General features: G+C 37.3%; 6 protein-coding genes across 10 annotated transcripts; 5 read left to right on the top strand and 1 right to left on the bottom strand.

Annotated features, from left to right (window-relative positions):
• Positions 1 to 21,157: 21,157 nt before the first annotated feature.
• On the top strand, positions 21,158 to 22,367 carry LOC125260480 (neuropeptides B/W receptor type 2). The gene is given in 3 exon segments (XM_048178864.1): positions 21,158 to 21,554; positions 21,556 to 21,720; positions 21,723 to 22,367. Coding segments are annotated over 3 exon segments (993 nt in total). The 5' UTR covers positions 21,158 to 21,164; the 3' UTR covers positions 22,161 to 22,367.
• Positions 22,368 to 31,672: 9,305 nt separating this feature from the next.
• LOC125260606 (delta-type opioid receptor) lies at positions 31,673 to 44,209 on the top strand. 3 transcript variants are annotated; one of them, XM_048179062.1, is made up of 5 exons: positions 31,674 to 31,872; positions 31,992 to 32,202; positions 40,516 to 40,871; positions 42,503 to 43,011; positions 43,177 to 44,206. In XM_048179062.1, the coding sequence occupies exons 2-5, from the start codon at positions 32,012 to 32,014 to the stop codon at positions 43,315 to 43,317; spliced, it is 1,197 nt and encodes a 398-aa protein (XP_048035019.1). In that variant the 5' UTR covers positions 31,674 to 31,872; positions 31,992 to 32,011; the 3' UTR covers positions 43,318 to 44,206. The 3 variants fall into 3 exon arrangements, with proteins under 3 accessions (XP_048035021.1, XP_048035019.1, XP_048035020.1); XM_048179064.1 differs by lacking the exon at positions 31,992 to 32,202 and having other exon boundaries at positions 31,673 to 31,872; positions 43,177 to 44,209; XM_048179063.1 differs by having other exon boundaries at positions 31,675 to 31,872; positions 42,503 to 43,314.
• A 9,590-nt stretch (positions 44,210 to 53,799) lies between these two features.
• Positions 53,800 to 82,076, top strand: xkr7a (XK related 7a). Its single transcript, XM_048178901.1, has 3 exons — positions 53,800 to 55,347; positions 70,797 to 70,996; positions 79,410 to 82,076. Exons 1-3 carry the CDS (start codon positions 54,830 to 54,832, stop codon positions 80,372 to 80,374), a joined length of 1,683 nt encoding a protein of 560 aa, XP_048034858.1. The 5' UTR covers positions 53,800 to 54,829; the 3' UTR covers positions 80,375 to 82,076.
• A 1,362-nt stretch (positions 82,077 to 83,438) lies between these two features.
• cables2a (Cdk5 and Abl enzyme substrate 2a) lies at positions 83,439 to 97,494 on the top strand. 3 transcript variants are annotated; one of them, XM_048177965.1, is made up of 10 exons: positions 83,441 to 84,003; positions 86,550 to 86,642; positions 88,680 to 88,757; positions 91,724 to 91,820; positions 92,030 to 92,198; positions 92,510 to 92,560; positions 93,186 to 93,283; positions 93,642 to 93,748; positions 94,910 to 95,114; positions 95,231 to 97,494. In XM_048177965.1, the coding sequence occupies exons 1-10, from the start codon at positions 83,477 to 83,479 to the stop codon at positions 95,369 to 95,371; spliced, it is 1,566 nt and encodes a 521-aa protein (XP_048033922.1). In that variant the 5' UTR covers positions 83,441 to 83,476; the 3' UTR covers positions 95,372 to 97,494. The 3 variants fall into 3 exon arrangements, with proteins under 3 accessions (XP_048033925.1, XP_048033922.1, XP_048033923.1); XM_048177968.1 differs by lacking the exon at positions 88,680 to 88,757 and having other exon boundaries at positions 83,439 to 84,003; XM_048177966.1 differs by lacking the exon at positions 92,510 to 92,560 and having other exon boundaries at positions 83,442 to 84,003.
• Positions 97,495 to 102,390: 4,896 nt separating this feature from the next.
• On the bottom strand, positions 102,391 to 118,899 carry osbpl2a (oxysterol binding protein-like 2a). The gene is made up of 14 exons (XM_048177788.1): positions 118,742 to 118,899; positions 112,237 to 112,334; positions 112,050 to 112,161; positions 111,865 to 111,940; positions 111,570 to 111,704; positions 111,383 to 111,480; positions 111,114 to 111,293; positions 108,412 to 108,519; positions 108,137 to 108,226; positions 107,855 to 107,981; positions 107,335 to 107,454; positions 105,452 to 105,575; positions 105,249 to 105,339; positions 102,391 to 104,966 (listed from the first exon to the last, which is right to left on the bottom strand). Exons 2-14 carry the CDS (start codon positions 112,271 to 112,273, stop codon positions 104,864 to 104,866), a joined length of 1,401 nt encoding a protein of 466 aa, XP_048033745.1. The 5' UTR covers positions 112,274 to 112,334; positions 118,742 to 118,899; the 3' UTR covers positions 102,391 to 104,863.
• Positions 118,900 to 122,455: 3,556 nt separating this feature from the next.
• si:ch211-197l9.2 (protein SOGA1) lies at positions 122,456 to 141,790 on the top strand. Its single transcript, XM_048177787.1, has 11 exons — positions 122,456 to 123,593; positions 124,856 to 125,080; positions 127,585 to 127,740; positions 130,285 to 130,350; positions 130,583 to 131,725; positions 133,062 to 133,148; positions 133,407 to 133,568; positions 133,745 to 133,996; positions 137,092 to 137,135; positions 137,239 to 138,610; positions 140,762 to 141,790. The coding sequence occupies exons 1-11, from the start codon at positions 122,817 to 122,819 to the stop codon at positions 140,906 to 140,908; spliced, it is 4,431 nt and encodes a 1,476-aa protein (XP_048033744.1). The 5' UTR covers positions 122,456 to 122,816; the 3' UTR covers positions 140,909 to 141,790.
• Positions 141,791 to 144,179: the final 2,389 nt, after the last annotated feature.

Here is a 144,179-nt window from a genome sequence, read left to right as displayed (position 1 = left end):
CCACAGACAAAGGAGCCCTCTAATTAGCAGAGCACTTCTAAGTGACATATGCTCCTGGAATCGGGAGTGAGGGATAAGGGAAAAGTAGGAAAAGAAGAGAGTGAAGAGGAACTGCCTCAGGCGTATAGACAGCAGGGCCTGTGAATGACTCCTGTGCCATAAATGCAGGCACAAAAGGACCTGAAAGCCTATCAACTGTACCGCTGCACTGAGATAAGCAACACATCAGCCTGTGGTCATTCTTTCTTTTGTCTACACAATGGATACCGGGACCACAGTCATAACGGACTCCATAGGGAGGAGCGGTGATAATGTGAGCTTTGTTTTACGTTGACATTCCTCACCGATTAAATGAAAGAAGATTAAATATTGAATGCTGGGGAATAATTCTCTGTGTATTTGAGGGTATCTCTCTGTCCTTTAGTGCTCTGTGACATCAGATAACCTCTCTTGATACAATCCCCGGGGAATCTTTGATGCGTGGATGACATTTCATCACAACATGCATTGACGGAACTGCAGAGTCAGACATAAGTTAGTGTGGCTCACACATCCACACACATATAATCATCAAATCAATTCATGTAAATATTTTACAGTTCACTATAGAACCAAATATAATGAGAGAAGATTTTTGTATTGTGTTAAATATACAATTATATGTGTGTAATTAAAAAAGGATTTGCAGAGATAATCATTTACGTCTCTCTCGCTGCATGTACTAATTATACCTGGCCAGATTGTTGCCAAGCAACATGGAAAATACATGCCTGCATAATGCAGATATTATGAATGTAGCCTATAAATGAAATATATACAGTGCTTTGCGAAAGTATTTGTCCCCCTTCACATTTTCTTTTGTTAGCCTTATGCTAAGCGGCTTTAAAAAAAATCAATAATGTAAATTGATAATGTATAATCAACCAACACTCCTTACCCCACAATGACAAAGCAAAACAGACGTGAAAACTTTTTGCTAATTTATTAAAAAGGAAAAACTGAAATAATTACATTGCATGAGTATTTGTACCATTAACTCAGTACTTAGTTGAAGCATCTTTACAGCCTCAAGTCTTTTTAGGTATGATGTGACAAGCTTTGCACATCTGCATTTGCTGATTTTCTCTCTCAGATCCTCTCAAGCTCTGTGAGGTTGGATGGGGATCATCAGTGGACAGACATTTTCAGGTTTCTCCAGAGATGTTTGCAGGGACGTGCACAGGAATTTTGAGGGGCAGTTGCTCTGACCTAAAAAAAGGGCAACACCCATCGAACTTGCTTCCAACACTCGTTCTCATGGAGGCGCGCGCGGTGTGCACGGAGGGGAGGGGCTGTGCGCGCGCGAGTATGTGAGAGAGACGCGTGAGTGAAAGACGCAGGGAAATGAAATGCAGCTGAACTTTTGCTTTATGAAAGACATTGACAAAGACGAAAACTAAGGACATTTAATCTATAATTTTATTTTATTTTAGTTAGTTTTGCCAAACACACATTACAGTTTTGGTTAGTTAGCCTATCGTTTTTTTTTTTTTGTAATGCCTCGTTTTTATTTTTATTTCAGTTAACGACGATGTTTTTTCCCACCTAGTTTTCGTTTTTTTCGTTCGTTTTCGTTAAAGATTATAACCTTACTCACCTTTCCGACAACGTTAAGTCGTCTCACCCGACAATCTCCTTCTAGTGCCGCTCATGCAGGCTCAGCTCAGGTGCCGGTCGCGTGCAGCGCTGCAGCCACATAAACAAAGTTTGCCCTTCCCCTACTGACTTTCACTTTCGGACGGGTGCCCGAATATGGAAGTGAACGAGGCTTTGCGATTTTTTTTAATCTAGGCCTACGTGAAATTCTGCATCCATTGTAAGATATTTTTATTTATTTTTTCCCACCTCGGAAGGGCAACGTGAGTGGAGAAGGGCATATGGGCAGTTGCCCGGGCAACCTGAGCAACCCCCCTGTGCACGTCCCTGGATGTTTGATTGGGTTCAAGCCCAGGCTCTGGCTGGGCCACTCAAGGACATTCACAGAGTTAAGCCACTCTTGCATTGTCTTAGCTGTGTGCTCAGGGTCATTGTCCTTCTGCCCAGTCCGAGGTTCGGAATGCACTGGATCGGGTTTTCATTAAGGATATCTCTATATTTTGCTGCGTTAAGCTTTTCTTCTACTCTGACAAGTGCCTGCAAAACATACCCACAGCATGATGCTGTCACCACCACGCTTTACTGTTGGCATGGTATTGTGCTTGTGATGAGCGTTGCCTGGTTTCCTCCAGACATGATGCTTGGATCTGAGCTTCATCAGACCAGAGAATCTTGTTTTTCACAGTCTGAGATAGTCCTTTAGGTACTATTTTGCAAATTCCAAGTACGTTTTCATGCGTCTTTATTGAGTAAAGGTTTTAGTAAAGCAGATCGGTGGAAATCTACAGTAATGTTTGTCCTTCTGTAAGTTTCTCCCATCTCCTTATGATCTTGGAGCTCAACCAGAGTGACCATCAGCTTCTTGGACACCACTCTAACCTAGGCCCTTCTCCATTGATTGCTCAGTTTGGCCAGAAGGCCAGCTCTAGGAAGAGTCCTGGTTGTTCCGTTAAGCACTATGGAGGCTACATGTATCTGTGAACCTTCAATCCAGAAGAAATGTTTTTGTAGTCTTCCCCAGACCTTTGTCTCGACACAATCCTGTCTCTGAGCTCATGGTTTTTGCTCTGAAGTGCATTTTCAGCTGCTAGACCTTTTATTGAGAGGTGTGTGCCTTTCCAAATCATGTCCATTCAATTGAATTTGCCACATGTTAACTCTACTCGAAGTGTAGTAACATCTCAAAGATAATTCAGCAAAGCTGGAATGCTCCTGGGCTAAATTAAATGTCCCAGAATATGTACAAATGCTTATGCAATGTAATAATTAGTGCTGTAAAAAAAGAGTGATGCAAAAAAAAAAAAAGTAATGTAAAACTGTTAAAGTATTTAAATTTGCATGATTATGTCAAGTGAAGAAACAGAGAGACTGAAAGAGGCTCTTTTCACTGTTCCAGATTTGTGCATTTTGCAGTCATCTACAAAGTGTGTTAAAAAGCTTACTGGAACATTACTTCTAATTGCTTTACAGATTTAATTATAGATCTGATTAAATAAATCAAATGAAGGAGTGTTATGACATAAAAGGAATATGGAATGTTTACGTTTCCACAGGGTTTAAATATTTGTAATCTTGAGTAGCATGCATTGAACATGGCTCTCTAGCGCCACCTCTTGATTCGGCTTGAGACTGCTTTTTTTTAATATCCTGCCCCCTGCTGGAGAAATGCAGAGAACATCACTAAAATATCTGTCAAAGAGCTTGAAATCAGGTTTCAGCTTGAGTATGTATTTATGTGTTTGTTTGAATTTCCTTCATGTTTTGACATGCACTTTGGTAAGAGTCTCTTCTATCTACTGACCCGAGCAACCTCAGTTTTGCATGAGCCCCTCATCTTTAAATCTTCTGATAGCTATAGAGAGAGAGAGAAAAACACTCTGTCCTCATTAGTTCGAACTTTATTCTCCTCTCCCACTCATACATATTTCCTCTCCCATACGATGCCTTTCATCTTATCCACAGTCTGAAACTGTGTGTCTGCGTTATTTGTCCAATGATTTGTCTAGTGTCATCCTCGGTCATTGTTCACATTCTGTTTAGAGGTATCTCTGCTTCCTTTGTTCTCTGAATGCTGGCAGACAAGTATTTTGCCTCTGCCAACCTGGAATATACAACGACAGAATACAAACAACAAGGTATAATAAGAGATTTGATCCTTGTGGACAGAAAACTTGTACATTTAGCTTGGAAAAGGCTAACCGTATAAGCAAATCCATCAGGGATTAGGAAGGATGAAGCATCTCTATTAGTTCTCAGTCTTTGTTATTGGTCATCAATAAGAGCACCGTGAGCTGAGCTTGTTCCCCAGGCAACAGACTGAATGACAATATTTTTCTTCATTAGTTCAGAGGCCAAGAACTTTTCATGATCACATTCATTATGCAAAGAACATGCTAAACACTGCCTTTCATCTGGGAAAATGAATGGCTACAACTGTGTTGATTTGGATGTAAGTTCCAGGGCAGAGTGAGAGTCAGAGTGCAGGCCGCAGACGCACTCAATGTGCTTTTGGATGCTTCGCCCTGCAGAGATGATTAACATCTTCATTCATGCATACAAACATTTTAAGCAACTTAAAATTCTACACTGAGATCTTATTGCCTTATTACTCTCAATTATAAACATTAGGCTCCCTTAGAAAATTGTCCATCATTTTGTTTGAAAGCATTTTCATTCAGCCATTTTCATCTGTTATGTTGTCATTTAGCTTGTATCATCTTGCTCACTGATAAATCATGTGATAAATCCATAGAAGATAATTGCAATGAAAATGCATATGCAATTACATGTTACATGAAAAGAGAAATTTGGTCAAATAATCTAAGGCCGATTTAGCATTTATCTTTTAGTTTCTCCTTAATTATTTTATTTTAAATAAGGATTATATATATCCCCAAACATTTGGCTTATTGGATTTTTCTTCTGAGAAAAGGCCCCAATAATCCCCTTAAAGGAATAGTTCACCCAAAAATGAAAATTCTGTCATCGTTTACTCCCCCCTCAAGTTGTTCCAAACCTGTATAAATTTCTTTGTTCTGCTGAACACAAATGAAGATATTTGGAAGAATGTTTGTAACCAAGCAGGTCTTGCCTCCCATTGACTACCATAATAGGAAAAAATACCATGGCAGTCAATGGGGGGGGGGCGAGATCTGCTTTGGTCATTTTTGGGTGAACTATCCCTTTAAACTGTATGCGAATTTGCCAAGATACTAAAGTCTGCAATGAAAAGTCAGAGAAATCAAATTAATTTTATTATTTTATTTTTTATATTTATTTTATAGTTTTGTTTTTATTGTTTAATGATATTTTTTCTCTTTGAGTGCTAGACTTAAGCATAAAGAGAGGGAGAAAATCATCAGATGTTTTGCTTTCCATTAATATACTGCATATGAAGTTCTGCATGCAAGTTTATGTGTCACAGACACGTCAGGCTCCACCGCTCACCAATCACAGTACAGTACTCAGTACTTAGTTGAACTTAGCGTTCATCATTTCCCAGTTGCAAGGTGAAGCGTTACAGTGGGCTGATTCCATCTGGTCTCAAAATGGTCCCGTCACACGATCATATGCATCCTTCGTGTCCCACTTCCGGGAAGTGTTTGGCAAACCTTCCTTCGACTCCTCTATTGGTGAGAAATTGTGTAATCTCAAGCAAGGCTCCATGACCATTAACGATTATGCTTTGCAATTCAGAACGCTAGCCACTTCAAGTGGATGGAATGAACAGGCTCTCATAACCACCTACCGACAAGGGTTGGATCCTTGGGTGTGGTTGCATCTCGCTGCATACGAGGATTCCATCAGCTTCGAGCACTTCATCCAGCTTTCCATCCGCTTCGCCTCCCGTATGCAGTCGTGTATCGAAGAACACCAGGACCAGTCACTCTTCCATCACCTCCTCCACCGACCTGAACCCGTCAGCCCTCCAGAACCAGCCAACAAACCTATGAACATCGACAATTCCAGACTTACTCCCTCCGAGCGTCAAAGACGGCTGACCCTGAATCTCTGCCTGTACTGTGGTTTTCCTGGGCACATCATCTCTGTGTGCCCAACTCGTCCACCTCGCCCCATGGTGAGTGCCATTATTCCTTCTCTCAATAAAATGAAGCCACTCACCACTGTTGTCAATCTTACTGCTGCTGGTGTCTCCCTTCCAGTGGTGGCGCTCCTCGATTCAGGGTCAGCCGGCAACTTCATCTCCGGCGCCCTCTGCCGGCAGCTCAAGCTCAAGACTACGCCCTCTCCGTCCGTCTACCAGATCCACTCAATAACGGGAAAGTCTTTGAGCCGAAGATGTGTGCGCCGATGTGTGGGTCCCATCCAACTACGTGTCGGTATACTTCATCTTGAAGACATACATCTGCTGGTTCTGGAGGAATCCACCTCTGACGTGTTCTTAGGGCGTCCCTGGTTGGAGCAGCACAACCCTACCATCTCTTGGAAAACCGGCGAGATCCTGAAGTGGGGCGAAACATGTTTCTCTAACTGTTTCTCTGATCTTCCAGTTCCTTGAGTACCATCCTCTCATGACATCTCCATCTGTGCCACCTCCATAGAGAGTCCAGTTGAGAAACGTTCCATCGACATCCCTGAATGTTACGCCCCCTTCAGCGATGTCTTCTGCCCACAGAAAGCCTCCAAGCTGCCTCCACACCGGCCATGGGACTGTGCCATCGATCTGTTTCCGGGTGAGCCAGTGCCTAGGGGTAAGATCTATCCCCTTTCCATCCCGGAGGAGAAGGCCATGGAGGAATACATCAAAGAGGCCCTTGCACAAGGATACATCCGCCCGTCTACTTCTCCTGCTGCTTCGAGCTTCTTCTTTGTGGCAAAAAAGGACGGAGGCTTGAGGCCCTGCATCGACTACCGCTCATTAAACAAGATCACAGTCAAGTTCCGTTATCCCCTTCCTCTCGTCCCAGCGGCCCTGGAACATCTCCGTGGTGCCACTTTGTTCACGAAGTTGGACCTCCGCAGCGCGTACAACCTCATCCGGATATGCGAGGGGGGCGAGTGGAAGACCGCCTTCATCACGCCCACTGGCCACTACGAGTACCTTGTAATGACGTATGGCCTGGTCAACGCCCCCTCTGTATTCCAGGACTTCATACATGAGGTGCTCCGGGAGTTCCTCCACAAGTTCGTGCTGGTTTATATTGACGACATCTTGATATACTCCCGGAGCCTGGTCGAACATCGCCACCACGTTGCGGAGGTCCTCCAACGACTTTGTCAATTCCATCTCTTCCTAAAAGCAGAAAAGTGCTCATTCCACCAGTCTTCAGTCCACTTCTTCGGATATATCATCGACCACAGTGGCATCCGGATGGACGAGGGGAAGGTGGACGCCATCAAGACCTGGCCTATTCCAACATCCATCAAAGAACTCCAACGCTTCCTTGGCTTCGCAAACTTTTATCGACGGTTTATCAAGAATTACAGTTCCATCACCCATCCACTCACCAACCTGCTCCGTAATCAGCCCAAGTCTCCATCCATGTGCCTTCTTCTCCCGCAAGCTAAACCCGGCGGAGGTCAACTACGACATAGGAAACAGAGAACTCCTAGCCGTGAAGTTGGCTCTAGAAGAGTGCCAAAAGGTTAAACCCCAGACAGGCACGCTGGGCCCTGTTCTTCTCCCGGTTTGACTTTACCATCTCCTATCGCCCTGGGTCTAAAAATGTTAAAGCAGATGCCCTCTCTCGCCTTCATTCTCCTGAAGAAACCATCACTGAGCCTGAATCCATCCTTCCAAGTTCCATCATCGAAAGTCCCATCTCCTGGTCGGAGTAAACCATCCCCTCCTCCAATGCCTCCGCTAATCCTCCCCGGGTTGCCCACCTGGCTTGCTGTACATCACTCGAGCACGACGCCCTCCACTGATTCACACAGCCCACTCGTCACTTGGCACTGGCCACCCGGGGGTCAATGAAACCCTCTCGTTGCTAAGGGAACGCTTCTGGTGGCCGAGTATGGCATCCGACGTCAGAAGGTACGTGCAGGGCTGCAGGGAGTGCGCCATTTCCAAGAGCCCACGCCATCTTCCATCCGGCAAGCTCCATCCTCTGCCCGTTCCTAACCGACCTTGGTCACACCTAGGAGTGGACTTCATAACCGATCTGCCCACATCCGAAGGTTGTACCTGCATCTTAGTCATCATCAATCGATTCTCCAAGTCATGTCGCCTAATTCCACTAAGAGGTTTGCCCACTGCCATGGAGACAGCGGAACTAATGTTCAAACACGTGTTCAGGTACTTCAGATTACCGGAGGATATCGTCTCGGACAGAGGACCCCAGTTCATCTCCCGGGTATGGAAGGCCTTCCACTCGCTCCTAGGTGTGACGTCAGTCTATCGTCTGGCTACCATCCACAGTCGAACGGGCAGACGGAAAGAAAGATCCAGGAAATCGTCCGCTTCCTCCGCACCTTCTGCCACGACCACCAGGACTCTTGGAACCAGTATTTGGGTTGGGCCAAGTACGCACAGAACTCCCTGCGTCAGCCATCCACAGGACTCACTCCATTCCAGTGCGTGCTCGGCTACCAACCCCCATTGTTCCCGTGGACCGGGGAACCATCGGACGTCCCAGCTGTGGATTACTGGTTCCGAGAGAGCGAGAGGGTCTGGGACTTAGCACACCACCACCTGCAGCGAGCTCTGCGCAGACGCAGGATGACAGCCGACCTTCGTTGCTCCCACGCGCCCACTTACCAACCTGGACAGAAGGTCTGGCTGTCCACACGAGACATCCGACTGCGTCTGCCCTGCAAGAAGCTGAGTCCCAGGTTCATTGGCCCATTCACGATCATCAAGCAGATCAACCCGGTTACCTATCAGCTTCAACTACCCGAACAGTATCGTATACATCCTACCTTCCATGTATCTCTCCTCAAACCTCACCATCCCTCTGTTCCTCTCGCCACAGGGCCTGACGTGGCAGCCGCTGAACCCCCCCTTCCACTCATTGTGGAAGACGGAGCTGCTTACGAGGTACATGACATCTTGGACTCCCGGCGCCGTGGTGGCCAGTTGGAATACCTGGTGGACTGGGAGGGATATGGCCCTGAAGAGCGCTCTTGTGTCCCCAGGAACGACATCCTTGATCCCAACCTACTACTTACCTTCCACGCCAATCACCCTGACAGACCTGCCCCACGTGCAAGAGGTCGGCCACCTCAACGCCGGGGTCCTCGGCCCTCAGGAGCGGGCTGTGGAGGGGGGGTACTGTCACAGACACGTTAGGCTCCACCGCTCACCAATCACAGCGCACCCAGTCACCAGAGTACTGATCACCGACACCTGCACCTCATCAAGTATCTCATCACTTCCAGCATAAAGAGCACTCACACACACCACTCGATGTCCGGTCTCGTTTGCATTAACTTACCTGTATGCTTACCTTAAGGACTCCCAGTGATCTACTTACCTGTCTCCAGTATTCTCCTCGTGTGTTATCTCCTCTCTGTGTGAGTGCTCCTGATCTCCAGCGTCTCCAGCGTCTCCATCTCCAAGTTCTACTCCATCTGAAACCACAAAGGACTCCATCATTACTCTGCACTTCAAGAACCTGCACTGCTTCACGTATCACTCACCTGCACTTCTGCCTTAACTCATACTGGTTCTCAAACAAAACAGAGGCTAAACCCTCCCTCCTACTCCTCCTGCTCCATCTCCTGTCTCTGTCCCTTCTGTATTGTAACATTATGCTTTATGCTTTTTTTTTAATAATGAGGTTTTTTTAGCATTATGCTTTATGCTTTTTTTTTAATAATGAGGTTTTTTTAGCGAAATGCAGAGACCAATAATGCATTGTTATACAATTATGGCTATAATATCAACAATTATGATTTGATTGTGTTTTTTTTTTTTTATTTATTTATTTTTTTTATTCTAAAATATTGTGACTGCAGTCATGGTATGCTGCTTTTGTGATTATGTAATTTTATGTAGATTTATTGTTATTTTTATATTTCAAGCCAATACATTTTGCACTGCAGGGAGGTCATTAGTGGAAAATAAGCTACAACCTTGGCTGTCTAGCTGTTTGCGAACATTATTAAACTCATAAAACAGTGAGGGCTGGTAATTTACTGAACAAGAGGGGTTATGATTTGAGTTTATTTAGCCGTATGTTTTCTGGACTATGGCCATCGGCTACAGTGAAAGGACCCCTAAACCAAATCCAGGTTTGTACCTTGAAAAGATGTCTTCTAAAAATCTTCTACTTGATGCAATGCTAAACTCCTCCGTCATTAATCCATAATGCCCCAATCCACAAACACACACACTGGCACCCATGTGTACGACTAACATGTCCACATAATAATGCACTGACACTCTCAATACATCAATGGACCCTACAGCCAGCTGGAAAACATCTTCACATCATAAATGTGCTAATTGAGACACCACTGTTGCAAATCCATGTGCCTTGTTTATAGACTGAGGGTACAGACTGCTGCTGCTAAAGAAATAAGGGGAGAAAAAGAAATAGAACATTTTAATCCACTTCCTGCCATTATTGAAAATTGGCTCAGCACCACTCATTTATCCATTAGCAAAGGCTTGCTAACACACTGCTTTTTATTGGCCAGAAATGATTTCAAAGCCCACAGGGTGGAAAGATGAGAGGAAAAGAACAGAAAAGGCCTTAAATTTGATAAGTCATTCCTGAAATAAGGGAAAGAATCTTCAAAAAAGATTTGCAAAAAGCGTCTTGGATTTAATGGCAAAGGCCAGCGAACAGGACTGAAAAAGACAAGCACCAAAAATAAAAGCTGCTTGAGCCCCAGCAGTTATAGAGGTTATAAAGATTGTGAAGAAAAATAACATTAATCAAAATTATAAATAATTAGGAATTCATATTGCATTTTGATGAAAACACATATAACACAGCTAATGTAACTAATAACATAGCTATTTCAAATCTAAGGATTATAACTCAAGGGATAGTTCACCCAAAATGAGAATTCTGTCATCATTTACTCACCCTCAAGTTGTTTCAAATTTGTGCTGAACATAAAAGAAGATTTTTGAAGAATGTTGGTAACCAAACAGTTTCTGATCCCCATTGACTTCCATAGCATTTGTTTTCTATATGGAACTGAATGGGGACCAGCAACTGTTTGGTTACCAACATTCTTCAAAATATCAGAAGAAAGAACTTCATGAAGGTTTAGAACAACTTGAGGGTGAGTAAATAATGACAGTATATACATTTTGGGTGAACTATCCCTTTAGTACATATTTTAGTAAACACTCCAAAGAGACAAGTAAAATCATATTTTAAAATTGTTGTGAATCTAAAAAAAAATCACATCTATTTGTATCTGCAAAAAGATGTCTTTTTGAGTCTGAAAGTCTGGTAAATGTACACTTTCATATTTCTGGCTTTAATTATAAGGCCAATATACACTATTAAAAATAAAGGGTTCTTTTTTTTTTTTTTTTTTTTTTTTTTTTTTTTTTTGCAGCAATGCCATAGAAGAACCATTTTAGGTTCCCCAAAGTAACCTTTCAGTGAACATTTCTTAAAAGAAACATCTTTTTTTCTTAGTGTAAAGATATATATTATGATATATAGAATATATTCATACAGAATAAGGCATTAATATGTGCTTTATAAGTACTAATAAACAGCCAATATCCTAGTAATATGCATGCTAATAAGCAACTAGTTAATAGTGAGAACTTGGACCCTAAACTAAAGTGTTACCATACATTTTAGCTGTTTTTAGCTGATTGTTAATACTCACATCTTCACTGGATGGAACAGTTCAGGCAGATTGTGATGAGACACACCTATTGAGTTTGCACCTCAAATTGGTGTTCTCAAATTCCAACATGGAGCATATGGTGGAGCTGTCTGGCGCCTGCATCACTCAACCTACATTTCTTTTGTGCTGTGCTTTTCCTCTCTCCTTGGAAAGGACACTGTGTCCTATTTTGCAAGCACCCATAGAGGTATTTGCTTTTATCACTCTGAATACGTTTTCATAACTTTTTTTTATATAATGATGCAAATGTACATAAAGTAAGCCATTACAGGTACTTTGAGCATATTTCTGGGCCATGTGTTTGTTTAGAGGAGATGAGAAAAGGAGGAGAGAGTTGAGGAAAAGGAAGGTATCAGAGGACATTTTGATTATTTACTTATAAGTTTTTTCTCTTTTGTTGTATGTTATAAATGAAAATATTTCAAGTATGAATTCACTTATGAATATCAAAGTTTTTGAGTTTAAATAAAATTTAAAAATAAATAAATAAAATTGAAATAAAAGCATCTGCACCTAGGATGTCTTCTTCAGTGTTTATGGTGGCTACATCCCTAATCTTCAATTTCAAAATTGACTTAAAACAAATTATCATAGATAATTCTGTTTTATTTATTTAATTATTTATTTCCTTCGGGTTGGGGTTATTTCCTTTTAAAAAGTCTACAGTTCTCTTTAGTTCTCTCAAAGCTCCCTTTCATACACAATACAATTTATGTTAAAAACTGTAACTTGTGTCCTTTCCAGCACCTGAAATGGTAAATTAAATCAATATTTGAGGCCTCAGTATTTGTTTTTGTTTTTTTTTTTACAGTGTAATTTGATTTTAATTATGCTCTTTTTAATGTTTTTACCTCCATAGCGCTGAATAGTGCTGGATAGTCCACTCAAAAATGAATCATTTACTCACCCTCATGTTGTTCCAAACCTGTATACATTTCTTTCCTCAACAGAACATAAAAGAAGATATTTTGTATAATATTGGGAACCAAACAACATCCCATTGATGCATAAAAAAACACGTTGGCGTTTCTCAAAAAATCTTCACAGAAGAAAGAAAGTCATGTGGCCACGTTCACACACATCAACAGAATATGGTTGTCAGTCCTGTATTTGAGTCCTTAATGCGGTTACGTTCACACACAGTACGGTTACTTACGGGATTCTATAACCGAACTCACACACGTAAATTTTAAGGACTCACAAACTGCATTCTCGGAAAATTCACGCTGTGTGAACGGAACAGGACTGGACAACTAGTTTGTCTGTCACGTCATATGCTAAGAGGTTTCGTGTGTGGTTTCACTTTCGGTAACTTACAGCTATGGATATATGAGCTGTATTTCATCTGAATGTCACTATTCTTCACCGGAGCCGCTCCTATCAGTTTTGTGTTCTATGCGCGACTCAAATGCCGTGTCATGCGCGAGAAACCAAAGAGCTTAGAACCCAAGAGGCGACACTTTGATATTTTTTGGATAACAGCCACTAGATGGCGCTCCGGTAGCGCGGCCGCCATTATGGGGTGAAAATACTAACTGGACCATAGAATCCTTCACATCTTACGCACCCAAAATAGGCGAATTTCACTGCCAAATTAGAAGCGCAAATTTTTTTTAATTAAAGATGCCCTAGAATGCTTTTTCGCAAGATGTAATAAAGGTGTCCCCTGAATGTGTCTGTGAAGTCTCAGCTCAAAATACCCCATAGATTTTTTTATTAATTTTTTTAACTGCCTATTTTGGGGCATCATTAAATATGCGCCGATTCAGTGCTTCCCCTTTAAATGCTCATGCTCCTCGCCCCCAAGCTCGCAACTCTATAATACATTGCATAAACAAAGTTCACACAGCTAATATAACCCTCAAAATGGATCTTTACAAAGTGTTCGTCATGCAGCATATCAGATCATGTGAGTATAGTATTTATTTGGATGTTTACATTTGATTCTGAATGAGCTTTGCTTTGTGGCTAACAGGCTAAAGCTAACATTACACACTGTTGGAGAGATTTATAAAGAATGAAGTTGTGTTTATGAATTATAAAGAATGCAAGTGTTTAATAATGAAAATAACGACATGACTCTGATCTCCGTGAAGAAACGATGGTAACTTTAACCACATTTAACAGTACATTAGCAACATGCTAACGAAACATTTAGAAAGACAATTTACAAATATCACTAAAAATATCATGTTATCATGGATCATGTCAGTTATTATTGCCCCATTTGCCATTTTTCGCTATTGTCCTTGCTTGCTTACCTAGTCTGATGATTAAGCTGTGCACAGATCCAGACGTTAATACTGGCTGCCCTTGTGTAATGCCTTGAACATGGGCTGGCATATGCAAATATTGGGGCCGTACATATTAATGATCCCGCCTGTTCTTCAGAGGTCTTTTAAACAAATGAGTTTACATAAGAAGGAGGAAACAATGGTGTTTGAGACTCACTGTATATCATTAGCCTACCATGTACTGAACTCTTGTTATTCAACTATGCTTAGGTAAATTCAATTTTCAATTCTAGGGCACCTTTAAGTAACAGTAAGTTGTATGGCTCCTACAGTAAATGTTGTATTGTCTTATATATGTTTTATTTTACCAGTTGTGGAATCTAACCATTCAACCATCTGAGGTAGCGTAGTTAGCCTACTTTATAGAGTATTTCCATTTTATGCAACTTTATACATTTATTAATAGTAAATTAATAATTAATAAATTTAAGATCTTCATGTTTGCAATGAACAATATATTTTAGACCTAGTGGAGTAATAGTAATAATATCTAGGTCTGAATTGAAATAGGCTATATTGTACATTTTAATGGATCACGCTATAAACATAATGATCTTATATTACATGATGCATTGCTGTGTCCGTTATCCCATAATTCCCACTTTTGGACACTTTTGTTGTAACGGACATTAGACAACACTGCAAAATCAAGCTGTTATATTCTTATATTTATTGTCCAACATTCCCAATTTTTCTGATGCATGTCTCTTCAGCTCTGCAGCATATTTTGAATTTTTTACAGAATTAGGCATACCAGAATTTAAAAGAGAGCCCTACTCGCATACTTTGGAATAAATAGATAAAAATTGTCTCATTTTACAGAAAACTCTCTGAATTTTAAAACATGGGTAAAATATTGCATATTTTGGATTTTATATGTTTACAATACTGTGATAAACACTAACAAAGTAAGTAACTAAATAAAATTTTTTTATTAAGTTTTTATTTAAGAGTCTGTAATTTAGGACATGTTTGGTCTATGTCGCTTCAGACAATCTCTTTTGATTCCACTAGGTGGCAATAAACAGGAGAAAAAAAGAATTTTTTTGATAACATCTTCTAAGCAAAAGTTATTTAGCTTTAATCGAAAGGAGGCGTTAGACTCTCCAAGTGTACTTTTACAGTCACCATTTTTGATTTCTGAAACCAGTAGGCATACCTGAACTTAAAAGACAGCCCTACCCACATACTTTGGAATAAATTGATAAAAATGGTCTTATTATACAGAAAACTCGCAGAAGTTTAACACAAGTGCAAGATAATAAAAGCACGCAATAATTCGCTAAAAACGCCATCCAAAATCACAAACCAACTTCCAATCAAATCCATCATCTGCACCCGGTTGATGGCGCGCACGCGATTCGTGTTCTTTAGTCCCACCTCCTCAACTTTGGAAAGGAAAAACTCGGGCTCTGAATGGTCTAGAAGCTTGATCGATGTGTCTATGGAGAGGGGGGGTCGTCAGCTTTCATGACATAGGACGCACTGCGTGATGACGTCATTGCAAGTCGACAGAAATCAAAGAGAGTCAAATACTTGTCATAAATGTTTTACGCTGCATCGCGTGTTTTGATCTGCGCATCTGAGACATATTATAGTGCCGTTTAGCCATGCATGCTCACAGACACACGAGAATGGTCTCATTTTGAAGAAAACAACCTAAAGTAAAAGCTGATATAGGATATTTTAGGCTAGTATGTGAGCACAGATGTAGTTATCAGCGCAGAAATGATGCATAAGTTTGCTTGTTCACAGGAGTCATTTCAGTTTTCGTGATTCTTTTGAAAATTATTCTTTGTTATGTCACTATAATGTATAAGATCTGTGAAATAAAGTACACAGTAACATTCCTGAGAGTGAGAGCTTTCATTTGATGTGTGACTTGTCTAGGTTTGGTGAGTTTGTGTGCTAGAAATATGAAATATGAACATTATTCATCTGATTTTCTCAAGGGGGCGTTGTTGCGGAAGAACGAATTTAGACCTTATTATTTTCTTTTATGTAAAATTAATGCAAATATCATGGGACTTGCAAGAAAGCAGAGGTTCTACGCTTTAAAAAAATACCATGTATGACTAGTTTTGTGCTTCACAGTTTATAGATTTTTAAAAAATAATATCATGACCCCCCCGCGGACCCACCGGTGGGTCCTAGGGTGTGGCCAGTGCTCAAGAGGTTAATTTAATTTCATATGTTGGTAATAATTCAGTGTTTATAAGCCTTTTAAAGAATTTTAACCCAAACTGACTGGGTTTCTAGAGAGCAAAGGTTTTGTGAAAAAAAAAGTGGAAGACTTAAACAGAAAGTGGGTAAAATAAACTGTAAAAAGGATTTGATGATCACTAGTGATAGTATTTTATTCTGTGTTGTCATCATTCAGGTTGGATTTCAGCTTTAATGTAAGTTTTTTTTTTTAACAAAGCAGCTGATATTGCCATAGAAACTAGTGGACCGACGACTTGCTTTCACCCCAAAATGGCGGAAATGCAGGGCTGCTGCTGGGCGCCGGTGTTGCAATGGAACTTTCTATTGAGTGTCGCTTCTTGTTAGTGTATATTCTTTGGAGAAACTGCAAAGGACAGGAGTGCGACGGTTAAATGTGTCCGGCAAGCGCATGTTTACATTAAAGCTGTTGTCGGCTAATGAAGATTTGATGGATGAACTCGCGGCTCAATTGGACTCTGTTCTGTTAAAGTGTCACGTCGCCATCTTTGATATTACTTTGGTCACTGTCGCTATGGTTACTGGGGCCTGACTCTCGCTGCACGTTCATACATTTCGAGACTCACATCTGTAAGTAGGCTAAATGCGGTTGTCAATCCATAAAACTGACAGTGTGAACGTAGCCACAGGTTTGGAATGACATGAGGGTGAGTAAATGATGTATTGTGGCTCTCAACCTAAAACTGGATTCCAGCTATAACCAAATAGAAGTAGCTTCCATCTAATAGAAGTACCTGAAGATCATCAGCTGGCATGAGATCACAAGACACTGTCTGTGATTCAATAGGACAGCAGAAGAACTCAACCAGACGCCATCTAGAAGTGTCCAGGGGGAGTGAAGCTGAGTGAGAACACAGATCAAAGCTCTTCTGACTGACACAACAGAGAGTATCACATCTATATAGAGCACAATCATTACAGGCATTTCTGAGTATCCTGTGCAGTGTTTACCTCACTGGAGAGATGGTTAGAAAAAGAGAGAAGGTGAGGAGGATGACGAAGTGTGTTTTGTTCCTTTACAAAATGTTTCTGATGCTCCATTTGTGTTCTGTTTTTGTTTATTCTCCTTGATTCACATTTATTATAAATGAGATTGATTGAGGTAGGACACATGCTGTTAAAACCATAGAAATTAATAAATGCTTCAAGTCAAAAAGTAAAATTCTGTTATGACAGTGTCTAAAAAGTATATATGAACAGTCTATTTCAAAGAAAAGGGCCTTTTTAGTGCCCTTGGTGCCACTTTTCAAAACATTTGTTTTAAAACAGTATGATTTTTCAAGAACATGACACTGCAGGGGGTTTTGGTAACTCAAAATGTAACTGTTTTTCAAGGTCAGTACCACTTCACCAAAAGAAACTAATGAGGCTGAAGAATTTAATTGGCTAATCAATGCATCCAAGGTGGAGTATTCTAATTGGCGCTCACTGTAATGCTTTAAATGTGATGGATCAGTTTGCACACATGGGATTTGATTGATTAAAGCTTGAAAGGGAGCCAAAGGTACTCATTTGATTTTGCATTTCGAGTACTGGTCTAGACCAGCATTGTTAATATGGCCATACGCTTAAAGGGTCCCCCTGCCCCCCCCCCCCCCCCCCCCCCCCAAAAAAAAAAATTAAACATATTTGTGTTTATGCTGAAATGCTGCTAATACTAAAACTGCCAAAAGCATCAAACTATTAACCACCAATCATGTAAGTGAAATTTGATATTTCATGCTGAATTTGATGTCGCAAATAGGTAATTAGTGTCACATATAACATAAACGGTCTTGTGTAAGCAATTGACACTTTATTAGTTGTATACAACCAGCGGTGTAACAATTTATGGCAATGCAGTGTTGAATAAATGTTTGTAATTTCTTGATTACTGTATCAGTGGTACTTGTCTTTAATAATTAGGTTCACATTCTGAAGTAAAAAAAAAAAATCCAGAAAATTTCCTTAGCATGAAGCAATGTCTGTCAAAACTTGTCACAGTTTCAAATGCAATTTTTCATTTGAAATGCTTTTCCAAATATGTAAAAAAGCTTTAGGTTTTAATAGGACAACTTAATTTTTTAATCTTTAAAATGGGGATCAATTACTTTCCCCCAAGCAGCTCTTCACCCTCACCCATTTCTAAGTCAAATCAGTCTTCAAGCCAGGAGTCATGACAATCTGTTTTCCACATTGGCAACCTTTCCCTGTCCATCGATCATCCCAGACTGCATTTCCTTCTTTTGGCCTCACCATGAAAGAAAGAAAATGCTCATTGTGCCCATTTTACTCCTATTCAACTCCTATTAATTTATATTTGAATGTCTTTTTTATTTTTAGATTTAAGGTAAATCTGAGAGTTCCTGAGATTTGTACCACTGTCACATGACTAAAGCCACTTTTTTTTATGTGTTACCTTGATCGATACTTTGTCATGGCTAAAACAGAACATATATGCATCTACTCAGAGAGAACATAATGGCCTCTGATTTACGGGGAGAAAGCTACTTTAAATCACACATCTTAAGTGCTTTTACTTAATTTTATAGAATGAACCTGAAATATGCTATATATCATATGCTATATATCAAGCATATGTGATTTCTGAAAGCCTCATATGTGTATAAAGGAAGACTAGGGGGTATGATTTTTTTAATATTTAAATCAGCCACAAACACTTTACCTTGACAACCGCAAATATGTTTTGGGAGTACTGATGTCAGCAGTGATGGTTGATGTACTGCTTCAGTTAATTTTTTAAGAATAAAAAATCATAAATGAACTCTACACTGACACACTATGCTTCACATCTTGCTCAAACACTTAAACACTGTTACATGCTTCTAATTTCATTATATATTCAGAAAACCTAATGAATAAATTGTGTTATGCATTATCTAAAATTAAGGTAAAAATAACATTTATTAAATAATAAAACATTCGATTATGTCCATATACGTCAAACCAGCAGGCGTCTGCATATATCCTGATGATGATTAAAGCTCCAGCAGAGTAGCATGCTGGTGTTAGAGAACAATATATTTAATTGAATTCCTCAAGTCATCTGCATTAAAGAGTTGTAAGAAAAAAAAAAGTTGACTTGTATCACTATGGCGACAACTTTGTTAAAAATAACCTGAACATAGTGGCATTTCAGCCCCTACAGGAAAACAGCTGCAGGCATACTAGCTTTACAAGTATCCACTTGCATCATTAGACTATACTTCTTTTTAGCTAATGCACTCACATTTATCAAAAGTGCAAAGGAGTGTTTCCAACTGCTTTCATTTGAAAGTAGCTAAAACTGGTAGCTAAATGTCACTATGACATGATGACAAGGCAAATTCATTGATCTATATAAATATGAAGATAGATCAGTGGGCAAAATAAGAATCTAGATAAGGTTTGTCCAAGAAGTTGCTAGATTTGTCCCTAAACCTTTGAAAAAAAGTTTTAAAAGGGGCAGGGAAGTCATTAAATCTAGTGACAAATCCTTAAATTGGCAACACTGGTGCAAAGGGTCAGTAGGCCTATACTTCATTTTTTTACTTTTGTATATGAGGTCAATGACGGGTCATTGTTTTGTCCAAAGGCCTTAATAATGATAAAAACAAAGATATGGCATCCAAAGTATGTAAGTTAGTACAACTAGATCTCTTTTATTGAATCCAAAAGGTTTTAATTATATTTTGCTACATATGAAGTTATTTTGAAATATTTTATTGTGTCAGAAGGTCTTTCGGTTTAACTGTCCAAAGGCCAATACAGCCATTTCATTTGTGATTAAAATATCTTAAAATGTAATAAATGTATATATTTTTTATTCTGGCATGATTTTATAACATCATATATCAACATAGTGCAAAATGGTATTAAAATTATGTGTAGAAGTCGTTGCTTTGTTATGAGAAAGAATGTCCAGAAAAATGAATTTCATTGATGTCATTTGGAGTAACCAATATAAAGGGACCATTTTGGATCAAGTCATGCAGTCAATATCATGTGACAGGATGTGACATCATTCAGACACCTGCAAAGGACCACATGCTCATGAAGCAAATTAACTAACTCTCTCTTAACTATTTTAAAAATTAGATGTTTTTATTACCTCATACGCATCACCAGAAACATCAGGTCATTCGGTACAACCGCTATAAAACATGGAAAATGTTGTAATATTTTAAAAACTTGTACTAAATATAAAATGTTTGATTGTCCTTTTGCTAGCTAGCTAGATATCAGCTTGTTAGTACTGTTTGAAAGTATCGTCATTCGGTATAACCAAAAGTGTCATTCGGTAAAACCGAAATTTTGGTTAAACCGAATTACTTTTTTGGTGACAAATTTTGCACATCTTGTAAAAAATGACAAAAGCAGTGTTAATTGATTATAAAACAAACACAATCTCATTGTTAACATTTAATAAAACTTCAAAATTAATTATATCTCCATGTTTTTTACACTTTTAAAAACCTTATTCGTCCATTACCCATGTATGTCTGAACAAAAATGACACACACAAACAGATTAAATTCACTTTAAACAAGCTGTTTTCCTTTTGACCACTTGTGTGTATTTATTTATTTGCTTATTTATAATTGCAAATTTTTTTATGTCATTTATATTCCTTTATATTTCTATTTTCATTTATTTTATTATACTAATTTGCTTATTAAGTTCTGACTGCCATTTAACACGTTCTTTTGACTCCCAAAGTGTTGCATCAAGAACAATTCATTCTACAGCAGTAGTCATTTGTTTTAGAATAACTGCTAGATATATTTGACTTCGTGAAACGTATCGTGTTTCCTGCCGAACAATACAGAATGAAAATGAAATGTGAGAGACTGTTGGATGGTCTGCCTTGCATCATTACGTGCACGCGTAAAATCGAGCACGTAAAAGCGTTGCGCTCTGCCATTTACCACAAAGTGTCCATGGAATACCAATAGAGCAGACCAGCAGAAGATCCTGTATGTGTGGATCTGTCAGGTACTAATCCTCAACATTTTAACTTATATGTTGACTTCAATTTATATTTCGTGAAATTATACATAAAATCTTGTGTTTTATGCACAACTAAACATTATTTTATTTAAACTAAAAATATTAGCTAGTTAACTACGAACAGATGCAAAATACATATTTATGTACTAAGCAAATTTAAACAATTTCATACACTGCATGTAGTTTTTTCTTCTGTATTAAAGTGTTACTTTTTACTTTTTATAGGTTCTGATTTTGATGGAATTAAAAGACAAAATGGAGAATAAAACAATGCAAACTTCATGCAACCTGACCAGTCCGGATTATAACCAAACCAACTGCACTACTCCAACGTGGATGTTCTACCCCGACTTCTACATCTGGCTACCGGTTATTTACTCAGTCATCTGCGCCGTGGGACTCACGGGCAACACCGCTGTCATTTACGTGATCTTGAAGGCGCCTAAAATGAAAACCGTCACCAACTTTTTCATTTTGAATTTGGCCATCGCCGACGACCTTTTCACGTTGGTGTTGCCCATCAACATCGCCGAGCACCTGTTAAACTACTGGCCGTTTGGAGAGATTTTATGCAAAGTGATCCTGTCCATAGACCACTACAACATCTTCTCCAGCATCTTCTTTTTGAACTGTGATGAGTGTGGACCGCTATCTGGTCGTGGTCTCCACGTTGCGCTCCAAACGGATGCCCCACCGGACCTATAGGTTAGCCAAGACGGTCAGCCTGAGCGTTTGGGTTCTAGTCATTCTCATCGTGATGCCCTTCACCTTTTTCGCCGGTATTACGTGAGTCCTGACGACGCGGAGAGCCGGAAGAGCTGCGTTTTGAGTTTCCCGAGCCCTGAGAGTTTCTGGTTCAAAGCCAGTCGGATCTACACGTTGGTCCTCGGGTTTGTCATCCCCGTATCGACCATTTGCATCCTCTATAGCGTAATGCTCTACAAGCTGAGACGCACGCGACTCAACTCCAACTGCAAGGCTCTGGACAAAGCCAAGAAGCGAGTCACAATTATGGTCTTCATCGTGCTTGCCGTTTGCTTGTTCTGTTGGACACCCTTCCACCTGAGTACAGTGGTCGCCCTCACCTCAGACTTGCCCACCACCCCGCTGGTTATAGGTATCTCTTATTTTATCACGGGACTGAGTTATGCCAACTCGTGTCTCAATCCTTTCCTTTACGCGTTCTTAGACGACAGTTTCAGAAAGGCGTTTAAGAAATTGCTGGAGTGCTGATTCCTTTTTTTTGTAAGCTCACAAATCCATCATTGAGGTCCAAGTAGTAACTGTGCTGTTTTAAATCAAAAGTCAAAACCCACTTTTTTAAAGTCACTTTAAAACAATTAACTGGACTCATAAAGTAGCTTTTCTTCTGCACTGTAAAGTGTTTTCTTCATGTCCAGTTTCAACATTATTTTACCTTATCAGTAATTAAATTTGAAGTGGTGCAGAAAAGTAGGCTTGGGGAAAGTTACTTTCAATCAAAAGTAGTGCATTACAATATTGTGTTACTCTCTAAAAAGTAACGAATTGCGTTACTTAGTTACTTTTTATGAAAAGTAATGCGTTATGTTACTTTTGCGTTACTTTTTCTCACCTGGGCTGGGCTTGCTTGTTTTTTTTTTGTTTTTTTTAAATAACAACAACAAAAAAAGTTCTGTTTTTGGCAAATGCTAAGGCCCTTTCACACCAAATAAAGCATAAGCCCCAAGAAGCCGTGGTTTACAGTGAATTTATAACAGCTAAGGGGCGTTGTTAGGCATGATGTGGAGCGGAGTGCCTAAAACCCCCTTAGCTGTTATAAATTCACTGTAAACCACGGCTTCACAGAGCTTATTGCTTTTATAAAACGGTTACAACACAATACAAATATTAAAGACAAACAATATATATCAATGCAAATTTCATTAAGCAAAATCACTAAAAGCCTTCCTTCCGCTGGAAAAAAATAGTCCCTGACTGTGAACAGCAACAGAAGTTACATTTATTACGACTCTAGATGGCGGCAAAGATTGTCTTTATGAGCGAGTCACTCAGTCACAAAGACTTTTATATTGAAACTTGTTGTGAACATGAAACAAGACGCAAATGGCAAATACTTTGACTAGCGCTGTCAGTGTCAGCAGGGCACAGGAAAACCCATTAAATGTTAAAAGGACAAGATCGCAACAGATATACAAACTGATTTTTTTTATTATGAACATAGGACTGGCCTGAAGGAAAATGCTAAATCTGAATGTAGATAATACACTCAGTCACTCAATATCTCTCACAATACTTATCTACATAGTAAGCTTCAATGAACAATATCAATTGACCCTTCGTCGGAAGTTTGATGGACAAGCGATCTAACCAATCATAACGCCGAATCATAACACGCTCTATCTTGACTGTTGACGCGTTGTCAGTGCCTCTTTGCTCTGCAATGTATTTTTCATTACATGAGAACATGATGTGTGGCGTGAGATCGACATGGCTTGTCGGACATAGCAACAGTAACTAAAGGAGGCGGGTCTTTGCGAACGGTCAATTGAGAACAAACATTTTTTACGTTGCTAAGAGTGGTTTCTAAGGGCGTTGTGCAGTATTACACAAACCCGGGTGAAGCGGTCATCCGTGTTTTATCGTGAATAAAACACAGCTATTGACCAATCTGCAACTAACCGTTTTATAAATAATAAACAACAGTTTTCAGTTTTTGTGAAATACACAATACATGGAATTGCATTAACATGCAGACACAGTGGTGCAGTACTGATGTAATGAGGTGTATGTAATGACACAGGTGTATGTTTGTAGAGTAATTTACAACGGCTTTGAACGCGGCTCAACCAATCAGAATCAAGGGCCGGAACTAAGTAAAATGAATAAGCCTCAAACTGATGGAAATGCATATTTACGCCTGTACAGTAGAGGGCGCAGCTCAAACAAACCTTTCATTTGTGATGCCATTCTGGATTAAAAAATAATAGGACCAAGTCCCTTCAAAGAGTATAGAACCCAAGAGGCGACACTTTGATATTTTTTGGGTAACAGCCACTAGATGGTGCTCCGGTTGCGCGGCCGCCATTATGGGCTGAAAATTCTAACTGGACCATAGAATCCTTCACATCTTACGCACCCAAAATCAGTTAATTTCACTGCCAAATCAGAAGCGCAATAGTTTTTTAAATTAAGTCACCAGTAAGTTGTATGGCTCCTACAGTAAATGTGGTATTGTCTTATATATGTTTTATTTTACCAGATGTGGAATCAAACCATTCAACCATCGTAGGTAATGTAGTTAGCCTACTTTATTGAGTATATCCATTTTATGCAGCTTTACACATTTATTAACAGTAAATTACTAATTAATAAATTTAAGATCATCATGTTTGCAGCAAACAATATATTTTAGACCTAGTGGAGTAATAGTAGCTAATAATATCTAGGTCTGAATTGAAATAGGCTATATTGTACGTTTTAATGGATCACGCTATAAACATAACTGTGTCCGTTATCGCATAATTCCCACTTTTGGACACTTTTGCTTTAACGGACATTAGACAACACTGCAAAATCAAGCTGTTGTATTCATATGTTTATTGTCCAACATTCCCAATTTTTCTGATGCATGTCCTTAATTTAATTTCATATGTTGGTAATAATTCAGTTTTTATAAGCCTTGTAAAGAATTTTAACCCAAACTGACTGGGTTTCTAGAGAAGGTTTTGTGAAAAAAGTGGAAGACTTAAACACAAAGTGTGTAAAATAAACTGTAAAAAGGATTTAATGATCACTAGTGATAGTATTTTATTCTGTGTTGTCGTCATTCAGGTTGGATTTCAGCTTTAATGCATGTTTTGTTTTAACAAAGCAGCTGATATTGCCATAGAAACTAGTGGACTGACGACTCGCTTTCACCCCAAAATGGAAACGCAGGGGCGCTGCTGGGCGCCGGTGTCGCTTCTTGTTAGTATATTCTTTGGTCCCTTAAGACAAGTAATTTCACTCGGCGGCCATCTTTGAAATGCCTCTCGGGCATTCAAGTGCAGCTCCTATGTCTTTGAATGGGAAAACATCAAATTCTCCAAAGCTGTTTGCCAAGCTTTCGATTAAATTTCATATTTGAAATCACCAATGAAATCTAACAACAACTGTCTCATAAATTTTGTTTCTAAACGTTCGAATCATGACAGAAAACAGTATTTTTCAGGCTGGATCAAACTAATGCGCATGCGCAGTCCTAAATGCGCGTCTTTTGTGTCTAATTTCGGATGGTGCGCGTCTGACTGTTTCTATAGGAACCGGAGCTTCTAATGGCAGCTGCAGTGACGCGATGACTTTTCCAATCAGCGATTGGCTCTTATCAAAGTACCTTTAAGTGGTATTCTATAGTCTTCGATAGGACACAGGAGAAGGAAGTTGAACACTCATTTCTAATTAATTGGATCATTGAAGGTCAGCAGCAAAAACATTGGTTAAAGGTGCAATATGTAATATTTTTGCAGTAAAATATCCAAAAACCACTAACTTAGGCCAGTGTTATATATTTTGTTCACTTGAGTACTTACAATATCCCAAATGTTTCCAACTATTTGTAAATCGTGTGAAAATTGCAATTTTAATCAAGGCTCTGGAAAAAGCCACTGGAAGGCAAGCCTGCAACGTTTAGCCAAAAAAACATAACTGCTAATGCAGGGAATGAGACCGGAGGTAGTTTTTTGAATGGAAGTCAATGGATGAGAGGCTTCACTATGCTGATTAAACAGCTTTTGTGGGGAAATAGCTAATCATTTAATTAATCGACTGTTTGCCAATCTTCAGCATGTTTTACACTAAACAATACTTTCTTTGGGAACTATGTGTAGATTTTAGCTTGATAAAAATATTTTTTCAAGAGAAGGCAGACTGGAATATTGCACTGCCATTACAAGATAGGCTGAGAGGTGCCACACGAGATTAAGTTAGCCGTTTACGCTTTCTCCAATGACCCTCTTATCTCCCATTATATACAATCTCTGTCCAGGACGTGTGAGGAGTCGCCTGTCAATTGCGTCATACCCGCGTTACCCTCAGTTTCCGGTTTATTTTGTAGAAACCACGGAAACACCAAAGACGCTTTAATATATTACACGTTTTAATAGACAAGGGAACAACTGTTTTGATATATTTATAGACAAAATAAATTGTTGTTATATAGCTCAACACATTTAGTCTTATTGTTTAAATCAATTTTCTTGATTTTTTTCGAGTACCATGCTTTACCATGCCTCAGAGAAAAACACTATTTTGTGAAGTAGCTAACATAGTATAATCAGATGCAGCTTTATTTTTAGTAACAGTAATACATAATTTCCTCCATCGTACAATACATTTTAAAATTAATTGCATGCCATTTATCAACACAAGCCATGCAGCATTTAATATGATATGATATATAATATGATATTCTAAAATCGATCTATCTTATATTTATTTGTTATTTATCTCTTGCTATGTAGTGTGGGAGTGTTTTGCATAATAATATGCTTGAAACTAAAACTCTGACGTCTCCGGTGGCATAAAACCCTTATGCTTGTGTTCGATGTTGGTGAATAATAAATGTGCATGAAGAGTTGCACTGTTCAGTACATTTATTTTTTTCGAGTGAATGAAGTTGGAATGAAAACTTTTCAAATTGTATGTAAGGAAATATTTATAATATTTATTTTCATTATAACTTTTTCAATTTACGACAAAATATCCAAGTTACTTTTTCACATTTATTGACCGACAGCTCTCCTGTCCCCATGCTGAGAGAAATCTGTTAAGTGTAGAGTTGTTGTGTGTGCTGTGTGAACATGATGGTATTGTAGTTCTAGACCTGTGTTACCTCATACTCATGACCGAAAAAGCGTAAGCGGCGCCAGCGACTGTGGCATAATAAAAGTTCCGCTGCTCGTGAGGCGTGTTGTTGCGCAATCGCTCCAGTGGCCTTTTTCAGCTCTCACAACACTCGGTCCTGCTCTGCTTCATACTACAGTAACGTTAATAACCGTATCCATGAACATGATTTCTTCCTGAGTCCTATCTCTATTCTTTTGCACCGTCTGTTGAGGTGAAGACCACATGTCCCAAGATTCCGCACTCAAACTTGCCGTCATCAAGCTACGCCTTTGTTTTGAATAGGCTTCTAGCAACCTCTAGCGGACAAAATTATTACATATTGTACCTTTAATAAAGTGAGATTAGTATATACATAGGCCTAAAGTATATTTGTGTAATTTAAAGGTGCCGTAGAACGTTCTTTCACAAGATGTACTATAAGTCTAAGGTGTCCCCTGAATGTGTCTGTGAAGTTTCAGCTCAAAATACCCCATAGATTTTTTTTAATAAATTTTTTTAACTGCCTATTTTGGGGCATCATTAACTATGCACCGATTCAGCGCGCAGCCCCTTTAAATCTCTCGCTCCCTGCCCCCCCCAGCTCTCAACTATAAGTGCAGTTATACAGTGCATAAACAAAGTTCACACAGCTAATATAACCCTCAAATGGATCTTTACAAGATGTTCGTCATGCATACTGCATGCATGGATCGGATCATGTGAGTATAGTATTTATTTGGATGTTTGCATTTGATTCTGAATGAGTTTGAGGCTGTGCTCTGTGGCTAAAGCTAACATTACACACTGTTAGAGAGATTTATAAAAAATGAAGTTGTGTTTATGAATTATACAGACTGCAAGTGTTTAATAATGAAAATAGCGACGGCTCTTGTCTTCGCAAATACAGTAATAAACAATGGTAACTTTAACCACATTTAACAGTACATTTGCAACATGCTAATGAAACATTTAGAAAGACAATTTACAAATATCACTAAAAATATCATGATATCATGGATCATGTCAGATATTATCGCTCCATCTGCCATTTTTCGCTATTGTTCTTGCTTGCTTACCTAGTCTGATGATTCAGCTGTGCACAGATCCAGACGTTAATACTGGCTTGTCTAATGCCTTGAACATGGGCTGGCATATGCAAATATTGGGGGCGTACATATTAATGATCCCGACTGTTACGTAACAGTCAGTGTTATGTTGAGATTCGCCTGTTTTCCGGAGGTCTTTTAAACAAATGAGATTTACATAAGAAGGAGGAAGCAATGGAGTTTGAAACTCAATGTATGTCTTTTCCATGTACTGAACTATTGTTATTCAACTATGCCAAGGTAAATTAAATTTTTGATTCTAGGGCACCTTTATTGTATTTAATTATTACAGGTTTGCGTAAAATTCTGAGATTGCATTTCACAGTTTTTATTCATTTTGAGGAAAACTGAATGTTTATGTGCAAGTGAGATGAGTAAATGTAAATGTTCACATTTAGTCTAGAACTACAATAACCATCATGTTCACACAGCACACACAACAACTCTACACTTAACAGATTTCTCTCAGCATGGGGACAGGAGAGCTGTCGGTCAATAAATGTGAAAAAGTAACTTGGATATTTTTGTTGTAAATTGAAAGAGTAATGCATTACTTTACTAGTTACTTGAAAAAAGTAATCTGATTACGTAACTCAAGTTAATTGTAATGCATTACCACCAACACTGTTAATGAACATACTTTATGTGTATGTGACTTTGGAACCACTTTGATTTTAGCACTTAATTTGCCTATTTTAACGTTGTTGTTTTTTTTATCAATATGCTACGAGTTTAATTAACACAAATTTGTAAAACTTGTCTTGAAGTGAAAATAAATATGTACATTACATGAGTAGACTAATATGTGTAAATATAGCCTATCATTATATTATTATATAATAATATAATATAAAGTTATTATATTTATCTGTTATTTATCTTTCGCTATGTAGTGTGGGAGTGTTTTGCATAATAATATGCTTGAAACTATAACTCTGACGTCTCCAGTGGCATAAAACCCTTACGCTTGTGTTCAATGTTGGTGATTAATAAATGTGCATGAAGAGTTGCACTGTTCAGTATGTTTATTTTTTTCGAGTGAATGAAGTTGGAATGAAAACTTGTATGTAAGGAAATATTTATAATATTTCAGGCCCTTCCCCTTAATTGGACAAGTGAACAGAGATATATCCTATTGAGTGAACCAGTGACAGAATAAGTAGGCTAATTGAAAACTGCTGTTCTGTAATACCTAATTTCACCAGAAGAGGGCAGGGCAATATCATGTTGTCTTTTTCGTGATTTCTTGTCATTCTCTTAATTAGGAAGATACTGATACAGTTTTAAATAAAAGTTATAAAGACATGTATGAAGACTGTATACAAATATCCTAAAATTCTCACTAATTCTATTACAATATTTGTTAATGAATCATATTAATGTATTTTAGGCGAAAGAACAAGGTCATTATAGCCTACTGAAGTGTGTATACATTCACAAAACCAAACCTAAAAACTTAGATCAGAATTGTCTATCAGCCATAATAAAATTCTCCATTGCTGCAACCAAGATTAACAACTAACTAGCTAGAAGCTTAATTATCTCATTCAAGTTAACTTTAGACCATAGAGGAAGATCAAAAAGTTATTTCAGAGATCTTAAAGACTCTTATGTGAAATGGCCTTACTTTCTCTTGCAGATAAGTGTTCTTACTGAACATGCTATGCTGATTAAGTTTAATCATTACTTCTCATTGAAGTTATTGAGCATGTTACAATTTCCCTCTGTTCTCCTCTTCTTAAATCTATAATGATTGCTTCATTCCATGCGGAGCTCTTAAGGACGGAGTTTTATTGAGCATTCAGGTCACTGGTATTGTGAATTTCATTATCTCAGACTTTCTAAGCATTTCTATTAGCCATTACTCCTTATTCAATTGCACTGGAGGGCATTTAAAGGCGATGTAATGGTGATTGTTATACACAGGGGTAACTTTGTGTTTGTCTCGCATACAGAATCTCTTTTGAGAAGAAAAGATATTTATCCAGCAGGTTTGTTTCTGTTTTCAACCCAAATACCATTGTAAACACACACGCTTCATATATATAGCCTATATATACTGGCTTGGTGAGGAAGAGGCATTTTAAATGAACAATTCACAGTGTCCATTTCACATTACTTGTTTTTCTATCTTTCGTTTCTCTTCCACCTGTCACCACATTGTCTCTCGCCTGTCGCTGCTATCATTTCCAGTTCCTCTTCATCTCATTGGCTTATTTTGTCCCTGGCATCGCTCTGAGTCTTCCAACCTCTGTTTTTCAGAGCTGCTGTTTTGTGAGTGCAGGTTGAAAATTGATTGCCTCACATTTCTGAGAATGTTCTCCACAGGGATACAAAATATCCCCTCATTTATCTCCACCACGAGCTGCAGTAATGTTAGCCGAGTGTGCTGCCTTATAAACACCCTGTAGCCCACAGCACAACATCACTATAAATATTCTCCAGCTTCACTTCTCTCTCTCTCTCTGTCATACCGCATCACTTACAGCCATGAGTAAAGGCTTTCACTGTAAATAAGATGGCACCGGCAAAGGCATTGTAAATTTTCCTCTCAAGGTTAAATGTGAGTGTTTTATCTAGTTCTGTGTGTTAAATGCTGTCCAGCATAGGGTAAGAAAAAAGTCTTAAAATGTAAAGCTACCACAATATTATTTCGAAAGCAGCTTAGTCACTTATTCCTCATTATATTTCTGTGCATTTTAATTGTCTCAGTGCGGAAGACACATGGGTGGCCTAATGGCCTTTAACTGCATTATGCTCCACATGATTGATATCATAATATCTGTCTCAGTCAGTGCTGCATCCATATCTCAATATTACACTAATATTATCCACCTATAGTGTTTTGCTGAATTCAGTGTTCTGAAACAGTCATATGATATATTTCACCTTTGATTTGTGCTGGTGAATTCCACAGCAAAAAAGGTTTCAGCTTCAGATCTTGTGCAATGTCCTTCAGCAGAGGGCAGTTTCTCTCCATATAAAGCAATAAACACATTTATAAAACATTTATACATGCTCCTTTTAGATGCCATTAGCCTTTAGCTTTCATTGCTATGCATAAGACAAATAGCTCTATTTCCTCTAGACCAGATGAAATTTGACAGTTTTCCAGATGGCAGATTGCATCGAGGGCATTAAAGACTACATGTTTTAGTAATTTTTTATTTATTTATTATATTCATGACACTAAGAAGTTAGGTCATCCATTCATAACTTTAACATTCAATTACTGTAATGCACTTTTGGCTGGATGCCTCAGTGTCTCCATAAATAGGCTGAAGCTTATTTAAACACTGCAACCTTTTAACCAGGTCGAAAATATGGTCATAACAGGCCAACATTATTATACCAGCTATATGTGGTTCTGTATCAGCTAAGAAGTTCAACTTTGCTTCCACATGCTTTGAATAGTCTACTGTTAGCTACTAACATATTCTGAGGAGCAAAACAACATCTTAAGTCTTGCTACTGGTTATTTAAATCACATTTTTATTTTTAGTTTATACATTACTTAAAGTTTGTGTGTGTAGATAATTAAAATTGATTATTTTTTTTTCTTTTACAATGTTTAAAACGATTGTGAAGATCGTTAAGATTATATCACAAATCAAATATTTTGTGACATTAAATTTGCTTCTTTTTTAACCCAGAGACTTGAGATTTCTTTTGTACCTAGCAAGGTTATCTCAATATTTGCTCCACCAGAGATATTCAACAAGGAATGAGAAGTGTAGCAACCAGCCCTGGAGCTAAACTTGTACACACAGACGCGAGCGCGCACACACTCACGCGCACGCGCAATGTTTGATTACTGTAACATCCTAATGTGCGCGAAGTGAACGACGGACTCTATGGTGAGGAGATTCGTCTCACTGAACATGAAATCTTAAGCGGTAAGAATATCTTTTTATGTTGAGTTAAGATGAATCCATCCTTCTGCAATTTCACTGGACAGCGTCACACACTTTAAGCTTGGTCTGCACTTTCATGAGGTAAGTAGCCTACAATACTACCCCCTCAGAGAGGATATAAAGATATTGAAGGGTGTGGGCGCCGCTTTAAGTCTATTCAGTTGCAAGTTTTTGTTAGTATTCTGTCTTCTGTTCAACAGTTCTAGGCGCTCTCTGCACGATGGAGTTGCTCGAGTTGTCCGACGTCCAACAGATGTTCAACGACTCGCGTTTTCGGAGGAATTTAAGTGAGCTAGATGATGTAGATGAACCGCTACCTAGGAGCGCAAAGATCACCGTCGTTGTGGTCTACTTGATAGTGTGCGTGGTGGGGCTCGTGGGGAACTGTCTGGTCATGTTTGTAATTATCAGGTGAGAATAAGGTTTCGGTCTACATACTAAGTGTGAGTGCTAGATTAGAGTGAGAGGTCAATATGTTATATAGATTAGGAGAACCAGTTTAAAGGATTAGTCCACTTTCAAATAAAAATTTCCTGATAATTTAACTTACTCACCCCCATGTCATGCAAGATGTCCGTGTCCTTCTTTCTTCAGTTGAAAATATATTTTTGATGAAAACATTCCAGGATTATTCTCCCTATAATGGACTTCAATGGCCTCCAAACTGTTGAAGGTCAAAATTGCAGTTTCAGTGCAGCTTCAAAGGGCTTTAAACGATACCAGACGAGGAATAAGGGTCTTATCTAGCAAAATGGTCGGTCATTTTCTTAAAAAATAAAATAAAAATGTATATGCTTTATAACACAAATGATCGCCTTGCAAGTGCTTCCGCCAGACCACCTTCCGTATTCTTCAAAAAGCTTACGCTAAATGTCTTACACCTTTCCTATTCAACTTACGGAACAAACGTGGAGCCAGTTCCGTTTTTCCGTAATTTAAAAATTCAAAAACCTTAATTTCTTGGACATCTTGGATGACATGGGGGTGAGTAAATTATCAGGAAATTTTTATTTGAAAGTGGACTAGTCCTTTAAAGAATGTAAGATGAGTAGGGTTATTTATTAAGTTACCATTGTAAAGCCTGACATATTAAATAATAGTCAGAAAAATCTGTGATCGTATTTCATATATCAGGTTGTTATGGCCCATATTATGGAGTTCACATTCGAGTAAGAAAAGAACACAGCAGTTTTATTCATTTTTTAACAGTATAGCAAACTACATACATAAAACGCATATAAATATCAGTCTTTACTATATGTTTCCTAATACTATAGGTGCGTCCCAATTCGCGTACTTATGCACTATTCTATGACGTTTTTAAGTATAAATAGTGTGAGTAGTGTGTTCACACTGAAAATTCCAAAAAGAAAAAGTACACTTTAAATACCCGGATGATGCACTAAATTAAGTTTGGAATGTTGGACACTTCATGCACTCAACTGTCGCAGCTTTAATTATGTAGTGGAGGGGGAGGGAGGATCGGTCTCCATTGTTAAATGACAAAATAACTTTATACAATTCACGCACTACATGGATGAGTGCATGGTGCACAAGTACATAGTGTATAAGTGCATAATGTATAGAGCGTAATTTGGGACGCAACTTATGTATTAGTAAGCTAATATTTAAATGTTTTATGATCAGAGCTCTGTAGTATTAATTGTATGTAGCAAAAACATATAATGCAGTGCAACACAATGGTTATTGTGAGAAAATAAAAGCCTCATAAGTAGGAATGCACTGATATGAAAATTTTGTCCGATACCGATAACCGATACTTCTTTATATTTGAAAGCCGATAACCGATATATTGGCCGAAAAATCTGAAAAGCCATGTCCCAAGCACACATGTTCCCATTATAATTTTATGTAGCCTATATGACAGACTTGCGCTGCACATGTTGCACTTAGCTGTATTTTCTGTATGACTCCAATCATATAACCGTCATGGCGAACAGTGCGCATCTGAAGTGTCTCAGCTGAAGGAAATAATCCATTATTTATTGGCTTTAATATATCGGACAAATTTTCTTATTGGGCCGATAACAATAACATTAAAAATGAACATATATCGGCAGATACCGATATGGTGGCTGATATATCGTGCATCCCTACTGATAAGCCTGTTGTATCATATTTGACACAATTACTTACATAATGTGATTTTTTTTTTATATATATAAACTGATGCATGGATATCAGGTAAACCCAAATTGCTTCAGTCCGGTAAATGTTCATCTTGAACTATTACTCACAGTTAGGGATGCACCGATGTATCGGCTGATAAAAGCAATTATTTTCACTATCGGCCTATTTTTTAAAACAATCGATGATCAGGGCCCATTATATCCTCTCAATCAAAAGGGGGTGGGAAAATGTGTTCAGACTGCAACTCATGCTGTGTGTGAAGAAACTGTTCATTGTATAATTATTATATCTGAAAATAGATAGCAATTGAATATAAAAGTTTGGGCTCTGTTGTTAATTTTAACCTCTAATATTGTTGTAATGTACAAAATGAGAGGGTTCTCTGTATAGTTTACAGCATAAGTTGGGAAAGATTGTTTTTCCTTAAAGGTGCCCTAGATTCAAAAATTGAATTTACCTTGGCATAGTTGAATAACAGGAGTTCAGTACATGGAAATGACATACAGTGAGTCTCAAACCCCATTGTTTCCTCCTTCTTATATAAATCTCATTTGTTTAAACGACCTCCAAAGAACAGGCGAATCTCAACATAACACCGACTGTTACGTAACAGTCAGGGTGTACGCCCCCAATATTTGCATAATGCCAGCCCACGTTCAAGGGATTACACAAGCCAGTATTAACATATGGAGCTGCACACAGCCGAATCATCAGACTAGGTAAGCAAGAACAACAGTGAAAAATGGCAGATGGAGCAATAATAACTGACATAATCCATGATAGCATGATATTTTTACTAATATTTGTAAATTGTCTTTCTAAATGTTTCGTTAGCATGTTGCTAATGTACTGTTAAATGTGGTTAAAGTTACCATCGTTTATTACTGTATTCACGGAGACAAGAGCCGTCGCTATTTTCATTTTTTAAACACTTGCAGTCTGTATAATGCATAAACACAACTTCATTCTTTATAAATCTCTCCAGCAGTGTAGCATTAGCCGTTAGCCACGGAGGACAGCCTCAAATTCACTCAGAATAAAACGTTAACATCCAAATAAATACTTTACTCACATAATTCGAAGCATGCATACAGCATGCATGACGAACATCTTGTAAAGATCCATTTGAGGGTTATATTAGCTGTGTGAACTTTGTAAATGCGCTGTAATATAGTCAAGAGCTTGTGTGGTAGGGAGCACGCGATTTAAGGGGGCGGCGCCGAGTGTAAATCAGTGCATTGTTAATGATGCCCCAAAATAGGCAGTTAAAAAAATTAATTTAAAAAAATCTATGGGGTATTTTGAGCTGAAACTTCACAGACACATTCAGGAGACACCTTAGACTTATATTACATCTTGTGAAAAAGCATTCTTGGGCACCTTTAAGAAAATCAAACTATCAGTGTCGGCAGAAATCATTCCAAATTAATTGGCTGAGCAATTTAGTATCGGTGCATCTCTACTAACAATTTAAAAGTTATTTTTACATTTACTTCATTCAAATTATTTAAAATTTCACAACAAAAAGATGACGACCTGAAGGTGGACATTTATAGAATTAGGCCTATACTAAAAGGTCTTTTACTTGCTAAAAAGTATGAACTATCAAGCAGTAGGCCTTGTACAGTAACGTTTTTAGAAGTACAGTAAAATTTAGAAGCTTTAGAAATTCATGAATCAAATTTGATATTGTAGGCTCTATAGGGTAAAAAAAAGCATAATCATATGTTCATGTTGCAGCAACATCTCTTCATGTCTTTTTATTAACTTGTCCTTGGTTATTATTTGAAATGATTCACATTTTTGATTAGAACAGTGCCCTAGCAAGCACAGAATATTACCATAACGTTAATGTATGGCCCTCACTCGGTTTATTTTCAGGAAAACCAATATATCTAACCTTCTGGGAATGTTCATTTTAGGTTGGATTTGCTGGATTTGATTGAGCATCCAGATTTCATGCCAACACAGAATAAAATAGGTTATAAAAAGTAAACAACCCTTAATACAAACAATCTATGAATATCTATTTTAATTTGCATCCTGCAACATTCTTTGTTTTTCTTCTACCAAATTAATTTCAGCCAAATACATAACAGTGTGATTGAATGCAACAAACGATATGAGAAATGTTTTCTCCTCCCTTTTAAATGATTAAAACAATTATGTGGCTGTGTTATTAATTGCATTCAGCATTGTTTTTTTCACCAGAGCAGACCTGCAACCCATTTTGGCATGTTACCCACCAGTCAAGTCAAGTCAAGTCAAATTTATTTATATAGCGCTTTTACAATTGGTAATTGTTTCAAAGCAGCTTTACATATTAGAAGCACAGAAAAAAGGGAAGTGGTTAAAAATAAGCTGTACAAACAAGCGTGGTAATATGTAACATATACAAGATGGTGCTACATTAAGCCAATGTCGGCTGACTCCCAGGGGTGGAAAAAACCCCTAGGAGAAAAACCCAGCGTGCTAACACTGGGAAAAAAGTCCTAGGAGGGAAAAAACCCCTTGGAAGATATATATAATATATGTAAATGGATATGGAGATCAAAATCTGAATTATACATTTTTATTATAGAGATTAAAAATAGATTATATATAAATATATGTAAGCGGATACGGGGATTAAAAATCTGAATTATAGATGCAGCCAGAACTGGATCTGTAGGCCCATTGTCTCCTGGGCTACGTTGTAGTCAGGTCCAGACACAGGTTCTCCATCTGATCTGGATACGGCCTGGATCCAGCACCCGGCAAACCTCAGGATAAGCAGAGAGACAGATATTAGCGTAGATGCCATTCTTATTCTGATGTACAGGTATATCTAGTGTTATAGGAAATGTTCTCGGTTCCGGCCGACCTAATTATTGCAGCGTAACAATCCTTTAACGGATTTGAAAAATGTTAATGTATTGATAATGTGTTATGTGTATGCAAGAGCAAAGAGATGTGTTTTTAGTCTAGATTTAAACTGACAGAGTGTGTCTGCTTCCCGAACAATGCTAGGAATATTGTTCCAGAGTTTAGGTGCTAAATAGGAAAAGGATCTGCCGCCTTCAGTTGATTTTGATATTCTGGGTATTATCAACTGGCCTGAATTCTGAGATCGCAATAAACGTGAAGGACTATAATGCATTAAGAGCTCACTTAGGTACTGGGGAGCTAAACCATTTAGAGCTTTATAAGTAAGTAGCAAGATTTTAAAATCTATACGATGTTTAATAGGGAGCCAATGTAATGTTGACAGAACTGGACTAATATGGTCATACTTTCTGGTTCTAGTAAGAACTCTAGCTGCCGCATTTTGGACCAACTGTAGTCTGTTTAAAAGCCGAGCAGAACAACCACCCAGTAGAGCGTTACAGTAATCTAGTCTTGAGGTCATGAATGCATGAACCAACTGTTCCGCATTTGTCATTGAGAGCATATGTCGTAATTTAGATATATTTTTTAGATGGAAGAAGGCGGTTTTACAGATACTAGAAACATGACTTTCAAATGAAAGATTGGTATCGAAGAGCACACCCAGGTTCCTAACTGAGGACGAAGGTTTAATGGAGCACCCGTCAAGCGTTAGGGAGTATTCAAGGTTTTTTCGTGAGGAAGTTTTTGGTCCAAAGATTAGGATATCAGTTTTTTCTGAATTTAATAATAAGAAATTTCTTGTCATCCAGTTTTTAATGTCAGCTATGCATTCTGTTAGTTTTGTGAATTTGTAGGTTTCGTCAGGGCGCGAGGAAATATAGAGCTGAGTATCATCAGCGTAGCAGTGAAAACTAACACCATGCTTCCTAATTATCTCTCCTAAGGGCAGCATGTACAGAGTGAAAAGCAACGGTCCTAGTACTGAGCCTTGTGGTACTCCATATTGAACTTGTGAGCGATACGACATCTCTTCATTAACTACTACAGACTGATAACGGTCAGATAAGTACGATTTGAACCATGCCAAAGCAATTCCACTAATGCCAATATAGTTTTCAAGTCTTTTTAAAAGAATGTTGTGATCGATAGTGTCAAAAGCAGCACTGAGATCTAATAACACTAATAGAGAAATACAGCCACGATCGGATGATAAGAGTAGATCATTTGTAACTCTAACGAGAGCAGTCTCAGTACTATGGTATGGTCTAAATCCTGACTGGAAATCCTCACAGATTCCATTTCTTTCTAAAAAGGAGCACAGTTGTGTTGAAACTGCCTTTTCTAGTATCTTTGCAAGCACCGCCTGCAGTTAGAGCACTTAGCATGTTCTTGCCTTGAACTGTACATTAATACAGTGAAATATTTGCAACACCATTTTTTTTTCTTTTCTGACGCTTGCTAATCCATCGCAGCACTTGTCCTGCCAGCATCTTGTCTCAAGCCTGCTTGTTCATTACAATGCTAGATAAACATTTGGTTCTCGTCCAAACCTCCCTGGCGTGAAACAGCTGTAGACGGGGGCCAAGACACAGCTTTTCGATCAGCACAGAAAGAGTTCACATTAACAAAATACGCAATGAGTGTTACAATCATTAAACATTTTTTTTCAGCAATTTCTGAGGTTTAATTCAGCGAAAGAGGAATTAATGTAGGTTTGATTGCAGAGAGAAAATTTTAAATGTCCCCCTAATTTACCGACTCGCACTTCGCCTGCTCATTTGCTTTAACATGACGGCCACGGCCATCTAGTAATTTTGCCTCGCCTCTCTCATGCTTGTGTTTTGCTGAAGGTATAATTATGAAGGAATTCCATGCTGATCTAATGTACAAGGAAAACTGCTTCTTAATTACAAGTCAGAAAATAGATTAGCTGCATCACCTCATGTTTTTAAGGGAAAACGTCCTTAAAGGTAGTTTGTACATGCTTGTGGTGTGTGTGTGTGTGTGTGCGTGTACGTGGGAAAAACGACACGTCTTTTTCTTTAAGTTCTGTGTTATAATGTGCTTGTTCATGCATTCACGTATATGGTCATTACTCAGACGTGCTGATATATAGTCCTATGGGCCTATTTTAAAACCTGTTGCTAGGCTGGTTACCAAGCACCGCCTGCAGTTTCTTTACCTTTTTACGACCACAGCCTGTCTCTGAGCTTCACTGAATTTGGACTGAAAAGTGTCAGTCTTCCTCTTTTGAGGATTTTTTCACCACATCACTGTAATCGTTTTTCCTTAAAATCCAGAAAGAGACAGTATATATTTAATTTGATCACTTTTAAACTGGCATATTTAAAGATAAGGATGACTGCTTTATAATTCTAATGAAATATTCATCATTATAACACTTGTAATGCTGAAGATTCATATATAGCGTGGTCATTTGCTTTGTGAATGATGCTCTTTCTTCGTCCTTGTCTTTGTCAACAGGTCATGTCATCTAGGAGGGCATTTCAAACAATGGCAGATAATCAATACATGATAATACTGTGTGTCCAAGTTAAAAATAATTTTGCATGCATCTTCTCCATTAGTAAAACAAAACATAAAAAAAGTGAAAACTATTTCCCTTAAAGGGTTAGTTCACCCAAAAATGAAAATTCTGTCATGTTATTACTCACCCTCATGCCGTTCCACACCCGTAAGACCGTCATTAATCTTCGGAACACAAATTAAGATATTTTAGTTGAAATCCGATGGCTTCGTGAGGCCTCCATAGGGAGCAATGACACTTCCTCTCTCAAGATCCATAAAGGTACTAAAAACATATTTAAATCAGTTCATGTGAGTACAGTGGATCAATATTAATATTATAAAGCGACAAGAATATTTTTGGTGCGCCAAAAAAAACAAAATAACGACTTATAAAGTGATGGCCGATTTCAAAACACTGCTTCAGGAAGCTTCGGATCATAAATGAATCAGTGTATCGAATCTGCTGTTCGGAGCGCCAAAGTCACGTGATTTCAGCCGTTGGCAGTTTGACACGCGACCTGAATCATGATTCGATACACTGATTCATTTGTGCTCCGAATCTTCCTGAAGCAGTGTTTTGAAATCAGGCCATCACTTAAATAAGTCGTTTTTTTTTTTTTTTTGGCACACCAAAAATATTCTCGTCGCTTTATAATATTAATATTGAACCACTGTACTCACATGAACCGATTTAAATATGTTTTTAGTACCTTTATGGATCTTGAGAGAGGAAGTGTCATTGCTCCCTATGGAGGCCTCATGGAGCCATCAGGATTTCAACTAAAATATCTTAATTTGTGTTCTGAAGATCAACGAAGGTCTTATGGGTGTGAAACGGCATAAGGGTGAGTAATAAATGACAGAATTTTCATTTTTGGGTGAACTAACCCTTTAAATATCATGTGAAGTTGTGATCATGTATTTGGTTTCCACAGAACTAAACTTCAGTGTCTAGAAAAACCTAAAAATGTTTATTTTTTTTATTTTATTTACTCAAAACTCATAAGTAAAGAATTGTATACATGCATGTGTGTGTATGTATATATGAATATAATATATATTATTCAGAAATTAAACACAGCTTTAATTACTCTTTATTTTATGAACTAACATTTGTTTTGTTTTCAGAAACATGCTATGAAGTATTTTGCACAGTAATATTTGTACGTGCTGCAGGTACACAAAGATGAAAACGGCCACCAACATTTACATCTTTAACCTGGCCTTGGCTGATGCTCTAGTTCTTGCCACTCTTCCTTTCCAAGGCACGGATGTCATCCTTGGATTCTGGCCTTTTGGTTTGGCTCTGTGCAAGGCTGTGGTGGCCATTGACTATTACAACATGTTCACAAGTGTCTTCACCCTGACCATAATGAGTGTGGATCGCTACGTAGCCGTCTGCCACCCTGTGCGCTCCCTGACAGTTCGCACCCCGCTCCGGGCCAAGCTGATCAACGTGGCTGTGTGGGTGCTGGCATCAGCCGTGGGACTGCCTGTTATGATCATGGGTCAGGTGGAGGAGGATGTTTACGGTAGTTTTGTTCTTTTTTCTCATTATCCCGTGTCAACCTGCCATTCTGAAGCATGTTTGTTCATCATGTCATGAAAATGTCAATCTGTTTTTGTCTGGTTGATGTCATGTTGATGTTGGTGTTTTTGGTACACAACTTTTACTTGGGCAGTTGTACCTAAAATGATAATATATGAAGTTTTATTTTGATTTAACTCTCTGGTGCTCTTTGGTCAATTTTGAACGAAAAAATGTACGCATTTTTTTTTAACTTGTTTTAAGGTTTTGGCACTTGCTATGTGAAAAAATAAATTTAAAAAAATCATGGACATGATTCGAAAAGTTAAATGGTCCTGAAAAAAATAGTCACACTTGTGTTCCTCGCAGTCAAAAATGATCCTGCATTGGAAATGAATGGGAGACGAATTTCATCTAGTGGAAACTTTTGGTACTGCGGTCAAACAAAATCTTACTGAAAGCTAATTTTTTGAGAAATCAAGCTCAAATGTGGAACACAACTTGTTTAGATTTATGGCTTTGATTTTAGAGTAAAACATGTTTTTGAAAATATATATTTCATATAAAAATTTAAAATAGTTTTTTTGTGCATTTTTCATAATAAACGTAATATTCTGTAACTTTTTTAAACTTCACTTTTTCCAAACATTTTTTCACTTCAGCAATAATATAATTTAGAATCTTAAAATAAAATCCCCTAAAAATACAAAATATTAAATAAAAAAACATTATTGAACAAAAATATAGTACATTCATTTCATTGAATTTTTTTTTTTTTTCATTTTTTTCCGCCACATGAAGAGCACCAGATGGTTTTAAAGGTGCACTAAGTAAGTTTTTGTTTTATTGACCAGCCTGCATAAGGGCAGACAATTTCTTATACAAAATAAAAAAAATACATTAAATTAACATAAACCAAATTGACATTTAAATACAATTAAAATGTACATGTAGATGACTTTGTGTACATCAATAATGATTACTTAAATATTTATGGATCAGTCTATAACCTTTTGAAACATACACTACCATTTTTTTTACCGTTTAATTATTTATTTATTTTTAAATCATTAAGTCAGTAAATTGGTCAAAAGTGACAGTAAAGGACATTTATAGTGTTACAAATGATTTCTATTAAAAATAAACGCTATTCATACTGACAAATGTGCATCACAGTTTCCACAAAAATGTTAAGTAGCAATATTTTCAACATCAAATAAGCATATTAGAATGATTTCTGAAGGATAATTTGACACTGAACACTGGAGAAAATTCAGCAATGCCATCATAGGAATGTATTAAAATAAATTACAGTAGTTATGTTCAATTAATATTTAACTATCAATGTTTTACTGTATTTTTGATTAAATAAACACAGCCTTGGTGAGCATAAAAGACTTTAAAAACATGAGGGTAAACTTTTGAACAATAGTAGTGTATTCTGTAAAATAAGCAGAAAAAAATGCACTTTTGAATAGTAACATAAACAGGCATCCATTTAATCGCTCTTTTAAAGTTGTGTTCCCTTCCAAAGAGGAAGCGGTTGCTTTCCATTTCATCAGTCCACTCATAATTAATTGTAAATCATGATACTTTAAAATTTTCGATTCATTCCGTGACTTTATCTCTGTGCAGGTGCCGAGTGCATGCTGAACCTGCCTAAACCAAAAGAACACTGGGGGCCTGTGTTTGTGATTTGCGTGTTCCTCTTCTCTTTCCTGATTCCTGTGGTGATTATAAGCGTCTGCTACGGGTTGATGGTACGACGTCTACGCAGTGTCCGTCTCCTGTCCGGCTCAAGAGAGAAAGACCGGAATCTGAGGAGAATCACCTATATGGTACTGTCTGTGGTAGCTGCTTTTGTGTTGTGCTGGATGCCGGTGCAGGTCTTAGCTTTGATCCAGGCCTTGGGTCATATGGATCTTGGGGCCAGCCAATCCTCAATTGCAGCCATGCATTTTTGCATTGCTCTGGGCTACGCTAACAGTTGCTTAAACCCTGTCCTCTATGCCTTCCTGGATGAAAACTTCAAGCGGTGCTTCCGTGAGTTCTGTATCCCGGCCAACTCCAGTTTGTTCTTGGAAGACCAGAACAAGAGGTCACTGAGGCAGGAGAGAGAATGTGCTGAGGAGGAAGAAAAAGAGGTGGTTATTGATGAAGGTGTCATTCCGGTGTATGTAGATTAGAGATTTTCTATTTGGCCGTATTCTTGGTAACCTTGGCATTCACAAAGAAAGTTAGAATTGAGTAAGATTGTGTGAACATTGAGGCTTTTGTCTGGTTTACATTTTTGTTTATTTTGTCTTTAGCTGGCAGATGATTTGTGGCGATTCAGATTTGGAAGTATGGATTGTTTCACATGGGACAAAAGGGCTTTTTTCCCCTCCTTTTTGAGTTTTATAGTGTATAATATTTACATGGTTTATTGTAGCCCTTATATAATTAAATAACTAATTATATATTATTCTAAATTATTATACTACAATATATTTGTTATTTTGTTTGAAATGTACTACTTTTGTTTTGAAACTGGTTTATTGGAACTGCATATACAAAATGTGTTGATTTAATTTTTAACAGCTGTACGAAAATGTGTGTGTGTGTGTGTAAATTTTGAGTAAAGTACATATATAACAACTTATATATACTAGTACTACAATTAAGAAGTCTTGGGTCAGAAATATTCTTTTAAAGAAATTAATACTTTTATTCAGCAAGGATGGAATAAATTGATCAAAAGTGACAGTAAAGGCTTTTACATTGTTACAAAGAATATGAATATATCAAATAAATGCTATTCTTTTGAACTTTCTCTTCATCAATAAAAAATAAACATTAAGCACAACTGTTATCAACATTAACAGTAAGTGTTCAGGAAAAAAATCAGCTTTTCCATCACATGAAAACTAAAGTACTAAAGTTCTAAAATAAAGATAATACAGCATTTGTTTTGACATATTGACCAAGAGATCAAGATGAGAGTAAACAATAGCATTTACCAAAAAAGAAAGAAAAAGAAAAGGAATATAAATGCTTTGTCCTAAACATACTGTTATATTACAATACAATACAAGTAAAATTAAATTAAAATATATACATACTACACATATTCATACAGTGTTACTGCACTGTTTTTAATAAAATAAATGCAGCCTTGGTAAGCATAAGAGACATCTTTCAGAAACATTAATCTAACAGACACCACACTTTTGAGTAGTAGTGTATATAACAGATAATTAAAGGGTTAGTTCACCCAAAAATGAAATTTCTGTCAATAATTATTCCACCCCCATAAGACCTGCGTTCATCTTCAGAACACAAATTAAGATATTTTTCATAAAATCCAGTGGCTCAGTGAGGCCTCTATTGCCAGCAAGATAATTAACACTTAATGAAGCTTCGAAGCTTTACGAATCTTTTGTTTTTTGAACCAGTGGTTCAGAGCATGAATCAAACTGCCCAAGTCAAGTGAACCATTGAAATTTTGAAACACTTATGACATAACGAAGCCTTGTTTACTGAAATCACGTAACTTTGGCGCTCTGAACCACTGATTCGAAACAAAAGTTTCATAAAGCTTCGAAGCTTCATGAAGCAGTGTTTTGAAATCGCCCATCACTAGATATTGTTAAATAAAGTTGTTATTTTGTTTTTTTTTTGCACACAAAAAGTATTCTAGTCGCTTCATAACATTAAGGTTGAACCACTGTAGTCACATGAACTGTTTTAAAGGTGCCATCGAACGTTTTTTTACAAGATGTAATGTAAGTCTAAGGTGTCCCCTGAATGTGTCTGTGAAGTTTCAGCTCAAAATACCCCATAGATTTTTTTAATTAATTTTTTTAACTGCCTATTTTTGGGCATAATTAGAAATGTGCCAATTCATGCTGCGGCCCCTTTAAATGCTCACACTCTCCGCCCCCTCCCGAGCTCGTGACTCTATCATTGCATAAACAAAGTTTACACAGCTAATATAACCCTCAAAATGGATCTTTACAAAGTGTTCGTCGTGCATACTGTATGCATGCGTCGGATCATGTGAGTATTGTATTTATTTGGATGTTTACATTTGATTCTGAATGAGTTTGAGGTTTTGCTCCGTGGCTAACGGCTAATGCTACACTGTTGGAGAGATTTATAAAGAATGAAGTTGTGTTTGTGCAATTATACAGACTGCAAGTGTTTAAAAATTAAATTAGCGATGGCTCTTGTCTCCGTGAATACAGTAATAAACGATGGTAACTTTAACCACATTTAACAGTACATTAGCAACATGCTAACGAAACATTTAGAAAGACAATTTACAAATATCACTAAAAATATCATGTAATCATAGGATCATGTCAGTTATTATTGCTCCATCTGCCATTTTTCGCTATTGTTCTTGCTTGCTTACCTAGTCTGAATGATTCAGCTGTGCACAGATCCAGACGTTAATACTGGCTGCCCTTGTCTAATGTCTTGAACATGAGGCTGGCATATGCAAATATTGGGGGCGTACATATTAATGATCCCGACTGTTACGTAACAGTCAGTGTTGTGTTGAGATTCGCCTGTACTTCGGAGGTCTTTTAAACAAATGATATTTATACAAGAAGGAGAAAACAATGGAGTTTGAGACTCACTGTATGTCATTTCCATGTACTGAACTCTTGTTATTTAACTATGCCAAGATAAATTCAATTTTTAATTCTAGGGCACCTTTAAATATGTCTTTAGTAGCTTTCAGATCATTTGAAAGTGTTAATTATCTTGCTGTCAATGCAGGCCTCACTGAGCCATCGTATTTCATCAAAAATATCTTAAAGGTCCCGTTTTTCGTGTTTTTTTGAAGCTTTGATTTTGTTTATAGTGTGCAATATAACATGTGTTCATGTTTCGCGTGTAAAAAAACACAGTATTTTTCACATAATTTACTTATCTGTATACCGCTGTTTCCACTGTCATAAAAACGGGCTGATGACTTCCTTGTTCTATGAAGTCCCTCCTTCAGAAATACGTAACGAGTTCTGATTGTGCCAGCGGTTCCTGTGTTGTGATTCGACAGCAGTTTAGCGCACCTTGCCCGGAAAGGTCACGCCTCTTACCATAACGTGGAGATGCACGCGCTCAGTGTTATTGTAAACATGTCTTTAATTTTACCCTATCAATTTGAGCCGGAATCAGACCCGGTGATTGGACTGCGGGATGAAAATAACAGCGTTTCGACGACATGGCGACAAACACACTCTACAAACGCAACTCTTGTGTATTCCTGTGGGCGGAGGTTAGTCAAAAAACTGTTTTAGTGACGTCATTAAAGAAGGAAGTAGAGGGATGTAGTCCAAACTGGCCGTTCGATGTAGGCGACTTCTGTTAAATAAAATATCTCGCTTGGCATTGAACTTTGAGCTTTAAAATTTTACAGATTTTATTTATACTCTAACAACAACATTACACACTAACTAAAGTTTGAAACATGGGATCACGAAGAACGGGACCCTTAATTTGTGTTCTGAAGATGAACGAAGGTCTTACAGGTGTGGAACAACATGAGGGTGAGTACTAAATGACATCATTTTCATTTTTGGGTGAACTAACCCTTTAAAAGAATGCAGAAACATAATTTCTTGGTATTTGAAGATTTTGATATTTAATCACTGAGATATTACTGTACTGATAATAAAGTATGTGCCTGTATACAATAATGAGCTTGTAAGCATTTATTTTCAACTAAATGGTTTGATAGTGGTTCAGAATGACATGTTAGTGCTAAATGAAGACAAGAATCTTTCCCACAAATCCTATTTGTTTGACATCTGTGAAATGTTGTACAGACAGGTGGGAAGGGGTGGGGATTTGAAGAAACTGTTGATTTCTGAGTTTCATCTGTTTGTTCTGCGGTGGGATTGAGAGCACGTTTTCTTGATCTTTGTCAGCTTACAAGGAACACGCTGTTGTGAAGGATCTTAGAAACATCTGTTTTTGTCTGTGTGGTGTGAAGTACTAGCCAGATGGTGTTCTAATGCTTGATATATGCTCCTTATGCCATGCTTCATCCTGTCTCACTTCAGCTTTTAAACTATTTTAATTAAATTCTTGACTGAAGGAATGCATAATAATATCAAGAATGCATAAATTAACTTGTTCTTCTATACAGATTGATTAAGTGAGAAAATAAGTTGCATATAGAGTGACTGAATAATGCATGTTACATTTTAGAATGTTTAGAAGAATGTATTGTCTTATTCTTTCTGTGCCATGGGTTTGATAAACTGTATGAACAGATAAAACACTTTGAATACAATGTAATTCTTTTTGGATAAAAGTGTCTGCCAAATGCATAAATGCACATGTCATTAAATAATAAAGTGTTCTATTTATTATCTATTATAAAAATATCACTGAATAAAAATATAAATACAATTTCTGTTCAAGTTTTTTTTTTTTTTATTATTAGTAAACAACAATTAGGTCTTATTAAGAATTTAATAATTTTGTGGCCTCTCAATAATTAATTTTTTGGTTGTCATTTTCTTTTTCATTAACCATATTGATTACTTGACTAGCTAGTCATTGAAATGCTTGAGGACATTTCATTTTTGTAAACAAGGCAGCCAGAAGACTCTGAAGCAAGAAAGATGTGTTTTGTCCATGCCTTACTTTGTCTCAGCCTGTCAAGATTTGATGATTGACTGTAGAAACCCAGGCCGTGTTTTCAGTACATAAGTGTGCAGTGATGTAATTGTCAGAAGGGTCTTAGGTTTTTAATTTATGTTCATAAACCTCATGTTGTTCAAACAGAATTAAAAAATAATGTCCATTATTAAGAAACTATTGATTTTAGGGGCCTTTTAAACATTAAAGTCCATAAATAATTGAAGGCTACCAGTGCTTTCCAAGATGTTGTTTGTCAAAAATTGAATAAAATATTTATGAACAATAATAAACCACATATTTGTACGGTCCTGGCCTTTGGTTTTCAATGACTCCCTTAAAACTATTTGAACAGTAAATAGACCAAGTAAAGTTATTTTCTGATAACATAACCATATCTGTTTGTTGTGATTAGTAGCACCCTTCATTGAGCGTTTGGCTGAGTAGACTAATACAGTTGTAAATTGTAACTTTTCACTTATTTATTAATAAAAATACTCATACACATGATTTCCCCCCCACAGTTTTTCTGTAATATTTTGCTCTGGATCAAGGTCTAAAAGAGACTACCGCACTGCCCCTTTCTGGTCGTTTAAGGACTTTGTTTTGTTAGGCAAGATTTGCTTAGTTTCACATGTCCTCTCATAATATTATTGACAAACAAATATATATCGGCCATTTTAAAACAAGTTTTTGTTTTTTGGACGAATGGTGTTTTCAGCTACTGTACATGCATTTCATTTTATTATTGTTTGTTTGCATGTGTGTGTGTGTGTGTATATACAGCTGCCTTATGTTAAACTGCTTTAAATTATTTTTCCCCACATCAATCTACACTCCATACACCATAATGACAAAGCAAAAAACTGAAAAACTCAAATATTGCATAAGAATTCAATCCATTAACGCAGTACTTAATTGAAGCATCTTTACAGCCTCAAGTCTTTTTAGGTATGATGTGACAAGCTTTGCACATCTGCATTTGGTGATTTTCTGCCATTCTTCTTCTCAGATCCTCTCAAGCTCTGTGAGGTTGGATGAGGATCATCGGTGGACAGACATTTTCAGGTTTCTCCAGAGATGTTTGATTGGGTTCAAGCCCAGGCTCTCGGCTGGGCCACTCAAGTACATTCACAGAGTTGTCCATAAACTTCTTTTACATTGTCTTAGTTGTGTGTTAGGATCATTGTCCTGTTGGAAAGTGAACCTTCTGCCCAGTATGAAAGAGTCCTTTAGGTTCCAAGTGGGTTTCCATGTGTCTTCACTGAGAAGAGGCTTGAGTTTGGCCACTCTGCCATAAAGCCCTGATTGGTGGAGTGTTGCAATGATGTTTGTCCTTCTGTAAGTTTTTCCCATCTCCATATATGATCATGGAGCTCAACCAGAGTGACCATCAGCTTCTTGGTCACCAAGATTTCAATGATGGTCTGTTTTGCTCCTTTACAAGATCTCAATGACAGTCGGTTTTGTTCAAATACAAGATTTCAATAATAATTTTAGTGACCGTCGGATTTGTTCAGTTACAAGGTTTCAATGATTGTTAGTTTTTAATAACAGTCGGTTTTGTTCCTTTGCAAGATCTCAATGACAATCAGTTTTGTTTCTTTACGAAATTTCAATGACAATCAGTTTTGTTCCTTTACAAGATCTCAATGGTTGACTGTTTTGTTTTGTTATGAGATTTCAATGACGGCTGGTTCTATTCCAATTCTAGATTTCAATAATGACCGGTTTTGTTCAGTTATGGGATCACGGTCGGTTTTGTTTGGTTATGACATCTCAACGACAGTTGAATTTGAAACGAATCAAACTGTAGGTTTTGTTTAATCACGAGATTTCAATGATGGTCAGTTTAGTTTCGTTACAAGATTTCAGTGACGGCCGTTTTTGTTCCTTTGCGAGATTTCAAAGATTGGTCGGTTTTTTGTTGTCAGTCAGTTTTGTTCATTTACAAGATTTCAAAACAGTATTTTTTGTTCTTTTACGAGATTTTAATGACAGTTGCTTTTGTTTGCTTACAAGATCTCAATGAGGTCGGTTTTGTTTGCTTACGAGATTTCAAAGACAGTCGGTTTTGTTTCATTACGAGATTGAAATGACAGTCGGTTTTGTTCCTTTACGAGATTGAAATGACAGTCAGTTTTGTTCCTTTACGAGATTTTAGTGATGGTTGGATTTGTTCAGTTAAGAGATTTCAATGACAATCAGTTTTGTTCTTTTATGAGATTTCAATGACAGTTGGTTCTGTTCTGCTTCTAGATGTTTTTTTTTCCTTTATTAGGTTTCAATGATGGTTGGTTTTGTTCTGTTACAGGATCTCGGTCGGTTTTGTTTGATTATGAAATCTCGGTTGGATTTGTTCGGTTACAAGATTTCAATGAGTGTCAGTTTTTGGTTCAATTTTTTCAAACCTTTGAAAAGCTTTGTTTCTCCCATCACAAGTGTAATGTATTAAAAAAAAAACTTTTGTGTGGATGTGCAATATCAACAATTTACTCTTTGCTGTGAGTTGGACTGATAGGCGATCTGACCAATCATAATGCAGCATAACAGTGACCCCTGCTCGAGTCCTGCTTGGAGCAGCTCAGACTGTTTCAGAGTGGTGTTTGATCAAATAAATGCAGGCTTGGTGAGCATATGAGACTTCTTTCAAAAACACTAAAAAATAGTGAATGAAAAAAAAAAAAATAGAGTGCTTCCATGTAAGTTGTAAGTAATAGGCTAAATAAAGTATTATATCATTTGTGATGTGAAACTAACTAACTAAGGGATTATTTTTGCCCCAGGTTACACCACTTATTTTCTGGGGTTTATTTTAACCTTTATTCAGTAATAACTTTTTGGCGACTGTACTGGGGCATTGGGCAGTATGTGATGTGCTGTATGGACTATTTTACAGGGTTACACCCCTTATATTCTGTGGTTTATGTTAACCCTTTATACACTACAGTTTATTGCGACTGTACTGGGGCGTTAGGGCCCACTTAAGCCACAGGTTGATCAAACCTGCTGGCCTCTCTAACACCTCTTTCAGCAGCAACCCAGTCTCCGGAGGTCTCCCATCCAGAAACAGTCCGGGCTCAACCCTGCTTAGCTTCAGTGGGTGTGCAGGTGAAAGTTTCAAGTTGGCCGCTGCAGGCAGTCAATCTGAAGCAACTTTCCAACCATAGACCCTTTTACATATCAAAAATATATGAGAATATACTGCAAATTATAATGTGATATATTACATAATACATTTCCATGTATGGGAAACTAGTGCTTATATTTTTCAGTGTACTGCAATATATACACTGATCATGTGGCTATATACTGATACAATATTTAGACATGAAGACAAAATAGCATTATATGTAAAATTCATAAAGTTGTGTTATTTCATGTGTTTTGTTCAATATTAATATAGGCGGAGATCTATTAGTGTTTAATGATTTGTTATTTTGGAATTTAAAATGGTTTCTGGTATGTCTGAGCCTTTGGGGTTACCATTGGGCTGAAGAGTACAGCCTGTGGTTAGGTTGAAATATACTTACAAACATTTTTTATGTTAAGACATGAAAGATTATGGTTGTAATTTTTGGTGAATGGTTTAGCAAATGCAGGTGTGACTGTGCTATTGTTAACCAAATGTATAAAACATAGATAATGTTAAAATTCACAACATATTAAAGGTATAGTGCCCTATGTATTGCTATTTGTGTATGTATTGCTTATATCATAAACTAAATTCTTGGAGAGCCACAGGTTTGCATTTTGTTCCAACCCTAATCAAACTGATCCTCAGGTCTTCAAATAAAATTTTCGATCATCATTTTGCTTGTTTTAAGCAAAAACTCACTTTATTTGTTTTTTTTGTTTTTTTTTCAGAAAACAAGAAAAACATCTGGATTTAAGACATTTTAGATATTTAGAACAATTCTAACAAGGTTAAAATATTAAATAAGAAAAGATTTTTTTTTTTTTTTTTTCCAGTAAAACATTTACATTATAAACTGTGTTACCGCAACATGACATGCTATTTTGCAGAAATTAGTTTTAAAAAAAAATCTGAGCTGACACACAAAGACATCAAGAATCAGCACATGAATCTCAACAATGGTGACAATCAAAAGTGTCATGCCACAATGCATGCTGGGAACAGTAGTACAAAACTCCTAGCGTGCATCACAGCATGAATAAATTATGCAGCTGAATTGTCCTATTATTTTCTTTAATTCTAACTATTTGTTTTATTTTTTGCTGTGGTTTTTGTTCTGTCTTTTAGTAGCTTTTTGTGATGTCCAGAGTTGACCTGATTGTCTGAATATTTTGTTGTCACCATTGTTGAGATTCATATGCTGATTGCTCACATTTGTGTTTATCAATATAGCTTATTATTTTTAGCTCATAGTTTTATTTTCATTGTTCTAATTGATTTCTGTAATACAGTGTGATCTCATGTTGCAGTAACTTAAATGTATTAATGGCACAACACAATTATTACTTCCAATTGACATCACATCAGTGATTCTGGCTGTTTCATGACAATCATAAAACCATCAATAGCAAAAATAATCATCTGACCTCTTTTCAGCTTTCTTTGTACTGCAAATGTGTTTAACAAACACACTGTCACAGCAGCTAGAGAAGACAAACATAAGATTTAAGAGCTCAAATAATGGAAACACCATTATGGTGACTTCAAATGAAACACACATGAGCGTTAAACTACTATTATTTCTCAATAAGAACTTCTGTAGATGAATGACAGAAATAAAGTCAATCTGGGTAGCGTTTCCCAAAAGCATTGTAAGCCTAAGTTGATCATAGCTCCATTGGTGGCAATGGTTCTACAATCAGCTATGCTTTTTGGAAACGCTACCCTGGTTAGTAATATGTGAAGCTGTAGTGCTGTTTGTGGAGTTGTTTAATCCTCCTCTGCTGAGATCTGGAGAAATTTCATCTTCAGTTGATTTCATCTAAGGCTGTGGCTGAAGTCAGTTCTGTTTCTGTTTGTCCTTTTTTCTGTTCTCTTCTTTCCTTCAGTGATTCTGCTTGTTAACAGGCTTGTTTGATTCTATAAATAATATATAAAGATTTTGTGGCTCACATAAGGTCCTGGTTTAGTTCTTTGCTCTTGGCTGACATGTGGCATTGCTATGGCCTGCTTTTGGCTCAGATCTGGCAAACAGGAGCAGCCTGCCCAAGATCCATCATTCCACGCCACACGTGGCCCAGATCATCATACCACGCATGGCAGATGTCGGCACAAAGTTACTGGGGGATGTCATCCCATCTCACTTTTAAGACCAGGCAGTACCAGAAATGAACTGTCTAGTTACCTTATTCTCATTAGCGTTTCTGCTTACCCAGTTTGTGAAGTGACCATGGGACTAAAGTGGTTTTGATTTTTCACCCTTCTTTCACGTCCTTGCCAAACTGCAATCAGAGCCCTCATTTCCAGGAGGGGGCAGCACTAGCACAGAAACGGCTCTGAAGTATCAGTCTTATCAGTGCATAAAGCAGCGTTATGCCTGGAGTGATTAGTAAATAAAAAAAAGGATAGCATGTATTTGGATATTTCGGTATTTGCTATTGCACAAACTTGAATTAGGTGTTCTGAAAAGCTAAGTATCTTGCTAAAAAAAATCTTTATAGAGTGCCTCAGGGATGACGCATTTTTGTAGGCAAAACCCGGAAGCGAGTTAGCATTTTAGGACTTCCGGTTCCAACGCCGTAAAGTCTATGGGTTTTTTGAATGGGTTTTTGCTAAATCGTCTGAAATAAGGTCTGTGGTTAACAAAGCCTCTAAATACTTTCACGTTTTGATCTGTGACATAAAACACACCAGTTATAACCCAATTGTGAACTTTTACTGTGTCTTAAAATCGGCGGTTGCTAACAAATTGCTAAAAGGGACTACTTCCTTTGGCGGGGACTTTAGACGTCATCATTAAAAACGGGACATTTGGACAGCATTTCTCATAAAAAAGTGGATAAGTATTAATAACAGCGTAGATCATAATCAGCGAGCATGTGTTTTAAATAAAGTTGTTTTCTAAATAAAGTTTGAGGAAGCTTGGTGGTGACGACGTTGATCCGCGACCATGGTGTACTGTAGTCCGTTTATAGCCTACTGTTAGCCTTTTATATCTGACAACTTTATTTAGGCTTCAAAATCTATAAATGTTGTGTTAACTTGTAAAGATTATCTTGATAGACAAAACGTTTAAGTGTCATAACCCTTTGTTAAACACAGAGCTTATTTTCTGCGATTTTCCAAAAGTCTATGGGAAAAATGCATAGGCTTTCAACCGACCGAGGGAACCCGTGCGCCGCTAACTTCCGGGTTGGCCTACAAAAACGCGTCATGCCTGGGGCACTCTATTGCAGTAAAATGTAGGCTAGTAAACCTTTGGTTAGTGTTATCAGTAGGATTGATTCTAAATTTTCTGTCTTTGCTTTTTTCAACACAGATTTGTATGTTAATATGTACTTGCTGTGTTGGTGGTGGGAGCTGTTTTAAAATAATGCATTTGCACTACAAGGGAAGATTATGACTTAATTTAGCTACTATACCCACGGGGCGCCGCTGTTTACAAGCCATTGAGACTTTGAAGAGTCAGAAGCACTTTTAACTGCTATAGCTTTGTGTCTATTGTACAGTTACATGTAGGCTATTTATTTAGCGGGCGCTTTTAAGTGACTTACAAAAAAACATAATATTTTATCATATTAGCTATATACAATCAAACCAGCCCCACCTCATAGGCTACTCAGAATATATATATTTTTTATAAATATAATATAAAAATATAAATCAATATGTGTGAATGTGTATACTTTTTTTTTTGCATTAACTATTAAATTACTTGCATAATGCTACTGAACTGTTTTGTTTCAATGTATATGATTTATTGCTGCATGTAGCGATAAAGCATGGTCCTATTTTTATGTGGCTGTAACATAATTGGATCTGAACTTATCCACCCTTGAGACAACGAGATTCAGGCGCTAAATTGAATCTGAATCAGGACTGCAGAGGCACCTTTCGTCTCTGGATGTCATCCACCTATCGCGGTGTTATTCATCATAGCTATATCACATTATAGGCTTGTGAATAAAAACTAAACACGTGCGCGCGCACCTACTGTCATGTCATGTTATTGGCATCGACTGCCGTGATAAATTGCTTTCAGGTGGAAAAACAGGAGCTAGATAGTCAAGCAGGAATATCGAGAAGGGTTTTCGTCCCTGCCCTCTTTTCTCCCTCCCACACAGACACACGACCCTCTCCCTCCCACCCGCCCGTGTCTCCTTTCCATCTACTCTCTTTCTACAACAAACATGGCCGCGAAATCAGACGGTACAGCCGTTTCTTTGCAGAATGACATTCCGCCGACGTGCCTCCCCGGGCTGGAGAAACGCTCGCCCCAGTGGCGTCCTGCCGGGAAGGAGTATTCGCTCCTGGACTGTTGCTGGACCCTCTGCGCCCTCTTGGTCTTTTTCTCGGACGGGGCTTCAGACCTGTGGCTGGCTGCCGACTACTATCTCAGGCGGGACTACTGGTGGTTCGCTCTGACACTCGTTTTTATCATCATTCCGTCTGTGGTGGTGCAGGTGCTCAGCTTCCGATGGTTCGCGTACGATTACTCGGACGCCAACGGGAGCGGCACGGTTGCGGCTGCCATGGTAGCGGCGTCCAATGCGGAGAGCCACTTCAGCACCAAGGACAGCGATCAGCGGGGCGCTGGCCGCTCCGCTGCGGTCACCGGAACCCGGAGCAGGGCTCAGAGCTGCTGCAGAGCCTGCGTGTGGCTCTTCCAAAGCGTCGTACACATTCTTCAGCTGGCACAGGTCTGGAGGTACGTGAGTGTGTAGAGCTCAATATAATGAAATAGTAGATTCCTTTAACGTGTCACATCAGCAGTTCATTCAGCATCATATTGTTCTGTCATCCTGTGCGTTCCCCTGGCGTGCCCTCTCTACAACAAATCCACACCCACGTCTAGAGGCATTCAGGGGCATATGATTAAACTACTAGTTCCAAGATGGCAAGGGTTATAGTATGAAAATATTAGGGGAAACTTTTTATGCAGTCAATATTTATTTAAATAGGCTTTCACATATTTGGATTTGAGGGGACCATATATAAGATAATAATTTAAAAATGAACCTTAGTGGTTCATATTAATAGTGATGTGAAAAAGCCAATAGAATTTATGCAACATATCTCAGTATTCAACCTCTGTTAGTTTGCATTGCCAATGAATGTCCTGCAGTCATAGTGAGGAAAAGGGATCCTCCTTGTATTTCCTGTTGTCCCATGCCAGTTCATCATTATCTCCAAGCCGTTTGGTTGTAGGCTCCTCCTCCTCTTCCTCCTCCACCTCTTATGAGCTTCTGGGTCAATAATCTCCCGGAGAGACTCCTCCACTCATCCACACATTCAATCTGTCCACCAGAAATCGCCTTATGCACATACTCTGAAATCCCTTTGTCTTTAGACCAGTGAAAAGAGTTTTTTTCTTTTTCATATTTTCATATTTACCAATGCCAGTGGTTTAAGCATACACTGTAAAAATTATCATGATTTTAACAGTAAAAGACTGTAAAAATGCTACAGTGAAAAATTGTTAATTGGTTAACAGAAAGTATATATGGGGAATAACTGTAATAGATCTAAACATAGTTATTTCAATGAAAATACATCAAACGTGAAGTGTCACACTGGGAATTCTGGGAATGTCACTGGGAATTTTTACTGTAAATTTTACAATGACTTGTTCTTTTCCACTTCCAAAAACTGTAATTTTATGGTACATTTTACTGTGAAATTACATTATATGCACTGTAAAACCCAATAAGTTCAGAATACTCAAAACATTTAAGTAAACTAACTCATTTTTTTTAAAGTTGGTAGAACTTAAAATTTTTGTGACAAGTGGGGCGGGGCTGAGAGCCATGGAAGCGGATGTTCAGATCTTGGTTAAATGTTACATAGCAAATAACATATGCTATTATAAATATCAGAGAGACTGTCATTACTTATATGCAAGACTGTCATACTTGCATATATGTAATCAAACAACATATGTGGTCTTAAATGTTTTGCAGCTCATCCTCAACCTAACCACAAGCTCTACTCTTCACCACAGTGGTAACCCTACAAAACTAACATAACAGAACCCCCCTGAATCCCAACATAACACAACATTAAACATTAACTTATATCTCCATATGTTAATCTTGAGCAAAAACACACAAAATAACACTTAATTTCAACAGTTATTTATATGGTCTGACGCAAAGCATGCTGGGAATTAGAAATCTGCTGCAGCTTAACTCAATCATATTAAGTTCAGCTTACTACAATGAAATTTTGAGTTCATGCAACTTTTTTCTATTAAGTACAATGAACTTTCATTATTATTTGAGTGAAACAAACTCATTTAATTTAATTAATTTCACTGTTCGGTTTTACAGTGTGTATGGTTAGATCTATTACAGTTTTTCCCTGTAAATCCGGACGTACTACATCCACCATGTTGTTACTGTCACATGACCTACCAGTGTCAGTTACGTCCCTTCAACTCCATTCACAAATCCTCTCCCGTGGCCTCATGGGATAGTAAAGTGTCCATCGTATGTAAACTTAAGAATCTTGCCGGAAGTAATAAGTCACTTTTCACCCACTGTTTTTTGCGTTGTTCTTTTTCACTTCCAAAAACAGTACATTTTACGTAATTTTACTATAAAATTACATAAATGTATGGTTAGATCTATTACAGTTATTCCCCGTATATAGTACAGAAACTTTACAGTAAAATACCATAAAATTTACATCACATTTACTTCACATTTGATGTATTTTCATTGAAATATCTATGTTTCTTCTTAGTTTTCCTTATTTTTTTTTCTATTCAGTTATGTACATTAGGGTTTTATGTTACATCTAATGTTGTAAAATTAATGTTTATTGCATTTTTTAAGGTCATGTGTGTTACCATGATGGTGTTTGGTGTTTTGTAAATTTTTTATTATATCTTTTCATGTGACAACACTGAAGAAATGACACTTTGCTACAATGTAAAGTAGTGAGTGTACAGCTTGTATAACAGTGTAAATTTGCTGTCCCCTCAAAATAACTCAACACACAGCCATTAATGTCTAAACCGCTGGCCACAAAAGTGAGTACACCCCTAAGTGAAAATGTCCAAATTGGACGCAAAGTGTCAATATTTTGTGTGGCCACCATTATTTTCCAGCACTCATGCAGCCCCAGACCATGACACTCCCACCACCATGCTTGACTGTAGGTAAGACACACTTGTCTTTGTACTCCTCACCTGGTTGCCGCCACACACGCTTGACACCATCTGAACCAAATAAGTTTATCCCGGTCTCATCAGACCACAGGACATGGTTCCAGTAATCCATGTCCTTAGTCTGCTTGTCTTCAGCAAACTGTTTGCGGGCTTTCTTGTGCATCATCTTTAGAAGAGGCTTCCTTCTGGGACATCAGCCATGCAGACCAATTTGATGCAGTGTGCGGCGTATGGTCTGAGCATTGACAGGCTGACCCCCCACCCCTTCAACCTCTGCAGCAATGCTGGCAGCACTCATACGTCTATTTCCCAAACACAACCTCTGGATATGACGCTGAGCACGTCCACTCAACTTCTTTGGTCGACCGTGGCGAAGCCTGTTCTGAGTGGAACCTGTCCTGTTAAACCGCTGTATGGTTTTGCAGCTCAGTTTCAGGGTCTTGCCAATCTTCTTATAGCCTAAGCCATCTTTATGTAGAGCAACAATTCTTTTTTTCAGATCCTCAAAGGGTTCTTTGCCATGAGGTGCCATGTTGAACTTCCAGTGACCAGTATGAGAGAGTGAGAGCGATAACACCAAATTTAACACACCTGCTCCCAATTCACACCCGAGACCTTGTAACACTAACGAGTCACATGACACCGGGGAGAGAAAATGGCTAATTGGGCCCGATTTGGACATTTTTACTTAGGGGTGTACTCACTTTTGTGGCAAGCATTTAGACATTAATGTCTGTGTGTTGAGTTATTTTGAGGGGACAGCAAATTTACACCGTTATACAAGCTGTACACTCACTATTTTACATTGTAGCAAAGTGTCCTTTCTTCAGTGTTGTCACATGAAAAGATATAATAAAATATTTACTAAAATGTGAGGGGTGTACTCACTTCTGTGAGATACTGTATAAAACAAATATTAGTTCTTCACTAGAATGATAAATTAACATTATATCAGTTAATGAAATATGGTATTTTACTGTAAATTTAAGTTTAAATCAGTAAAACCTAAAATGATACGTTTCTGGCAACCACAGCTGCCGTTTTTTTTACCGTAAATTTAACAGATATTTTTTTAACAGTGTAACTATGATGAATGAGAAATGCTTTTCTTTATCATTCTTTTTTGTGCTTGATGGGGCCTGCAGAGTATATATTCAGCAGATTTTACCTAAAAGTTGAGCCATAAAGATAATGATTTTCTAAGAGATAAACTGAGCTCAAGAAACACTGTGACATTAGATTTCCCTTCCTCACAGTTGTTTCGCTCAGTGTGGTTGCCATGAGCAGAATGTGCAAGTGCTAAGAGTCTTGATCGCTGACAGACAGCGTGCTGCAACACACAAAGCAATTTCCATAATAATGCCAAGAAGAAAATTTGCAGCCCACAATCATGTCCAAAAGTTTAATCCACTCACATATAAATCAATAGAAACACACCCACACATATTAGAGGCATGTGTAGCGAGTGAGTGCCGTGTAATTGTGGTTGTAAACACAGAGGCGGTGATGTGCCTGTCTCTCAATGCCTGCGCTGATCAGCAGTGACAGATTGACTGGACACTGCTGCCGGCTGCCCTGCAGGGTAATGCAGGGTTAATGATGTTTGCTGCCGTTGATATCACAAAGCTGCCGGTCATTTCCATCAAGCTTAGTTTATGCTTCTGTCACGACACATGTGCTGTTCTTCTCATGCCGTCTGTGTCATTCTTTGTCTGTCGCTCATGCTTTTCCTCCTGACCTTTTCATTTTAGGATATCTTTCTGATAGCATATTTGCCATAATTATCAGTTTTCAGAAAGAGAATGTGGATATTTGTAATTCAAAACAAGCCAGCCAGCCAGCAAATAAGGCAGGAATTGGGAAATAATTTTCATCTCATTTGAATAAATCGAACCATTATCCCATTTTGTTCACAAATTAGCCTTGGGAAGTCTTTCTGAGCTACATTCCCATTAATATATAATATTTTCAGAAAGGAAAACAACATTTGCACTGCAGGCTGATGTCTAATGAAATATCTTCTGCTCTCTCTTTGTCTCTTTCTATCAGTATTGCTAAGAATAGCACCTTTTAAGAAGTACATTTTGCCACTTTCATGTTACCTCTGTTTGACCTGCAATAAACACACATGGATTTCTTTCTGTTCTTCACCTTTCACTAGTACTCTCTGACTGAGTCTTTGCTTAAAAGCTTCCGAGCAGAGCTTTCCAGGCTCTCTGTCTTTGTTTGATTGGAATTAGCAGTAATGCCATTAAAGCTGCCACCGGCACTGAGCTTGTCACATCTCTGCATTACAGGGATTATAGCTGTAGTGTTTACATGTCTTACCTGCAGCAGACAGTCAGAGAGCGAGAGAGCGGTGAGCTGTTGCAAAGTAGAACGGGTGAAAAGATGTGAAAATAGATGTGAAAATAAAGATGCCTCCTTGAGAGGGAGAGAATATGAGAAAACTGGGCTGTTTGATATGAAAATTAGCTATTATAAAGCAATTTCCCCTCATGGCTTGTAATTACATAAGAAATAAAATAATGATATGACTAAGTGATGTGCAATAAAATATTTATTTTCTCTCTGTCTCTCACATTTTCTAAGCATTGTGTAAAATGTGTGCCCTATCCGAGAGTCCCCTCTGAGTACTCTTACCTGGTTCACTGAACACGTTCGAAGACGGTTTTCGATTCCATGTTCCCTGCAGCATTAAATGAGCAGGATCAATCAGGATCAGTCACCACCATTGGAGAAGAAAAGGCACCTTTACACAGGCTGTGTTGAGAGAAATGACTTCATGCATTTCAGAAGTGTTTGTTGAACCTAAAAAATGAAGGTGTAATCATTTTAATAAATATCTTGACAACATGTATTAAAACATAAAACATAAACATTTGTTAAATAATTTAATATTAAAGGGTTAGTTCATCCAAAAATGAAAATTATGTCATTTATTACTCACTCTCTTTTCGTTCTACATCCGTAAGACCTTCGTTCATCTTCAGAACACAAAGTAAGATATTGTTGATAAAATCCGATGGCTCAGTGTGGCCTCTATTGAGAGCAATGCCATTGAAGCTCTCAAGGTCCATAAAGGTACTAAAAACATATTTGAAACAGTTCATGTGAGTTCTATCTTAATATTATAAAGCGACGAGTATACTTTTTGTGCCCCATATAAACAAAATAACGACTTTAACAATATCTATATGGGCCGATTTCAAAATACTGCTTCAGAGCTTTATGAATCGAATCAGTGAATCGGAGAGCCAAAGTTACGTGATTTCAGCAGTTTGGCCGTTTGATAGAAGATCCGAATTACTAATTCAAAACAAAAGATTCATAAAGCTCAGAAGCTTGTGTGTGTGAAGCAGTGTTTTGAAATCGGCCCATATAGATATTGTCGAAAATTCTTTTTTTCTGGTGCACAAAAAGTATTCTTATTGCTTTATAATATTAAGATAGAACTCACATGAACTGTTTCAAATATGTTTTTAGTACCTTTATGGACCTTAAGAGTTTCATTGGCTTTGCTCTCAATAGAGACCTCAACTGAGCCATCGGATTTCATCAACAATATCTTAATTTGTGTTCTGAAGATTAATGAAGGTCTTACGGGTGTGGAACGACATGAGGGTGAGTAATAAATGACATTATTTTCATTTTTGGGTGAACCAACCCTTTAAATAACTCTCTAAGTTGTATCAGCATAATAGGTGAAAAGTAATCATCAGGGGCGCACATAACTTTTTCGGTCTGGTTCTCAAGGGAGCACCTGGAGATGTTGTTTGGTACTCACACTTTGCTCTCCTCACTATCTTCTTTTCTCTCAAACATGGTATATGATGATAATTATGTTTTTTTTATTAACATTAATGACACAGAAAACAGCAAGAATATTAGGCTGCTGTCACTTTAAGACAAGATTCACGCATGGACTGAACTGACACACATCCGGTTTCTTTCTCAACTGTTCGCTAATGACATAACCGAGAGAATACTTGCTGAGAACGGTATTTTGACATAATTTTGTGTGTGTGTCCGTTCAAGCGAAAGTAAACATGAAAGAGGAATAAATTCGGTGTTCGAGCGCTGTCTGAAACGCGTCTCTCTCTCTCTCTCTCTCTCTCTCTCTCTCTCTCTCTCTCTCTCTCTCTCTCTCTGCGTGAGCGCGCTTCGGGTGTGGCACAGATAACAGCTCACGAGTCCCGATTTTCGCCCCTTCTTCCGCTTTTAAAATCGTTTGAATGTGTTAATTGGCGAGACAAAACACGTCCAAATGATAAACTTTAACTCTATGAAGGTTAAATTTAGCAGTTAATCCGCGAATCACATGCGTGCTGAACCGTTGGACCTTATCCGTTCGGATCACGGATTAACTGCGATCCGTTGCACCCCTAATAATTAAAGAACACACTTATCATCATGATTGCTATCTTACCAGAGATGGAGAAAAATCCTACTCCAGTAAGTAAACGTGTCCCTGTGAGGTGGTCCCCAAAAATGTTGGTACTCTAAAGCGCTTCCTTCCATGTTTTCTGGTGCGCATCGTTTATTTTTACCACGCATACGCACATGCACACCACTTATGTGCACCCCTGGTAATCATGCTGAAAGTATTGAAAACTTGGTGATATTGATGCTCTGACAGATACAGATTCATTCTTATTCAACAGAATGATTCATTAAAAAGACCGGCTCTTAAGAGTCATTTGTTTGTGAATCGTACTACACTGTTTGCACTGTTTTTTGGTTCACTAAAACGAATCGACTCTTAAAGGGATAGTTCACCCATTTACTCACCATCATGTTGACACCATTAACTGTTTGGTTACTGACATTTTTCAGAATATCTTCTTTTGTGTTCAGCAGGATAAAGAAATTTTTGGAACAACTTGAGGGTGTTTTTAATGATGACAGAATTTTCATTTTTGGGTGAACTATCCATTTAAGAGTCATCTATTCATGAATGGGACCATAGATAATGTAAACATAGATGCCACATTCGACCGCTCCAGACACATTGGTGTGCCCGCCATCTTGGAACTTTATGTCGTCACTCACAGTAAAGAATCAATGATGCTACAACATTGCGCAGCTTCTAGTTGTGAAACCATTTAAATTCCCGAAGAAATTAGATAATCTTTCACAGGTTGGTTTGTGTTTTTTATGTATTAACTCAATATTACAGGTTTTTAAACTATGGTAACTTTAGAATGTCATGTTAGATAATGGCTTCATCTGGTTGTATTGTGTTAGCTAAGCAAAATCATCTGCTGATGTTTATTGCAGATTTAGATAATCATACATGCTCAGTCAATTTGCTCTCAAGTGTTCATGGACCAGGTTTGACTGTTCCAATATGGCGGATGGCCTACGTATCAAGGCCCATAGAAACAGCTGCTAATGATGCATCTATGTATGAACTGGGACTACATACACTGTGGCTGCGTCCGAAAACTGGAAAATGCTGCCTTCTGAGGACACATTTCAAGGTAGTAAGGCATCAAGGCACGTCCGAATCCAATGTTAGCTTCACTTCCTGTCTCATGAGATACCTTCCTCAGATGGATTTTTGAAGGAAGCATAGATGTATCCTTAGCTGCCTTTGATATCCCACAATCCTGTGCTTTCCATTCTGTGACAGTTAAGCTAGAAAAATAAAGATGGCGTCCGAAAGTTGCGTTTGCTGCTCAGTTTGTGTATAAATGTACGATTTTGACCAACATATTTCAATTTTGATATCATTTCTATCGAGAAATTACTACTGTAGTAATTAAATCTTTGTTTAGTTCTCACCAAAGCCCGCACTATATTGCTGTAGATCATTAAACTGTTACACTGCTTCAGAAGTCTGTCCGAAATCAGTTTCGTGAGGTGCCTTCATGCACAAACGCTGCCGTACAAGTCATTCTCTTATAAGACAGCGAGGCAGCAAGACAGCTACCTAGGTTTTCGGACGCAGCCTGTATGTTATTGGCTCTCTAAAAAGAACTGGAACACAAGAGTCATTTGTTCGAAAATCTGATTTCTCTGTTCGCACTGTATGTTATTGGGCAAAGCTCTGGGATGGACAACTCAATAGATAATTTGTTTTCTTGATAGTATTTTGTGGTACACAGATTTATTATGTCATCACAGACTGCAAACTCAGGTATGTAACTTATTTTGTGGCGGCAGTTTAGATTTTAAAAGAAGTGGAGGAAACGCTGACAGAGTAAAGATTGAACTTGGGATTTTAAGAATCAATATTGAATTGCAAATTTGATGTGTTTATCCACCCCCAGAGTTGTTCACACTATTTAATATGTTACTTTTAAATTTCTTTATTACTAACATGAGTCAAGAATCCTGTTTGGACAGTAAGTTTGAACTCTTTCTTTATAGGGCTGATTAGGCCTATTATTATTGCAGTCATTGAATGAATCACTCAATCAGTGGAACGTTTTTGTTTTTTTTTTCCTTCAAATGTGGTTCCCTATTGAGCATGCCAAGAGTGTGCTTAAAATTCTTGTTCTCTTTCAAAAGACCTAAAAATACATGAGACATTTTCAACTGGGACCCAAACAGAAATAAAGTGTGATTGAGGCAGCAAGAGGGAAGGTGAAAAAACATTTTTTTAAACAGTCTCATCTGTGACAATGAGATAATTTGCAAGCACTGCGTGATTGATTCACCCCCTGGATATCAAAGTAAAACCCTTTCAAGGAGGACCGAGGACACATTCTAGAGGAAAGATAGGGGACGGATGTCTGTTGCTGTTGGCCAAACAGCTTAATGCCTATTTGAGACATATTCCTGAGAGAGGGTGCACTGGGATTAACTGTGACGAGAAAAGGAACCTAATAAAACTTAAGCTGTGGTTACTGTGTTTGATAAACTGCGGGAAGCTGTAGGCAGTGTGTGTTTTATGTGATTTAGGCTTGTGCTTGTTTGAAGGTATGTCTGATATGAAGGGTTAAGCAATGCAATGCAAATGCTACTGATGGGATTCTGTCTATTATGCAGACGAAATATCCAGCTTTAACTAATGCATCACGTTTATTCCTATATGTTTGAACTGATTTATGTACTTGTAACGGACGTAGGTTAGCGACTGATGCTAGAGACCGTGGTGTTTAGCCTCCTTGTTACTCCCATGCCGGTGGACCCAGGTTCGAGTCCTGCTTAGGGCGGGCGGTTCAAACCAGAGGGGTTACATTGGTGCCGTGACCCGGATGGGAGTGAGGTTTAGGGAGGTGAGTGTAATAGACATAGGCTGGTAAGAGCTGTGCATGTAAACCACACTCCCCTTATCTCAAGAGGTGATTTTTAGCCTCCTTGTTAGAGCACCCGTCTCCCATGCCAACGGACTCGGGTTCAAGTCTCGCCTAGAGCTGGTGGTTTCAACCGCAGTGGTTACATGCTCAACATTTTCTGGATATGATAGAGCTTTCAACCATTGGTCAGCAGAGGTCTCTTCACTTTGTTTTCTGTCATATATTTTTGCATATGCTAAATATTAATTGCATAGTCATGTGTTCATTGAATACATTAAATGATTCAGTTATTGAATATGTTTGTAAATTAATGTTTAACTATAAGGATATTAAACATTTGTTTAAAGGGTTAGTTCACCCAAAAATTATCCCATAATTTACTCACCCTCCAGCCATCTGAGGTGTATATGACTTTCTTCTTTCAGCCAAATATTCGATAAAAAATATACACAATAAAAATATCTTCTCAGCTTTATAATGGGAGTGAATAAAAATTTTGAAGCCCAAAAAAGCACATCCATCCATCATAAAAATAATCCATACGACACCAGGGGGTTAATTACGGAAGAGGATTAGGGCCAAGCAATAATAAAAAAATAAAACCATCTTGAGATTAAAGTTGTTAAATTTCGAGAAAAAAGTCGAAATAAAATGTTGAGAATAAACTCATTAAATTACGAGAAAAAACTTGTTAAATTTCGAGAAAAAGGTTGAGATAAAATGTTGAGAAAAAACTCGTTAAATTTCAAGAAAAAAGTCAAGATAAAATGTTGAGAATAAAGTCATTAAATTACGAGAAAAAAGTTGTTAAATTACGAGAACAAATTCGTTAAATTATGAGAAAAATGTCGAGAAAATTTCGAGAAAAAAAGTCGAGATAAAATGTTGAGAATAAAGTCATTAAATTACGAGAAAAATCTCGTTAAATTTTGAGAAAAAGGTCGAGATAAAATGTTGAGAATAAACTCATTAAATTACGAGAAAAAAACTTGTTAAATTTCGAGAAAAAAGTCGAGATAAAATGTCGAGAATAAAGTCATTAAATTATGAGAAAAAAGTTGTTAAATTACGAGAACAAATTAGTTAAATTATGAGAAAAATGACATTAAATTTTGAGAAAAAAAGTCGAGATAAAATGTTGAGAATAAACTCATTAAATTACGAGAAAAAACTCGTTAAATTTCAAGAAAAAAGTCAAGATAAAATGTTGAGAATAAAGTCATTAAATTACGAGAAAAAAGTTGTTAAATTACGAGAACAAATTCGTTAAATTATGAGAAAAATGTCGTTAAATTTCGAGAAAAAAAGTCGAGATAAAATGTTGAGAATAAAGTCATTAAATTACGAGAAAAATCTCGTTAAATTTTGAGAAAAAGGTCGAGATAAAATGTTGAGAATAAACTCATTAAATTACGAGAAAAAAACTTGTTAAATTTCGAGAAAAAAGTCGAGATAAAATGTTGAGAATAAAGTCATTAAATTATGGAGAAAAAAGTTGTTAAATTACGAGAACAAATTCGTTAAATTATGAGAAAAATGACATTAAATTTTGAGAAAAAAAGTCGAGATAAAATGTTGAGAATAAAGTCATTAAATTACGAGAAAAAAGTTGTTAAATTACGAGAACAAATTAGTTAAATTACGAATTTTTACGAGTTTTTTCTCGAAATTTAACAACTTTAATCTCGAGATGGTTTTATTTTTTTATTATTGCTTGTCCCTAATCCTCTTCCGTAGTTAATAAAGGCCTTCTGAAGCGGAATGCATTTTTCTAAGAAAAATATCCAGAAATAATATCTTTATAAACTGTAATCTGTTAACTTCCATCCGCACGTTCATGAGAGAGTTGAGTTCTGAGAATTTTTACTTTTATGATGGATGGATGCGCTTTTTTGGGCTTCAAAATATCAGTTACTATTCACTCCCATTATAAAGCTTGGAAGATGCAGGATATTTTTAAAATATAACTCCAATTGTGTTTGGCTGCAAGAAGAAAGTCATATACACCTAGGATGGCTTGAGGCTAAGTAAATTATGAGATAATTTTCATTTTGGGGTGAACTATCCCTTTAAGGACTGATGCAGGTAGTGGTCTTTTGCTTTCTCTCTGGCTGGTAGTTGGTCCTACATTGATTTATAGTCAGTAGCTTATTGTCATAAAGCTTTTTTAACATTTCAAAAGGACCAAGAGGGCCAAAGATAAAAAGATTACAAAAAATCTGATCACACTCTTGAGAATGACAGCAAAGAAAGAAAGAAAGAAATGTACTGTATATGACAACAGGAAATAGAAAGCACTTCCATTTTCCTAATTCTGTTACATGATGACATGATCCAGTGTCTCATAACCACCTCAGCAGGGCTTTGCTATTCAATAAAAATAATGACATTCTGATTCTAGCCAGCTGGAAATCTGATATAGAACATTCAACATTGATTTTCTTTCTTTCTTTCTTTTTTTATTTTCTTTCTTTCTTTCTTTCTTTCTTTCTTTCTTTCTTTCTTTCTTTCTTTCTTTCTTTCTTTCTTTCCGCTGTCATTCTCAAGGGTGTAATTTAGCAGAGTCCAGTATATAACTGACTTACAGGAACCCTGCCAGTTAATAGCTGAAGGCTGATTGGCTAGCTGTGCCATCGGAGAAAACGAGTAGGTCAGTTGGCCATTCTGAATATTGTTTCATTCAAAAGGAATTTAATGGTAGGTGAACAGCAACATAATCCGGGTGGTGAGCCTGCTCTGATGGAGAGGCATATCTTTTTATTAGAAAGTCCTTTTCAGAGGAAGACATGTCGAGTCTTTATGTGAAGCGCAGACCTAACAGATGATTGTCTCCAATTGGGTTATGTTAAGTAATGGGCCAAGCTTGTCATCTGCAATGTTTGTCAGTCGTCACCATGGAGACTGATGCAATGCCTGCCAATGGTGGCTGTTTGTGAGATGTTTTCTCAGCCATAGAGTTGCCTGTTTGTTAACCTTTTCTCATTTTTCTTGAAGAAAAAAACAGTTGCATGGTTAAGGTTCAAGGTTTGATTTTGTGTGATAGCATCCGGTGTGCCCAGAGGGCTGAATTTTACAAGCGAGGAAAGCTTTTCTGTGTCATTGAAAATCTTTATTCAGAGAAAGAAAGACTGTGTGTTTCTTGTCAAATTTGAGGCTCGCTTGCTGACAGCCATTCTCCAAGGCTCTCTATTGCTTGATTTGTCTTTTAGAGGCTTTTTTCTCTCGCACAGCATGTTGTGAGAAGGATGTGGAGCAATTTTATAGACCTCATCAAGTCAGGGTGATTCATTCTGCCAATCTCCTGACATCCTGCGAACACTCCTATTACTCTCGCTACCCTTGAGACAGACTGAAATATCATGGCACTTCCTGTCAAAAGAAACAAATTAAGTCCAGTGAAAGGCAGATTTTTCAAGGGGCTCACATAAATATGTTTCGAATGCACAGCTGCAGTTTTTGCTTCATATCTTCAAAAAGGCACTCTCTTTCATAGAGGAATGCTTCCTCTGGCACTTACATCCATCTCACATGATAAACAGTGGAGTTCTGGGGTTGTAAATTAGGAAATTTTGAAGTAACGAAAGTAAGAGACAGTAATCCCTCCCGTGAAAACATGCTCTCTGACATCTGTGTAATCTGAAGAGCGACCTTGGTGGGTCTCATAAGACATCTGCAACAGCCTGTAGACTGTGGTGCTGAGGACAAGAACATGACATGCTGGAGCACTCTATAGTGCACTGGCAGTCTGCCCAGACAAGTGTACTGCTTTTTTCAGCTGGTTGCAGTCACATTATAGGCAGACTATAGGTCTTTTCAAAGTCTGCACACTTGCATTGAGATTAACTATGGATTACCAATTTCCAAATAGTTCTATAAAACAGTTTGCATTAAAGTTCCCACTTAAGCTCATTCACAAGTTTATTTTTATGGTCTTCTAGAATAGATTTACATGATTCAAAAACAAAAATTTTTTTTTTTTTTTTTTCTTCTTGTGCATAGGCCTACATTGCTGTAGCACTTCTTTTCACTCATTTTGCCTCAAAGCTGGTTCCTGTCTAACAAAGTTTAAATTTCAGAGAAGGAGGAGGCGGGAACACTTGTCATGACAAATCGGGTCCTTCCTCGAAAATGACAAATGATCAATGTAACATTTTAATCATAAAATAAACAAACAACAAAACGCAAGCAAAGCAGCAGCCCTTCCCGGACGACTGCCGCATGTAAACATAATAAAACGCAAACATAAATGTCTCAGGCCTGGTCCTCTCTCGTTTTGCACTGTCGTCACTTCTCCTTTTATCCTTTCGGAGCTCCTCTGTGTGACTCGAGACCGGTGTGGCACACAGGTGGCACTCATGAACACTCATGCCACCAGCCTCGCTCCATTCCCACAGCTCTCGGCCCTGCCCTGAAGTCAGCATGAAACTTTGAGATAGACTTTTCTTCCCTATTGTGACGTAAACGGCATTGTGGTTTGCTATTGCTGTGATCTCATGTGAGTGACAGGTTGTCCCCCCTCGTGCTGAAAAACACGTCATTAGAGAAGAATTGTTGTTGCAAGAAGAAGGGGTTATTTTGTTAAGTTATTTTGTAGAAAAATTACAAGGGCACATCAATTTAAATAAAAATGTGTACAGAAAAATAATTTATTTACTGTATAATACAATATTATTACAGAAATTGTCAAATTTAATTTCCGAAAAACCCAGTCTGCTCTGATTGGTCAACTGCTTAGAGCATGTGTCGGAAATACAACATTCCTTACAGTATTTGTGTTTAAGCTCTCGAGGCTTCAAGAGCATGATAACTATGCCGTCAGTATTGAAAGTCCATATTATGTTTTTTTTCTGCCGTCACAGCGAAAAAACAGTGTCTCCTCGTCATTGTGAAATCACTCACCCAACTTTTCTTTGAAGGTGGGCCAAAGCAGCCAGTAGGCGGGTGTTATGCAAATGTGTATCATGGCGACATAACTAAGTCACAGAAATAATGGTAGGACTAAAAGGTTAAATCCTTTTAGCATGGACTTCGTGCTTTGTAAACTTTGCAGATTGTTTACATTCACAAACAGCTATATTACACACTAAAGGAAAGGTAAAATAAAAAAAAAAATCATAAGAGTTGCCCTTGAAAATGATCAGTATTTTCTAGGGGTGTAACAATATATTGTGTCACAATATATCGCAATACAAAAATGCAACAATATGTATCATGTATAATATACATATACATATATATATATATATATATATATATATATATATATATATATATATATATATAATATATAATAATGCAATGGGGGAATATTTTTGGGTCCTGATAATGCCAAATGTCTTATGTTACCAGTAAGAAGTGGCCTATATTATTTTAAAGTATCTAGTGAGTGACAGAGTGCAAAGATATTTGTCTAAAATAATTCTGTATTTTCAGCATTAGAATCATGAATATTTTTATTCTGGTATCAACATTGTCCTGGCGTTGGGTTACCAGCACCAAGTCCAAGCTTTTCCATTTCCACCCCCAATGTAATACCAAATTTAGCATTTTAATCAAAAGTAAATTTTTTGTTAACTTTTTAACATATGTGTTGGAGTATCACAATAATATCATATTGTGAGTTCAGTATCGTGATATGCATCGAATCGTGACATAAGGGTATCGTTACACCGCTAGTATTTTCTGATACAAGTTTTTGTTATCTATTCAGAAATGATCTGGAGGTCTTTTTTACATCAGGTATGTCCATGCCTTATATCTGGGCGTGCAAAGCCGCTGGCGTGGGGACCACGAGCACAAACACTTCTACTGGCGTACGATGTTCGAGAACGCTGACATCAGCATGCTGAGGTTGCTGGAAACCTTCCTGAAGAGCGCACCTCAGCTCGTTCTGCAACTCAGCATTATGGTCCAGACTGGCCAGGTCCTCCCTTTGCAGGGTAAGTTAATGACACCTATGATTAAAACCATTTCACTCCAAGTATGCTAGAAATAGTTGGGCTTGTGCTATTTATCTGGGTCATAATCATTATATACATATTTCATCAGTCTCGAGTAGCCAGACTTTTGACTATGACAGAACGTCTGCCCCAAGTTACAAATTATTACAGCTAAGAACCGACCACTTTTTAGGTGTTTCATTAAGGGCAAGGCTATCTAATATAAATTATTATCACAATAATAGACTTATTCAAATAATAGCACGACAGTATATAAAATTCATGATCAGAATTTATGCCAGCTCAATATTTATAAGTACTGATTGTAACTTTTTTTCAGACATACCTTTCAAAAGTTTGGTGTTGGTAAGAATTGAGAATTAAAGGTCCCGTTTTTCGTGTTTTTTTGAAGCTTTGATTGTGTTTATAGTGTGCAATATAACATGTGTTCATGTTTCGCGTGTAAAAAAACACAGTATTTTTCACATAATTTACTTATCAGTATACCGCTGTTTCCACTGTCATAAAAACGGGCTGATGACTTCCTTGTTCTATGAAAGTCCCTCCTTTAGAAATACGTAACGAGTTCTGATTGTTCCAGCGGTTCCTGTGTTGTGATTCGACAGCAGCTTAGCGAACCTTGCCCGGAAAGGTCACGCCTCTTACCATAACGTGGAGATGCATGCGCTCAGTGTTATTGTAAACATGTCTTTAATTTTACCCTATCAATTTGAGCTGGAATCAGACCCGGTGATTGGACTGCGGGATGAAAATAACAGCGTTTCGACGACATGGCGACAAACACACTCTACAAACGCAACTCTTGTGTATTCCTGTGGGCGGAGGTTAGTCAAAAAACTGTTTTAGTGACGTCATTAAAGAAGGAAGTAGAGGGATGTAGTCCAAACTGGCCGTTCGATGTAGGCGACTTCTGTTAAATAAAATATCTCGCTTGGCATTGAACTTTGAGCTTTAAAATTTTACAGATTTTATTTATACTCTAACAACAACATTACACACTAACTAAAGTTTGAAACATGGGATCACGAAGAACGGGACCTTTAAGTGATAAGAATTCAACATGGCTGAATTTATTTGATTAAAAATACAGTAAAGACAGTAATATTGTGAAATTTTATTACGGAAATCGTAATAACATTTCACAATATTACTAACCCTAACCCTCTTTAATATATTTTAAAATGTAACTTGTTACTGTGATCGTAAAGCTGAATTTTCAGCATCAGTACTTCAGTTTTCAGTGTCAAATGATCCTTTAGAAATCATTCTGATATACTGATTGCTGTTTATCAATGTTGAAAAAAGTTGAGCTGCTTAATATATTTGTGAAAAATCCAGCGTTAGCGTCAGTTCTGGCAGGTCACGTCAGTCAAGCTCGCATCAGCTGACTCCCAGGTGACTCACGTCTACCTATAGGAATACGACGCCTATTACAGCACCCGTATATAAGCTCTTCAGTATTATCAGCAGCTATTGCATTCTCAGGAGCTAATTACGCTTCTCCATCCCCAGCTCCTCCTCTCTTCAGTCAGGATTGGCCTTATGATTCCCCTGAATCAAACTATTCTTGAAATATGTGTACATGTTAAATTATTGACATTAATTACATCTGCATATATTGGTTCCGTTCTGTTTACCCTAGGGGGGTTATTGTTGCTCTCCCTGCTCTTATCCATGCTAGGCTGCATGGATGCGCAGGGAGTTCTTGCCCAGAACAGAACCATACCGCCAATACAAACTCTATGCAATTATCGAATCATATTTGACGATAGTGGTCCTGACAGAACTGCCTTATTTTCAGGATTCCAACAGATAAATAGAAAGTTCAAAGGACAGCATTTATTTAAAATAGATTTTTGTGACACTTTTGTGATTCGGACAACAAAGAAGAAAATACACTTCTCTTTTGAAATATCTTTCTTTGAAAGATATTAGATATCTTTGATTCCACAAACGTATATATATCCATAGATTAGCTCTTCTTCATAAGCCTTGTTAACTTCTCAGGAACATTGATGAAAAAAACTCCTGCCAATCAGTTTGTAACTGGCGATTTCAGCCCTTTTTTGAGTGCGGTATGCATGAGACGGTCAGTAAACAAGCTGTGGGTGGTCTGTGGGCGTTCTGTCTGAGGCAGAGACTACTACATCTGTCATATTGCTATCCACCAGGTCACAGAGTATAGAGTATGATTTAATGCCTTCTTGCAGTGTGATGCACTTAAAGGGTTAGTTCACCCAAAAATGAAAATTCTGTCATTTAATTACTTAGCTTCATGCCGTTCCACACCCGTAAGACCTTCGTTAATCTTCAGAACACAAATTAAGATATTTTAGTTGAAATCCGATAGCTCCGTGAGACCTCCATAGGGAGCAATGGACACTTCCTCTCTCAAGATCCATAAAGGTATTAAAAGCATATTTAAATAGGTTCATGTGAGTACAGTGGTTCAATATTAATATTATAAAGCGACGAGAATATTTTTGGAGCGCCAAAAAAACAAAATAACGACTTATTTAGTGATGGCCGATTTCAAAACAATGCTTCAGGAAGCATCGGAGCATAAATGAATCAGTGTATCGAATCTGCAGTTCGGAGCGCCAAAGTCACGTGATTTCAGCCTTTGGCAGTTTGACACGCGATCTGAATCATGATTCGATACACTGATTCATTTATGCTCCGATGCTTCATGAAGCAGTGTTTTGAAATCGGCCATCACTAAATAAGTCGTTATTTTGTTTTTTTGGCGCTCCAAAAATATTCTCGTCGCTTTATAATATTAATATTGAACCACTGTACTCACATGAACCGATTTAAATATGTTTTTAGTACCTTTGTGGATCTTGAGAGAGGAAGTGTCCATTGCTCCCTATGGAGGCCTCACGGAGCTATCGGATTTCAACTAAAATATCTTAATTTGTGTTCTGAAGATTAACAAAGGTCTTACGGGTGTGGAACGGCATGAAGGTAAGTAATAAATGACAGAATTTTCATTTTTGGGTGAACTAACCCTTTAATGTGACACAATACAAATCGTTTTAGAATTTCATTTAGCCATCATCAAGGATCAAAGTGCAATTTCACAGCATGCATTTGCATAGCATCTCATTTTCAATCCAATTGCAAATTAGCTGGTAAATTACTGAGGATGTGAGAAGTGTGATTGAATACGGAAGACAATGGGTTATACATATTTCAGGTCATTGTGCATGAAACTGACCATTTTATCAGATGAATCTTTAAGTAGTTTCATTAATGATTAAACTATCCAGCAGCAGTTAAGACACAATTCGTTTCATTCATTGTCCCCTGGAAGAGCACACTTCAAATTTGCAATGAATAATCTTAAAGAGGTATATAATTTAAAGGCAGGGTAGGCAAAAAAATGTATAAAAAACTTTTTTTCAAAATTTGTTTAAACTTTATTTATATATCAATACATAATTAAAATGTAAGTACTCTGAAAAGAAAGTATAAAAATCGAGTGTCTGTAGACCTCTCACGACTGTTTTAAAGACAGCTCATTATTTCCATTCACTCCACCCCCTCCCTTCTGGGCTCCTTCCAAAGCCACGCCCCCAAAACGCATGAACGTGTGACTCCGACCACTGAGCTGGAAGACGCATTATTTACCTGAGACGAGCGGAGAGGAAGGAGCACAGTGCATGTAGTGACATCATGTCAGAATCACATGTAATAAAAATAACTTTATAATTATGAAGATAAACAAGATGTATTTTAGTACTCACTATCAAGCTAGCATATTGATATTGGTAAAGTTTAAAATATATATTTTTTGAATCGCTAACGAGCTAGTTATCTATAAGGCAAAGCTAAAAACAGGTTGCATGATACACGTTTTTCCATTACCATCATTTACACTGTGATGAAGATGAATTTCGTGTAAGATTCATAACATATACGTTGTTCTACAGATCAACAGAGTAACATACACTCAAATATCAACTCACAACTGCATTGCAGACACAAAATAATAACACACACATACAACAAAGTGTGTACGACACACACAGATACAAGATAAAGACATCAGTAAACATAGGTAGAGAATATAAAAACAAAACAAAGGCGAAAAAAACGTGCAGGTAAACTTACAGGTGAACATGGTAAAAGACTTAGACAGAGGGTAAAATTATGCACAATTCAACACTATAGCTATCATTATTTATCGTCTCTACTACGGCTCGCTAAGTAATGTTATGTTAGCTATATTACGCAGCTACGTGTGCTAATGACACATGCTTCATGAAAAAATAAACAAAAAAATATGTATGATCAAAATACAAAAAGAAAGATTTACCTGTCCAGCAGAAATAAAGCCATCAAGGAGTCACTTTTCAGCCCCTTGAGTTCCCTCAGTTCTCGCCATCGCTGGAAAGCCACGCCGATATTAACTCGCGTTTTATTTCTTTGTTTATCCAAAGACTTTTTGTTCATTGCCTTTTCTTGTACTGTTACTGTCTTCCTTTTTTTGCCTGGTTTGCCTTCACTAACTGCATAGGCCGGTACTGTGAATTTAGCTTGCTGTTTCTCTGCCATTGTTTTGGTATTCCTAGGATCCATGCCTCTTGGATTCCCCAAATCAAACGTGTGCGCGCAAGTGGGCAGGTCATGTGTGGCAAAAGGGTGGTTGCCATGGTTGCGAGAGAGTGACAGCCGCCTAAGCCAATCCTATGTTTCGTCCCGGATGGAAATAATGAGCTGTGTTTAATACAGATTAAACGGTCTAGAGTCACTCGATTTTTATACTCTTTTTATCAGAGTTCTTACATTTTAATTATGCATGTATATATATAGAAAGTTTAAACAAATTTGGAACAAAATTTCTTACCTACCCTGCCTTTAACATGGAAATTACAGTAATCAAAGGATCATTTAGAATATTACCTCATTAGATGTTCATGTGAGTGTTATCATAATGGTGACATTTTAAAATCATCTTTAATTGTAGTTTGATTGCTTCAGTCTTGGCTCTGTAAGGAGGGAACAGGACGTGCAATAGTTACAAACCCACCTGACAGGTGCCTTTGATTACAGAGCTGCGAGAGCTCGCTGTTGCATTGGTTCAGCTCCATGGGAACAGTTGTAGCCACTGTCAGATATTCCCCGAGGAATTTTATCCAAATGTCAAAACGCAAACTGTGACTTTTAAAGAACGCCCTGAGCTAGTTAACTACAGGATGTGATTTTTGTTTAAAAGCTGTCATTTTACATGATGTCTGTCTTTCTTTCTACGCCATTCTGATTAGCATGTTAGAGAGGTGCAGTATTTACAATGTGGCAGCCCTACTCGTATTACATTTATTCAGACTGCTGAAGGCAACTTTTTCCAGAAGGGTAAAAATGAACCTGAGGAGAGCCAAAATGTGATTCCGTAACAAAGCATATCCAGTTCTCAGGAGATGACCAGGGCACTCATCCACCTCACAGTCAGCGGTTTAGAGAATAAAGGCATCAGTGCAAGAGTTTTCTCTTGGTCTGTCCTGACCTGCACTTTTCCAGACTGATATTATGATTTAGGTGCTTTGCTGGGTCTGTCATAATCGCTCATAATCATATTCAGTGCAATGTGAGACGGCTAGAGAACTAGCTAATGATTATGTTTTTGCTGATTAGGAGAGATTTTCCGTTTTGACTGCTCCTGACTAAATGGGTGAGCTGATGAATGGCCAGACAGGAACCTGATTAAATATTCATGAGAGCTTCTAGAGACCTTACAGCACTCAACAGAATTTCATTTTTTTCTGAGAGGGATGCTGGGGTGTGCTGTCATTCTTTATATACGGACTTCATTTTATATGTATAATTTTTGATTTTAAATGTATTTGAAGTATTTTACTCAGTTTTTTCTCTGATGTGTCTTCTAAAATTCCTTATGAGAAATAAAAAGAGAAACAAATGTTACAATTTTACATATAAATAAGAGTATAAAGCTATAAAACTAATCACAATTACTATTATTTTCCTATTAACAGCCCATGTTTCAACAGTAGGAAATCAAGTCAAATCTATTTTTTCTTTTTTGTTTATTTTAAAGGTTATATATCTTACATTAAAATATTAGTGGGCTAAAAAAGATACACTATAAAATTAGGCTAATACAAAATAAATATTGTCCACATAATATTTTCATTATTTTTGGCTTTAGTACAGAGAAAATATAAAATCTATATTTTAAAATAATATTTTTTTTTTTTAATACGCTTAAATATTTTTATATTTGTTTTCTTCATTATTATTTTAATATAATTAATTGTTTATTATTTATATTTGTATATTTTTTTTTTTATTGTTTTATAGACCATGCAGTGTTAAACAATAGCCAAGTAGCTTCTTGGGTTAGTTCACCCAAAAATGAAAATTCTGTCATTAATGACTCACCCTTGTGTCATTTCCCATCTGTAAGATCTTTGTTCATTTTCGGAACACAAATTAAGATATTTTCAATGAAATCCAGTGGTTTAATCTCAAGTTTTATGAAGCGATACGAGTGCTTTGTTTGGGCAAAAAAAGTTTACTACTTCACGAGAGCATCATGAACCATGGGTGTTGTGTTCAGACCTGGTTCAGACCATAGACTGTAAAAAAATATGGACGTAGTGTCCGTGGCATCACCCGTAGATTTCTGAAGAGCATTTTTGAAGCCAAAAAGCGTCACTCCCGGATAACTGAAAATGGGCAAAGAGGCGGGAACGTGGTTGGAACTGAGATGCCTGTTTGCTGAAACCACGCCCGCCTAGCGCAACGTTATCATGTTAGCAGGCTAAGGAGCTATCTATCTATCTTAGATACTATGTAAAATATTAATAAAGATAACAAGTTATATCATTTGAAAGTTCTAAAGGTTTACTGTCAATCAAGGGTGTCTTTTTTACGATATAGAATGCTCCAGGAACAGTATTATTGTGTCGGGAGTGTAAATGCCAACAAAATCAAAACGGGACTTCATACCTATGTAATGAAATAGATGAATCCAATCTGTCGCACTTGGGTAAAATGTCCATGAGCGTCCATGAAAAACAAACAACAGCACTTTTTGTCCACAAAAGCGTTAAATCCATGAAATATTGAAACATTGTCCATTGTTTGCATCACATTTCTTATGAATGATCTGCTCTCCATCATCGTTCTTCAAGAAATGATGCAACCTGAGCAGCGTTTATGTTGTAAAACTGTATTTGATTGTATACGGACTCTCACAAGCAAATGAGCCCGCGTCCAAAGTATAATTTTTCAAAATAGTGGAGCAGTTTTAGTTGTAATATCCAAGCAGTGCTGTCGGAGTTTGTGGTGTCTTGAGAGGCATATTCTCCAGCCATTGTCATTGTAGTAAATCTGACGAACAAAACTTTTAGCCAACGCCAAGACAATCCAACAACGTGTGTTCTGTTTGTCTTCCGCATGTGTCTCGACCATATAACCACACAGCAAGCCATATTATTTGATAATTGTATGACATAATCCCGAAAAAAGCATAAACACGGCAGAGATGCCAAATTCAGCGGCTGGCAATTGCTGAAGTAACATGATGGCTCACAGACAGCAGTGGCAATCCACCCGTCACTCAAGTGGCCACGCCCTTAATTATGCAGAACTTTAAGGCTTGATATAATTTAAACGGATGAGTTATAAAAAAAATGCACCCCCCTCAGAGTGGTCATGAATGGCAAAATTAGCAGTATAGACCAAAACCACAATTTGTACCAGGCTGTAAACATGTTTTTTCTGTTGTAAAGTTGGGCATTTTAACATGGGGCTCAATGAGTTTCTGCTCTCTTTTGGAGCTTGTCCCTAGCGGCCAGTCGATGAATTGCAATTTAAGTCACTTCCATATTGGCTTCAAGAGAAACTTGGGGGAGGTTGCCGCTTGGTTCAGACTTGCGTGTCAACACAACGCACATGCACAAGTGTTCATAAGTCATGAGAACACCATGACACGTGCATTTTGTGTTCACGTGAGAGCTGACATTGTTTCATCAACATGTTTTGGATAATATTATTTTATAAATAAAGTGATCAATTATGTATTTTTGCACAAACAAAGAACTCGTATTGCTTCATAACATTGGGGTTAAACCACTGGAGTCACATAGAGTACTTTAATGATGTCTTTCCTTCCTTTCTGGACCTTGAAAGCGTTTGTTTCAGAAACCTCATTAAATATAACTTCATTTGTGTTCCGAAGATGAACGAAGATCTTACAGATCTGTAACGACACAAGGGCGAGTGTCAGAATTTTTGGGTGAACTAACCCTTTAAGGTATCCTTCCTAATACACTGAAACACCATCAATCAATCCAATTCTTACATTTAATTAATTGTTTCCATTTTCTCTCTGTTACTCTTTCTCATTGTGCTTCATTTGATCCAGGTCTGTCTGCGTCAGCCTCTCTGGTGTCTCTGGCCTGGATGATGGCGTCTTATCAGAAGGCATTACGGGACTCTCGTGATGACAAGCTTCCCATGTCGTATAAAGCAGTGGTGGTGCACATGCTGTGGCACCTGTTCACAGTGGGAGCCCGCGCCATGGCCTTCGCCCTCTTTGTTTCCATCTTCCAGCTCTACTTCGGCATTTTCATCGTGGCCCACTGGTGCGCCATGACCTTCTGGATCATCCAAGGTGAGACGGACTTCTGCATGTCCAAGTGGGAGGAGATCATCTACAACATGATGGTGGGCATCGTGTACATATTCTGCTGGTTCAGCGTCCGTGAGGGCCCCACTCGGTGCCGTCTGCTGCTCTACAGCCTCATAGTGCTGGGCGAAAACGTGGCCCTCACTGCCGTGTGGTACATATACCGCAGCCCGCGCACTTCGGACTTTTACGCCGTGGTGGTGGTGTGTGTAGTGGCCTGTAGCTATGCTCTGGGCACGTTTTTTATGTTTGTCTACTACTGCCTGTTGCACCCTGACGGCCCTGTGTCTGGAACCTATCTTGGATGTTGTGGCGTCCAAGTGGGTGCTGTTTCAGATCCTTGTATCTCGTCGCCCACCTCCGTTCCTCCTCTGGACGCGGTGAGCAGCCCGCCACGGACTCTGCAGAGGACTAAAGGAGGAGAGTCAGTACAGAGAGAAGACATTGGAGAAGTGTTTAAGATGCGGACCCTTAAGGCCTCACGAACCGCCGCGCCTCGCCTCACACCAAGGACAGAGGGGCCGGTAATTCGTATCGACCTTCCCAGAAAGCAGTACCCAGCCTGGGACGCCCACTTCATTGACCGCAGGCTACGAAAAACCATTTTGGTTCTGGAAAGTGCTGCTCCGGTCACACCAAGGATCCAGTACCGATGTCTAGGCACACCCAAGGAAGTGATGGAATATGAGACGACAGTCTGAAACATTCTTACCTTCTAAAAAAAGATGTAATGTATTAGCGTGCAAAAAAGTCCGTTCTCTTCAGCTTTATTTGGTGGATTTTGTCAGATCTCCACATGACCTCTTATTGACTCTTGTCGTCTGTGGAGGAACATTATGCACTAGTGTCTAGAAAAGAGCCACCCAGTGGTGGCATTAGACATTACCACAGGTTATTGGGTTAGGAGGCCAGGCAGGGGTTCATTTCGAGCAAGTTTATGAAAAAGCAGTGAGGCCACGGTAAATGTATCATGAATAAAACAACATATCAGTGTGGTACATTAACAGCAATGGTGCTTAAACACATCCTAAACACAGTTTCAAACCATTCTGGGTGTTTTTAAATCTCTTGTGGCAGCTGCTGTAAAACACAATTACTGAATCCACTTGGTCACAGTTTGTTGGCTGTTGAGGTTGTAATAGGTACAAGTACAACGTGTGAGTTGTCTCATTAAAGGCCTTAATCGACTTTCTTATGTTTGGCTATTCAGCATCTCAAAGGTGCATTTCACCCTTCTTCAGTGGCTAATGTTTAAAACGTTGGTGAATATATATGAAAACATTTGTCTGTAAAGAAAAATGGATGGGTTGAGCTTCTGATAACATCATGAGGCATTTTATTAAGCACAGAATTGTTGCCTTTAAGAAAAGTGATCATACTTTGCTTGCAACAAAGACCTTTTATGATTTAAAAAAGAAACTACAGAACAATAATCAAGGTCTCTTTCAGTGGACATTTCTGCTCAATTTTCAAGTGAAAAATTGTCATAGATTTTTTACGTTCTCAAAGGACATTTGTGTCATGATGGAAATAATGGGTCTGATGCTGAAAAATGGCTGAGTGCACCTTTAAAGAGAATTGAATGAATGTTCATCTCAAGGACAAAGAACCCTGAACAAGCTGGTTTATATGCCTGTAATATGAACATATGGTAATTCCACAGTATTTCAAACACGATTAAGCTAACAAAGATTTTGAGGTCAAATTTTAAAGTACTTGTATGACGTTTGAAGGGAAGGAAATCATATAGCATATGCTTTAAAATTGTTCTCTTTTTATGGATTAATGAAAAGTTATCAGCGTTATGATTATGCCATTTCATGTCATTTACATAATTTGGTGCAATAATACTCATATCTTTGAATAGTGAATTTGAACATTTTGTATGCCTATGAACAAATCCATGCAGTATCAGTCTCTTTATCTCATTTTATTTAACATTTAAATTCAGTTAATAACTTTTCAGTGGTTGTTTCTTACATTTGGTCATGAATACATAGAGCAGTGAACCTGATGTGTACAAAATTTTTTGCATTGATTGACTACTGGGCTTTTGAATAGAGAGATGATGAATAATCTGTGGGTTTGTGCCGTTTACACTGATATCATGGTATTGCGAAGTCCATTGTAACTACACACCTTGGCATAGCCATTACGTACGTCCATATGTGTTACCATGTTGGTGCTAGCTGGAACACCTCAGCACAGGCTCTGTATTTATCAATGTGGATCAATCTCGTTCACTCTGGTTAATGCTGGATTTGACCATAGACACGCTGAAAGACGTTAAGCCTTACACTGCACCTGCAAGACTGTTGCTGTCAACTGTAAAAAGGATGTTGATCTTCAGCCATGTGTTTTATTTGGACAATAAAGCAAGCAAAATTGTGTTTACTGACCTGACCAAAGCATCAACTGAAATAGTGTCTTTTGTTTTGCTTGTCAGTTAAATGAAAACTAAGATGTTGTAGCATCACACAGCAGTGTTTTTCATTCAAGCACCCATTCCAAAAATAAGTACAGCCTCTACTAGTCCCAGCCAATGATTTTTATTTGATGTATATACTGCACTCCTGTGGAAACCAGCTGAATAGCAATAGGAGGAAGATAATAACATTCACATCACATAGATAGTTTTATGTCACTCGGAAGCAGTTTTAACTAAAACAAACTTACAAATAAGATTAGGCATTTTGAAAACAGTCAAAATGCCACAGGCACTAAATCAACATCCATAACACTATATTATGCAATACATTATCTCACAGCAATGGCATAATCTGGCAATCTCATTCAAAACTATTCCTTTTCAAATAAAAAATTGAGCTGTAATATAATAAAATAAAACTACAGAAAGTATTTTAAGCAGACTGACTAGGATCGGGTTAATTCCCCACTAACAGTAAACCAGTAGATTATGAAATATTAGCCCAAGCCTTATTACATCACATAATGTGGAAATGCAAGTGTAATACTATTTGTATTCTCAAACCATTGTCTCAACAATATCAAAAAAATGCATTTTATTTAAACAACATAAAAGTAAGTCCTTATTAAGAAGCCTAGTATTATTGCAAGGCTATCAAGAACTTCTAATTATGGCTCTTGCTGGAAACATTTTATCAAACTGAAGAATCCGGAAATTACTTTTCTCCCTCCTTTTCTTTATCCTCTTTTATTATCCCAGGAGCTGTTGCAGACGTCACATTACATATTTACATAACAGATTAGGCATAGATAAGACACTTTAACCGCTGTAATAAGCTGTGCTTAAAACGTAGAGCTTAGAAAGGCTTATGCTAACCAACATGTTCACTGAATTTACAGCATCATATGTAGCAGAACAGAAGCATGGAGAGATTCTGTCATTACCATACAGAGCACTCAGCAGTGTTAGTCAAACATTACAGTGTGAATGCAACAAGAAATTGCATAAATGGATAATCATATTCCCTAGTGATAAAATATAGGGTGAATACATTAGTTGAGGGTGATTATTAGAAATAAACATTTAATAATTATATATAAAATACAAATATAATATTATTAAACTGTCACTCTCAATAAAAAGATATTCTGTATCAAAGAAAGCAGCATATGTATTTCAGATTCCTAGTGTCCTGTACATTTGAAGCCAAATTATTGTACAAATTTATGAACTAAGACCTCTCGGCCAATCCGCTGTGACAAAATCTCATTTATATGCAAGTGTCAGGAATTTGAACCAATAAGGTGTGAGAGGGCGTGGCCAATACCTCCGCCGGTCTAATAGCTCTGTCTGTTTTTAGCTTACTCACAGTAGAATGGCGGCCGCTGCCTGCGGTCCTCGCGTCTGTCCGAGATCTAATTCAGCCAAACCACACAAAGAACACCTGCGAAAAAGCCGGGATTCTCGTCGCAGACAAGCAGCACTATTGTTTCTCACCAATATATCTTTGGACGGACGACCGGTTTACAATCTAAGCAATGGAATCGTTGGCCCTAGGGAAGCCGAGAGCCGGTGTGTGGATGTCGGTGCGTCGGCGGTGACGGGTCCCCCTTTGTCGACAACCAGCAGCTATGGAACCTTCACCCAAGTGTCATCCTCCATCAGCGGAGGGGCAGCGACCCCTATCCCGAGGACTAACACTTACCCTGCTCCTCTGAGCCCTCCTCCATTATTTAACCAAGGGAGCAGCGACGTTTTCACGGAGGATGGACGAGCAGATCCTTTGTCAGTCCAGGGACCCCCTCTTTCACCGACCTCTGGACCGCTGAATGTGGTTTTAGGATCAAGTAAACCACCAAGCCAATTCCCGGGCTCCAATCCTGTGCCTGATTCCCGTCAAAGGTGAGTTTTGTTTTTGCACGCAGGTTGGCAAACAATGATACGCGTTATTGACATTGTTTTTTTCCTCTGGCTGGGTTTGTATGCAATTACACCATTCATAACAACTGGAGTAAATGTCTGATGTAACCTTTTCTACAGGTGTCATCTGTCATAAATAATTATGAATATGCTATATATGTTTATGAAAGCTGTTTATTTACAAATCTTAGTACGCTTTTGATTTCATGCCGTGAGGATGGACAGTCATCTGTATCTGGCCTGTTGTTTAGCAGTCTTTACAGTCGTTTATGACTTTTGAAGCAGTATTTTAAAAGGTGCATATTACAGTACGCGCAAATCAAAACAAAAACATATCTATCAGGTGAATTACTGACTTCCGCCTTATTGTTTAACTTTCATTTTCATCTTTGAGGTCTTGTTTTCTAGGCAGTAGTTTGACAGGAAATCTTTCTGCGACATTTTTGAGACCTGGTAAAATGAACAGGTCGGGTTGGGAATCGTAAGGATTTCTGGTTCCGAGTCCTTCACGGTTCCGGTTCTTTTGGTACTTTAAAGAAATATAAATTCAACTTTAGTGAGGCTATCGAAATGTTGGTCCTAACTTTATATTAAATAAAAATACTTAACAATAGCATTTTCTAAAATAATTTATATAAATATAAATTACCATTTATTACAACAACAACAAAAAATGTCTATAATCTGTAACGTTAAAGGGATAGTTCACCCAAAAATGAATTTATCATTTACTCACCCTCAGGTTGTTCCAAATCTGTATAAATTTCTTTGTTCTGCTGAACACAAAGGAAGATATTTGGAAGAAAGTTTGTAACTAGGCCGCTTTGGGGCACCATTGACTTCCGTAGTAGGGAAAAAAAAAATACTATGGAAGTCAATGGTGCCCCAAAACTGTTCAGTTTCCCACATTCTTCAAAATATCTTCCTTTGTGTTCATCAGAACAAAGAAATATATACAGGTTTGGAACAACTTGAGGGTGAGTAAATTATGACAGAATTTTCATTTTTGGGTGAACTAACCCTATAACTATATTTTGAAAATCAACTAACGTTATTAAGTTGGCTTGACTAAAATTTCTGACTCTAACTCCTCCTCTTTAACTCTACAAACTCCAAACTCGGCTCAGACCTTCAGACTGTTCTGACTTAGTGTGCTATATCTTTTCTAACTGATCCGACTTACTGTTTTCCCAAAAATGACTTTTAAAACTCGGAAAAATCCCATTGACTTTCATTGACATCTATCTATCTATCTATCTATCTATCTATCTATCTATCTATCTATCTATCTATCTATCTATCTATCTATCTAAACTAAAACTGAAAACTTTCAAACTGAAAACTTTTAAAACTGCTTCAAACCTTCTGGACCGGCTTTTTCAAGCCAACTTAAAGTTTGTCTGGACAAACTTTTTTTCATCTAGTTCTGATTTGCATTTCAATATAACAACATAAAATCAATTCTTGGTTAATTTCGAGTTGGACATGAAGAACGTAATAACTTGCAGTTCAGAAAGTGAGTCAAATGAATTCAGTTGCTGCTCTGACTGATTAACTGATAAGTTTTCAGCTTAAATTAGTGATTTGTTCAGTAATCAGACTATTCTGCATTGCACATTTTTGACTCACTAAAAAGACTCACTAACTTATTCTTCCAGAAATCAGACTATTTAAGTTGCAATGTATATTTTTGATTCACAATAGAAACTGACTTATATAAGAGTCATTTGTTCGCTTATTGAGCTGCTGTTATTTACTAAAAAGGACTTGCTCATAAGACGCATTCGTTCGAGAATCAGACTACTCAGGTCGTTTTGTGATTCACTAAAGAATCATTCATAAGAATCATTCATTTATAATCCGGTCTACTCTGGACAAAATTAAAAGACCTAAATAAAGATGTTACTGTGATAATAAAGCGTGTGTTGTCTGTCTGATTGAACAAAGTTATTAATTAAGAGTAACAAATGTTTAACGGTTATATTCTGTGTAGTGAGTGAGTTGTTTGTCATATGTGCCTTTGCATTTGACTTTAAAAGTAAAGTCCTCTGTAACTGTGATAACAGAGACACTGATTAAGGAAGACCCATAGGAAGGGTTTGAATGGTGATAAGATTTCACTGCTATCAGTTGATAACTGAGAGCAGTTTTAATAAGGAGACTGCTGAGTCAGTCAAAGAAGTATAGCCTAAAGGACATCAACCAGTCAAAACAAGCTTTATCTGCCTGGTAGGTAGGTGATGTTGCTCATGTGAACCAAGCCTCATGATCTCACTGCAGTACATATGCACATCATTTCCTGTTTGTTTCCTTTGTTGCTTGCCTTTCACCTCTCTCCTGTTCCCCTCACCCTCTCATCTCTTTATGTAAGGTCTGCTGATAGACCGATGCTGGATGGGCGACCTTTAAGTCTTAATTCATAAGATTAAGCTTTTACTTCAATTTAATCCATCACAATTTGTCTCTAAACTTATACAAATTAAAGTCACATCTATTTATCTCTACTTTTTGTTACATTCTTTTTTCAGGACTCGTAACCTTTCTGGGTCTCCAGGGACAAAGGTTTCCAAGAAGGTGCACTTCATCAAGAATATGAGACCGTATGATACTCGAGGGAGCAGGTGAGTTGATGGGATTGACATGGTTTAAGAAATATTTTCCCCTTGAGGAGGACTTGTATTTGTTTGTCCCCCCCCACACCCCCAATATTAAATCTGTACTTACATGATTCATCTGGGTGAATGTGATTTCACCAAGTACAACATGTTCTTCTGATTCTAATCAACCAATCAGATTTGAGGGACAGGTTTACAGTTTATGTCAAGTTTAGGCTTTCCAGGGTTAGGTGCTTCTACATTTGATTTAGTGTTTTTCACAAATTAAGATATTTTTGTTGAAATCTGATGATTTCCTCTCTCAAGATCCATAAATGAATCGTGATTCATAAATGAATAATGATTCGACACGCTGATTCATAACGCTCCAAAGCTTCATGAAGCAGTGTTTTTAAATTGGCCATCACTATATAAGTCGTTATTTTGTTTTTTGGCGCACCATAAAATATTCTCGTCGCTTTATAATATTAAGATTGAACCACTGTACTCACATGAACTGCATGAGGGCAAGTAATAAATGACATTATGAACCCTTATTCATTTTTATTTTATTATTTTTAATTTTTAGAAATGATTTCAAACAATAATTGGTCCTGGTCCTTTATCAGCACTTTCTTTAGGATAGAGTTCCCATGATTCAAGTCATATAGGGTGAATATTAAAAATGGATGCTGGTTATATGGATGCTGGACTGTTTCCTCAGGCAGTAAAGTTCTTTGTTATATAACTGCAGTGCGCTCTCATGCTAAGTGAAACAGTACAGCTTCAGACAGACTCTGCGATTCCTTCGTTAACTTAATAACTGGCATACTGTAAGTACTCACTTAGACAGAAGAAATGGGGGATAGATGTGTCTGCCTACATGGGGAACAACTGGGCTGAATTAAATCAATCTTGAATGGAACCTTATAGATCACTGGCATCTTATGAAAGTAGAACTGCACCTTGTCGAGAGCCATTAAAATGTAATGAAACTCTGTTACGTAAGTAAAATGCTTCCAAATGTGCTCTTCTCCCTCTAAATTATTTCTCCCTCTAACTTATTTACTTATATATGTGCCATAAACTCAACTGACTTTTTTATCCTGCATCAGTAAAGTGTTCTTTTCTTTCTTTTTTCTTATTGCACCATAACATAACATAACATGAACATTGTACACAGGTTACTTGTGTAAATTCTGTTATTTACTCTTATTTAGTTGTTCCAAACCTGTATGAATTTCTTTTTTCTGCTGAACACAAAAAAGATATTTTGAAGAATATGGGCAACTAAACAGTTGATGACCCATATTCTTCAAAATTATCTTTTTTTGTGTTCAGCAGAAAAAAAAGTTCATACAGGTTTGGAACAACTTGAGAGTGAGTAAATGACAGAATTTTCATTTCTGGGTGAACTGCCCCTTTAGTTTTTAGAAAAGACAAAACAAAAGCAAGAACAAACATAGTACAAAAACAAAGCAGTGCAAAAGATTCGACAGCCTTTCAAAAAGAAAATAGAAAAGAAAAAGGAAAGGAGTGTTATTTTCTGATATTATCTTGTATATTACCCAGAACACAGTTTTACCCCTTGGCTTAATGTCGCATTACATCATCAACCATGAAATCACGCCTTCACTCATGTGCACATTCACCCCCAGCCTCATGACATCAGCAGTAATGTTATATGGGGCCTTCGACCTCATTGAGCATAACTCATGTCACAAGCTGCTGACCTGTTAATTGTGATGCCATTCAGCCTCCTGGGAAATGTGACAGAGTTTGTTTTAATCAGATTTGGTCATGCTGACCAATCTACTATGACGCAGAAAGCCACATGCTGCTTTTAATTGACAATTTATAGATTTGTGGTTGAATAATGGCTTTTTTTTTGTCTCCAATGTCATTCCACTGCCATAAGATCTCCCATTTGCTTTGAGCTGCATGTTGTTGTGACCCATATGCACTTGCTGTTTTGGCGAAACATGGCTGGTGTACTGTGATGGTTTGATGATTAGGTGACTGATGTTGTCTGTTCTGTGTGCACTTGCCATCTGTGTCCTGCAGGGTTGTGCTGATCTGTGCCAAGAGATCCCTGTGTGCTGCTTTCTCTGTATTGCCGTATGGAGAGAGTTATCACATCAGGTACAGAGCCACCACAGTCAGCCAAACAGCTCATTTCATATCATGCAAATCCATGAGGGATGGACAAATCAACTGTTCTTTTCTACTATGAAATATGATGTTCCAAAAGACTAAATGATTCATTTGTAATGGAAGAAAATGTTTTGCGCTGATGTTTTAAAATTATTTTCATGTACACTACTGTTCAAAAATTCGAATCCTTTGATTCGGCAGAGGTGCATTAAATGGTTAGTTCACCGAAAAATGAAAATTCTGTCATTAATTATTCACCTTCATGTCGTTCCAAACCCATAAGACCTTCGTTCATCTTCAGAAGACAAATTAAGATATTTTTGATGAAATCCGGGAGTTCTCTGACTCCTCCGTAGACAGCAATTTAACCACCACTTTCAAGGTCCAGAAAGGTAGTGAAGACATCGTTAAAATAGTCCACGTGACTGCAGTTGTTCAACTTGAATTTTCTGTAGTGACGAGAATACTTTTTGTGCACAAAAATAACGACTTTATTCAACTATATCTTCTCTTCTGTGTCATTCTCCTACGCTGTTTAAGTTCAGCGCTTCCAGGTTCCATCATGTCGACTCATTATTTGCCGGCTCCTGCTTCAGCATCACACACATACGCCGTGCTGCTCATGTGAACGGCGTCGGCAAATACTAAAGGGATCGTTGTTGATCCATGATTAGGGATGTGCAATCGCGATTAATCGTTTGCAAAATAAAAGTTTGTGTTTACGTAATATATGTGTGTTCTGTGTATAATAATTATGTATATATAAATTCACACACATACATGTATAAATTTAAGAAATATATGCATGTTTAAATAAATATATATATTTTATATATAAATCTAACATTTTTCTTAAATATATACATGTATGTGTCTGTATTTATATATACATAATTATTATACACAGAACGTAAACACAGACTTTTATTTTGCAAACGATTAATCGTGATAAATCGTTGCACATCCCTATCCGTGATCCGTACGGACCAAGCCCTATGGTTCGGCACGCATGTGATTCGCGGATCAATTGCAAGTTTAACTGCAATAGAGTGAAAGGTTATCATTTGCACGTGTTTTTGTCTTGCTAGTTTACACATTAAATGGATATAAAACCATTTCAGCGCTAGAAGAGGCAAAAGGATTTCATTTGGTATCGCACGCCACGCTGTTATCGGTGCGCACAGACGCACATAAGGCTCGCGCGCACACAGAGAGAGAGGCACGTTTCAGATAGCTCGCGAACTCCAAACTGATTTCTCTTTCGCGTCCTCAATGCACTTGGATGGACACATACACGCATTATATCAGTCAAAATACCCCTCTCGGCAAGTATTCTCGTAAACACATTCGGTTATGTCTTAATTGAACGAGGTGAGAATTCGGATCGGATATGTGCGTGCATGGAGTCTTACTCTTAAAGTGACAGCAACCTATAAATTCCTGCTGTTGTCTGTCATGTAAATCAAACAACAAAACTGCTTTAACAAAGATCAATCTATATTAAATTTATACAGTGAATACTTTATTTGTAATTTTATGATGTATTTATCTATTCTTGTAATTAGTGTAAAGTATTTGTTCTTTTTACAGTCTGTTCACTTGCCTTTAATAATGTATTAGTTAGGCCAGTAGTTTCTGCTGTGGTATCAGAGTAGTTAAAATGGGCAATAAATGTAAAGTTACCCCCCAATATTTTTTTTTTTTTTGTGCTGATCCAAAAAATTATCCGATCCGTGACTTAATAACCATGATATGATCCGAACAGTGATTTTTGTGATCCGTTGAACCAACCTAGCAAATACTGAGCCTTAGGGCTGGGCGATACATCGCATGCAATTCTCACGCGCATTTCGTAAGTACAGCCGGTTCCCTGATTACCGCTAAATCGCCATCACCTGCTTTCAAATGGAGCGGCATTTAATAGACAGAGCCGTAGTTCACTGACAAGCTACGCAATATCGCGTTCATTATTGAAGGTGATTCATCTGCGATAATGAACGTGATATTGCGCAGCTTGTCAGTAATCTACGGCTCTGTCTATTAAATGCCGCTCCATTTGAAAGCAGGTGATGGCGATTTAGCGGTAATCAGGGAACCGGCTTTACTGACGGAATGCGCGTGAAAATCGCATGCAATATATCGCCCAGCCCTACTGAGCCTGCATTCTGACGTAGAACCCGGAAGCGCTGAATGTAAACAGCGTAGGAGAATGACACAGAAGAGAAGATATTTTTGAATATAGTCATTATTTTTGTTTGTTTTTGCATACAAAAAGTATTCTTGTCGCTTCATAAAATTAAAGTTGAACCACTGTAGTCAAATGGACTATTTTATCAATGTCTTTAGTACCTTTCTGGACCTTGAAAGTGGTGGTTAAATTGCTGTCTATGTACGAGTCAGAGAGCTCTCAGATTTCATCATATATATCTTAATTTGTCTTCCGAAGATGAACGAAGGTCTTACGGGTTTGGAACAGACGCTGTCATAATTAATGATAGAATTTTCATTTTGGGGTGAACTAACCCTTTAAATTGATCGAACATGATTTTTAGAAGTGATTAGATTTTGCTTTTGGCAGTCCAGAGTTCAGTGATTTGTCCACCTGTCATACACTGGCCAATCACATCATTCATATAAATATGATTTTTGTTTTTATTTTGTCATTGTGCCTTTACTTCTTAAAAACACAAGGATGTATCATTCTAAGCTTTAATATAATGAAACTGTAATAACTTGAAGAATGAAGAATGACTTATTTGCAAACAAACCAGCCTGTAAACAGTGTACTGCGGCCTGATGCTGGTGTATAAACAGGCTCCGCTCGTGTCTTGTGTATCAGGCAACACCAATAAGACAGAGGAGCCTTTATCTCATTATCTGATTGAAAGAGATTTTTTCAGTGCAGAGAAAAGTTATTAAATTCTGACTGTTAAAAATGTATCTACCCTTTGCAGTGACTCTAAACTAGACACCCAGAGACAAAGACATTCTTCTGGTGGTGGAGTTGAAATGGTCCCTGGATTAGAGGGAGTGGAGGTGGACTTTGGAAAGGTAAGATGGGATATTCCTCTAAGAAGATTGAGCAAAAGGCATGATTATGTGCCTTAGAAATCTCCTTGGTTTTTTATTTGTTGATGTATTACTATCTGTTTTAAAGCATGATTGTGCAAGGTGCAGTGCAAGGTCAGTGGGTGTGTGTTTTGCGCAATGTATATGTTTGTGCTTACGCTGATAGCCCTGGAATTTTGTGTGCGTTGCAGACAGTATCATATGCCCGTTTTCTGCTCCCAACTAATGCCTTGGTCAGGCAGAAGAGCAGTGGCCCACCTGACATCAGTACAGCTCAGACGCCAATGTCTCGAAACCGTATCAACGGGCAGAAAAACTTCACCCCTTCTCGAATCAACAGCACAGTTATACAAGATACTGGTACGTTACATGTGCAGATACGTTATGTGCTCATTAAAGCATTTTTATGTTTATTTATTGGGGACTTTTATCCAAAATTTTGATAATCGATTAACCTAATTATTATTATTATTAGAACGATTAATCGACTAGTCTCCGATTATTTCACAGATTAACCAGTAGTCTTTGGTCGATTATTCGGCTTTTGCAATTAGTTAAAATATTGAGTTAGAATAGATATAACTAATAATTAAAACAAGGAAATCACCTCAGCTTTTGAAAATGTCTTTTTAATGAACTTCAAGTCAACTGAATAGACCAATCTCCCTCAGGTTTTCCATCCTCTTCAGAAGTCATCAGTAGTCCAACTGCTACAATGACTGGTACTGTGTTTTTATTAGGGCTGGACATTGACATTTTTCACGATTTGATTTCTATTCATAAGCTTGTGATTCCAATCGGATATAGATTCAACTCTATTCAATTCCATTTTCATGAGAAAATGGACCTGTGGCGTAAGAATAGTGTCAATTGCGTGAGTCTGAATGCGTAGGTGTGGCAGCATTTTTATTTTTTGTAGTTATGTTAAACTTTCCAAACAAAGACGAACACAGGTGTTTGTTTGCACTCTGAAGCGCCATGTCGTCTTCTTCTATTGGATTGCATCTGGGAAGGCTGCATTACAGTATTTCGTTACAGCGTCCCACTGTTAAAACTGTGTTATTGCAGTCCTTTAAAATAGGTCATATAAGATCAAGACACTTCGACTATATTTTTTACAATTTTTTGTGTTGTCGAAATTGTCAATAATGTCACCTTTACGTTTCAGCCCAATTATTAATGTTGAAACAATTTGTGAAATCTGTGATTGATATTATTTTTAGAAAGTTCAATAGAAATCTTTTGTAACATTATAATTATCTTTACTGTCACTTTTGATAAATTTTAATAAAAGTATTAAATTCTTAAAAAAAAAAAAAAATCCAAACATGTTTTAACTCTTGCTAGGTGTGGAGGAGCTGTCAGACTATGACCCCAACTTACTCAGTGACCCCCAGTGGCCATGCGGGAAGCACAAACGAGTGTTAATTTTCGCATCTTATGTGGTAAGATCCTTAATTGAACCATCACAGATTCAATAACAGATTCAGATAATCATGTTACTAATGAAAAGGCTTTGAAAGGACATCTGCATTTCACTACAGTATGATAGTTATTCATAATCCTTGAACCCAGCTTATGACCTACTGTATATCAGATCATATCTGCATGTCATATGATAACCCTAAGGGCTCAATATGGTCTAACCATAGCTAAAGGCATGAAGCATGAAATCTTATGTATCAGCTGACTAGGCTTTAGCTGTAAAAGTTGAATGTTCACATCCATGATTGTGTTTTGGTAGCCATAAAAAGCCATACATTCTTTTTACACTGATAATAAGAGTCAACTTGTCCCCTCCAGACAACGGTTATTGAATATGTGAAACCGTCTGACTTGAAGAAAGACATGAATGAGACGTTCAAGGAGAAGTTTCCTCACATAAAGCTGACGCTCAGCAAAATCAGAAGGTAAAGTCATTTTTATGTAAAATAAATGGTTGGGGCCTCAGTTGTGTTGCTTTTAGTCCATGTCTGTTAGCATTATTATGTAAATTTAACTCTGCATGCTAATTTCTCATATTTACATTGTCAGTTCATCTTTAAAAACACATCTTGCAAATCTCAAAATGAATATCACAAATATCAATTCGCTTTAAGTACGGAAGAGGATTAGGGCCAAGCAATAATAAAAAAATAAAACCATCTCGAGATTAAAGTTGTTAAATTTCGAGAAAAAAATCGTTAAATTTCGAGAAAAAAGTCTAAATAAAATGTTGAGAATAAACTCATTAAATTACGAGAAAAAAGTCGTTAAATTATGAGAACAAATTCGTTAAATTATGAGAAAAATGACGTTAAATTTCGAGAAAAAAGTCGAGATAAAAAGTTGAGAACATTTTATTTCGACTTTTTTCTCGTAATTTAACGAGTTTATTCTCAACATTTTATTTCGACTTTTTTCTCTAAATTTAACGAGTTTTTTCTCGAAATTTAACAACTTTAATCTCGATGGTTTTATTTTTTTATTATTGCTTGGCCCTAATCCTCTTCCGTACTTTAAGTATTCTATACAAAATAGAATTTAATTTTTTATATTGACCATTTTTCGGTTATCAGCTTGTTGCATCAGCCAGAAATTTAATACGAATGCATGCTAGTTTAACAGGAAATGTCAACACAGGAAAGAAATGGCACCCGTTAAGCTATTTCATAGGGTCTTTTAGCACATAACACTATTACAACATTATGTACATTTAAAGGAATAGTTCACCCAAAAAAGAAAATTATATAATCATTTACTCCCCCTCAAGATGTTCCAAACCTGTATAAATTTCTTTCTTCTGCTGTACACAAAGGAATATATTTGGAAGAATGTTTGTAACTAAGCAGATCTCGTCCTCATAGACTACCATAGTAGGGAAAAGAAATATACTATGGTAGTCAATTTTTGGCATTTCTTCCAAAGAAATGTATACAGTTTGGAACAGCTTAAGGGGGAGTTTTAATTTTTGGGTGAACTATCCCTTTAAGGCTGAATGAAATAAAGTAGCTTAAAATGTGATTTATATTTTGGCTGTTTTTATGGGCATGTTGTAAATCGGTTCTAATGAAGTTTACTCTGCACCACAGTTTGAAAAGGGAGATGCGCTCTGTGAGTGAGGAGTGTGGCCTACAGCCGGTTACCATAGCGATGGCCTATGTTTACTTTGAGAAGCTGGTTCTGCAAGGGAGGTTAAACAAGCACAACCGAAAGCTGGTGTCTGCCGCCTGCGTTTTACTAGCTGCCAAGATTAGCAGCGACCTCAAGAAACAAGAGGTCAAGCAACTGATTGATGTAAGTGTCTTACTGATTTGGATTGTATTATCTTTTATTATGATTTATGTTGTAACTTTCTTTCTCTCTCTTTTGCCCTACCCATTTCTTCTCTTTTTTTGCCTGACTCTGAATAGAGGTTGGAGGAGCGTTTCCGAATAAATCGCAAAGAGTTGATTTCCCTGGAGTTCACGGTTCTGGTTGCCTTGGAGATGGCACTCTACCTCTCAGACAGCAAGGTCATGCCTCACTATCGCAGGCTAGTGCAGCAGGGCTGAAATGGAGAGGGCCCTTAAAGGGATAGTCCACCCCAAAATGAAAATTCTGTCTTCATTTACTCACCCTGATGTCATTCCAAACTTGTATGACTGTATATATATTTTGAAGAATGTTGGTAACTACTTCCATTGTATGGACAAAAAACACTGAAACATTCTCAAAATACTTTTTTCTGTGGAACATACAATAAAAGAAACAGGTTTGGATCAACATGAGGGTGAAAAAATGATGACAGAATTTTCATTTTGGGGTCAACTATTCTTTTAACCGCGGTCTGTAGACCATAGAGATGGCGTTCTTATCTTATGGCAGTTATGGAAGGTTATTTGTTTTATTTATTGATTAAACAGATCAGTGGACACTCCCATCTTCACTCGTTCACTTCACGAATCTGATTTTATAAATCATACATGTGTAGAGAAAGGCTTACTTGAAGCACTGATTTACATCTTCTTTTTTTTGCATGTGTTTTTATTTTTTAATACCACAATTGCTAATCAATCATCATTTATCAAAGCTTCTTCTTAATGCATCACTTTATTTATGCAATATTTTATTTTTGAATGACTTTAATTTTATTAGAATTCATAATTTATGAATACTGAATATATTTTTGATGACGCTTCACATATTTTTTTTTATTTTTGATGCGTTTTGGGGTATGTGTGGCATTCCGATGCGTATCCAGCCTGGCACTCTATGTTAGAGATGACATTTAACGGGCACATTAATTGTGCTTTTCTCTATCTTTTTTTCTTGTCATCAAACATTTACCAACTAGACATTGGTTTAACAAGTGATACAGTGTTCTTTAAGGAGACACACCGCAATGAATTTTAGGTAGCGTTGGATGTAAAAAGTCTTTTGAATACGTGAGTGCCATTTTAAACAGAAACTGAACCATTTACCAGTTACCAGTTGTTTTTCAGTGTCTTAACATGATTTTCTCAGTTTTAATGCACAGCTGTGACAGTTACAGTGATTAAATGTTTAATTTTTGGCAATATACGGTGTCCTTAATCTTATGTGCAACGCTGATTGAGTACGTTTCACGGTACAGTCGGTTTTACAAATAACTCCACACCTGTATATTCAACTGTTGTGTATTTGTTCACAGAGGAAATGGCGCCTCCTTGACGGAGTGAGTCTGTTTTGTGTAGTGCAGTGTTGAATACTACCTAACCTTGGTGAATCTTCTTGGTTAGTGTTCATACAATATTGTCTCTTATGTAATTTAATCATTTGGAAATGTTTATACACCATATAGGAGTGGCCCATGTTTACTTTCAGAACCTGGACAGTATCACAGTGTGCAGCATTACCAGAAATACACAACTTTGTTTTTACATCTGATTTCTGTTTTTGACTGAGAAGCAGAAGCACATATCCACCATCTAGTGGTGGCCTTTTTAACGTGATGGTTCTGTATGGTGCATTTGCTCCTTTCCCTCAGGAATCCGGACTGGTCAAAATTCACATTGCTATGTCAAATGATCAACTGTGAGAGGGGAATTGAATTGGAGAGAATTATAGGTAATCATACTTCACTATTAGTCTTCACTGAGCGTTGAAGAATGAAGTGCCTTTTCTATTACATTTGTCAGTACGGTTCTGTTGCCATAATGTTTTCCACACATCCCGCCTCTTTAATCTTTTTTAATACCGAGTCATCACGCACCTTGACACATGAATGTGACTGTAGATCCGGTTGGAAAACCGTGTGACGTGTTGATTGAAATCTCCCTGTATGTGAATGCATTCACTCCTGTGATACTGTCGTAGAAGCTTTTTGAGGAGGTGGAACAGTACAAACACTGTGAGGGGAATCCTGTGACATTCTGCATGAGAATACTGTTTTTTGTGAGTGTCTATGAAAAAAGATGTATTTTTCAAAATTGTCTATTTTGGCAGTATGTTATAGAATGATGTGAGGCTGGTTCGCACTGCCAGATTAAACGGCAACACTGAACCACAAACCATTGGATGTTGGTGTTTATTGGGCGGTGTGAGCCAGCCTTTAGTTTGGACTGAACTGTTCACAGGGTCTTATCTGTTGTGATGTTTAGATGCTGTGTTTTGTCATTTTTTTTCTATTTGCATTTATAAAGATGTTTTTAAATTGTTTCACTTGTCTGTGAAGTTTGTTCTCACTGTTTATGCATGCCAAATTATCTGCAAGTCTCTTTACTTGGAAGAGGTTTTTAGAACAGATGAAGAGATGATTAAAAAAAAAAAAGAAATGTGAAATGTCTATTGTTCAGACATGCAGGTAGTTCGACCCCACCCAGACTGCTCAAACAAACATAATGGAGGGTAAAAATTCAACCTATTTTGTAAATTCATGTTATAGATCTTATTGTGAATGATTCATCTAAAGCCCGTCCCTCTGCAATCAGCTCCAAGCAATGGCCACATTTCACAATCCAATCAACAAATGAATGCATAGAATCAAGTACCCGACCTATATATTTTTTTCTTTTTTGATAGTAGCCATTACACTCAGATATACGTCAGAATATGGAATTCAATGTTGCTACGATGCAACTTTAAGCTAACTTCAGCTGTTCTATCATTTTAAGCATTATCTGTTCTTATTGGAAGTCTCAGTTTATTATTACACAATTTATGTAAATCTAACCAAAAACAATTGTCTATTAGAGTACATCCAGTTTTGCCCTTGTAAGGCCATTTTGTATAAACTACCGACTTAATAGAAGGATGTCTGGGGGAGAGGAATGTGTATGTACACGAAAGTATAAACAAGTGTGTTTAGAAAGGGTTTTGGCTAGAATGAACCAGATCAGATTTGTGTAATTTTAAAGATAACGACCTCCTTTATTGGGCACCTCTACAGTTTCTGTTAGTAATCCAAACTAATTCATCAAAAGTCCCAGTTGCCCCAATGCCAGCGCACTGCTGAACTGTTCATATATAGAGACCACAAAAAGTGTTAAGGAATGTTAGATTTATCATTGAAGTCCAAAAGCTGATAAACTAAACAAACTTGTTCTTTAAATTATTTTACTAAGCGCACACTATTAGTAGTTTCAGATGAAACCAGTGATTCAATTGGTGACGTTCAATTAGTGCTTTTCCAGTTTGGTGTTTTGATTGTATTTCGTGTGCACAGCATGGATAAGCTACAACAGGTAAACATGTCAGCAGTGTGGACGCATTTCAACATGACCAAAAATGAGGCTAAAGTAGCAATAGCCTATGTAAAATTTGTTTGATTGAATTACTGAGAGGTACGGAAGAGGATTAGGGCCAAGCAATAATAAAAAATAAAACCATCTCGAGATTAAAGTTGTTAAATTACGAGAAAAAACTCGTTAAATATCGAGAAAAAAGTCGAAATAAAATGTTGAGAATAAAGTCGTTAAATTCTGAGAACAAACTCGTTAAATTTCGAGAAAAAAGTCGAGATAAAATGTTGAGAATAAAGTCATTAAATTACGAGAATAAAGTCATTAAATTACGAGAACAAACTCGTTCAAATTTCGAGAAGAAAGTCGAGATAAAATGTTGAGAATAAAGTCATTAAATTACGAGAAAAAAGTCATTAAATTACGAGAATAAAGTCATTAAATTACGAGAATAAACTCATTAAATTACGAGAATAAAGTCATTAAATTACGAGAACAAACTCGTTAAATTTCGAGAAAAAAGTCGAGATAAAATGTTGAGAATAAAGTCATTAAATTACGAGAAAAAAGTCGTTAAATTATGAGAAAAATGTCGTTAAATTTCGAGAAAAAAGTCAAGATAAAAAGTGGAGAATAAAGTCATTAAATTAACGAATTTATTCTCGTAATTTAACGACTTTTTTTCTCGTAATTTAATGAGTTTATTCTCGTAATTTAATGAGTTTATTCTCGTAATTTACTGACTTTATTCTCGTAATTTAATGACTTTATTCTCAACATTTTATCTCGACTTTTTTCCTGAAATTTAACGTGTTTTTTCTCGAAATTTAACAACTTTAATCTCGAGATGGTTTTATTTTTTTTATTATTGTTTGGCCCTAATCCTCTTCCGTAGGGGTGAGGCGAAATCATTGCTGAAAAACTTTAAGGCTTAGTTCACCCAAAAATGAAAATAATGTCATTTTATTACTCACCCTCAATTTGTTCCACACCTGTAAGACCTTCATTAATCTTCAGAACACAAATTAAGATATTTTTGATTAAATCCGATGGCTCAGTGAGGCCTGCATTCACAGTAATGACATTTCCTCTCTCAAGATCCATAAAGGTACTAAAAACATATTTAAAACAGTTCATGTAGTTCAGTAGTTCTACCTTAATATTATAAAGCGATGAGAATACTTTTTGTGCGCCAAAAAACAAAATAACGATATTTTAACAATAAAGTGATGTGCCGATTTCAAAACACTGCTTCGGAGCTTTATGAATCGAATCAGTGACTCGGATCTCCTATCAAACGGCTAAACTGCTGAAATCACGTGACTTTGGCACTCCGAGTCTCTGATTCGATTCATAAAGCTCTGAAGCAGTGTTTTGAAACTCGGTAGATATTGTTGAAAAATCGTTATTTTGTTTTTTGGGCGCACAAACATATTCTCGTCGCTTTATAATATTAATATTGAACCACTGAACTCACATGAACCGATTTAAATATGTTTTCAGTACCTTTATGGATCTTGAGAGAGGAAATGTCATTGCTGTGAATGCAGGCTTCACTGAGCCATCGAATTTAATCAAAAATATCTTAATTTGTGTTCTAAAGATGAATGAAGGCCTTATGGGTGTGGAACAGCATGAGGGTGAGTAATAAATTACAGAATTTTCATTTTTGGGTGAACTAACCCTTTAACTCTGAATGGTTTAATTTAACACCTGAAAACATGGCACCCAGTTTAATTAGCCTACACAAATAACCAAATTTAATTAATGAAACTTTATTTTTGGTTTTGGGCTTAATGTCAGACGATTTTGAAGTTAGAGAAAAAAATTTAATGTAGTTTTTCACTCTACCACGATACCTCCGCCTATATCATGCGTGACCTTTCCAACGTGATTACATAATGCGTGGCGCATTGTAGAGTAGTGCAAGACAAGCATTTGTGGCTAAAAAGTATATCTTTTTATTATTATTATTATTTTTTTTTTTTTTAGAAAATGACCAATCGTTTTGCTAGATAAGACCCTCGTTCCTCGTCTGGGGTCGTGTAGAGCACTTTGAAGCTGCATTGAAACAGGAATTTGGACCTTCAAGCAAGGCTTGTACCCATAAAATGAATACCTGAGTGTAACTAGCGAGACACATGGAAAGGTAGGTTAGCACATACATAAACTAGCAATTTCTAAACCTATTCAGGTTTGCACAGAATGTTTATCTCAAAATCTAACATCAAAAAAGTGAATAATTTAAGGCATTCCCTACCTCTCAAAATAAATAAATTAATTCACGCTGAATTTCCAGATTCTAGTGAAAAGCAGAACTTGTGGAGAGGCTTTGTCCAAAAACTGTTCACTTGAATCTCACATTCCGACAAAGGAAAAAGGGACAATTGAAAAGAGCTTAAGGAGATGAGATGATATGGATTGAATAAAGGAGAGCAAAGGATGAATCTCAAGCCTCTTTCAGTCTTCCCAACTGAATCAGTAGATGTCTGGAAGGTCAGAGTACTTCCTGTCAAAGTAACCGCCCTTGAAGATCCAGTCCGCAGCCCCAGTGTACGGATTATTGCCTTGCTGGAACCATCTGAAAGGTGGGAGGCCAAAAAGGTTATGAAATTAAACATACTATTCAAAATCTTCTTAGAAAAATGATGGTATGTGCTTCTGTAGAAGCCTTAAAATCTTCTGCAATCATTTAGTGTATAGTTCATTTTTATTTTTTGAATGTTGTAATGTTGCAATCTGCAGTCTCAGAACTGGCTGGCTTGGTTCAACACTTCATTGGAGGATTTTATTTTAATGCCTACAGACAAAATGAGTAAATGTGCAAAACAATCAAGAAACCAAACCACTGAAACAGTGAAACCACTGAAAAATGACCGATCGTTTTGCTAGATAAGACCCTCATTCCTCATCTGGGGTCGTGTAGAGCACTTTGAAGCTGCACTGAAATGGGAATTTGGACCTTCAACCTGTTGGTTTCCATTGAAGTCCACTATATAGAGAAAATCCTGGAATGTTTTCCTCAAAAAATGTCTTTTCAACTGAAGAAAGAACAACATAAACATCTTGGATGACATGGGGGTGAGTAAATTCTCAGGAAACTTTAATTCTGAAGTAAAGAACTGTGAATATAATTAGTAAGGTAATAATCCACTTTTTGGTGTCGACCAACCCCTTCTAGCAGAAGGGGCGGTGCTTGTGTTTGATTGGTGGAGATTTCTTCGTCCTTTGTTGTAATTGGTATTTGCACGTCAATATATGCCCACACAAATAGTGCTGAATTGTGCACTTATGAGTTTGTAAATGACAGACTGGAGTGATGAGTGTGAACTTTTAGAGGTGTGAGGTTACATTCAGGCCTGTATTGAGGTTATCGATTCAACATGCACCACAGTTAAAACATTTTAGAACAAATTACTTGGACAGTGCTGCAGGTAATGTATTTGCCCAGCAAAGTGCAAGGCATTTTCTTGCTTGTTCTGTCTTGAACAGTTCAATAAATCAGTTTATATCAGGAGTGTTGAAGATCATTGTCCTCTTAACTTTCAAACAAGCCTGGTTCTTTTCATTGTATTTATGAATAGTGTACTGGGAAGAAGTCCATATCAGTTATTATGGGATTGTTTGTCTTCTTCTGAACTATTATATGCCTTTATATTGAGTGTATAAAGCTAGACAACCTGTCCAAGTAACAGTCTAAATGAAAGTCCTTTATTTGAGCACTATTTTTTCTGACCTTGGAGCAATTCAGTAGCCCTTTACAAGGTTTGTCTCTTGAGCACTGGCAATCTTTTTCAAATAAATTATTAAATCATTTTATAATCCCACTCCTAAATCAGACCCAACTTTACCAATAAAGACAGAAAGCATGCTTTTTCTGTTATGTGTTTAATTAGATCCTCTTTATCAATGACATTGACTTTGATAAAGTTCAGTTCACATTTTAGGTCAATGCAGAACAACAGATATAATTCACAAATGTTCTCACCATCTTACATATGAAGGAAGCTAAAGCTTCTCCCAAATGGTTTGTCAAAAATTCCAAACTGATGCTTGTCCCTTGAGACACAAAAGAGCAAACTGAAATTTCTTTAATTAGTGAGGTCTCACATATATCGTTAATATTGCTATTTTACAAATAAGCAGATCCATTCGACAATTTAAGTGCATTTCACGTGATCTATACAAATGTAGTAAAAAGTCACAATACGTCATGTACAATTATGTAAAGCCATCATAGCACCAAAGTGGTATAATTCAGGCTTCTATCTGTGAAATATCGAGTTTCACAACAGAAACAGCCAATCCCTAGTGTCATGACCAATATAAACAGTTTAACAAGCACACACACAGAATTCCTTAAAATTGACATTTCTGAGTGTATGCTTGCTTTACATAGTTGCATTCAGTGTGACCAGGTTTACTTGTACATTAACCTCGTGTGATTGCTACAGGATTAAGATGGCACAAAATCATGAGACAATTGGGGATAAGTTGTTTTTAATGTCTCAAGATTTAAAGGACATTTAAAGCCATTAAGTTAGCAGCTGGTGGGATAATACACTGATATTTCTAACTGCTAGTAAGTGAGATTAAATCATTTATGTTTAGACATGCCACAATATATTGTATAAAATAGGGAATTAAATTTCCGTTAAAGTATGCCACGGCCCAAAGCTTGGCTTTTAGAATTGTACGCACTACATGGAACATGTTAAAGATAAATATTCTTGTGCTACACAATAAATGATGAACTCCCATTAAGTGTAGATGATAATCAATTCTAATATTTAGATAAGAGAGCTATTAATCACTGCAGTTACATACACCTGTGTCTCCATCAAACCACACATCAGCCCCACTTTAGGCTGTGCAAAACAGCCAACAAAAGCGTGTAAAACCATCAGCAAAAGTACTAGCATGCTTGATACCTTTGAACTAGGCCAACCAAAGTGTTCTTATATAAACAGTGAAGCTTATTGACACATAAAATTGTACAATTCATAGACAGACAAGACATTCCCATCAATGTTTGCATAGCTTCTGAAATTTGTGAGTGTTAAAAAAAAAAAAAAAAAAAAAAAAAAAAAAAAAAAAATCACAGTATTGTTTAAAGTTTCGAAAATAAAATACAGTGGTGTCTTTCTATGTGTGGAAAAAAATTAGTCCTTGCAGAATGAAGCTTGCTGTATGGCAAAAAGCTTGTGAGCAGTGAAGCACATTCTGAGCATTTTTGGTACATGTGAGCGTATATGTGGGCTAAGATGAAGCACCTTGACATTCGTGAGCCATGAAGTGATGAAATCAAAAGAAACAGATTAGCACCCATCTCCATTTCATTCACCAGGCTGGATCGCTCAACATTTGCAGTCCTGACGAGTTATATGGCTTTAGTTTCTACAAGAGAAAAGTGGCTTTGGCAACCATAAACACACTCAAAATATCAATGCCAGGATGTAATAGGTTTTTTGTTTTTTTTTATAAGAGCTTTTAACAATTAAAAAACTTTTTTTTTTTTTTTTTTACTACCAAGTAAACATTTTTCATAAGCAGCTTTCATTTTTGTCTGTTGAACAAAAACAAAACAGATCTAAAATGAGGAATGAGAAAAATTAGCTTTAGTAAACTCCCCTGTACCATGGAGATGGTGAGAAAACGGCCTCATCAATGAGATGCAACCGTGATTTCTGAACACAGATGGGATGATTCTGAAAAATAAACTCCTTTTCCTTCTCAGGTACTGAAAATCAGGCAGAATACCTATGAAGTTCCTGCACATCATGCATACCAAAGCATTTCTGAGATGAGGAAAAAAGCATATAATAAGAGATAAAATAACATTAGTTTTAACAAAAACACAAATGAAGCTCTTCTAATAGGTTCTGAGCAGCCCCACAATTCAATAATCACACAAACATTGGCTATCTTCACAGATGGCACTGCAAATGATGCCTTCACTAACCGCTTGTACCCATAAAATGAATACCTGAGTGTAACTAGCGAGACACATGGAAAGGTAGGTTAGCACATACATAAACTAGCAATTTCTAAACCTATTCAGGTTTGCACAGAATGTTGAACTCAAAATCTAACATCAAAAAAGTGAATAATTTAAGGCATTCCCTACCTCTCAAAATAAATAAATTAATTCACGCTGAATTTCCAGATTCTAGTGAAAAGCGGAACTTGTGGAGAGGCTTTGTCCAAAAACTGTTCACTTGAATCTCACATTCCGACAAAGGAAAAAGGGAAAATTGAAAAGAGCTTAAGGAGAGGAGATGATATGGATTGAATGAAGGAGAGCAAAGGATGAATCTCAAGCCTCTTTCAGTCTTCCCAACTGAATCAGTAGATGTCTGGAAGGTCAGAGTACTTCCTGTCAAAGTAACCGCCCTTGAAGATCCAGTCCGCAGCCCCAGTGTACGGATTATTGCCTTGCTGGAACCATCTGAAAGGTAGGAGGCCAAAAAGGTTAGGGAAGTTTAAAACCATTTAAAATCTTCTTAGAAAAATGATGGTATGTGCTTCTGTAGAAGCCTTAAAATCTATTTTTTGAATGTTGTAATGTTGCAATCTGCAGTCTCAGAACTGGCTGGCTTGGTTCAACACTTGATGGCAGAATTTTATTGTAATGCCTACGAACAAAATGAGTAAATGTGCAAAACAATCAAGAAACCAAACCACTGAAACAGTGGGCAGTCACTGTTGTGCTCTTAATCCAAATCCTCACCTCGTAGACCATTCTTCCTCATCTTTAGCACGCTCTCTTCTGGCAGCTCTCTGCTTCTCTTCCAATCTCTCTTTCTCTCGACTTGCAGTATCTGGAATTTAAGAGTAGCTTCTAAATTTAGCGGTAAAATAAGTAGAGCAATCCAAAAGATAGCTTACAGGACAGATGGTAACAGAACGGGCCAAAAGAGAGATTGTCCATACCTATATCCCCATTCTCCATAGCTCTGATGTCCGGCCGCAGGCGACAGTCTGTTGGTGCTACGACTCCAATCATGCCAGGCTCCAGTTCATTAAGCGTCATTGCGAAGTTAGTAAAATTATACATCTGAATAGAATCCAGGAAAGTGAACAAAGAGTGAAATAAGTACACATTCTTATTCTGTGACAACTTATTTTCATTGTGATTTTTTTTTTTAAGTTCTGTACATCTTAAGACTTTTTTTTAACCCTTATAGGGTCTTTGGGGTCTGCACAGATCCCAAACGACGTTTGCTCGAAATAAAAAAAAATGTTCTCTTTGTCAAAATGACATGAAACTTTGTACAGTTGTTAACACTTTCTAGATCTACAAAGAAAAAAAAATTGGAGTGATATCTTGTTTTTATGTTAGTGTAAAAAAAAAAAGGGTCACACTCAGGGTCTTCGGGGTCTCCACAGACCCCAGGCAACAAAATGTAATTTCGTAACAAAATTATTGTTTTTTAAAAAACAAATGTAATTTTACTCTGTTTATTAATGTTTTTACTCCATATTTGTGCAGTTTTTGGAGGATTTGTCATATCTTTTAAATTTATATAAATAAATAAATAAATTAATATTTTTTTTATACAAAAACAGCTTATTATGTAAAATTCACTTTATAAAAGACCCACATTTCTAACTTTCATTCATGGGGATAACATGGATAATTTGACATGGTTTAGTGTAAGATTTTTGCCCATCTTTTGGAAAATGCAGTTTTAAAAGTAAAAAAAATATCACTTTTACCAGTAGATGGCTGCAGAGCTCCACTATTTCCTATGTGTTATTTGACTGACTAAAAGACATCTTTTCACAAGTATTTTTCAGTTGGATTTATATCTAAATATTATGAAATCACAATTATCACAATAAAAGACAATAAAAATTACTTTTTGTCAAAGTTTAGCATTTTTTTGTACTGAAAAAAAAAAAAATACGTTTTTCAAAAATGTTGATTTTGAGGATGAATTTTGTCCATTTTTTTTCAAGTGGAGTCTCATCATAATGTAACAATATTGAAAAACTGATTTTTTTCATTACAAAAAATACTAAACTTTGACAAAAAGTAGCCTTTATTGTCATAATTGTGATTTCAGAATATTTAGATATGAATCTAACTGAAGAATACTTGTGAAAAGATGTCTTTCAATCAGTCAAATAGCACATAGCAAATAGTGGAGCTCTGCAACCATCTACTGGTAAAAATGATAGTTTTTTTACTTTTATAACTGCATTTTCCAAAAGATGGGCAAAAATCTTACAGTAAACCATGTCAAATTATCCATGTTATCCCCATGAATGAAATTTAGAAATGTGGGTTTTTTATAAAGTGAATTTTACATAAAAAGCAGTTTTTGTATAAAAATCTATTTAAAAAAATATGTTTTAATTTATTTATATAAATTTAAAAAATATGATAAATCCTCCAAAAACTGCACAAATATGGAGTAAAAACATTAATAAAACAGAATAAAATTACATTTTTTTGTTTAAAAAACCCAAGTATTTTGTTACAAAATTGCATTTTGTTGCCTGGGGTCTGTGGAGACCCCGAAGACCCTGAGTGTACTTCCCAAACGAAGACCGTACAAGGGTTAAAAAAACAAAAAGGTTCCATCTACAAAGGAGTATAGAATGCAAAAACTTTGTAGCTCATTATCTCAAAACTGCTCAAAATGCAGATAGAACCTTATAATTCCAAGGTGGCGATGTGAAAAGTAATGTTTTTGAACATTCAATCAGAAAAATCTATTCTAATAGTCCCCAAAAACAAAATCAAGACTTTGTAAAAAGGCATAATATGGCTTCTTTAATACCATGTGAAAGTCCAAGGCTGCGGTTACCTGTGTCGAGTGTGGCGGTCGAGGGGCTACTCTCCACAGCAGAGTACTGCCTGGGATCATAGTGACTGTCTCCTGGACATCTGGCATTTCATCTGCATCATCACCCCCTGTACCCTGTTCCTAATCACATGCATAGAGGACTACCATTAATGCCACAAAAAACCATGTTCATATGAGAACCATTAAAGACTACAGATAGAGCAAGATCAGGAAGCCACATGGACTAGGATAACTAACTGAACAACAAACTCTAGAGGGTGAAGGTGGCTCAGTTAATGTAGCATCATTGCTAAAACCTACTGTCTTTACCTTCACCTTTCACTGAAATTGCATGTTAATACAAAGGAGGGAAACAAAAAGTGATTTCCAAGGAAAATGCACTGCAGATGATTTTCAAAAAATCCATATATATCAAAACTCCATAGTTACACATTATAAAGAATTTGCTCTGTTTGATCTCTCTATCCTTTAGCAAAAAGATCCTGAAACCTCTACTGAGGATGCATGAACAACCTTTTACCTGCTTGTGTTTCTTGGAATCTCCTCCACTTTTCTTCTCTGCTTTCTTGTTGGCTTCGTAGACTTTTGGCTCAATGCTATATACGCACTCTGTCCACTTTCCGTAGATAACATGATGCTTCTTTTTACTGAAATACACCCAAACACAGTGAGTCAAAGATACAAGCACAAATACAATCCAGCTGTAAAAGACATTGCTGATGCTACAGTGGATGTGCAGTGTGAACACTACAGGCTAGGAGCCAGATATACCCGCTGACATTTGATACGAATGACTGCTCACCTCTTGTCCTGGATATGTCCCTCAACCCTATGCAGCTCTTTGCCAAACATGCCGCATGGCTTAAAATTCAGCACACACTTGTCCCCGGTGCTAAAATGAAGAGAGAGGAGGTTTTCCAGTCAAGAAAAAGGCACCAACCACTGAGTGAACATAGATCCACAATGATACATGTGGATCGGTAGCCTATACGACAACATTATTTAAATGCTGGAAAGTGGTATAGAGTGAAAATACAGGCTGAATATTTAGTGTCAGAAAGGAAAGAGATGAAATACCTGTGGTTGACAATCTCCACTGTCCCATACTGCTCAATCCACAGTTTACCCAGAATAACATTATGCACACAGCACATAGGGTTTGTCCATGTGTAAGCTTCTCTGTGCCTGAGGGAAAAAATTATTAACATTAGTTAACATGAACTAACTAAGAGAAATATAGTTAATATTTGTTATATGTTAGTTAATAAAAATACAATTGTTCAGTGTTTGTTCATAATACTTAATAGATGTGACTTTTGGTTTTAAAAATGTATTAGTAATGTAGAAATTAACAAATGATGTACAAGTATTGTTCATTGTTGGTGTTAAAAAAGTTTTGTTATAAATGTTATAAAAAAGGGTAACACCTTACAATAAGGTCACATTCGTTAATGTATTAACTAACATGAACTAACAATGATCAATACATTTGTTACAGTATTTATTCATCTTTGTTAATATTAGTGAATAAAAATTAGGTCGTTCATTGTTTGTTCATGTTAGTTAACAGTGCATTAACTAATGTCAACAAATACAAATTTTGATTTTAATAATGTATGAGTAAATGTTAACTAAATGTTAATCTACATTAACTTAATTCTGTAGAAGTATTGTTCATTCTTAATTCATATTAACTAAAGTAGTTAACTACAGTGTTTGGGGTAACGCATTACAAGTAACTTGAGTTATGTAATCAGATTACTTTTTTTCCAAGTAACTAGTAAAGTAACATTACTTTTAAAGGGAGTAAGTGCAGAGGCGTTGTGTGTAACATGACGGTTATTGTAGTTATTATTCCTTAAAAAAAGAATAAAAAAGTGAAATGCAATCTCAGAATATTGCACAAACCTGCAATAATTAAATTAATTAAATTAAACAAATGTGATCCCTGACACAAAACCAGTCGTAAGGGTCAATTTTTTGAAACTGACATTTATATAAGCTTTCCGTTGATGTATGGTTTGTTAGGATAGGACAATATTTGGCCGAGATACAACTATTTGAAAATCTGGAATCTGAGGGTGCAAAAAAATCAAAATATTGAGAAAATCACCTTTAAAGTTGTACAAGTGAAGTCCTCAGCAATGCATATCCACTCACAAAAAATAAATTTTTGATATATTTATGGTAGGAAATTTACAAAATATCTCCATAGAACATGATCTTTACTCAATATCCAAATGATTTTTGGCATAAAAGAAAAATCAATAATTTTAACCCATACAATGTATACAAATATACCCGTGCGACTTATGACTGGTTTTGTGGTCCAGGGTCGCAAATATACTTTATGTATTTAATTTCACTTTACTAACCAGTGTCTTTGCTGCTGACCTTCGATGATTCAATTCAACCATACTTATAAGCAAAAATGACTTTAGATAAACATCACATTTGTGACCAGCCTGAAGCTTATTCATTTCACTTTTAGTGTGAAAGGGCCTTTACATTTGCCAAAAATAGACCTTTTTTGTTGTTATTAAAAAACAAGACCTCTGCAATATTGTAATGCATTACTTTAGTAACTTTTCCCAATATTGGTTAACAAATGTTAAAGGTGCCCTAGATTCAAAAATTGAATTTACCTTGGCATAGTTGAGTAACAAGAGTTCAGTACATGGAAATGACATACAGTGAGTCTCAAACTCCATTGTTTCCTCCTTCTTATATAAATCTCATTTGTTTAAAAGACCTCTGAAGAACAGGCGAATCTCAACATAACACCGACTGTTACGTAACAGTCTGGGTGTATGACCCCAATATTTGCATATGCCAGCCCATGTTTCCAACATTATGAAAGGCATTAGACAAGGGCAGAACGTCTGGATGTGCACAGCTGAATCATCAGACTAGGTAAGCAAGCAAGGACAATAGCAAAAAATGGCAGATGGAGCAATACTAACTGACATGATCCATGATAACATGATATTTTTAGTGATATTTGTAAATTGTCTTTCTAAATGTTTCGTTAGCATGTTGCTAATGTACTTCATTCTTTATAAATCTCTCCAACAGTGTGTAATGTTAGCTTTAGCCACTGAGCACAATCAAACTCATTCAGAATCAAATGTAAACATCCAAAAAAATACTATACTTACGCGATTAGACATGCTGCATGACGAACACTTTGTAAAGATCCATTTTGCGGGTTATATTAGCTGTGTGAACTTTTTTTAATGTTGTTTAAGGCAAGCGAGAGCTCTTGGGGCGTGGAGCACGAGAATTAAAGGGGCCGCACACCCTGAATCGGCGCATCTACAATGATGCCCCAAAATAGGCAGTTAAAAAAATTAATTAAAAAAAAAAAACTATGGGGTATTTTGAGCTGAAACTTCACAGACACATTCAGGGGACACCTTAGACTTATATTACATCTTTTAAAAACATGTTCTTCGGCACCTTTAACTAATGAAATCTTATTGTAAAGTGTTACCAAAAAAAAAAAAAAAAAAGATTTAAAAAAAGAGCTCAGCCATAACTCACACCCAAAATCACGTCCATACACATACAAAACATGCTGAATAATAAATGTGCATTCCGGCATGTTACTTATCTAGCAAATAATGCTTTGTAAAGCAACTTACAGTACACTACGGGCAGGGAAAAGTTATGTGCTTTGCTCAAGGGTCCGACTGTGCTTGAGGATCCCAGTGACTCTCCAGCTCCAATAAAGAAAGTGATCATAGTGTACATAGTGATGTCACATGAATAAAACTCACTTGGACAGCTCAAGTGTCATGGTGCCTTTAGGCTCCGCCTCCACACTCTTCCCCCAGAATTTCAGTTTAGGGTAGATGGAGCCGTGAAACGAGAAGTCCTGATTGAGTGACTCTGCATAAAAGGCGCTGATTGGTGGATGGTGGCTCACCTGTTCTGAGATCATACGGTAACCCTCATTCCTCCCTGAGCACAAATATGCAAATTATTAGTGCAAGCTTATTTTGTAGAAGATGTATAGCATTTGCCTTCAAATGCTCTGTAGATTTACCTTGTAAGCTCAAACGTCTCTCCTAATAAAGGGTTAAAAGGTTTTCCAGTTCTATCCCATTGCGATGCAACTGCAGATACGGCGAACGCGGCAACAAGCTGACAAATGAGATGCAAAAGGACTTGTTTGAGTCTTCCATGCAAGCACACATGTGAAAGTAAATTATTAAGAAGCCGGAAGCACTAACCTGCATACGCTCTATAGAGTCAGAATGTGTACAAGCTTTATGGATGAGGTATGTATGTTCCATGTACTCTGTAATCCTCTGCAAGAAGCTCAGCGGTTCGTTGAAAACAATAGGCATTGTTATCTTGGACAGCTCCTGCAAAGATAAAGTATTCCCAGATAGAAATGGCTTGGCATTTGAACAACGACACCACAATCTAAATAATACGTCTCTTTTACGAGTTCATATTTCATGCTTTGTTTGAACTGAGCACTTTTGACCAAGCTGTTGTTTGGTCAAAGTAGCTTGCGCTCACCATTCCAATGCATTTCTTCAGGAAGCCCCATACACTGAAGTCATTTCTGGAGAACATGGGCGCTGGAAGAGTAGTTCTGAGCACAAGGACACCCACATTAATACATAACACAGTCCAACAGATAATGATCTTCACATTCTGTTTCTGGAAGCTGGATATTATTTCACATCATTCTGACACCTTACCGCCTCTCCCACACTCCATTCTCAGACGGCACTTTGCCATTCACCGTCTGCTTGCTCGCATAGACGCAGGCATCTTTAAAGCTGACTTCACACGAGTCGTCTGATTCCAAACCTGAGACAGAAGGAGAGATTTAGCCATAGGTGATGATGGAAAATGTGATGTACTGACCTAAACTTCATTACGTACCTGTCTCAGCATCATAGAACTCTTCCTCGCTGTTCATGATGGACAGTTGTTGCTGTTGATGTCAATCAGAAGGCATCGTTTCACAGCTTGAATGTGTTCTGTAGATCAGAACCAGAGCACAGTAGGTTTGAAAATTAAATGGATATAAAGACCTATAGCTGGTCATCATCCGTCCAACTAATAAAAATGAATCATTAACGTACTTTAGGCTACTATGCCGTGAACTTGGAACATACTGGACACTCATGCTGGCCCAATCTCTATCTATTCCCTTATTGAACACACAGAACAAATCCAATCACCTCACTGCAGTCTTTAAAAAGCTGTGCTTGGCAAAACCACCTAATGAGAGTGTCCGACCAAGCTAATCCTTTAATGGCCAATGGCAGCTCTTAGCAGAGAGAGAGAGAGTCAGCATCCGATTGTCATTATTGCAACTGACTTTACCTCTTCACAATGTGGGCTTAATTAAATGTGCATGAAGTGAGAAATCAAATTCTCCTTGATCTTTTGACATATAAGAGGTCACTGTACTATAAAAATATCTCAAAAACTCAAAACTTCCTCATTAGTCCAAAAACAGCTTTTATTAAAACCAAGCTTCCAAAACAACTTGTTTCAGATTTTGTCTCGGTGTGATGTCGTGGTTTTTTGATGTAAAAATCTTGCTAACATTATAAGTGGACCTCAGAGAACATAAATAAAATGCAGTTCATGACCACTTTAATGTAAAAATCCCATTCAGGAATTATGCGCAAACGTCCTGGTAGTACGTATAATAGTGACGAAGAGTATCCATGATAAAGAAAATGGAAAATCTAATTTAAAACACATATTTATGTTGGTTTCATATGGTTTTGGTAAATTTTTATGCCATTTTCAATTACAGTATATAAAATATATTGAGGTTAGTAAGAAGTCTCCAAGACTGCATTTGTTTGATAAAAGTACAGTAAAACGGTAATATTGTGAAATATTATTATATATAATTTAGCTAAAAGAGTTTTTATTTAAATATATATTAAAATGTAATTTATTCCTATGATGGTAAAGATGAATTTGTGTCACATAATCCTTCAGAAATCATACTAATATGCTGAATTGGTGCTCAAGAAAGATTTCTTCTTATTATTTTGTAAACAGTTGTGTTGCTTAATTTTTTTGTGGAAAACGTGATACTTTTTTATAGTATTTTTTATGAATAGAAAGTTCAAATGAGCATTAATCTGAAATATATTTTTTGCAACAATGTAAAATGAGAAAATATTTCCTATTTTGTGTTTTGTTTTTTTCGGCATGTTGGTTTTACCACCATATATAACTTTGATTTTGCAAGAAAAAATTTAATTATGCTCAAACAATTCAGCACTTTTCAAGACTTTCATTTGTTTAATAAGGCTTTTTCCCTTCCTTATCATATCAGAAAAGTTGTTTAAAATTTTTTAAAATTAAAAAAAATATATTCATCATAAACAAAGTGTATTTAAATAATTGTATGAATTAGATTTGTAATGTATTTTTGAACAAGTAAAAAAAGGACAAATAAATCACGTCAATGACGCATCACGTCATTGACCCACACAAACAGAAACAGGAATAGAAAGCTAAAAAGGAAAACTCATTTCAAGCTTCTCTTCAACAACTCTTACATAGCTGTGGATCACCAAAATGCAAAGCAGTTTAAAAAACTATTGACCATATAACAGAGGCGGGCACCATGCAAATGATTTGAAACACAGACAGGCAAATCAGACACTTAGCAAGCTGACAGCTATCACATATTCAAACAACCATGTGGTAAACTGCCAATAGAGGAAGTCTTGGCTGGCTGAGGAGCACGTAGCCCCGGTCGTTTTGCAACCACACAAATTCAAGGTAGCTCAACTGAAATGAATGCAGACCAGAGGTGGCTGTGACTGACCACACGCTTTGGATCAGAACAAAGAAAAACCTTGGACTCTTAATGTGAAGGATAGGGTGCAAGGCAGCCAAACTGTAGGACACTACAGTACATAAGACAGACCATTTGTAGAAAACATGAAAACACTGACTTTGGAAGATGCCTTTCAAAATTCAAATTTTCTGATGTAAAAAAAAAAAAATTGTAAATAATACAATATTTCAATATTGTTTAAAGTATTAATAGAAATATAATCCTAATTCCATTTACATACACACATTGCACAATATACAAAGCCTTCCTACATCGCATCCCTTACCCAAAAAGACGTTAACGGAATTATTCAATCATATATATGCAAGGAAACTCCCTAGATAACATATTGACAGATCACAACATCATTCAACTTTTTATACTTTATTTCAAACATTTTCAAATAATCAAGTAAATAAAATACCTCAGAATGTTTGAGCTAAAGTGAAAGTTGGATACATGACCTTTGGCTATGACAGTGAACAGAGAAATCTAGTCATACAACTGACTGGAAAATAAGAGTGCAACAGATCGATGGTGACTAAGACAACCACATAAGTAGTTGGTTCTCAGAAAAAGCTGCGCAGTTCCTGGTGGTGATACTTGGAGAAAATTATTTAGATAGCAACAATTGTTATGGCACATGTCATAGATCCCCTAAATAATGCCATTTATTTTCAAGTTGTAAAATTTACTGTGAAAAAACACCTTTATATACTAATACTAGAACTGCACGTTTAATCATTAAAAGATTGTGATCTTGATTCAAACACCAACGTGATCTTATTCTTAAATGACAACGATTCGCCTGTGTCTATTAAACCTTTGACGATCAAAGCAAACATTTAGGACTGTGTTCGTGCTGCCGCTGAGCCAGAGAGAGCAGTTGTCATGTATGGGTATGATACAAACAGTCTTTTCAACCATACATTATTGTTATATCTTTGTTACAAATATTCTTATTATCACATATGTACTGGGATAAAAGTTTATAATTCAGATATAAACACTGATGTCTATGGAAGCGATCAAAATAGAGTAAATCAACTTTTAATAGTAACACCAGTAGGTGGCGACAATTGATGGTTAAAAAAAAATGTATTTGTCATTGAATCATTCATTCAAGAGATTTGTAAAAAAAAAAAAAAAAAAAAAAAAAAAAAAAAACTGATTCATCCAGTTATGAAATAAGTGAAGTCTTTATGAGTAATTGAATCATTCAATTTAGACTGATTTTTAAAAAAATAATTAATTCATATTAAATAATTTCATAACTACAAAATGCAGCAATTAACATTTTGTCTAAACCTCTAGTAAATTACATGTTATTTTTTAGCAGATGCACCAATATGTCGGCATCGGTCTATAAAAGTGAATTTTCACGCTATCGGCTAAAAAATAAAAGCCGATAGTCAGGGCCGATATATCCTGTCAATCAAAATAGGGCAGGAAAATGCACTGCATTTGGGCTTTGTGTAAAGAAAATGCTAAGAAACCAGTATGATATTCAATATTAATAGTAATTATATGAATTAATAACATTCAGAAAGTTAAGATATTATAATATTAATTTAATCTTTAAAATTTAGTTAATGTGTGTTAATACTAGTGGTTAAACGGATTGTTGTTGATCTGTGATCCGTACGGACCAAGCCCTAGCCTGACTACGTCAGACTTCCTACTTCCGCTCAATTTCATTTCGCTTCTGTACTCAGTCTGATACAGCGTCAGAGCTTTGTGTTTGCCACCGGTCTGGAAACAGCCGGGCCAATCAACGAACAGAGGGCGGGCTGAGAGCCGTGCGTAAGTAAGCGCCGAGTTTTAATTGTAGGTTAGAGAAATCGAAAACCGAAACACCGCGGAAATGGGAAACGAGACACGGGATGAAACTTCGGGATGCATAACTCGCATAATTGCAAAAGTCGTTTACAGCCATGTTCACTCCGGTATTCGTCGCATCATCATGTGTTTACAACAGGTTTACAGTGGAAGTTAATCATAGATTTGAGTTCATCTGTGTCTGTGCTTCGATGCGGCTGTAAGGCCCATAACATACGTCATAACTAAACGTACTGATTGGCTTACGGGTAACCAATGATTTTAAACTTCAGCAAGCGCCCCTAGCGAAGAGAAAACACTTCTCTATTATGCATTCCAACTCTGTCTAGAGCAAAGTGAAGTAGCAGAGTCTGGTATTACCAGGCTAACCAAGCCCCACGGTTCGGCACGCATGTGATTCGTGGATCAATTGCAAGTTTAACCACAATAGAGTGAAAGGTTATCATTTGCACCTGTTTTGTTTTGCTAGTTTACACATCTGTAAATAGATATAAAACCATTCCAGCGCTAGAAGAGGCAAAAGAGGATTTCGGTATCGCACGGCACGCTGTTATCGGTGCCCATAGACGCACATGCATACAAGGCTTGCGCGCACACAGAGAGAGTACATATACGCACATACACGCATTATATCAGTCAAAATACTCCTATTCTCGTAAACACATTCGGTTATGTCTTAATTGAACGAGGTGAGAATTCGGATGTGTATCTATCGGATGTGAGCGTGCATGGGGTCTTACTCTTAAAGTGACAGCAACCTATAAATTCCTGCTGTTGTCTGTCATGTAAATCAAACAAAACACAGCTTTATCAAAGATTAATCTATATTGAATTTATACAGTGAACAGTGTCATTTTACATTTAATTATTACATTTCTGTACATGAAAATTAATACTACAGTTAGACCTTATACTTTATTTGAAACTTTATGATGTATTTATCTATGCTTACAGTATTTGATCTTTTTACAGACTGTTCACCTGCCTTTAATAATGTATTAGTTAGACTAGTAGTTTCTGCTGTGGTGTCGGAGTAGTTAAAATGGGCTAAGAAATAAATGCAAAGTTACCCCCCAATTTTTTTTTTGTGCTGATCCGAAAAATGATCCGAACCGTGAGTTTTGTGATCCGTTGAACCACTAGTTAATACTAATTTGAGTAATGTGCTTGTTTATAACTGATATCAATTACTCTGAAACAAGTTGATGAAATGGAGAGAAAAGTGTTTATTTGCATTTCTTTCAAAATATAATAATTAAAATATAATGATTAATTATATTGAAATTATCATTAAAAGAAGGTATAAAAGGCAGAATCCCCAAACTATCGGTACTGTTATCGGCAGAATATTCGGCTATCTATCAGTATCGGTGGAGAAATTTAGTATTGGTGCATCTCTAGTTATTTTGTTTAGTAGTCTGTTCAGAATCGTGGGATATCTATTTTAAACAAAAAAATCGTGATTCTTAATTTATGCAAAATCATGCAGCTCTATTACTATGGTCTATGACTTGCTGCCAAGACAACTATAAACTCTGTAAGCTATTGTTTGTTTAACTGGCTCTCATTTATCCAAATAGTACCAATAGTTTTGGACTTTATATTGACATTTGAAGTAGGGCTGTCAAACGATTAATCGCGATTAATCGCATACAAAATAAAAGTTTGAGTTTGCCTAATATATGTGAGTGCACTGTGTGTAATTATTATGTATATATAAATACAAACAAACACATTCATGTATATATTTGAGAAATATTTACAAGTATATGTATTTATTTATATTTTTATATAATTTATATTATATATAAATAAAAATATTTTGTACATAAATAACATATTTCTCTTAAATATATACATTAATGTGTGTATTTATATATATATACATAATTTCACACAGTACACCCACATATATTATGCAAACTCAAACTTTTATTTTGTATGCGATTAATCGCGATTAATCGTTTGACAGCCCTAATTTGAAGCATAAAGTTAGTTTACTAACTGTTGCAGCTTCACAGTCATAACTGATGGAAAGAACTATATGAAATAAATATATTATTAGCAGTTGTAAAATAAAACAGTTCGTCTAGAAGACTGGAGTCATGTGTGAGTATACACAACAACTCAGTAATTCAACTTCTTAATCAAGTCAAAATACTTCCCCCAAAATGTGTACTGCTGTCAACTAACAAATGGATGAGTTTAGCATCTTTCTCATCATCTTGACGGGTATAATGAGTGCCATTAAATACAATGGAGCAGATTTAACCCATCAAAACTACAGGGCAAACAGCTGATCCGGACATTAAGAATGCACTGCTTAATACATGATCACATGAACATGGTCACTAAGCACCATATGAGCATAACACACAACCCTCATTCACCCATTAACATCATAACCTAGCTAACGTTTAGCCATCCGTGCATGAGGGCAGGCTGACATTCAGGTTATGTACTGTTAGATATACAAACACATCTGATACTATGAATAACCTGCCTCGCTCGGCATCTCCAAACCAGATCTACTGCGGGCGGAAGGCACGGAGTGTTTGGCTTGAGCTGTTTTGACCCACGTTAGCCGCTAGCAGTGAGCCTTGACCAATAATACACCCGCATATTACTCAACAACCCGCTGTATATAGTGAAAACCTCCAACAAGGCACAAAATAACACGACGTGTAACGTCGATCTTGCTTAGCAGACTGTATACAGTGTGTGTCGCGTTACCTTTCAACAACGTAAAGCTGGATCGCTCCTTTCTCCGGTGGGACAGAAAACAAGCGCCCAGTTTGGGAAGACTGACAGTAGGGCGGATACATTTCGCCAGGACGGGAGGACAAACTGGATTGGAGGGTTAAGGAAGGGGTCCAAACGCAGAGGGGCGGGGCAAAGGTTGATTGATAGAGGAAGTAGCCTGTTGTGAAAGAAGACCCCTCTGCGAATGCACGATAATAACCTTTTGAAGGGGCGGGGCTATGTGGATGTTACATAAAGGGGCCGGTACTAAAAAGGCAGGGATGTGGGTTATTTATAATCCTAACAATAAATATCGCCTTCGGCTATGGCAGTGGCACTCCTTGATTGAATATGACTGTTGTCTAGGAATAGATAGAATTATTTAGTTTTATAGACAAAACATTGATTTTAGGGCGTGAATAAGAAAAAGAAGTAAGAATCTATAGAAAATATCATATGAATTCATAAATAGGATAGATTACACTGTCATATTTTAACTAAGGTGACCAGATTTCTGAAATGGAAATATTTGAGTCATCAAAATATCATTTATTATCTATTAAAAAACGGAGACAATACATTTTTAACATTATTACATTAATTATTATTAGGCTATGATTTAGTTTGATTATTAGGATTGTTTTGGTCTGGTTTTAATACAATTCACCAAAAAGCTATTACACTATTAACAGTAACCATTGTAAAAGCAGTTCAATATACCTATTATGTTAACAGAAGTATGACTTTACAAAAGCTTGTTACAAAAATAAAACAATAAGATAAGAAAAATAACAAATTTAACAAATATTTTTAACATTTATTATTGAATTTAATGTTTTTATTTTCACAAGCTATACAACTTTTTAAATTTTAATGATTTTTAACTATTATTTTGCATTTAGACACACTGTAACGCACAAAGTAGCCTAAGTTGCAAGTGTATTATTATTTATTTTTTTATTATTTTTATTTACTCGTATCTGAGTGTACCTTCACCGCGTGATATACTTAAAGGGTTAGTTCACCCAAAAATGAAAATAATGTCATTTATTACTCACCCTCATGTCGTTCCACACCCGTAAAACCTTCGCTCATCTTCGGAACACAAATTAAGATATTTTTGTTTAAATCCGATGGCTCAGTGAGGCCTGCATATAGGGAGCAATGACATTTCCTCTCTCAAGATATATTAATGTACTAAAAACATGTTTAAATCAGTTCATGTGAGTACAATATTGTGGCTCAATATTAATATTATAAAGCAACAAGAATATTTTTGGTGTGCCAAAAAAAATAAAAATAACGACTTATATAGTGATGGCCGATTTCAAAACACTGCTTCATGAATCTTCGGAGCATAAATGAATCAGTGTGTCGAATCATGATTCGGATCGCGTGTCAAACTGCCAACGGCTGAAATCACGTGACTTTGGCGCTCCAAACAGCAGATTCGATACACTGATTCATCTGTGCTCCGATGCTTCCTGAAGCAGTGTTTTGAAATCGGCCATCACTTTATGAGTCGTTATTTTGTTTTTTTGGCGCTCCAAAAATATTCTCGTTGCTTTATAATATTAATATTGAACCACTGAACTCACATGAACTGATTTAAACATGTTTTTAGTACCTTTATGGATCTTGAGAGAGGAAATGTCATTGCTGTGAATGCAGGCCTCACTGAGCCATCAGATTTCAACAAAAATATCTTAATTTGCGTTCCGAAGATTAACGAAGGTCTTACGGGTGTGGAACGCATGAGGGTGAGTATTAAATGACAGAATTTTCATTTTTGGGTGAACCCTTTGAGATGTGTGTGTGGAAATGACGTTATGACTGCGGAACTTTTGGGGACGTTTAAAGTAGTGCAAAACAATCCCGCACCCTGTTGAGGTCCTGTCAGAAACACATACAAACAGTATTACTTTAATTTAACATGAATAATTAGTATGTTACTACCTTAAAACCCGTTAATGATGTTTCTTTTTGTCCAGGTTACGTTCTTCAGGCGGCGCGCGCGCGACCAAGTGTAGCAGTGTAGCTGCACAGCCCCCTCTGTTGGTGAACATAATCACCGCACGATTGCTCCGATAACCAAAAGTCTGCTGTATGTTGGTCGGGCTTTTTTGCAATGTATTTGCGGGTTGTTTTGAACGAGCTGTAAAACGGGGACAGCTCCAGTCAGGGGACAGAACACAAAAAACTGGGACTGTCCCCGGAAAACGGGTAGGCTACACGTCTGGTCACCCTAATTTTAACACAAACAGTTACATTAAAGCTCGTAGGCTACAGCTTAATGTAATATTTTGAAATCTTACTCTTTTCGTGCTGTGAGCCAAATAACATAAAAAAGAGTTATATAGGTTAGTCTGCATATTCACCATGTTGTTCTTGAGAAAGCCACATGCTAAATTAAACAATTAAGCACACCGCTAGCAAAATAGCATTTTTTTTTCTTTTTTGTTGAACGCAATGTACCTCGGCATGAATAAATTATATTAAAAAAAATATTTTGCGTTTGATTAGTTTCTGCATTTATTTATTAAAAAGTTTTTGTTTTCATTTATGCTATTGTTTTGTTACTTGCCGTTACTTTCAATTAACAGGAAGGCCTAGTGATTAGCCAGAATTTATATTGAACATAATCATGAGGGCTTTTCACACTTGAAATAGTTAACCCTGTGCGCTATTTAAATTCGCTAAATAGAAACGTGGATAAGAAATTTCTATTCCAATTTCTAGTACATATTATTGAATAATCCTATCTCGCAGGTTATGTTCTGCTAATTTATTATGGAACACCTCTCGGCCCCTTCCTAGCCGACCGCCCATAGTGAGTCTACCACCAAATATATCTCCTCAGGACCTTCCGTTTCATTTGAAGCCACTAGATGTCAGCCGAGCAATGTTTTAATCATAGTTTCGTGCCATTGAGAAGTGGTAAGATAAACTTTCTTCCCTTTGAACCATTGAATCCAATTTATATTATATTATAGGCTATTATATTATATTATATTATATTATATTATATTATATTATATTATATATACACTGTCCTTAAAAGTTTGGAAACACCCCTGGCAAAGTGTGGTTTTGGATGATATCAGCATCAATCCATATCATTTTTTGGTGCAAATACATTACAGTAACTTGACATTATCATTGAATTTTCATTTTGATTACATAATAATGGCAATATATACATGTCAAAGTCAGACATGCCCCTTTGCCAGCTGTGATGCCTGGTTACTGGTTTAAACTTGGCCCAGGTTTGTAAAAGATATTTGGGTCAGCACACCTTAATTAAGTTTAGAATACAATGATCCAATTAGAACCCAGTTTCGGTCAGATAGCTGCTAATGCTGGATATTTTGATGAATCGAAAATTTAAGCTTTATTCTATGTACAAACTGTTTATATAATAAAATATGTTTGCATAGTTTGTGTTGTCCCTTATCAGTGCAAAATTATCACAAATTAAAAAGGATTCATGCCAATATTGTCCAAAACCCCACTTTTCTAGGGCGTTTCCAAACTTATAAAAGAGATTTAGTTATGAATCAAGCTTATTAGGCCTGCAGACACTGTTACCGCTATCAGTCAAGCCTATGTTAATAACTGAAAAATAAAAATAACTCTGTATTCAATTATATATTTAACAAATATGCAGGAGTGTCTGGGAAAATCCTATAATTTAACGCTAGTAAAGCAATGGTTTGGCACTACTTTAGCTGTTCATAATCATTCCAGTAAAGCTGAGTTAACCCTGACTCAGATAGAGTGAGAGAAAGAGAGAGAGAGAGCAAAGCTCCTGTTTGTGGGGCGGAGATTTTAGAGTTTTTAAAGCACATGGCCACACACACAGTAGAGATATTCACTCAACCGCTAGACTAACGGCTTTACTCGGATTTACCTTAACTTTACCTCATCTCACACAAACTCTTCAGAGGGCATTATTCATCTCATTACTGCCTGGAAACATAAACATTCAGAATTTTCTTTATTTTTTTCACATAGGATAAGCAATGGAATGTGAATAAGAGGAGATTCTCATCTTTGAACGCCGACAATGACAAAAACAAAAGTTGAGGCGAATCCTGAATCTGCCGCACGCTCATCCCATCATGGTCGGGACGGGCAGGATAAAGCCTGTGGAGACGCGAGCAGCCACCAGCAGTCAAGACAAATCCACCGGCATCATGTGCAACACATGACGTCAAAACAACCTCAGGCGAACGCGTACTCTAAAATCACCCCAGCACCCTCTCAGAACAAAACTAAGGAGATTCACTCCAAGAAACCAAAGCGTGGATTATCTGTCACGCCAAACATCCATGCTGGGAAAAAGGAGATGAAACCAGAGTCGAGAAAACGCTCCGACAGCAGTCGCAGTAAATCATCCGGGAGAAGAAAGCTATCGGATGGAAGCATCACGTCTGATGACCTGAGTAAAGACTCTGGCTGTGCTGCGGGGAAACTGTCTTCCACGGACAGCAGCTCTGAGATCTCGGACGCATCTGAGGAGCAGAAGCAGTCCACTGATGCCCAGTGTGGTGAGGTCTGTCACGGAGGAACCGACGAAGAGATGATGGACGATTTAGCTGAGCAAATATCAGAACATAGAGAAGATGATGACCTGATCAGTGCCACCCTGTCTCCAGGGTTTGGCTTCGGCGAGGGAAGCATCTCTCCTGGAGATCAGAGGTCCTACGTTTCCCTGGATAGTCGCTTGAACTTGAGCGCATCTGTGGCATTTTCGGATCTGACTGGAGACTTTACTGATGGGGTGCATGAGGATCTGCTGAGAGAGATTGACGACCTTAGGTCGGAAAATGAATATTTAAAGGTGAGATTGATTGATTGATACATTAATTTGTTTGCAAATAATCATTTTTGCATGGTGTAAGTTGTACTAGGGGGAGTTCATGTAAAGTGGGATATGTTTAATGATAAACTGCCCTTTAAATATCAGGAGGCAATCAAATGTAAGTTTGCCACAAAGGTCATTTGTCATAGTGAACATGTTTTAATTTATCTGACATCATCTTAGAGGACATTGTCATGGATGATCACCAATTGCTTTTCTGAAACATAAACATACAGTAGTAGCTTTTAAAAGATGACTGGATGGATAATTACAAAACTATGTATTGTTGCAAAATTTGTGTTTTAGGTATCTTAACTGTAACAGCCGGTTTTGAAGGATTATCATTATTAAGCATCATACTTTTATGAGCTAATATGGCATAAACCATGTCATATGATGTGCTGGACTATTGATCAAGCTGTTTAGAGCTGGTAATCCACCTTGGACCGGTTACAAACCAGTTGCAATGTTCAAAAAACAGTTTAAGCTCATGACATGATTTTTCCAAAGAGACATAAACCTAATTTTTTCAAGGAAGAAAATAAATTGTGCTTAGGAGATTTTTTGGTATTTAAAAATCTTTGCTATATACATATACATTTGTGTTCCCTTATGAATACACCAGAAACAAAACCTAAAAACATTTAAAACAAACCCTGATCTATTTCAGAATACATCATGCTTGTTAAAGTGTTAACATTGTCTGTACACATAAACATATTTGAACAGGCACATAAACCAAGCAAAAATAAACTGCACGTGATATGGCTTATACTGTAAGATTTACTTTCTTCTTAGAAGATTACACTTTCGCTAATTGGCTTGTGTCATCCCTCATTGGCTCTGACAAGCAATAGTAGGACAGGTTCACAGAGATAAGCTTTACTGTGATTAAGTGCAAGGTGTTTCAGTAGAAATCAAGAAGTCAACAGAAGTGCCAGCAATGCATCCCTTAAAGCGAAAAGAAGGACAGTGCATCAATCTTGGCATGTGCCTCTGGTTCTGTGGGTTAATGCGCACAGCATTCTGGCACTGGACACATAAGGCCAATGCTGGCTTGGACGAATTGGTTGGAGGCCAAAATTAAAAGTGATATAAGAAACACTCTTTTGTGTACAAAAACATATGATTTAGACTAAGTAGAATGCATATATTTTTCTCATGTCTTCCAAAAAGTTTAATTTCAAGACATTTATGGTTGTCGCAATGTTTACGTAAACCATTTTTGGCTGTCTTGTCAGGACGAAATGGAGGAGCTGCGTTCAGAGATGCTGGAGATGAGAGACATGTACATGGAGGAGGATGTATACCAGCTGCAGGAACTCCGACAGCAGCTGGAACAGGCTAATAAGGCCTGTCGCATCTTGCAGTACCGACTCAGGAAAGCCGAGAGACGCAGCCTGCGCGTAGCCCAGACGGGACAGGTCGACGGGGAGCTTATCAGAACACTTGAGCATGACATTAGGGTGAGGATGTGCTTACAGTCATGATTTGCTGATGTTGAGTGTGTTTGTGTGAGAAAGTACTTGTATGAGGACTGACATTCAGGTTGTAATTAAATAAATATTTCCCTCATGATTTGGGTGCAATTAAGCTACAGTGGTGTGTGTACAGGAAAACCACTGTTAGGGTTTTGGATGCAGTCCATCCATGGCATTCATCAGGACAGGATGTTTATCAAAATTGCTTAACGCTTAGTGCCAATTAAATGTCAAATAGTAAGTCATTATATGATTCAAAGCTCTGTTTTTATGAATCAGCATGCACTCAGATGGATTGTGTAATCTTTCCATTGTGGTTTGTGACCCAAATTGTGTTACTAAGGGCTTAGTGAGAGCGAAAATATCACTTTGCTTTATAGTTTGACATGTGTTGTGAGTGGTTTTATTTTTGGAGTTGGTCCATCTGGTAAAATGAGTAGAAAAACCCTCGGTTTTCTGTTTGGCAGACAATCGGTGTAGCTCAATTTGTGGTGGGCCACTCACAGCATAAGCATTTTTTGGTTTGAACTTCTCAGCCAATCAGCGGCAGCGCTTTGTGTAGGAACGTTACAAATTAAAAACCAATCTACACAGCAGGGCGACCCATATAAAATGACTGTTTTCTTTTGAAATCTGCCTCCTCCAGACTATGCAAAACAAACTCCTCAGGTTTCTTCCAGGCTCTTTGTTTGCACTGAATAAAATGTTATTTTGCAGAAAGTATTACTCAAGAATCAAGGTTGAATAAAAGAGTGTGTGTATTTGCGTGTGTATGGATGGTATATGTGTCAAGGACTATAGCCACGGTATCTTAGAGGGGAAGTATTCAAGCACAGCTGCTGGTGTGTGTTGTGGGCATGTCCGTGACCAGTCTATTTTAAAGGCATGTGAGAGAAATAGATACCCTCTTTTCACAAACTGGGCCAGTGTGTGTGTCCAGTCCACTGCTCAGCGTCCTCACCAGCACTCCGTCAAGTTATTCAGTGCTCAACAACCCCCACGGGAGTGTCCTGCAACCCGATATCTCACAGCATCCTTTTCAATATCTGCTTTACTCCACATTTTCATCATTAACTTACATTTTTCACAGAGAAATCAGAGACTGTGGAGTTGCTCCTGGAATTCAATACTGATAATAATCGCCCTGCGCTATAAAAAAGAAAAGTCATGCGCTGATTGCAATGGCATAATCACATGTACTCTAACAGTTTTCCCTTGGCATTATTAGCAATTGTTAGCAACCCCTTGAGCATCTAGAGGATGAGTGCTTTACAAAGGATAGCAAAGGAGGCGACCCATATTGAATCCAAAACGATTAACTTATCACTTCACTTCCTCGCATCCTCAATGTCACAAAGCACAGCTGAAACATGGTAACTTAATCCTCTTTTTGCAATGTTCCCTATAAAGTTTCATATTTTTATTTTCTCTAAATAGAGCTTCTTGTGTTTAATAATATTCTCCAAGGGAATGAAAGGGCATGAGATCATTATCATATTAAAGGTGCCCAAGAATGCTTTTTCACAAGATCCCCTGAATGTGTCTGTGAAGTTTCAGCTCAAAATACCCCATAGATTTTTTTTAATTAATTTTTTTAACTGCCTATTTTGGGGCATCATTAACTATGCACTGATTTTTTCAGCGCGCCGCCCCTTTAATTCGCGTGCTCCCTGCCACACGAGCTCTTGATTATATTACAGCGCATTTACAAAGTTCACACAGCTAATATAACCCTCAAATGGATCTTTACAAGATGTTCGTCATGCATACTGTATGCATGCTTCGAATTATGTGAGTAAAGTATTTATTTTGATGTTTATATTTGATTCTCTATGAGTTTGAGGCTATGCTCTGTGGCTAACGGCTAATGCTACACTGTTGGAGAGATTTATAAAAATGAAGTTGTGTTTATGCATTATACAGACTGCAAGTGTTTAAAAATGAACCTCATTAACCTCATTTAACCTCATTTAACAGTACATTAGCAACATGCTAACGAAACATTTAGATAGACAATTTACAAATATCACTAAAAATATCATGCTATCATGGATCATGTCAGTTATTATTGCTCCATCTGCCATTTTCGCTGTTGTTCTTGCTTACCTAGTCTGTTGATTCACCTGTGCAGATCCAGACGTTACTGGCTGCCCTTTCTAATGCCTTTCATAATGTTGGGAACATGGGCTGGCATATGCAAATATTGGGGTGTACACCCCGACTGTTACGTAACAGTCGGTGTTATGTTGAGATCCGCGTGTTTTCCGGAAGTCTTTTAAACAAATGAGATTTACATAAGAAAGAGAAAGCAATGGGTTTGAAACTCAATGTATGTCTTTTCCATGTACTGAACTCTTGTTATTCAACTATGCTGAGGTAAATTCAAATTTTGAATCTAGGGCACCTTTAACATCAGTGTTTTTGTGGATAGCACTGACTCATAGTTTGCGGTGTATTCACTTAATTCTATATGAATATTGTTTTCCCAGGTGGCAAAAAGCGTCTCCCTTCGCCTGCACAGTGAACTTGAGGCCGTTCAAAAGAAACATGCACGGCTAGAATGGGAAAATGAGGAGTTGCGTGAACGGCTGCAGGATCTGGAGGTCGCTAAGCAAGTCCTGCAGGCCGAGATGGACAAATCACAGGTGCTTCAACCACAAAAAATTTGCTGTATACACACACACATACACACACATACACGCACGTGCACACACTACCATTCAAAAGTTCAGGGTCTGCAAGATTTTTAATTGTTTTTCAAAGAAGTCAAAATCAATTCTGACTATGCTCACCAAGGCTGCATTTATTGGACCTTAAAAACAGTAATATTGTGAAATATTATTACAATTTAATATATTCCTATGATGACAAAGCTGAATTTTCAACAGTCTTCAGTCAGTGTCACATCATTCTAATATGCTAATTTCTTATTATTATCATCAATGTTAAGAACAGTGGGTCTGCTTAAAATTTTGATACATTTTTTTCAGGACTTTTTGATGAATATAAAGTTTAAAAGAACAGCATTTATTGAAATAGAAATATTTTGTAACATTATAAATGTCTTTACTGTCACTTTTGAAAAATTTTATGCGTCCTTGCTGAATAGAAGTATTCATTTCTTTTATATCTTTAAAAAAATTACTGACCCCAAACTTTTGAATGCTAATATATATATGTATGTACTGTACATCCTATATATGTGTCCCTTATATCACTATATACTGTATGTATCACTTTACAGCAATTCTTGTTTGTTGCGTAGACTTAATTTCATGATGCCGTTAGAATTACAATCTGACCTTTACCCCAACTGTATATAGTGGGTGTAACCGACAGCTGACTGCTTGGGTAGGGCAAAGAATGATCTAAGGGTCTGAATTCAAACCACAGCTGTCTTTCTCACTTGTGGATGCATGAGGGGGAGAAGTGAAAAAAATGGGGCAATTGAAAGACAAGGGTGAAGAGAGAGTGAGGAACCAACCACTTAAAAATACATATAAAGGGGAGATCCTTGTCGTTGTCCAACCCTGGCTGCAAGCCAGATATCATATGGTTAAATGTGGGTCTCATGATTTGAAGTTACGACATGCGTACTAAAAATACTAGCAACAAGCCATGTTCTTTACTTTCACTATCTCATATTAATAAAAAATAGTGTTTGCCACCATTATACCAACATAATGCACAGAAAAAAGTTAATTTTTATTGGCAATGAAGGCCTGTAGGTCTTTAATAACGGCACGCATTCAGTTTAATCCAGGATTCAGTGCTTAGAAGTGGATCCCAGCAGCTCAGCTCAGACAGCTGCTGCCCATTCCTGATCCTCACCAGCAGAACAAATCAGCTACAACCAGATTATCAAGGCCTGGTGTGAGCCTGACACTACCTGAAACATGCTGATCTACATATGAACACTTTACTCATCCATCCAGTCAAAAATCTTTTTGTAATCTTGATTTATAATCTCAAAAGCAACAAGCTGAACTTTTAAAGAGGACCTATAATGCCCCTTTTACAAGATGTAATATAAGTCTCTGGTCTCCCCAGAATGTGTCTGTGAAGTTTTAGCTCAAAATACCCCACAGATTTTTTTATTATAGCTTGTCAAATTTGCGTATATTTGGGTGTGAGCAAAAACACACCGTTTTTGTGTGTGTCCCTTTAAATGCAAATGAGCTGCTGCTCCCGGCCCCCTTTCCAGAAGAGGGCGGAGCTTTAACAGCTCACGCTTCAAATCCTCAACAACAACAAAGCTGGAGAATCTCCCGCAGCCAAAATGACGATTGTCAGTAACGGTGTTCAGCCTTACATTATTCAAACCGGAGTTGGACACTGATGAAGAGACTCAGGAATAAAATGACGGCATGGTAACAACACTCTACTACAACAACTCTTCCTCTTCTCTAAAGCAGCCCAACATGGCCTCACCCCCTTTGTTGCGTGTTCCCAGGGTCAGCGTTTATGCAAATCTTGGGGTTTGTGATGTCACCAACCCAGGAAGAAGCTTGTTGTAATCCCTACCACCAGTTTGTTTTAGTCCTTAAAAAGCGATTTCTGTAAAAGACAATATCTCCCTTTGCACTGAACTTTGAGCATCGTAACATTGCAGATGTTGTTTATGCTCTAGCAGCAACATTCCACACTAACTAAAGTTAAAATCATATTTAAAGGACTCCTTTAAAAGACATTTATCTTGGTGTTACAGTTAAATTATGACAGTCTAGTCTTGGTTTGGATTGAATCAATGAAGTTTTTTTTTAACATTTAAAGAAGATAATATGGAGACCACATGCTCCTCCTCTGCTCTTTGTACTTTTAAGGGTTTGATTCTACCAGACAAAGCAGCAGACAGATAGACTGACTCTAGCTAGCATTCTTGACATACTTGGAGCAGTATGGATGTTTGGAGGAGTAATAGAGTTGGAGTTCTTGCCACCTCACACGAACATGATTAAGTGTGTTTATTAGGTGCATACTTTCCTTACAGTCGCACATTTCATTGGATATTGGAATGCATTGGACAGTGGTATGATGGAAAATAACAACTATGATGAATATAACTCAAATGAACACTTATGCCCATAGGAGGACATCATCTTAAGGGACAAATTGCAATGGCCATAGTATGCTGTTATATAAGCTGTTAAAATGTGTTTAGACTTATTATGGATATGGTGCATCCACAGAATTCTCTGAAGAGAAGAAGTTTGAGATCAACATCAGGCAAGAGTGAAAAGAAACTCTCTCCACAGGTGAGTTGGAAGTTACATTAGTGTGACCGATTGATTTGTGAAGGTTGGTGCTGGTTTATCTATCATCCATCCATCCAATTGAACAGGATTTTAAAATACGTTCTCAATTCAGTTATTAGTGGAACAGAACCCTGTTAGACATGGTGATCTTAGCCAAGGAAGGTAGCCTTGCTGTATTTATGTATTAGTAAAAGTATATGCCAACCATTTAACACACCTGTGTTCTCTACAGGATGACAGTGCTGATTTGAAATGCCAGCTCCACTTTGCCAAAGAGGAGTCTGCGCTCATGTGCAAGAAGCTAACAAAGATGGCCCTGGAAAGTGAGGCGATGCGGGAAGAGCTTGCCAAATACCGTCTGCTTTATGGTGAGGTGGATGAAAACCAGGCTGCAGCGGGCACCACTAACTCCGCCCACACTCGAGAAGCAGAGGTCAAAGTTCACTTGCGGCTGGTGGAAGAGGAAGCTACGCTGCTGAGTCGTCGAATAGTGGAGCTAGAGGTGGAGAACCGTGGCTTGCGGGCAGAGATGAGTGAACTGCGTGAACGAGGAGGAGGAAGCCTGGAAGAAGAGGAGATGGCGAAGGGGGCCGGTGAAGGGTTAGCATTGACTCTTCGCACTGGGGAGCAGGTGGAGGTTCTTGGAGGTGGATGTCTGGATGGTAAAGAGAAAGCAGATGCATTGACTATCCACAATAGTATGCAGGAGAACCAGAAGCATGCAGAGGAAGAACATATGGAGAACTCTTCTATCCACATGCACAGAGAAGGGCCAATCGGTGGGGAACAGGAGCTTTTTGCAGAGACTAAAGAGGAAGATGGACAAGCTCCATGTAAGTCAGACTGCACTTTTGGTGTGAAGGATCTAGAAGGTCTTCTTGCCATCCATGACCAGGCACTGCTTGTCAGATCAACTATCCAGCTCCTGACAGCACCAGCGAAAAATGGCCTATCACCTACATGTACCCATAAGACCCCTCCTGGTGGCCCTTACCTAAGCAAAACGACAGTAGATCCTCAGTGCAAGACACATCAATGGCTTTTAGACCCCATGTTGAGTCCCTTGACCAATGGACTAGAAGTGTTACAAGCCCAGCTGCATGCTCTTGTAGAAAAGTTGGAGGTACTGTCAAACTCCACTTCAGAGTGCACTGGGCCTGTCACAGAAAAGAATATATTACATTTTGGTGAAGATTTATGCACAATGAAAGAGGACGCAACGAATCAAGCAAGACAAGAACGTCCATGTGAAGGAAATGTTAGAAATGGGTGTAACCAGGACAGCTTAGTGCTGCTCACTCTGCAGCTCCGATGGTTCATCCAGCAGTGGCGGCAGGGAGAGAGACCCACTGGAGACGGAAAGAACCTGTTTGAGGTAAATCGGGCAACAACATTTGCTGCTGTGGTCATGCATCTTTATTGATGGAGATGGATGAGATTTTCTGAATAAGAATTCTTATTTGCAGTTGAAATAACAGCATAATGTAGTTAGGTGCTTTGTAGTTCCTCAACTTTGGGCACTTTTTGGGCCCTTTGAAATCCCAAAAGACTTTTGATTTATTTAATTTGCCAACTAACAATTTTCAACGGTATGTATACATACTGTATATTCCCACCAAATATGTCCTAGCTCATCTTGTATTGTGTTTAAAGGATTAGTCCACTTTTAAATACACTTTTCCTGATAAATTTACTCACCCCCATTTCATCCAAGATATCCATTCTTTCATCAGTCGAAAAGAAATGAAGGTTTTTGAGGAAAACATTCCAGGATTATTCTCCTTACAGTGGATTTCAATGGCTACCAACAGATTGAAGGTCCAAATGTCAGTTTCAGTGCAGCTTCAAGGGCTTTAAACGATCCCAGATGAGTAATAAGGGTCTTATCTAGCGAAACGATCGGTCATTTTCGAAAACAATACAACCGTTTATGCTTTATAAACAAAATATCGCCTTGAACGTACTTTCCGTTACCGCATTCTTCATAACGCTTACGCTGAATGTCCTACGCCTTCCCTATTCTACTTACGGTAAAAAACAAAACTGGCGCCGCGTTCGTTCCGTAACTTGAATAGGGAAGGCGTAGAACATTCAGCGTAAGTGTTATGAAGAATGCGGAAGCGGAAAGTACGTTCAAGGCAATATTTTGTTTATAAAGCATAAACGTTGTATTTTTTTTGAGAATGACCGATCGTTTCGCTAGATAAGACCCTTATTACTCATCTGGTATCGTTTAAAGCCCTTGAAGCTGCACTGAAACTGTAATTTGGACCTTCAACCTGTTGGTAGCCATTGAAATCCACTATAAGGAGAAAAATCCTGGAATGTTTTCCTCAAAAACCTTCATTTCTTTTCGACTGACGAAAGAAAGACATGGATATCTTGGATGACATGGGTGTGAGTAAATTTATCAGGAAAAGTGTATTTAAAAGTGGACTAATCCTTTAATAATGTTTTGTGGTGAAAATGATGTAATTAATGTTTTCACACACTTTGCATAATTCGAGCTAATGAGATAATCTGAGGAAATTGGAGGATTTGAATTTTTTTTGATAATTTCTCTGTAATCTATATTTTTCAGACATTGTATGTCTTATATTTCACACATTTTATGAAAACAATAATATAAATAATTTTCCCCACAACTATTCAAAGGGTGAAGTTTATTTCACTCAGAAACACCCAGTTATATGATATATTTTTCATTTCAGATGTATTGTCAGAATGAAATTCATCTCCTGAAGGACATAGAGTCAAGAGCATGCAAGTACAATCTTCAAGAGAAATGCGACACTCAGGTATGAAAAAGAATGAGGATTACTGAGGTAACAATAATAGAATCAAACACTTTTGGTAGACATGTTACAACACTATCTATAAATGTGACTGCATTCAAAAACTTCATTAAAAAGTGCCTTTTTTCATAATATACTGTAGTTGAACATGCTTGCTGTTTGGGCATAGATTAGCCCAATAGCATTGTTGAAAATGGGCAACAGGGGAATATAAATTCCCATTATCCAGTGTACATTCAGACCTGCGTGTTCCTCTCCCAGGTGAGCAGTGCCCTGCTGTCAGACCTGAGGACAGCACTGAAGGAGCTGTTCTCTGAACTTTGGGAGCAGTACAGGGCAGCCCAGTTTGTCGTCCGGCAGTTTGCAAACGCCAAAGCAGCGTGGGCCGTGGAGTGTACAGAGCTCAAGAGCCTCATAAGCAGGGTGAGAACCAGAATATCAGTGTAAATTCCCTTCAGAGAGCATCAATAAACCTGTTGCGTGGTTCTCATGTCATCACCTCTACTTTATTCATTCTCGGGCCTGTAGGGACTTAAAAAAGCTTATGAAATTAAAAAAGTCACCATCATTGTTTTATAGTTGTTTGTGTTTGTTTATAGCTGGAGGGTCCAGCTGGGAAGGCAGGAATAAAGGGTCCAGCAGACCTGAATGCGGCTTTGAAGAAGGACCACGTTGAGAAGCTTCAAGACCTGTTAGCCGAGTCCTACACTGCAGTCATGGACCTGACAAGACAGCTGAAGATCCGTGAGAGCAACTGGAGCTCTGAACGGCAGGAACTGCTAGAACACCTGAACCATGTGCGTCTAGAGTGCGAAAGGTCGAAGACAGCAAAGCAAAACAGAAAAATGCAGGTATGCAAAGTATTTGTGTAATACGCTGAATTATAATTTATATAATGCTGATTTGTGTAAGGTCAACGATCAAAAAAGGTCTTACTAGACACAATTGTTTATTGTTTTTGGATCAACTATTATTTCATTTGTAATACTTTCCATTAAAGTTCTACATAGAACTATAATTTATAATAATTATAGTTCAATTTGGTAACATTATTAGTGCATTAGGTATTATAAACAACTAGAAACATTTTTAAAGCATTTATTAATCGAGGTTAATCTATTGTTAATTCATGTTTGTTCATAATTCTAATAACTAATGTTAATCTATCTCATTTCAAATGTTAAAAATATATTAGTATAGGTAGAAATTAGCATTAACTAAACGTATTTTCATTACGCAACAACTAGTGTTAATGAATTGAACCTTATTTAATTCTATTAATATTTATATTTACCTGTTTCCACTATTTAGGTCTTTTGTCTTTCAAAAGTTTGGGGTCAGTGAGATTTTTTTTTTTTTGTACTTTTATTCAGCAAGGATGCATCAAACTGGTGAAAAGTGACATAATTTGAACTTTTTATTTATGAAATAATCACAGTTTTCAACTAAATGTTAAGCGGCTCAACCATTTTCAACATTGACAATAATAAGAAATGTTTTTGAGCACCAAGTCAGCATTTTAAAATGATTTCTGAAGGATCATGTGACACTAAAGTAATGAGTACCTACTGGAAATTCAGCTTTATCATCAAAGGAATAAATTACATTTTACAATATATTTAAATAGAAAAAAGCTATTTGTTTTTATTATATTTTTGATCAAATAAATGAAGCCATGGTGAGCATAAGAGACTTCTTTTAAAAACATCTTAACATCTTAAAATCTTACTAACTCCCAATGTTTAAACAGTAGTGTGTACATGCACACTGCTACCTGAAGTCTGAACTATCATTATTAAAATAATTAAAATCCTTAATGCAATTTCTAATACTCTAACTATTGGATCTAATTAGGCTTATGCATTATACTAATGTATAATACTCACCAAATGGCTTTGTTTCACAGTCCTAAAGCAACAGAGGTCAGAGATCTAAGACAGTCCTGTGAGTGAGTGTGTGTGTGTTAAAGGGCCGCATGGCAACAGAATTTAGGCTAATCCCCTTTTGGGACTGTAGGACAGCAGGCGGAGCACAGACATCAGCTTCAATCATAACTTCTGACTCTGAAAAAGGCTTAGCCAAACCACAGTGACCACAGAGACACTTATCAAGGCTCAGCCGAAGTTCAAATAAGGAGTTTACTTTCCTTTACAGTAAACGGGGGTAACATTGTGCAGAGTTGAGGGAAAGGAGGAGTGAGGAATGAGTAAGCATTATTCAGAGGATCTAATGCATAAGATGTTACCTTCTATTTTTAAACAACATGATTTTAAATAGCTGTCCTCCAAGTTGACAGCAGTTTCATTGTTCCCTTTGATCAAATTGTCTGTTCATTATCATAGATGCTAAGAATAAAATTGGAATGTAGACAGTGACTTCTTTGATGGGGTTAAGTAAAGCCTGGAATGGAGTGCAGAGGAATTTTTCCATTTTTTATTTTCTTGATCAAAGCGTTTTCTTGCTGTTTTCTTTTCTGTAATCCCTAACAGTCTCTCTGACACACTTTTCCTAAATAAGACAGTGATTACATTGCATCTTAAAATGCTCATCCCTAAGTAATAGTAGAAGGAGTCCCTGTCTCAAAATGATTCACTTAGAGATATTTTTCTGTTGAAAGCTCATATTGCTGTACAGGTACAATATTTTCTATACTACAAACAGGGGTTGGAACTAAAACACTGGCCAGTATAGTGTTGGAGGTTTCATGGCCTGGTGACCAATCTTTACTGATTTTACATTCCATCAGTAAGAGCAGAGTGTGAAGGCTGAATTAGCACAGCTGTACATAAAATATTGCAACTCACACACCGTAATGGGAGACATATTAGAGTTCAAAAGAGGACGCTCGCTGGCTCATCTGTGACCAGGACAGTAAGTCTTTTTGGTGTATTGAGAGCCATGATATCCAGGGTATTACTGGCATACCACCATGTAGGACAAACCACATCTAACAGGAGTAACTGTTGACGCTAGAGGAAGCTGTCTGAAAGGGATGTCCGGGTATTAACCCGGATTGTATCCAAAAAACATAAAACCACAGCTGCCCAAATCACTGCAGAATCAAATGCGCACCTCAAACTCTCCTGTTTCCACCAAAACTGTTCATCGGGAGTCAATATTCATGGTCGGGCTGCTATAGCCAAACCTTTGGTCACTCATGCCAATGCCAAATGTCAGTTTCATTGGTGCCAACACAGTGCAAATCTTGGGCTGTGGACAATGTGAAACATGTATTGTTCTCTGAGTTCACTGTCTTTCATACTTTAGCGAGATTTACGGTGTGGAGAAGCCCCAAAAAGGCTCAACACCCAGAATGAAGAATGGGGGTGGATCATTGATGGATTGGGCTGCAATATCATGGCATTCCCTACTGTGATCGGTGGGTGCGTCACTGCCAAGGACTACCGAACCATTCTGGTGGACCATGTGCACCTGATGGTTTAAACATTGTATCCTGAAGAGGGTGCTGTGAATCAGCATGATAATGCACCAATACACACAACAAGACTTGTGACAGAATGGCTTGATGAACATGAAAGTGAAGTTGAAAATCTGCACAGTCACCAGATTTAAATATTTTTGAACCACTTTGGGGTATTTTGGAGGAGCGAGTCAGGAAAGTTTTTCTCCACCAGCATCAGCATGACCTGGCCACTGTTTTGGAAGAGAAACAGCTCAAAATCCCTCTGGCCACTGTGCAGGACTTGTATCTGTCATTCCCAAGATGAATTGATGATATACTGGCCGCAAAAGGAGCCATACACCATACTAATAAATTATTGTGGTCTGAAACCTGGTGTTTCATTTTCCAACCCCTGTCATGTATTTGTTGTAATATATTTGAAATGTAATATATTTTTTCAAATAATTTATTTCATATTTTTACATATTTAAAATGACATTAATCATGAGTGAACAAATAATAATCTTTCTGTCCCACTTTCAGTCCACCAGAAATAAGCTGATGACAAAAGATGGAAAAATGGAGAGGTCAGATTCTTTTGTAATTTCATCTCAAATTATCTATCTATATAAAGTTCTCAATTTTTTTTAAGATTTATTAATTACTTAATAGAGTTTGCTTTCCCAACAGGATGACTCTCAAAACTGGCATAGCAAAACCCAACAAGAACTGGAAGTACCTCAGTCGTGAAGCTGCCCTTCTGGACAGAGAAGACGCCTGTAAGACTTGGGACTGCCCTATAATGCCTTCCAGTTTCCCTGGTTTAAACCTAAACCAGGAGCTGACCCAAAGAAGCCACACTGCTCCAGAGAGGACCAGCATTCGTATATATTTCAGCCCACCATCGGCAAAAAGGATCCAGATGAGCTCTCTGGTAGCAGGAGAGGAGGAAGAGTGTGAGGAGAGCCAGGAACCACATTTCAGTGCCGTTTCCTGTGGCCTTGTAAACCAAGACTGGGTCTCTGCATATGAAAACTGGCTGGGTAGCATGCCGATTGACCGCCAAAATTTGACAGAGAGAAATTCAATAGCTGTCATCAGTTCTACATCCTGTTCAGGTCTTCAGACCTCCAGTATTGCGTCCCCTTCACGCTTGGCTTTCAATAGCTTGGACGTCTCAGCCAACTTGAGCGATGACATGAAGGAAATTACAGCAAGTGTGCTTCAAACCTCGCAATCCAGCCCTCTAGAGAGGAAAAGAGGAAAGGAGTTTGGGAGCAATGCGGTGAGTGTTGTGAGTACAGGAACTCAAACTCAATCCCAACCACAGGTGACCACAATCGGGCTACAGACCGATGGCCCTCGATGTCTTTATGCGGCAAAGCACTGGTCACCCCGGGTGACTTCATTTGTATCTGCAAGAACCCAGCAGACGTCAGCGTCATTGGAAAGGGTACCTGGTCCAACAGAGCGATTTCAACCACATTCCACCTCGCCGAAAATACAGCGCAGACACTCCACATCCTCTCCATTTTCCTCTAAGTCTTCCTCTTCCACTTCACCCTCATCCTCTTCCTCCTTCACTACATCCTCTTTGTCCTCTTCCTCATCTCTGACCGCCTCCTCCAGGCTGGATTATGGAGCTAAGGAACGTGGTTTGTGGGCTCTGTCGCAGCGTGCTTCGACATCTAGCAGGCCGAGCTCGGTATCAACGCAGGCCAGCGATAAACCCGGCAGTCGTAAAACTGTAGGAGTCCACAAGTACGGTCTGGTCCAGGAGTTTCTGCGTAACGTGTGTGGTCGAGGAGAGAAGACCAACGCGGAGGTGGAGAAAGCGCCAGCGGCTCGTAGGGATCACATCGGTCTGGTGGGTTCAAAGAAATCTGAGCACCCCCCGTCTCGTATACCAGCGGTGCCGCTGGTCAGAAATGACAGCATCACCAAAATCGTGAACCGCAGATTTATGAAACAAAGCCAAAAAGAGGAGGCAGTGTGTCAGAGCCAGACCCAAACCCAGCGCCAAATCGACAGGGGTTCAGTCAGCAAGAACAAAGGATTGGAGGTTAGTAGCAAAGTTTAACTTATTCAAAAACTTGACAATAAACTAAATAGAAAGCTTGGTGTTGAGGGAATGATATGTCAGGGCTCCAGACTGTGACTAAAATGGTAGCAAATGCAAAATGAAATTGTGCGTCAATCATTTAAAATCTAGTCACTTTGGAAAACATTGTGTGTATCCGTATAAAGTTTTGTCATAAACAAATGATTCTTATGAACTGACTCTTTTTAGTCAGCCTTAGTGATTCAGACTCGCTCAATTAGTGAATCATTCAGAGCTGTTTACAACTGACTCCCTCAGTGAACTTTATTTTTGTTTTTTGTCTAATTCACAGTACAATTATGTATAGATTTTTGAGACTTGCATCAGTCTGGTCTGGTTCATATGACAACCTGTAATTTAAAAGATACATTTGCTAGATATTTTTTATTTTGTTTTAAACTAATTATCTTTTTATTCTTTAAGGAATATTTAAAAAATATATATTCTTTCAAAACATAATGACATTTTACAGTACATGGCAGAAATACAGTGTAACCATCATAGTGGAACTCATTTTTACTAAATACAACTAGGAAAGGTCACTCTAGTAAGATTATTGGATCAGTATTAGTAAATGAAATGAGGCATTTCCAGCCTTTGTTTTAAAGGGATAGTTCACCCAAACATGAAAATTATCCCATGATTTACTCACCCTCAAGCCATCCTAGGTGTATATGACTATCTTCTTTGAGACAAACACAATCAGAGCTCTTCCAAGCTTTATAATGGGAATGAATGGTGCATTTTTTTTTTTTTTGAAGCCCAAAAAAGCGCATCCATCCATCCATCATAAAAGTAATCCATACGGCTCCAGGATGTTAATAAAAGCCTTCTGAAGTGAAGCAATGCATTTTTGTAAGAAAAGTATCCATAATTATAACTTACATATTAACCTTAGCCGTATGGATTACTTTTATGATGGATGGATGCGCTTTCTGGGGCTTCAAAAAATGGTAACATTTACTCCCGTTATAAAGCTTGGAAGAGCCAAGATATTTTTTAATATAACTTGGATGGCTTGAGGGTGAGTAAATCATGGGACAGTTTTCATTTTTGGATGAACTATCCCTTTAAAGGTGCCATCGAACGTTTTTTTACAAGATGTAATATAAGTCTAAGGTGTCCCCTGAATGTGTCTGTTGAAGTTTCAGCTCAAAATATCCCATAGATTTTTTTTAATTAATTTTTTTAACTTCCTATTTTGGGGCATCATTAACTATGCACCGATTCAGGGGCTGCTAGCCCTTTAAATCTCGTGCTCCCTGCCCATCGAGCTCACGACTCTATAATACAGTGCATTTACAAAGTTCACACAGCTAATATAACCCTCAAATGGATCTTTACAAGATGTTCATCATGTATGCTGTATGCATGCGTCGGATTATGGGAGTATAGTATTTATTTGGATGTTTACATTTGATTCTGAATAAGTTTGATAGTGCTCCGTGGCTAAAGCTAACATTACACACTGTTGGAGAGATTTATAAAGAATGAAGTTGCGTTTATGCATTATACAGACTGCAAGTGTTTAATAAATGAAAATAGCGATGGCTCTTGTCTCCGTGAATACAGTAAGAAACAATGGTAACTTTAACTACATTTAACAGTACTTTAGCAACATGCTTAATGAAACATTTAGAAAGACAATTTACAAATATCACTAAAAATATCATGCTATCATGGATCATGTCAGTTATTATTGCTCCATCTGCCATTTTTCGTTGTTGTTCTTGCTTGTTTACCTAGTCTGATGATTCAGCTGTGCAGATCCAGACGTTACTGGCTGCCCTTGTCTAATGCCTTTCATAATGTTGGGAACATGGGCTGGCATATGCAAATATTGGGGGTGTACACCCCGACTGTTACGTAACAGTCAGTATTATGTTGAGATTCGCCTGTTCTTTGGAGGTTTTTTAAACAAACGAGATTTACATAAGAAGGAGGAAATAATGGAGTTTGAAACTCAATGTGTGTCTTTTCCTTGTACTGAACTCTTGTTATTCAGCTATGCCAAGGTAAATTCAATTTTTAATTTTAGGGCACCTTTAATGTCACTTGATTTGTCAATGCTGAGTTGAGAATACCTCCTTATTTCCCCCCTCTCTTTTCCAGGATGGAGCCTGTGACTGCAGCTCACGCTCTTTGACATCCTGCTTTGCTCGACCCTCACAAAAAAACCTCCGGAACGCACACAGTCAGAACAAGCCCCGCCCACACGAAAACCCCTCATCTCGTGGTAAAGGTGATCCTCTATCCTAATGGGAAGCAGTCATCATGTGCGCTGACACCACGAAAGCAGCTGACAGGATTCTTCAGGGATCGGCAGGCCTGCATGGACTCTGCATCATTCACAAATTTCTACATATTCTCTGCCCCTTTTTTGTGTATTTATTAAATATTTTGGTTAATTTGATTATGCCTTCAGCTCTGTTTTACCATGTTAAAATCCATTCCACAGAATTTCCCTTCTAAAAAAAACGTGAAAGAAGTCTGAAGATGCCTACTAGGCCTGGGGATTAGGGAAATGTCTCCAGCATTATTATTTCAAATCTGACTACATTTGCTAGAGGCACAAATAGGGCTTGTACAGAATTAATAGTGATGTTAAGAGAATCACAATACCAGCAAGATCCTCTCCAGTTTTCACTTTCTTGACCCTTGATGGACTTGTTCAATTTTATATAAATATAATTAAGCAGCATATCTGAAAATAATTATCTGTTACATGATTTACTAATCTTTTTTTATAATATCTTATGCATAATAGAATGTTTGTTTGTAGGAAAATTATTGTTTAAATGTTATTAGATGCCTAATAAATGTGACTTGTTTCTCATAGCTGTCTTAAATGTAACATGATCTGTGTTTAATAGCTGCAAACAACAGTTGTTTGCAGAGACTAATTTTGTGAATTGTAACTTTTTGAAATGTGATACTTTATATGGCATGTTAATAAATGCTGATTCATGTTATTATATTGGTCCCTATTACTTGATTTGAGGACGCAACACCCTAATAATGTTTCAAGCTTTGCTCTAGAGCTGCCTGTAACCACAAAAGCAAAGAAAAATACTTTTGTAATGAAAATTTAAGTGATTTTGATTACTTTTATTTCTGTGTGTGATTAAAAACATCCTGATTTGTCAGAAGAAATTGTCAGTTTTTCTCAGTTTTCATTTTAGGAAAGGGCTTTATGATAGCTGCTTACATTTAATGAGACCAAAATGCAAACAATCACAGTACACATAAACAAGAACAAAAAAAAAGGGTTGATATAATAGTGTATTGGAGCACCAGGTAAGATCCCTTAAACGATATCTTTGAATAATTGTCGGATGTATATACCAAAATGGCATATAAATTCAGGAGAAGTTTATTGCTTTTACTTTTAATCAACATATTGTATATTGAGTTGTGTACAGGACAGAATAACCTTTCTATAGAGGTGACTTCTATAGAGGTGACTTTTCTTTTAGATTCTTAGATTGGTAGTGACCCCTAGTGGGTAAACAGTGGCATAACACCATAGTGAATATCGAACAAAAGGCAAACATAAGTGAGCTATGTGTCCATATCATAGGGTCCATATATAATTTATATATTCCTTTTAAAATAAAAACAATTTATTAAATAGCTATTTTGTTCCATAAATATAAGGTATGTGCTTATCGAGCAATTTAAAAAATGAACCTATTCACAGAAATAAAAAAGTGTGACAACTAACCCCTGACCAAACTTAATTAATGTAAAATAATAGTTTTTGTAATAAAATGCATATTAGCCCATACAGGGCAATATTTGTAAATGTTTCACGTAGACTAGACCAGGGATTTCAAATTAAAATTTCCTGATGATTTACTCACCCCAATTTCATCCAAGATGCCCATGTCCTTCTTTCTTCAGTCGAAAAGAAATTAAGGTTTTTGATGAAAACATTCCAGGATTTTTCTCCATATAGTGGACTTCACTATATGGCCCTTCAAACAGTTGAAGGTCCAAATTGCAGTTTCATTGCAGCTTCAAAGGGCTCTACACGATCCCAGGCAAGGAATAAGGGTCTTATCTAGCAAAACGATCTGTCATTTTCTAAAAAAAAATGAAAAATTTTACACGTTTTAACCATAAATGCTCATCTTGAACTAGCTCTCTTCTTCTCTATTTGAATTCCAGCAGTGTAGACACTGCTAAGTGTATTACTTGTCCCTCCACAGGTCAAAGTTTGAACTAATTGCTAAATACTTGCACTTGCATATTGTATATGACAATTTAGTTCAAACTTTAACCTGTGGAGGGCAGTAATACACTTAGCAGCGTCTACACTGCTGGAATTCAAATAGAGAAGAAGAAGAAGAAGAGAGCTAGTTCAAGATGAGCATTTATGGTTAAAATATGTAAAATTTTAATGAGTGATGGTTTCTCTAGACAAAACCCTTATTCCTCGTCTGGAATCGTGTAGAACACTTTAAAGCTGCACTGAAACTGTAAATTTTGACTTTCAACCGTTTGGGCTCCATTGAAAGTCCACTATATGGAGAAAAATCCTGGAATGTTTTCATCAAAAACCTTAATTTTTTTTCGACTTAAAGGATTAGTCCACTTTTAAATACACTTTTCCTGATAAATTTACTCACCCCCATGTCATCCAAGATGTTCATGTCTTTATTTCGTCAGTCGAAAAGAAATGAAGGTTTTTGAGGAAAACATTCCAGGATTTTTCTCCTTACAGTGGATTTCAATGGCTACCAACAGATTGAAGGTCAAAATTACAGTTTCAGTGCAGCTTCAAGGGCTTTAAACGATACCAGATGAGTAATAAGTGTCTTATCTAGCGAATCGATCGGTCATTTTCGAAAAAAATACAACCGTTTATGCTTTATAAACAAAATATCGCCTTGAACGTACTTTTACGCTTCCGCATTCTTCATAACGCTTACGCTGAATGTTCTACGCCTTCCCTATTCTACTTACGGAACGAACGTGGCGCCAGTTTAGTTTTTTTCCGTAACTTGAATAGGGAAGGCGTAGGACATTCAGCGTAAGCGTTATGAAGAATGCGGAAGCGGAAAGTACGTTCAAGGCGATATTTTGTTTATAAAGCATAAACGGTTGTATTTTTTTCGAAAATGACCGATCGATTCGCTAGATAAGACACTTATTACTCATCTGGTATCGTTTAAAGCCCTTGAAGCTGCACTGAAACTGTAATTTTGACCTTCAATCTGTTGGTAGCCATTGAAATCCACTGTAAGGAGAAAAATCCTGGAATGTTTTCCTCAAAAACCTTCATTTCTTTTCGACTGACGAAATAAAGACATGAACATCTTGGATGACATGGGGGTGAGTAAATTTATCAGGAAAAGTGTATTTAAAAGTGGACTAATCCTTTAATAAAGAAGGACATGGACATCTTGGATGACATGGGGGTGAGTAAATTATCAGGAAATTTTAATTTGAAAGTGAACTAATCCTTTAAGTACCCCCAGGATTGCGAGTGTTAGGGGGTCTGTAGAAAAGTTTAGAGAAAAAACAG

The sequence above is a fragment of the Megalobrama amblycephala genome, linkage group LG24, assembly GCF_018812025.1.
Source record: "Megalobrama amblycephala isolate DHTTF-2021 linkage group LG24, ASM1881202v1, whole genome shotgun sequence".
Taxonomy (NCBI): Eukaryota; Metazoa; Chordata; class Actinopteri; order Cypriniformes; family Xenocyprididae; genus Megalobrama; species Megalobrama amblycephala.
Note: the sequence above shows the minus strand (reverse complement) of the source record. Positions and strands in the feature narration are given on the sequence as shown.

What these genes read in the sequence shown, in the direction of transcription:
- LOC125260606 (XM_048179062.1), top strand. Translation starts at nt 32,012, where the DNA reads ATGGAGTTGCTCGAGTTGTCCGACGTCCAACAGATGTTCAACGACTCG. An exon ending in GTCATGTTTGTAATTATCAG is followed by an intron (nt 32,203 to 40,515) that starts GTGAGAATAAGG and finishes TACGTGCTGCAG; the next exon opens with GTACACAAAGATGAAAACGG. An exon ending in CTGAGGAGGAAGAAAAAGAG is followed by an intron (nt 43,012 to 43,176) that starts GTGGTTATTGAT and finishes TTTTGTCTTTAG; the next exon opens with CTGGCAGATGATTTGTGGCG.
- xkr7a (XM_048178901.1), top strand. Translation starts at nt 54,830, where the DNA reads ATGGCCGCGAAATCAGACGGTACAGCCGTTTCTTTGCAGAATGACATT. An exon ending in CAGCTGGCACAGGTCTGGAG is followed by an intron (nt 55,348 to 70,796) that starts GTACGTGAGTGT and finishes TTTTTACATCAG; the next exon opens with GTATGTCCATGCCTTATATC. An exon ending in CCAGGTCCTCCCTTTGCAGG is followed by an intron (nt 70,997 to 79,409) that starts GTAAGTTAATGA and finishes CATTTGATCCAG; the next exon opens with GTCTGTCTGCGTCAGCCTCT.
- cables2a (XM_048177965.1), top strand. Translation starts at nt 83,477, where the DNA reads ATGGCGGCCGCTGCCTGCGGTCCTCGCGTCTGTCCGAGATCTAATTCA. An exon ending in TATGATACTCGAGGGAGCAG is followed by an intron (nt 86,643 to 88,679) that starts GTGAGTTGATGG and finishes TGTGTCCTGCAG; the next exon opens with GGTTGTGCTGATCTGTGCCA. An exon ending in TCCAACTGCTACAATGACTG is followed by an intron (nt 92,561 to 93,185) that starts GTACTGTGTTTT and finishes AACTCTTGCTAG; the next exon opens with GTGTGGAGGAGCTGTCAGAC.
- osbpl2a (XM_048177788.1), bottom strand. Translation starts at nt 112,273, where the DNA reads ATGAACAGCGAGGAAGAGTTCTATGATGCTGAGACAG. An exon ending in AATGGAGTGTGGGAGAGGCG is followed by an intron (nt 111,941 to 112,049) that starts GTAAGGTGTCAG and finishes CCTTGTGCTCAG; the next exon opens with AACTACTCTTCCAGCGCCCA. An exon ending in GACCGCCACACTCGACACAG is followed by an intron (nt 105,576 to 107,334) that starts GTAACCGCAGCC and finishes GATTCTATTCAG; the next exon opens with ATGTATAATTTTACTAACTT.
- si:ch211-197l9.2 (XM_048177787.1), top strand. Translation starts at nt 122,817, where the DNA reads ATGACAAAAACAAAAGTTGAGGCGAATCCTGAATCTGCCGCACGCTCA. An exon ending in AAAAGAAACTCTCTCCACAG is followed by an intron (nt 130,351 to 130,582) that starts GTGAGTTGGAAG and finishes TGTTCTCTACAG; the next exon opens with GATGACAGTGCTGATTTGAA. An exon ending in TCAAGAGCCTCATAAGCAGG is followed by an intron (nt 133,569 to 133,744) that starts GTGAGAACCAGA and finishes GTTTGTTTATAG; the next exon opens with CTGGAGGGTCCAGCTGGGAA.